Source organism: Thamnophis sirtalis, unplaced genomic scaffold, assembly GCF_051295495.1.
Source record: "Thamnophis sirtalis isolate CommonGarterSnake01/CBP01778 unplaced genomic scaffold, rThaSir2_p1.2 scaffold_1, whole genome shotgun sequence".
NCBI lineage: Eukaryota > Metazoa > Chordata > Lepidosauria > Squamata > Natricidae > Thamnophis > Thamnophis sirtalis.
Window position 1 is genome coordinate 118666095 of NW_028261381.1, and position 144179 is coordinate 118810273.

A 144179-nucleotide genomic window follows, 5' to 3' on the forward strand; every position below is an offset into this window, starting at 1 on the left:
GTTGATTGGTTTACTAGATAAAAAGCCAGATTAAATGAGATCATTAACAGTAGCATGGCAATCTCTTTAAAAAAAAAAACTATGACAGAATCCCTTTCTTTGATACAGGAATAAAGCAGAGAGCCTTTGAAACCCAGGAATGTAGTCTCAAGATGTATGCATATGTGTATGTATATGTAGACACATATTTCAACTGCAAAAGTAGCTACCCCTCACTGGTGTTTAGTTTCAACAATGCAAGATGTGACTCTTTCACAGCACAATCCCCAGTGTAGACAAAAAGCTTTCCTGGGGTTGAGATCCTGCCATTCACATAATTATTTAGAGAGAAAGACAGCTCCATTACTTCAGTGTCTGTTCTTCAGATGAGGAACGAAAACATTAAGGTTTTTTTTTAATGTAGTATACGCAACCATTTTTTATTATTTAAATCAGAGCTAATGTTAAATAAGTAAAACTTTGCCTGCAGGCTTCTGCAAACTAATGTTTTATTTTGACAGTGCTGCTGCGGCTTTTCCCTTCTTGTTTCTGAAAGCTTTGTGAGAAGTAACTCAGAGATTTTTTTTTGCTCTATGCTTCCTTTCTTTTCATCATCAGGGTTTGGGGGATTTTTTTTTTTTTTTGGCTTTGCTTTGCTGCTTCTCCCAAGATCATGCACATACTTTCAGCATTCTTTGTTTATCAGCTGTTGAGCAGAATTAAATAAGAGCTACATGTGCATAACGTCTTAGGGATATGAATTTCTATGCCAGTGGGAAAAGATCAGAAGCAGCAGCTACAGTTACTCTTCCTTGAAAGTAATGGTGCAGCAAGAAAATCCTAAGGTGTTTTTTCCCCCACTGTCCAGTCAACTCAAGCCTTCTTTCCATATTCAACTAGACTAGTTCTGCTTTAGCACCAATGAAGTTCACAAGCCAAATTTCATTACCTGTAGGGATTTTTCTATCAAAAAAGAATGATACTTATTTTACAAAGACAATAGGGTAAGGGCCATGTATTGGTTTGGAACAATTGTATGTTTTGTAACTTGGAGCGAAGGGAAGGACGCGACAAGAGTTAAGAGGAAAGTGACTTTATTCAGCTCATAGTAAACTGCGATTCAACGTGGCGTGTTTCGCGCCCTACATTTATACCCCCGGGTTTGAACGAGGAGCCAATGGGGCGTCGAGTAGCTTGGCCAATCAGGGCGAGGATTGAACCGGCTCCGCCCGGGAACCAATCAGGAAGGAGTCCTTTGTTCGCGCGCTAGTTTTCCCGCGCTAGTATTCAACACCCCTCCCCCCCCAGTCAAAGAGTTCTTTTGGGAAGGGCAAACATAGTCTTGTAGGTAGGCGGGGCGGTGGCGTTCTCGCCCTGACCTTCGTGGCTCCCCGGCGGTCGTTGACAGGGGGAAACCCGCTGGCGGAGGCGTGTCTGTGGTAGGGCGGTGAACCTGTGGTTCGGGCCCGCGGGAGAGAGCTGGTCCCGGGTCCCCTGTCCGATGTCCAACTGTCTGGGGTGGCGTTTCCGTGGCAGCCGGAGTGTCCGGTTGCGGTCCCGTGCAGTCTGGTTGGGGTGTAGGTTCAGAGTCTCGATAAGGGCTTCGAGGAAAAGAGTAGCCGGTTGAGGCGTGCCTGTCTGGAAAGTTCGCATCGGCTTGCCTCTCGTTCCCCGGGTGGAAACGGTCCGATGGGGGAAAAATCAACGATGTTGGCTCCTGGTGTGAGCGGGTGTGCGCAGGGCTCGGGCCGTCTGTTTCCGCGGGAAGGCGACGCCTTAATTGGTCCACGTGGCGCCTCCATTGTGCTCCGTCGGCCAGGCCGACCCTGAAGGAACAGGGGCCGGTCAGAGCTGTGATGGTTGCGGGAACCCACCGTGGATCCCCGGAAAAGGAGCGGGCCCATACCGGATCCCCTAACTTAAACGCGTGGGAAGGGAGGGCCCCCAGGTTGCTCGGCAGATCCCCTGCGTAGAGTGGATGGAGCCTGTCTAGGGAGGTTCGCAATCTCCTACCCATCAAGAGCTCTGCGGGGCTTTTATTCGTCGTTGGGCAGGGTATGGAGTGCTGGCTCAAGAGGTAAGCCGCCACTCTTTCTTGCCAGTCGCCCTGGCCCATGCGGCCCAAGGCTTCTTTCGCTGAGCGAACTGCGCGCTCCGCCCGGCCATTGCTAGCTGGGTGATAGGGGGCTGTGGCCGCGTGTCTGATTCCTTGCTCGGCCAGGAATTCTTGGAACGTGGTGGAGGTAAACTGGGGCCCATTATCGGAAACTATCACATCCGGTAACCCATGGGTAGCGAACATCTTACGGAGGGCCCTCACTGTACTCTCCGCTGTGGTGGAGGTCATGATCACCAGCTCCACCCACTTAGAGTAAGCATCTACCACTATCATAAAGTTTCGGCCGTGGAAGGGACCGGCGAAATCAATATGTAAACGGGACCATGGGCCTCTAGGGATTTCCCACTCGCGAGGGGCGGCTGTGGGGGGATTCGGCCTGGAATTTTGGCATATTCTACATCGGCCTACATACTCTGCGATTTCGGAATCTAACAAAGGCCACCACACATAGCTACGGGCTAATGCTTTCATTCGCGCTATGCCTGGGTGGTTTTTATGGAGTGCAGGCAGGATTCGTGCCCTCAGGGCTGTGGGGATCACTACCCTATCCCCCCAGACAAGACACCCCCCATGAAGGGCGAGTTCGGCTTGTCGCATTTTGAATGGACGGAATTCTTCCGCTACCTTTTCCGTGGGCCACCCCCTCAAAACCCATGAAGCAACCTGAGATAGGACGGGGTCAGCCTTTGTGCAGGCTGCGACGTCCGCGGCCGAGACAGGGAGGTCGGATTCGGCGATGGACAGAACAGAGAGCGCGGGCACGTGGGCTGTGTCCGTCTCTGGCAGAGGGCAACGGCTTAGAGCGTCTGCGTGCCCTAGCTGCTTGCCCGGACGGTATAACAGCGTATACGAATACGCTGTTAGAAACTCCGTCCACCTAGTCATGCGGGGGGACAAAATGGGGGGAGTTGGCTTGTCGCCCGCCAGTAGCCCCAAGAGGGGCTTGTGATCCGTGACCAGGGTGAAATTCCTACCGTAGAGGTAGTCATGGAACCGCTTAATGCCGGAGACTGCAGCCAGGGCCTCTTTATCGATTTGGCTGTAGTTCCGCTCCGTGGAGGAGAGTGTCCGGGAATAGAAAGCTATGGGGGCTTCTGAGCCGTTCGGGAGGACGTGGCTCAGGACCGCCCCAACGCCATAGGGGGAGGCGTCGCAAGTCAGAATTAGAGGCATCCTATCGCTGTACTGGATTAGGACTGCCGATGAAGTTAAAATATCTTTTATAGCCGCGAACGCGTGCGCTTCACGGCTACCCCATTTCCAGGCCGCTGACCGGTCAAGTAGTCGGTGTAGCGGCTCAGCTAGTGACGCCTTGTGGGGGATAAAAGGGGCGTAGAAATTTAGAAGCCCCAGGAACGCCTGTAATTCCGCCCTAGAGGTGGGTGCGGGTGCGTTTTTGATGGCGGCAACTTTGGAAGGAGTGGGGTGGATGCCTTGGGCATCAATGAGGAACCCCAAAAACTCAACTTTGGGAACAGCAATTTCGCATTTGCTGCGCTTCAATTTCAGTCCTGCCTCCCTAAAACGTGTGAGGACCTCCCGCAGTGTTTTCAGGAGTTCCGAGTGGCTGGGGGCTGCGACCAGGACGTCGTCGAAGTAGGGAACGACGCCTGGGAGCCCATGGAGCAACCGCTCCATGAGGCTCTGGAAAATCCCAGGGGCAACCGAGACGCCGAATTGTAGGCGGCGGCAACGGAAGGCCCCACGGTGGGTGACGATGGTCTGGGCTGTAGCCGCATCGTCGTCTACGGGAAGCTGCTGGTAGGCCTGTGCCATGTCTAGCTTGGCGAAAATGCGGCCCTGTCCTAAGGAGTGGAGTAGGTGCTGCACTACGGGAACCGGATACGGGTTTGCCTGCAGGGCCAAATTGATGGTCGACTTGTAGTCGGCACATATTCTCACCGATCCGTCGGGTTTGACCGGGAGGACTATGGGGGTTTCCCAACGGGCGTGATCTACGGGCTCGAGTACCCCTTGCTCAATAAGTTTGTCCAGTTCTGCGTCTACTTTAGCTCGCAATGCGAAGGGAACCCTGCGTGCCTTTAGTCTAACGGGAGCGACCTGGGGATCGAGGCAGAGGGAAATGGGGGTGCCCTTATAACAACCCAATCTCCCATCAAATACGTCTGAGAACTCGTCTAGGACGCTATCTACGGCGAGGGGAACTACCCTGTGTACCCCTTCTATGGTGAGGCCCAAAGCGGAGAACCATTCCAACCCCAGGAGAGCGGGCAGGTTGTTTCTAACGACTAAAACTGGGAGTTTCCCTTTAAAATTCCCGTATTCCACCCGGATGTGGTATATCCCGGCTGTGGGAATCCCATTTCCCTGGTAGTCTAGGAGGGAGACCCGGGCGGGGCGCAGCTTTCTCTGGGGAACCCCGGGGCAAAGGCGGGAGAACAAAGCCCAAGATAGGAGAGAACGGGATGAACCGGAGTCCACCTCCATTTGGCAAAGCTGACCTTCGAGCCGGACGGCGGTGCTTATTTTCCGGTGGCCGGCAGGAACGTGGGATGCCTGGTAGACCACGCAGTCAGCGCTGGAGGGCTGGTAGGTTGAGTAGCAGTCCTCAGTGCGCTTCGCGGGACGTGGTTGCTGGTGGCGTTGCGGCGCCGGGCGCTGGTTGCTGGGTTGCATGAACGACGGGGCTGGCAGGGGAGCCCGGCATACTCTGGCGAGGTGCCCTTCTCCTCGGCAGCGGCGGCAAACGGCAGAGCGGTACGGGCAGGCTGCGCGGCTGTGGCGGCCGCCACAACCGCGGCAAGGTGCGTTTGATGCTGGCTGAACGGGCGCCGGCGGTTGCTGGGGTGGCCTCTGCTTCGGCTGCATCCTCATCTGGCCAACGATTTCCTCCTCCTCCTCCTCGTCTTCGGCAGGGGAGAGATCGTCGACGAGGTTCGTCTGGGTGGACGGCCCCGCGGCGGGTTGTGCGGGGGGGTTTAGCTGGAGGCGTTCCATGTCGGCCGTGGATTGTTCGGAGAGTTCGGCTGCTCGCGCTATCTCCACGGCTTGCATCAGGGTAATCTTGTGGTTCCGGAGTAATCGGCCGCGTAAATGTGCGTCGCGGACCCCGCACACAAACTGTTCCGCAAGATTCTCCTCCAGGTCTGCGAAATCACACTGGGCGGCCACGGTGCGCAAAGCCTCCAGGAAATGGCTGATGGACTCGTTGGCCCTTTGTACTCGGCGGCGGAAAGCGAAACGGCGTGCAAACAGAGAGGGTGAGGGAGCGTAGTGGTTCCTCAGCCTGGACATCAGCTCGGCCCACCCAAGTTTGTAGGCTGGCCTCGGGGCGGCCAGGGCTCTCGCAGAGGCGAACATGGACGGCTCGCAGCAGGACAGGAAGAAACTGCACTTCTCCTCGTCGGTCTGAGCCTGGTTTTTCGAGGCGATCAGGTAGCACTCGAACCGCTCCATGAACCCGTCCCATGATTCTCCGGTGGCTCCGCCGAATGGCGCGAAAGGAGGAAGCGATGACGCCATCGTGATGTGGAGCCGGAGAGAGGGAGAGAATGACGGAGAAAATTTCGCGTTCGCTGCCGGCGTTCTTGGTCCGAGGATAGCTTGCTAGCTGGTTCAGACGCGGCGGCAGCTGGCTGTTCTTCTCCGTGGTCGCGGGAATCGGGATCCCACCTTCGTCGCCAGTTTTGTAACTTGGAGCGAAGGGAAGGACGCGACAAGAGTTAAGAGGAAAGTGACTTTATTCAGCTCATAGTAAACTGCGATTCAACGTGGCGTGTTTCGCGCCCTACATTTATACCCCCGGGTTTGAACGAGGAGCCAATGGGGCGTCGAGTAGCTTGGCCAATCAGGGCGAGGATTGAACCGGCTCCGCCCGGGAACCAATCAGGAAGGAGTCCTTTGTTCGCGCGCTAGTTTTCCCGCGCTAGTATTCAACAGTATGTATAGCTAGTATTTGCACACAAGTTAACATATCACATATAAAGCCCAGCTAATAAAAGCTACTTTAAAAAAAAACACCAGAAATTATAATGTCTGTAATACTTCAACTTTCCTCAAAATTGGCATTGGTAACATCCCCAAATTTAAGGTGAAGAAAATAGGTAGCTAAATTGGAAGGATCATGATTTCTTTTCTAAACGAAGAAAAGGGACCAGGCTAAATTCCTGTGCTGGTGTTTCCAAGCTACATTTTGTAGTCACAAAGGGAGATTGAACATTACAGTATTTGCAATATAATCAACAGAATGTCTTGCCTGCTTTGTCTAAGTCAACTGGTGTTGAGGTGTTTTGAGCATTGTTCTGAAATCACATTATACTGCTTGTGAAGGAGTGTTTTATCCATACTTGACTGTGTTGGGCTTGACATGAGAACATGATTTCAGTTTTTGCTTTTCAGGCACTACCCATTTCCATACTCACACATAGCTTTGTTTGCACAGACACATACCCATGCGTAACTGAACCATGGCTCACTAAAATCAATTTTCTGACTTTCTGCAGCACATGGAATTAATCACCAGGGTAAGCTCATCCAACATGCCAAAATAAAACATAGTGAGTACTTTGTGAACACAGTCATGATAATTCCCACTATCTTCAACGCCTTGCAAATAAGATATTTTTTCTACAAAAACCCATTATCACTTTACCAATTCACTTGAGTTTTCCAGGTACCAAAGATCTAGAGACCTTGTTCAGTAGTAAAACACTATTCTGGTTTCGACTACAGTACTCAGCAAATTACTTCTCACTATCTGATCATATTTTAAGTTCTTACATTTGAATATTTCTTGTTAACCACCCTGAATGTTCTCACAGATACAAATCAAAGAAATGATAGCTATATTTTACAGATCCTATGGGGGCGGGGATTCCTTATTATTGAAGAGTGGGGGGTGGAGAAAGGCGAAGAAAGTAAGATCTACTAAATCATGTCGATCTTATGCACATTTATTTAAATGTGCTGAGAAATCCCCTTGCCATTTTGGGATTGAACTTTTAGAAACTGATTTTTAAAAATTGGTATTACAAAACAGCAACACATTTAGCAGCATATGCATGTGCATCAACAGCTTTTACTTATCCTGAAAAGTCAGCAAATGCTTTGATTAATCTGGTATTGTTTCACATTTAGATTGAGGAATGGAGAAAGATGCTTGTGTGATAGTTCATGTCATACACCAAACAATTCACTCACTTTGATTTGAATCAGCACACTAGGGGCCTATTGACTGTTTTGCTTCAGCAGTAGCATAGCATGCTCAGCTCTGTGGAGCATTACACAATTTGCCATCCCTGTTTAAATGATTCCCAGAAATTCTTGCATCCTAGAATGCAATTGGCACTTTTTCTGTGACTTCCTAAAATTGCCAACCTGAAGGCATATTAAGGACGGAAGAGATCAGTCATACAAAGGGATGTTCACAATATCCCTTTTGGCCAACTCTTATATTTTCATGGGTTTCCGACTGGCTTTCATTCTCTTCTGTTTCTCATCCTCTTAGCTTTATTCAGCAGCACCATTGTTGATCTTTTGCTGAAGCTTTTGCTAGGCAATCCTGCCTCCCAGCGTTCAAAGGGAAGAAAGGCTATGTTTAATACCTGCTTAGAAAATGTCCACTTGGAAGGATTTTAAAATAATTGCTTCTAAGGGCCACGTGCTTTGTTTTCTGTTTTCTTTTTTAGATGCTTCACTTTTGTTCTGGTCACAAAACATATCACACATTCCCAGAAATCCAGTAGCACCTTTTCAAACTAATACTTTCTGTTAAAAGCCAGGCTTTTGTGGTGCACAGCTCACACCAGCAGATACATGAAATGGCAAAACTGATGTTGGATTTAAACGGGGATGTGATGAAAAAGGGAAAGGCAAAAGACAAGTTGGTTATACAGATACAGGCTGCATGTGAGAAGATTATGAGTACGTTATCAGTTAGCAATTGCAGTGGGCTAAAAACTAGCCAGGAACTAAAGAAAAACTTCATAGCAGTGAAAACAATTAATTAGTGGAATGACTTGCCCTCAGAAGTTGTGAGTGCTTCATCATTAGAATGATGAAGAGATTGGACAGTCACTTATCTGAAATGGTATAGGGTTTCCTGCTTAAGCAGGGGGATGGACTAGAAGATCTCCAAGGTCCCTTCCAGTTCTATTCTGATTGATTGATTGATTGATTGATTGATTGGTAGTTTCTGAGATAACCTGAAACACTTTGAGGTAGGTGAGTTCAACAATGCCTCAAACAGTTGTGCTGGTGTTTATATTACAAAATGGCTACTTTCATTCTGATTTTGGGCTACCATAGAATAACGTAGCTATCCTCACAACACATTCCCACAATGTTTCCTTATTATGTAAAAACTGAAGCCATAAATCACTGAAACCTACAATAGGTATAAATATGCAAAGAATCCCCACTAAACTCAACACATCTATGAAATGGAACATCTATCAATCATTTATCTATCCATCTCTGAGATTGTATTTATATTTAAAGTATTTGGGAAAGATTGAACTGCCATAGGCAGAGCTAGAAAGAATATTATATGAAACCATTTTATTTTAAACATTAGATAAAAGGGGCAATTTATTTATATCTATTTCTCATATCTATTTTTTTACTTTTCCATATTACGTAACTTTTTTTCTGGGGGCATACAGTGGCTGGTTCAGTTTTTTTCTATAGGAAAACTATTACATGTAAATGCATAACATACTAAATGTGTCAGTAACTTGGTGCATGGGAATATTAAATATATGCAAATATTAGGTTTGGGAGTGGAATCGCAGCAGGATTGGAAACATCGATTAAAAGCCTTGGTTCCCAATGAATATTTTATCAGTTATAGGATGTCCCACTCCTCCCACTGTAATCTGAAGTCTTCCCTCACCAAGTCTTGTGGTTCATTTATTTTCCACTTAAATTTATATTAGACTTTCCCACTAAATGTGGTGTTAGGTCGATTGCTATTAATTAGAAAATGAACAGCTGATGGGCTTTCTAATGATTTGTGGATTTTGGCTCTATATTTCATGCTCTCATTTCTTTTAGAAACTCAACCCTTTCTCTGTTGATAGTTATCAGAACTTAAACCGGTACTTTGAATCTCTTTCCCTGCCCTTTTGCTTCTGTCAAGTTTTGCATAGGTCAAAAATGTAGGAGAAGCTTATAATTAAAACAAAAAGAAACCAGTGTATGTTTTATTAAATGAAAATATGTAGCATATTTCTGGGGGCTGGGTGAGGAAGGACTTTGCCATGAAACGAATTGGTTTGGCAGCAGTTTTCCATTTCTATGCGCAGCTGATATTTTATGCAAAAAGCCTGCAAAACAGTTATATAATGTAATAAAGGTGGGGTGGAAATCCATCCTTAGGAGCAAATCTGTATTGTGAGCAGTTCTAATAATTAAAGGCATAAGGCAATTACCAGGAAAATATTTGAAATTACTTGAGTAACTTATTCCAATGAGCATACATCTCCTAAGAGCAGAAATAGGTTTCTTAAAAGAATTGTTTCAAACATACAATCCATGTTTGAAAGCCATTAGTGGAACGTAGAAGAAAGTTTTATTTATTTGTATTTATTTATATTTCTTATTTCTAAAGTACGTATCTCCCTCAAATTGTAGAATAGTGCTTCTAAATCCCTTATGACTTTGCATGAATTTGCAACATTATATTCTTGAAAAATGAAGTATGTTTTCATGTAGCTTTTAGAACGATGCGGCGCAAAGCAGAGATACTTCGTGTAATGTAGTGAGTTGTTGACAAACATTATCACTACTTCACAGAACGCCATCAAGTACAAGTGTGTTTCATGGCACTCACAGGGGATTCTTAAAAACTGACTAGCTGTAAATTAGATTAATTTTCTAAAAGGTTCAGATTTTCAGAAATATCCAGAAATTGGGACTTGTCAAGAAAATAGAATGCAAGCAAAACAAACATTTTTGGAACAGACAGAAAGAAGAGGAACGGAACGTCAACGAAGGAGAAACGGTTTTGTACTTTCAGCTCAGAAGCCACTGGAGAACACGGTTTGTGATCCAGGTTACTGAACAGTAGTATGTAAACCAGAGCAACCCTAAAGGACAGCAAGGCCGTGGTAAGACAAGACAGAGAATCTACCAGTTTTCTAAAACAAGTGGAGACAGTTAAACAGCCCTAAAGGCCCAGTGCTGAGGTAAAATGCATGCCCTCAGAATAATTTAGTGAGCGAAGGAATTGACATTTCCTGTTAAGGAGCCTTTGTTGTTTTTGCCAGGCTGAAGCCAAACAAAAGTGGGGGTGGGGAATTCATTTGAAGCTCCTTCTAAACGGCAGAAAAATTTAATCAGATGGCTTTCCAGAAACTGCCCTGAGCCAAGTGGGCCGCTAAAAAATAAAAATCATTCTCATATAACAAGTTCTCTCTGTTCACGTTTAGTGGGTTTTATACTTTTTTTTTTTTGAAATTTTAGTAGTCATTCTGTATATCCAGAAGGCAACAGGCATATTCCATACTCCAAGCAAGAAGCGTGTTGTAACTACACTCCCTAAAGTCTTAAGATTGCTAAAGCTGGGAGGGGTGCTGATTTTAGCATGTGAATGTTGGGGGGTTTTTTTGTTTTTGTTTTTTAAATGCACCCTCCATAGCTACCTGAACTGGATACAAACTTTGCTGCATAAATTCTATGGAGGATGAGCAAGACCTTGCTTTCCTTTTTTATGTGCATGGGTGTGCTTGAGGACGCATGATTAATAGGTTATGAAGCTGTGCCCCTTTCTCTTCAGCCATTTTCATTCCCTGCTGGATTCCCATCGCTTTTGGAGTGCAGTTAATCGCTTGCACAGGAAAAGGGGCTTCATAAATCACTAAGGCAAACAGTCAAGGATTTTTCATGCATTCCTTTCCTATGTAAATGATCTGTAACTTTTGTGTGTGTGTGTATGTATCAGACCCATCAATTTTCTCACTTTGCCCTCACCTTCTCCTTCCCCGACTCCCTTCCCACCCCTGGATTCTTGGAATGGCAATTTAAATGACCCTGAAAGATTTGAAGAGAATTCAAGTTTAGCTTTGCGTATCAGTGACCTACCAGCAATTCCCACTAAGGCTGTGATGTATATACCGCATTTGATCTGTAGCTACATGATTCAGAAAGAAGTGATTCCAGAAGTGCTTTTTTCCGCCATAGAGTGCTGGAAAAATACCCTCCAGAGACACAACATAATAGCAGCTATTTCCGATGAGCATCCTAGAAAGCCTCTGACGCTCCAGCAAGCTACCAGCTAGTGACTTTTGGCTTCCTTCCTGCTTCACGCAATGCATAAATCATCAGAACTGATTTCTTTTTTCTTGTTAGCAAGATGGAAGAAGCTGAATAAAACATATTTGGCAGGTTACAATATCACTTCTCTTATAGCAAGCCACATTTAAAAAAAAAAAAAGAACAAGGGAAACCTCTAGTTCTCCTGCAAGACAGCAGAGATTTATAACAAGATTTCTTTAGCATTGTTTTTTTAAAGCTTTTATTAAGCTTTATCAAATCTAAAATATACTTGGCTTTTTAAAAAATAATCATTTTTTGTCTCAGGAAGCTTATGCTAAGTGATAGCCACAAAGTTCATGAAGGCAATTTATGTTGAGGCACAGTAAATTCTATTGTAAAAATTATTATAGTTGAAATAATCCACCTATGTTGACTCATACATATGAAATATGTTTCCTCTAAAATAAATATGTATTTATATACCGCTTCTTATAAAATATTTCAAAGCAATCTACAACCAAATTGTAGATGGTAATAAAGCAGCAAAGCTAAAAAAAACTAAAATAGATGGAAGAGGCAGAAATTAATACATAATCTCCCTCAATACAGTGAAGGCCTCAGTAAAAATCTTCAATCAGCTTCTAAGAGTGATTTTATTTGTAAAATTTATGTAGCCACCTATCTCACAAACAAGTGTCTCTGAATGGTGTACGATGACATTATAAACAAAGTAATAAATAGTAATACAGTTATCATTATTAAAAACATTTTAAAAAACAATAAAAGAGGAAGCTAAGAAAGAAGAAATATTAAACAAAGAGGGGAGGCACGTCAGTAATTCCTCAGTCCTCTGGGGTCTTCAAGCCAGAGGGCACATCCAGGTTTTATAGGACCTTCAGGTGGTCAATAGTGATGAAATCAGCCTTACATTGGGGGTGATAATTTTTCAAGAAACAGGTGTCACTGCAGGAGAGGCCTACCACCTAGGACCCACAAAATGTAACTCCATAATTGACGCGAACCATGCTATGTCTGCTGGATCTGGTGGGACTGGCAGATCTCATCAGGGAGAGGTGGACATTCAGATAACCGGTTCCCATGCCATGTAGAGCTTTAAAAGTCAAAACTGTTATCTTAACCTGGACAAACTGGTTACCGATGCAACTTGAGGAGTGAAGGTATAACATACGTTCTACTACAAACACACATAATAACCTATATCTTTGCATCTTGCTTCAGTTGAAGCTTCTGAATACTCTTCAAAGGCAACCCATGTAGAATGCATTACAATAGTTCAAGAAGTAATCAGTGAATTAGTGATCATGAATAGAGCCTTCTCAATCTAAGAATGGATACAACTGGCTCATAATACAAAGCACCATCTTAATGTGGTCTCCACCTCTTTAGTGAGAGTATACCACACTTAAATCAAACTACATCAGTTGATAGTCTGATTGTGACAGTTAGGGAATCGTCACACAGATTGTCTAGGCTAGGATATATATTTTTTATTATCCTAGGTGAAAGCTAAGTTAAATGTTTGGCTTGACTTATAAATTTAAATTGGTTGTTTGGAACAGCATGAAATCTCAAGTCAGACTTACCTGTGAAATCGGTACAGCCAGAGATGCTTTTGAGCAGCAGCATGATAGTATGTGAACAACAATCCTCTACATCTGATTGTTATTCAGAGGGATTTTCTAATGAGCAAGGGGACATAATGTCATCCCATGCCCCCTGTTTGAATTAGTGCTGCACTGGAAAATGGGATGAGCAAAGCTAAATCAAATCTACTCCTCCTTATTCACCAACTATTCCCAAAAATGTAAGACAGGTCAGCTCTCGCTGTAAAGTTTAGTGATGGAAAGTTATGGAGAGTTATGTTTTCATTATGAAGTGATTTGGGAATTCAGCAGCAAAATTACTAGGTCTCCGTGGTATCTTCTAGGACAGGGGTGTCAAGCTCAATTTCATTGAGGGGTGTATGTTTGACCTCCGGGGGACGGGATGGGCGTGGCTGGGGTGGGCATGGCCAGCTTGATGTCACTCATACTGGGGGTGCCTGTGGTGGCCCGAATGCTCTGCCAGCGAAAACAGGTGATGTCTTTTATGTAGCCCCTCATCTTTCCAATCCAGGTGCAATCCATATACTCTTCCATTAATATTCATAGATATATATATTTTAAAAATGGAAAAGTAAAATTCCATACTTTGTGAACAACAATATACTCAAGAATAATCAACCTCTTAATATCTTATTTGGGAAGCGTGAATATTCTGAATGGGAGTCTTGAATCAAAACAAAGAGAAAAACCATAATATCTTGGTTTATTCCCTTAAAATATTTCAGCAGACTTTTAAGTTACTATTAGACTTATATGTTGACCTTAATAATAAATGCAGGTTGGAAATGAAACAATTATTATTATTTTGATACCTATGATTATGTGCTTAGTTTGAAAATTATTAATTTGCTCCCAGACAGTGTTAATAAGTTCTTGGTTCTAATCGCAGTAGGAATTTAGTTAGTTTTCCAGCTACTGGTCAGAAAAAAAAAATTGGATTTTTCCTTTCAGGACAAATGAGCAGTTTAGAACACTTTTTATTTAAAAATGACAGGTAATACATTTGGAGGTTGGGGAAAAACATTGGCTCATAATAGGATTATTACTCTTAACTAATTATTAATTAAATATACTTTTAAAAATTTTGAATTTTACCAAAAAAATAATGTACAATTTACCCCAGATCACAAATTATTATTAGTCAAGATTTTATCATCATGGAAAACCAGGTTCTTAGAAGACAGTTACAGATTAAAGATATTAATGTTGGTCTCAACTATGTTCTAAAAATGTGAACTATTAACAGTCTGTAAATAATTTTGGAAAAATTAAGCTTCAACTGATTTTAAAAAGAGTGATTGTGTACTCATGGAAAAATATTTGCGCCCCAGACTCCAAAAGGTGTCTAAACAAAATGTGTTAACTCTCAGCCTTTAAATCTGTATTAATTTTACAAAGGAAAGATAGATACTATGATGGTATAAGTTCTATTTTAATATATAATTTAAAAATTGAAACTTAATATTAAAACTGAACAAATTTAACATAATTTTAAGAAACATATAATGATGATGGTGATAAGGAATGAATTATTTAAATGTAATGATTAATGTATATAAAGATATAATTTTGGTGAGGAATTTTCTTGAGTTTTTAGTTTTGCTCCAGATGTTTTTTTTTCTTTTTGGGACTAATGTTCTTCTTTGGTTTTGCTTACTCACCCCAGATACAAGAATTTATCAGAGTGATTTCCTTTTCTTTCCTTCTCCTTCCCTTCCCATCTCTCTCTCTCTCTCTTAATGTTGAGCTCTTTTTGTTAGCTCTTTGTTTTAAGGAGATAGTTTTTTGAACAATAATAATACAGTCCTATAGTCCAATCGTGTATATACAATTAAAACTAACAAATAATGTTTTTAAAGAAATGTTAATTTCTTTAACATTACTCATTAGTTTAAGTTAAAAGAATCCCTAAATAATATAGCATTGAGGATAAGTTGAAGACATACCTTCAGAACTCAGCTGGATCTCAAAGAAATTGCTAGAACTTCTTGGCCTTATTTTTTATAGCAATATTGGGCAACATATGGCTCTCCTGATATTGAACTACTATTGTCGACATAACCTCCTCTTTGGTCAGGCTGGTGAGGCTACTGGGAATTATGGTTCAGTATTATCTGGAGAATCCTAGGCTCCAACCCCTTTTACAAAATTCAAGGGTAGACAACAATGCATTTCTCCTCTCCTCTGTCAGAGGTGATTGTGACATACTTTCTACTTGTCCCTTGGAATGTTATTGCTTTGGACATTTTCCAACAGTGCTGGTTGCTGAAGCATTCATGTCATTTGTGATTAACCATCCTTTTTGCATTTTTGGTGCTAGTAGGTGTAAACAAACCTATGTCTGTCAAGATAGTGCTGTGTAAGATAGATGTAGAGCTACCGCAGCCTGACAAATAGAATTGTCCTTAAGTCATCTTCCTCTCCTGAAGACCGAACTCCTCTTGTTTCCTAAGGAGACAGGGATACTTTTATGCACTTTAGGAGTGCTGGCGAGATCAGACTGACAAAACCTGGCATGAGCAAGTGACTTTCTTCTTTTGCTCCTTGATGTATACTTTAGTGATTCTATAACCCTAAGCTTAGCTTTCCTCGTTTCGTGTGCAGAACAGAACCCAGTAATGCAGAGAAATAATAAGCATTCACTGGAGGGGGGGGAGAGAGGACTTTGCTTTGTCTATTTGAGGCCAGAATGTTTATTCACCTGCAACTCACAAGGACCATGCAATTAAGCTTCAATTCTCCCTCAGTTATGAGAAATAACAGAATAACAGAGTTGGAAGTCCCTTGGAGGTCTTCTAGTCAATCCCTCTCTGCTGAAGCAGAAAATCCTATATCGTTTTAGACACATGTAATCCAATCTCATCTTAAAAACCTCCAGCATTGGCGCAGCTTGCACAGCCTCTAGAAGCAATGAGGTGAAGAAGAAATCCAAGAATTTGTTTTTCCAGAAGCCAACTTATTTTGAAATAGCACGATATGAAGTACAACCCAACTGGGCATAAATGGTAGTCTATGGGTGCAATGTAATCTCTTTTCATTTCTTTCCCCCATGTGCAGCCTTGAAATCTCCTCTAGAAACTTCTTGATAGTGGGATTTGGCATTAAGTTGCCATGGGGTACAGGAATCACCTTACTATAGAAGCAGCTCCCTAAATATATCATCAGATTTTGCCCCAGGCAAAAATTAATTAAGTGTATAATTGCTACCTAATGAAACTTCACTAGTAGATACATGCTGGAAAACAATGATAAAACACATGGGAGTAACAGCAAGTATTATTCTTTCAAAGTGCTCTAATTATAGTGGTATGATTATTTGACTGCTAAAACTAAAGATATAGCTTGATACCTCTTCGTGGGTTAAGAACTAATCAACATCAAGGACAGAACCTATGAGAATAAACTTATGAGGAACACTTTTTTCTTTCATCTCTCCAGGGAGAAGTAGAAGGGAAGCTTCAAATGAATTCTGGATTAATCAGATCTTACCTTCAATCTATTCACCATAATCCTAAAAAAAGATCCCGTTAATCTTTTTAACTGTTGCTTCACATTATTCTCTTCCCCTTCCTCAAACAACTTTACATGTTTCTGTGAAAAACGTATTTTATACCCTGTTTCTCTAAAAATAAGACTGCCCTGGATAATAAGCCCAATTGGGCTTTTTAGTGAATGCACTAAAATAAGCCCTCCCATAAGATATTGCAACGCAGCAGCAGCCAATAAAGTGACCATACTCGCCGCCTCCTGCACCTCAAAAATAATAAGATCTCCCAGAAAATAAGGCCCAGCATTTATATTCAAAAGGAAATAAGACCCTATCTTATTTTTGGGAAAACATGGTAGAATTATGTAAGCTACACAGACAGTTCCTTTTTCATTAAATGTTATAAACAAGGAATAGGGAAAATAACAGAGATGGGGATGGTAGGAAGAAAATGTTGCAGGCAAGGGCCTCTCTTCTTTAATAAGCCATGATGTCAACCCATTAGATCAGATCTCATTTGTTAATGCTGCTATCATGGAATGTACCATTGCATGACAAGAAGGAAACAGAGGCAGGAAGTACATAGTTTAAAAGAGTACATGTCATACGCCAAGCCAGGGTTGCTCCTCCATATGATGTCACTGGCATTGCCATGAGAAGTAACCATAGAAGCTAGACCAGCGGTGTCAAGCTCACGCCGTCATCACATGACATATCGGGACTTTTTTTCCTCTTCGCTAAACTGGGCATGGGCCTGGCCACCACGTGATGCATCTGGCCTGTGAGTTTGACAGCCCTGATCTAGACCATCTAGAGATTCTCCTGGATCTTTTCCAGAGCTGCTGTGGTGTTTGGAATGCAGTCTTATGGAAGATATTTTTCAAGGAGAAGGCTGCTTTCTGATATGAACGAAAACCAAGTTGGTTGTGAGAAGCTGCAAAAGAGAGGTAATTTCAGCATAACAACCCCCAAGCTGCATGACCAGTTTGGAGTTAGATCATCTAAAAACATCTCTTTGTGCCTACTAGCTCTGTATTTTGCTCCTCCAGGTCAGTTCTTATAGCTTTTAATGTTTTTAAAAAGGCACTTAAAATAGTGATATGGGTTGTGACTAACTCTGGATATGGAAGACTACTGAATGAAATTTCTTCAGCATGTACCATTAATCAAAAATGTCTATTTGGGGGAAGCCACCTATTAAAAGTGTTTTACTAAAACTTCCTTTCTGCCTGTAGTCTCTCTGTGCTAGTTAATATCATCAAGGGAGCCATTGCCTGGCAGAATACAATTTAAGCTCTATTAAAATGATTACTTGGCCTTGAAAATAATAGGTACTGACCAGAATTATAATATCACATTACAAAAGTCAGGTTCCTTGCATAGACTTTTCTCATGGGCATAAAATAAATCCTGGGAACATTCCCAATGGAATTGGGTCACTTATGGATTACATTTATAAATAAAAGGATCGCATTTCATATTTTAAAATTGTTAATACATTGAGTAGGGCGATCTAGTAAGTAGACGGGTCATGACTGGAAATTGATTGACAAATTTGCAATGTTTCTCTTGCCACTGGCATAAAGAGCATTTAATTTTAAAATGAAGTTTCTTTTCTTTTGTAGTTTACACACAAACACAGAGACACCTGAAAGTGATTAGACCTCTAGCAATCATTTGTTGATTCCTACACATGCTGACCCTTGCTTTTCCATTTTCTTTTTCTTGCAGAAATATAGTTAATATAATTATGAAATCTGGGGACTAACTTTGAGCTAGCTCAACCTATGTCACAGGGATGTTGTTATGGGGAAAACAAGAGAATGAAGGAGTACTAGGTATGTCTGTTGCCTTCAGGTATTTATAAAAATGACATAGGCAAGATTTAAAAAAATCTTTAAAAATCTAAATTATAAGACGTGTGTTTATTCTGTGAAATTGTTATATAGAATTTTGATTATTTTCCCTTAAATTGTTTTTAATAATTAATTATTTTAATGATTTCTTTTTAATATAGGGACACCCACAGAATCGTTAGTAAAAAAATAATAATCCCACCACTGAACTGCACTGCTTATCCAAATAGACAAACCACATCATCTAAACTGCAACAGCATGAAGAATACATTTATAACATAATTAGGGTTTTAATTATAAAATCATATACACCTAGCTTTGTAGCATTTCCTACAAAAACTAATTCAGGGAGGTCTTCAGGAGGCCAGATCAAAGCAAAAGTCAGGATAGTGGCTGAGACTTTATGGTCACACACCTCTCCTAGAGACTCCTGCCAGATGATCTGTTATTTTAAAAAAATCAAATTTGTTTATTTCTTTTAGCATACCCTAAATGATAAGATACCCACAATGATATACTGTAAATTAGCTTTCTTCAACTGGCTGCTCTTCATATGTATTAGACTAGAGAAATCTGCCATGAATGATTTTTTTAAAAAAGTTCATTTTGTTGTTCATTTTAATACATATTTGAGCATAAGTAAAATAAACCCATAAGTAAAATAAAATTTATAATTAAATATTGAATTTAGGCACATCTGCTGAAAGTCCTGACAAATTAATGAGTAATAAGGCAGAAAATCTCATGAAACCTGGGAGTTGAGGGCATATATTTAATAAATTATTATGAAATTAATCTGATGAATCCTTCCAAACTAATAAGTACTTCAAAACAATCTTCTGTTCTAAATCATTGGCTATTCTGATCAGGCAGGCATTTTTGTGCAAATTGCACCAGTAGCCTTTATGACAACATTAGCAACTAAAGCAAGGTAGGAGAACCTGTAGCTCTCTAAAGTTTTCTAATCAAGAATTCTGAGCATCCTTCATCATTGGCCATGCTCAGAGAATCAAGAAGTTGTCATTAAACTAATGGCTTGTGAACCATATCTGCACTCACCTGTTAGCCACAACTTACCCAAAATCTTTTGTACAGATCAGACAGATGGAGAGGTTTTTTTTAGGCATGTGGCAGATTAAGAAACCAAAATACCGCAGGTAGTGAACATTTTCCACTGAAATATTGATTTCATGGCTAGACAGAGCATTTTTACGTGATCCATCCTCCATATCCGCTTCAAAGGTCAGACAGCTTCAGATTCTCTGCAACAGTTGCCAGCACTGTCCAGGGGGGAGGGGGGGAGATCCTCTTCTCTTGTACATTTCTCAAAGTTTTGGTTAGACTCAATGGCCTGGTATATACAGTAAATATATAGAATATTACAGCAATCCGTGGTTTATTTAACCATGACTTTTTGAAATATCCCCAGTGGCTTGATTTACATACTATGGTAAGCTATGAAGTGTGGCTCGCAAACCACAATAGTTGGATTACAAATCACACATCACAACATTGTTGTCATGTTGGAAGAAATGTCCATCTGGGTTCAGTTCCAAGTGGGAAGAAAGACACTGGAAACATGAAAGCTGATTGGAAAGATACTTTCATGGTGGACAGGACCACATGGTTTGAGGTCCTGGGCAATCAAGCATATATGGGGGGGAAGGGAGGGAGGGAGGGGGAGAGAGAGAGAGAGAGATCCTCTCTTGGGCTTTGAACTTGCTTCCTATTCCTGTGAAAGAAATGTATTCTGATTGGTTGTCAGACTCCCATGGGGCCATGCATGGGTAACTTTGTAGGTTGTGTTGAGTCCCAGGCTTGGTTGAATCTTGCTGGGAGGCTTGGATCTTGAGTGAGGGCTAATCCCATCATGTCCTGAGGGTGAAGGTCTTTTGTTTTGTAGATAATCTTGCCCAGCCTTTTGTCTTGTAGATAGGTTGGCACCAGTCTTTCTGGGGCTATTGACAAAGGTAGCGGCTGCTTTCCAAGAGTATGTTTCTCCTTTTCTCATCCAGGGAGGTATAATATTCTGCCTTTTTAATATTTCCTAGAATATTTCATTGTTCTAGGAGAGGGGTGTATGCTAACTTCCTACAGTGACTTAATGGAATATGTAAAGCCAACAAGAAAGCACCAAGGCAGAAATGAAAGAGAGAAAGCTGTTATCCAAGCAAACAGAGTGCAATGGTCCATTTCATTGATTTAGCTGCATATATAGTGTTAGGAGCCGAGATGGCGCAGTAGTTAAATGCAGCACTGCAGGCTACTTCAGCTGACTGCAGTTCTGCAGTTCGGCTGTTCAAATCTCACCGGCTCAAGGTTGACTCAGCCTTCCATCCTTCCGAGGTGGGTAAAATGAGGACCCAGACTGTGGGGGCGATATGCTGACTCTGTAAACCACTTAGAGAGGGCTGAAAGCCCTATGAAGCGGTATATAAGTCTAACTGCTATTGCTATTGCAGAATATATTCTTTAAAATAAAAAATAAAAAAATCCCATTATTTGCAAAAGTACTTTGAAATGGAACTAGTAAAGGTGCCATCAAAATATAATTATCTTGTAGGTTATGTCAGGAACATGGAAATAGATAAAATGCTGAAGCAAATCAAACTGTAGCATTATGTTATCAAATGCTTCACATTAATTACATTTGTTTATTAATTAATAAAGAAATGGATGTTTAGTGAGAAGTTCATATAAATTTGGGTAGATAACATATACTTTTTATATGTTTTATATTATGGCTATAAGGGCTAATTGTTTCTTTTATTATGGCAGCTACCTTAAGAGAGATTTGACCATTATGGCTTTCCTAAGATTATTTCAAACTAAAAAAAATATGCTGGCTCTTGGATATAAGTCATAAAAATGCCTGCATATTTTTCATTGACAAATTCAACTTGTTAGGAAGTAAGAATGGAAATGATTGCATGGCATACAAATTTCCCCAGCGTGAGTTTGGGCAGAAATTCCTAGAATTCTCAATTACCATGTGTAAGTTTCTTTTTAAAAATGGAAAGAAAATTAATATTAGAATAATTTAACTTTTATGATAGTTTACATGTATTCCATTGACTATTCTTCTGCTTGAGACATTAATATTCTTTCTGCAATTGACCTCTACTGGTTTGGTCAAGGGAGAGAGAGTAATATTAGATATTTTACATGTGGTTTCAAGATACCCTTGACTCCTGGTGACCACATAGAAAAATCTCTGCAGGGTTGGTTTGTTTTTTTTCCAATTTTTCCTGAAAGGGTTTGCTATTGCCTTCTTCCTAGGGCTGAGAAAGAATGACTGGGCCAAGGTCACTCAATTGGCACTGTGTCTAAATCACACAATAACTTTCAGTCTTCCATGCTTCTAGCCAAGTGTCTTAACCATTATGCAAAACTGTTACTTATATCAGATATTACTATTTCTTAATTCAAAAATTTTTTCATTCAAAATGCATAACCTAATTCACTTTGCTCTTGCAATTCCCATCATAAAGTTGCAGGCAGAACAGATTTAGCTTACAAGTGTTTTAACAAGGAGAGCCTTCAAGCACCCTGGCCTAGCAGAATAGCCATTATTTTTATATGCACAGCTTTTGTCCTACTTACTGCCTAGGTGAATATTTATTATTTAGTCCCTATTAGATCAGACACTTTTGCTGAAATTATGCATAGGTGCTGAATGATATAACACCTACACTTTGCCAGACAAAATACAAGAACAGAATTCTTCAACAAGCAAAAGTCATTCAAGCATGCTTACATTCTAGGACGGTTTTTCTAAGAGAAAAAGATTATCAATGGAGCCTTTCCAACTCAATTCTGGAATTGCCATAATATCCTTATTTATTTTAAAGCAAAAACAATGACTCTAAGAGGAAAGTGAGACTTTGTTCATTTACTGATAGTGGGAGATTAATTAATATACTCATTACATTTAAAAGCCTGGATGTACCTGTCTTCCCACAGAGATACCCACAGCGCAATCAGTGGTAATTTAAAAATCAATTTCCCTTCCATAGTAATTAAATGTGTCCATTTAAGCAGATATAATTGATAGTGCTTGCAACTAATTTCAAAGCAGGGGATCTTCGGGGATTCTATAAAAGATTAGTAGATATGAGCTCAGCTTTAGCCTTCAAGAAACAAAAAGGAATGAATGGCAACTAAATTGTTGGTTCTGTGCTATTGTTTGAACTGCCTGTGATAGATGTCACGTCCAAGAGCATCAGATACAATAAAGGTTGAAGCATTCTGATGCTGTGTGACAGCATTCCTGAGAATGGGACTCTAACTCAATTCAAGCAAGGATAAGGGAAACAGTCACTGCTTCACTAATCTTTGTATGTACTTAACTCTGTTTATAGCTGTATAAAAAATATTAGACTGCTAGACGACCTGGATCATTTTGCATCCTAGGGTTACAGCCCTGTCCAGAGACACATTTCAACTTAAATAACTTTTCCAGAAACCAATGGTATATTTAACCTACTTACAATAGCCATGGTTGCATCATAGCAGATGCAAAGGATGTTTCTCTAGCACCAGGCTGAGTTGAGGAGTCCCAAATCCAATCCCACCAAAAGCTATCTTTCGGTTCCTTTTGGGCCCCTCTAATTACTATTGTTATATTGCTACCGTGTTTTCCCCAAAATAAGACCTGGTCTTATTTTCTTTTAGGCTTGAAAATAAGCACTTAGGGTTGCTTTCAGGGAGGTCTTTTTTTTTCGAGGTGTAGGAGGTGGCGAGCATAGTCACCTCATGGCTGCTGGCCCCCTTAACCGCGGACCGCAGATCAGCTGATTCAGTGAGGGCTGGGAGTTTTATCTTTCTGGGTGCTTGGAGATATTTCCAGTGCACTCTTGCTAGCCCTAGCCTTGCCCACAGCACCAGGCAACCTTACAGCCAAGGGCCCCTCTGTCCTGCAGCTCACCTTGTGGCTATGGAGCAGGCGATGAGCACAGTTTGCCCTCTATCAGGCCTGGAGCCCTGGTATTGCTTAGACTGCTGCTACGATGAGGCAGAAAGCCATGTGGCCTGTCAGAATCGGCTCCCCCCATCCCCGCCTCTACCCTGCTACTGCTTGAGAAAAGGACAGGCAATTGTGGAAGATTGTGGGAAGTGCATGCCTATGATAGAAGGAAAGCCCAGCCTGTCCATTTCAAGCGATCAAATGTCTCTGTGTGTCTGAGAGAGAATGAGAGAGGGGGGGTGGGGAGAGAAAGAGAAACGACAGAGAGGAGTAACAAAAATGGCAGGCAACGCTGTTTTAAAAGGTTTCCTCTGTGCCATTTCTCTTCTCTGCTCCATCCACCTGTCCACCTACTACATCTGGGCTTGCCGGGCACTATCCACCGCAAACCAAGTGGTGGGGAGGCTTCAGGATAGCCCCCTTCTAGCACCCATCGCCTTGGCAAAGGTTTAGCTGAAGCAGGCGAGGGCCGCATGGGGCTCTTCCGATGGCCTCCTCACCCCTGCCCCACTCAGGGTGGCCCATACACAAAGTGTGAGTATAGGTTGAGTTTGGCATTTCACTTTCCTGCCTTTGGCAAACTTTCGGCTGCACGCAGCGAAAGTATCAGAAGCAGTCTTCCTTTCTCTCCCCCAAACTCTGCCAGAAATGAGTCTTTGTGAGACTCATTGTGTCACTGCCGCCTCTTGGAGCAGGACCTTGCAAGGCTTGTTGTGCCGTTGCACACATGAACGGCAGCACCGCCATGGGCTTTGACAACTGGCCCAGCCGCGAGCGTCAGAATGCCAGCTGCACTGGTATGATGAAGGCCAGAACTTATTTTGGGGGTAGGTCATATTTTCAGGGAAACATGGTATTACTGAAAATCATGAAACATAATCACAAATTTGCCAACTACTTTTTAGCTTAGCATATTATACAAACCCAGCCTTCATGGGTTTTTGATTCAGTTTATCATGCAAACTCAAAATGTGTGTCACTTTCATAAATCATGATTCAGTTAGCCAAAGGTGAACAAGCCATGCAAACACAAGCCTATGGCCACACAATACACATTTCCCCTTGTCACTGGCTGTTACTGAAATAAATTCTCATCAGATTGACTCCTCATGCCCAATCTTCTTAAAAGGGATGGTTTGAATTAGATTGATCCATATTGTTACAGTACTGACTAAACTATTTAAAATCCCCAGATGTGTCATATAGTATCCCATCAACGGTTGCCAAAGGTTTACGTAGGTGTTCTGAATGACTTTTTCCAGTCAGAAGTTGTAAAAGAATCTATTCTTTCATTGTTTTGACAGGTCTTTGAATTCTCCTATTTTTGTTTGTTCTTTTAATCCCAATGCCCTTTGCCCACTAAAATAAGGAAAGAAACGCTCCCTGTGTTCAAAGTGCCCATAAATATTTTTAGCTATTTTACCCTTGCTAATTTAAATTCCTCTACAAATAAATTTGGGATGGCAGCGTATCCTGTGATATATGTTCAGCTACCTTGAACAAGCCATTATTCAGGATCTCTGAAAACAAGGGGTTTTGACTTGATTTCCAGCATTGTCAAGCTAAAGAATAGTGAATTTGCGCAGACAGTAAATTTTGTGCCTTGCAAACACCTGCTGAGGACAGTCCTCGGGAGATGGGATTTCTGAATTTTTTCAATATGATTATCATAGGTTTAGGCTTGTAAATTACACCTATAGATTTTTCTGCTATCTTTGTTATTATGAATTTTCAACATCCAAACTGTAATGCCAACAGCACATTTGTGACTTCCCAAGAATAAGGGAAAGCATATCAGGGGTTGCTTTTTATATATTTTATATTTATGTAGTCTATCTACCTACTTATCTATTTTTCTTACAAGAGCTTTTGCAGTCTATGGATGTAGTTGAGTTCTTATTAACCTAGTTAGCATTTTGACTCTCCCAAGCATTGGGAGTCTCTCCCAGCATTGCTTTTCATTCTTTAATCATCCGCTTCCAGATAAAGTATTAGTTCGCTAATATTTCTCATTTTAGATGGCCAGTGGTATTTAAAAAATGCTATTTCACTTCCTCTCCTAGGAAAATGAGATATTTTAGGAAATATTAAAAGGGCAGAATATTTCCCCTAAAAGGGAGGCAGAAACTCACCCCCCCCACCTTTGTAAATGGACCATTAAGGCCTGGGCCAGTCTATTCTACATAATAAAAATCTACCTCCTTCAGGCAGAGCCATAATAGGAATCCCAAAGCTCTTTCATTACATCATCACCCAGCAAGAGTCAACCAAGCTTGGGACTCAGGACAGCCTACAGAGTTGCCCTTGCATGGCCCTATGGGAATCTGACAACCAATAAGAATACAAGCTCAAATTCAAAAGCCCAGAGAGGGCATAAAACCCAGGCACTCTCAGCATCTCTCCCCTTTTTTGTCCAGGACCTCAAGCCATGTGGTCCTGTTCACCATTAAACCATCTTTCCAATCAGCCACCATGTTTCCAGTGTCTTTCTCCCCACTTGGACCTGAACCCAGAAGGATATTTCTTCCAACAATTTCTTCTGTTGAGAGGTAGACTAGATTCACATAGCATAAAACACCACAATGTGGTTCATTTTGTCTTGGCTTAACATGTGAAGTGAATTCAAACACTTTGATCAACAGAACATAATTTGGTTTAATTTATTATGTGACCCCAGCCAATTATACTTTAGTCAACCAACTACACTAAGCAAACCACAGCTTAGAATCATAAATTCTGTTTCTGTGTCCTTCTGTAAGGAAATTTGAACTGACAAGTGAGGTTTCTGAAAGTAATCTTGACTTAGGTCTCCAATAAATTTAATAACTTAGGTTTAAAAAATATATTCAAACAAGAAAGCAAACATAATCATTTGGGGGGGGGGAATGTGAAATGCATTTTAGAGTACTACTTGTTAGGCCAACTTAAAATCAGTTAACAAAGGAGGAGACTTTGTCAAGTTTGATTTTTGTATAATCTTAAATGGAATGTAGGAGTTGACTGCAGACAGACATTCAAATTATGCTCTATCAGATGCTGAAATGGTTTCTGATTGCTTCTAAGGGAGTAGAGAGGAGCAAACAATTATTTATCTGACATTCATGAAAATATAAAATCTGTCTGCTCTTCAGAAACATCTCCATCTTTACATGAAAGACAATTCCTCAAGAAGGGAAAAGGTTTTTATATAAAACTTAAGATAAAATGAGATGAAGTACACTTTTAAAAAATCAACAAGTGCCATTTTGAGTTAATTTTTCTTGCAGTTTGAAAAGGTGAAAACTCAGGGTACAAAATCCCAGCTTCAATTGACAAGTCTTCTTGAATCACTGTAAGATGCCATTACTAAATGTCTAATTTTAGTATCCAGAAGGTCCCAGAAATCAAAAGCAAATTGACTAGATAGAACATCAATTATTCCATGCTCTGCAATGCTTTCAAGAAAACAGCAAGAGCTCACAATTGTTATCTTTTTTTAAAAATGAAATCTTTTAATGAAAAAAGAGTAGCCCTAAGATTAAGGTGACCAGACGTCCCGATTTCAGTGGGATGGTCATGCTTTATAACAATTTGTCCCGTGTCCCGGGGCCTTTTAAAAAAGTCCCGATTTTCTGGCTTCATGTTGAAAGCCCAGTGGATTTGCTTAAGAAATCCTAACCGGGGCAAGACAAAAGACACCCTGTCTAATCCCTCTCTCTGTCTCAGTGCTTTCATTGAAGATATTAAAACATTAAAGCAACAAAACGGACCCCCTCCCCGCGTGCCCCTTTTACTCACTTTTATAAGAAAAAATGACCAAGTACCATAGAGCTGCAGGAAACACTTTGCCTAGAGAAGCCGCGAATGTTCCTTCCTGGTTTTTCCCAGATGGGAGGGGCACGGAGGTTGGGTGTCGGCTAGTGTGGGAAAAAATGGTGGCTCCTCATTTTTCTTTGAAAAATATTTCCCTGGGACTATTTCACCATTTTAATTTGCTCAGTTCTTTGTATTAACATCTATATCATTCTGAATTGACTTGGAATTCCTGCCTACTGGTAAGTGCTATTGCTATTGCTATTGCTAAGTGAGCTGGTTTTTTTTCTTTTATTTTTTTAATGTATTTTAAAATAATGTAGGTTTTTAAAAATGTGCAGCTGCTGTTTTTTTATTCAAAACAATATGTGTAACACTATGATGTGTCATGGAAAATGAAGCCTTCCTGTGGAGCAATTGTATACTTCTGGTTACCAGATGTTAGCAACAAACAACAGAGATGACTATCACCTAATTTTGCCAATATAGCTGTAGGAGACAGAATGCAGGACTAAATTGAGGCAAATATCTGTAGTAGCAAGAATGGTTTTTGTTCCCAAAGCAAGGTTAAAAAAAAACCCTGAAAGAACAAAAGGGGTTTTTTAGGGTATTTTCCTGATCAAAACTATAATTGTTTCTGCATGACACCCTTAATCACAAATAGCCAACTACACTTCATTCTAAATAGTTTTATTTCCTTTATTGTATGTGATTACTCAAGTCCAAAAACTGAGTTAATTGGATAAACTCAGCTCCACAATTTACTAAATATACAGTTACAGGAATTTCATGTATAGTATGCTGTCTCTTAGGGTTTATTGAACATAGGAGAATAATATGAGAGGGATTTGATGTAAAATAAGCTCTTTTAATGAATTCAAAATCAACGCAGCAGACAAGACATGGGAGTGAACATAATACACACTTTAACAATATTTTTTTTCTTTTAGCCATCAAATACTGCAGCAAGTGTGTCAGTAATAATAGCAAGACAGGCATAGGATTTTCCAGCCAGGTTAATTTGACTTTTTTATGGTTTTGATGTTGTATTTAATTTTATCTGTATTAGAAACTTATGAAGGCTGTGCAACATTTTGAGGTGATATAGAGTATGTAAAGGCATGAATACAGTAGAACCTCTGGTCACAACCATAATTCATTCCATAACTTTGGTCGCAAACTGATTTGGTCATGAATCAAACCTAATTTTGGAAATTTGGCGCTTACAAAAAAAAATGGTGCAGAAGGGGAAATCAGCAGCGGGGGGGGGGGGATGTGAATATTTTGCTCAGAAGCGTTCATGACCAGAGGTTCTACTGTATAACATCTTCACTTAAGACTTAAGATTCACTTAAGATATAACATCTTCACTTAAGATTCACTTAAGAACTGTGGCAAGAAAGGTGGTATAGTGACCAAAGTTACAATGGCATTGAAAAAAGTGACTGATTACCATTTTTCACACTTAGCGACCATTTTCACACTTAGCGACTGGTGCAGCATCCTCATGGTCACGCGATCAAAATTTTGATGTTTGGCAACAGATTCGTATTTATGATGGTTTCAGTGTCCTGGGGTCATATAATCACCTTTTGACAAAGTCAAATGGGGAAACCAGATTCACTTATGTTACTAACTTATCAGCTGCAGTTATTCACTTAAGAACTGTGGCAAGAAAGGTGGTATAGTGACCAAAGTTACAATGGCATTGAAAAAAGTGACTGATGACCATTTTTCACACTTAGCGACCATTTTCACACTTAGCGACCATTGCAGCATCCTCATGGTCACGTGTTCAAAATTTTGATGTTTGGCAACAGTTACAATTTATATTTGTAAATTGTAGTTATGTTGAAATAAAAAAAAATTACAATACTATTTTTGTGTTGTATGAAAATTTTTGTTGCTCCGTATAAAATTTTTAATCAAGCCCCCGCCCCATCAAAGGTGTCCCTCTTTACCAATCTGAAAATCTGATCACCTTACCTAAGATAGAAATTTCCAGGCCCTTAGAATTGCCTTTTTATCTTCAAATTGCCTTTATCTTTATTTAGCCTCTAAAGTTCTTACAATAGAGGCTGCGGAAAGTTAGCACCCACCCCTCTCCTAGAAGAATGAAATATTTCAGGAAATATTAAAAAGGCAGAATATTATATTTCCCTAAAGGAGAAATGGAGAAACATGCTCTTAAAAGATAGAAAGCAGACTCAATCTCCCTGCCCCTAGCAGATATTAAGACCAGCTTTTAGAAATGCAGATTTGGTAATCCATTCAAAATAGGTTATTTTGAAACAAAGAGAGAATGATAGGTTTAGCCCAGGGGTGGGTTCCTGCCAGTTCTTACCTCTTTTATAGAAGAGGTTCCACAAATTTACAGTGCCGTTTAGAACCGGTTCCAGCTCCCTCCCCCCGCCAATCCGCACATCATCAGGATGAAGAGCGAGAAGAGGAATTCTGGGAGTTGAAGTCCACAAGTTTTAAAGCTGTCAAGTATGAACACCCCTGGGTTTTTTTTTCTAAAGGGTTAGGGGTGCAAGGGTCTTGTAACTTGACAGCTTTAAGACTTGCGTGCTTCAAATGCCAGTGTTTCTGAGCCAACATTTTGGTTGCTAAGCAAGAGCGTTGTTAAGTGAGTTTTACCACATTTTACAAGTTGGCCACATCCACTCAGTCACATGACCGGCAAGCCACTCCCACCCAGTCACATGGCTGATAAGCCACTCCCACAAAGCAGGCCATACCTACAGAAGAGGTTCTAAAAGAAATTGAAACCCACCACTGGTTTGGCCCTCACTCAAGATCCAACACCGGACAAAGCCACCCTCAGAAACATCAACCAAACTTAGCTCAGACAAACACCTAGGATTTTTATTTTTGCCTATAGAGCCAACTATGATCCCTACATAACCCTACATGGCCCCATGGGAGTTCGACACAATATATGTTCTTGCATAGGAACAGGAAGTTCAAGTGCAAAGCCCAAGAAAATGTATAAAACCCCTCCACTTTCAACTCCATTTTGGTCAGCTGCTCAGAACCCATGTGGGTTAAACTTCTTTCCAAGCACCCTCCAGGCTCCATTTTGTTGCCAGTGCCTTTCTCCAAGCTTGGAACTGAACCAGATGGATATTTCTTCCCACAAGCTGAACCTGTACTTACATCAGGTATGATCCCACATTAATTAATGATTGTGCCAAAACATTGGCTTCCTTTTAATGTAATAAACCATCCAAATCTACCAAGAAAGCATTAGAACCAGGACTAATATGGCTTCTGAAGAATTAATTCTAATATAAAAATAATGTTTGGATACCTAAATATCTCCTTTATAAAAGTATATAATCATAATTTGAAGTAGAATTCAAGACATGCTTATTGTTTATAAAGGGAGATATATAGATATTGAATTAGCTCCTTTACTGTTTTAAATATAATGGGATGCCAGTAAGTCATATTTGAGAATGAGGCTTGCTGAGCCTGGTGGGCAAATATGTACATAGTGTGAAATCATGTTTATTTTACCATGATTTATTATATACTAGTCATTCTCAGATTATACAAACTATTACTTGCATTATCTCAACTTTAAGCAAAATTAGTTATTTTGATGAAGAAGAAATAGCTGAGCATGGCAGAAATGTATTTTAACTAAATTAAAAGGTTCATGCCACTTATTATCCGTATATCTCTGTAATGAAGCCAGCACCTAGATAAATCCTGGAGGAAGCCTGTGCATGTATGTGGTTTGAGAAAATGTGAACAAAATGGCATAATGTCTTTATTACACTACACAATCACTGATTACTACTCAATCTTGCATTTAGAATACTGTAATGTGGATGACTGAAAAACATTTAATATGCAAAACATCCGCTTCAAGGTGCTTCTTACTACCTACAAAGCCCTTCATGGTAGTGGATCTGCGTACTTGGGAGACCGCCTCCTGCCAATCACCTCCTCTCGACCCATAAGATCGCATAGATTAGGCCTCCTCCGAGTGCCATCTGCCAGCCAGTGCCGGCTGGCAACTACGCGGAGGAGAGCCTTTTCAGTAGCAGCTCCGACCCTCTGGAACGATCTCCCCGTGGAGATTCGTACCCTCACCACCCTTCAGACCTTCCGCACAGCCCTCAAGATCTGGCTATCCCGCCAGGCCTGGGGGTAAGACCATAGTCCGCCCCCACCCGAATGTTGTATGAATGTTGCTTGGTTTTAATTATATATTGTGTTTTTTATGTTATTGTATGTCTTCCCCTTCCATACAAGTTGTTAGCCGCCCTGAGTCCCCTCAGGGAAAAGGGCGGCCTATAAATAAACTCAACTGAAACTGAAACTGAAACATCCGGAAGAAAACTTTAACAAATTCAATACCTGCTTTTACATCCTATGTCCAGCAGAGGGGAGCAGCTTTCATCTCAGTTTATCATTTCACCAGTAGATAAAGAGTAGCTACAGCAAACCCAGCATTTTCAGTATAGATCAATCATTTTCTTCAAAATACTCGTAAGAGTATAACACAGTATATGTTTATTTAGATGTTTAGTGCCTTGCATTCGACTAAATTTATTGACCTCTATGATTGTGCTAACAATTCTAGTTCTAATTACAATAGATCTGTTCTAGAAAATAATACAGCAACATCTCTTTATATGAGCTGGACTAGCTCAGCTATGTAGTTATCTTGGCAGCAGGAGAGAAGTGGCAAGCTGCTGCCATCTTTCAGATTTTCTGACTTCTCACTTTAATTTACAGTCATAGAATTTCTTAATACTACAATGAATTCTAAGTACTAATCAGCTGTGATCTTTAGTTTTTTTTACAGTAGCCAAATTAACCTGAATTTTTTTTCTTTTTTAATATTTTTTTTATTTTTTATTTTCAAAACAAACACAACACATAAAATCTTCCTTCTTTACATACTACAGAAAGTGTATCAGTTGGTTACAAAAAGGCTTTTGTGCATCTCTTCCACAGTTATCAAACATAATTCATATTAACTCAAGTATTTTAACTCAGATATTTATACATGTTACCGTCATCATACCTCCATTTTCATTTGACTATAATTGTTTAAACGTCCTTCATCATAAAATATACCAAGATTTAATACACAACCATATACTGGATTTCATTTACTATTTCTAAAATCCTCCAATAACACTGAATCCTTATGTCTTATTCTAGCTAAACATCCATAATATTTAATAACAATATTTTCTAATCCTCCTCCATCACTGTTTACAATTTACATCCAGTTTCCTTATGTTGTACCCATACATATATATAAGTTATCATTATCCCTCCTTTATTTAACTATATCCTGTATCATACCATTTTCCCCCTAATAATCAGGACTTAACTGTATCTAACTTAGCTATTTTTTATTAACCTTTATATATAATCCAAAAGGATTTCTAATCTTCCTTTCATGGATACCATTCAATATTCATATCCAATTATTACTTATCATAACACTACACATTGTATACATTATCATTATCAATTATTTATTTAACTATATCTATTGTCACTAAATTTCACTGTTTAACTAGTTTTAAATTATACTCTTCCAACTATCAACCTGTATCTTTCCAGTGGCAAAACAGTCTCATATCTACTGCCATTTGTGGTGTCAGTCCTCTAATCATCTCCTTAATCAACTTTGTATGGACTTCTCTTAGCAACTCCTTGCTTATAAAATCTCTCATGTAATTTTGATGCCCTTCTTCTGTTTCCTTAATCAGCTTATCTTTGGTTGTCGGTAGTGTTATCAATGATATTACTAATAAAATTTCTCTCTTTAAATCCATAAATTCTTTTGTTTTTTCTTCTTCTGCATCTTGCCATCTGGGGTAGATTTCCCCTCCATTTAATTCCTCTTTCAGTATTCCACTCTTTCCATTTTCAGAGACAAACCAATCACCATAAATATCAGCAAATTTAATTTCTTTATATTCATTTTCCTCTTCGATTTTTAGCATTTTAACTACCACTTTTTCCACTTGATAAACATCTCCAACTTCTTCATCATATTTTACTGATAGATGCTCTAAGTCTTCCAACTTCTTCTCTATTCTCTCATATGTGTTTGATTATTTCTGTATTTCTGAGAGTATCTTTTGCAGACTTAAAGTTTCTTTCTGCTGTTGAAATTGTGCCATTATCTCCAGCTAACAAACACTGCTGCTCTAGCTTGGAAGGTTTTAACAAGATTAAGCATAGATTCACAATAAAGTTTTATTTTCACTTTTCTCTGGTTAAAGATATACTTCAAAGGGACATCTGCATGCTTTTCTTCTTATCACTCTCTATAAACAAGCAGTGAGACCTTGGGAGTGCCAAGTCAGGCTAATCAGTGAGAAAAGTAAGAATGTTTCATTTCCAATACACAAACCTCCAGCCGTCCAATTCTTGAATGAGTTAGAAGAATACCCATAGCAATGAAAGAGGAGAATTTTAGTCCATAGGTTACAAAGAATAATAAAAGAAAAAAATAGAAGAAAACGTAATCCATTTGTTTTAAAAGGCTTGCATAAATTCCATCCATGAAGATAGCATTTAAAAAGTAAGATAAACCACTGTCCAAAACCATTCCAAACTTAATTCCACCACTTATTTCTTCTGTTCTCTAATTTAAATTAATTTTTTTTATAGGCAGTCTCTTTTAAAACAGTAAAAATTCCTCACCAGCTTGAAACACTTTCTCTTTCCGTATCCTTCCATTTTGGAGCCGCCATGACTTCATCAGCCTAATGACTGGATTTTTTGTCGCCGGCTTGAAGAACTTCTCTTGGATCGATCAGGGACTTTGCGATGTCCCTGAGATCAGCAAGACGTATTCTTCCTATTCACCGTCTCTGCGGGATGGTTTATGTCCGATTGGATCACCCAGCAGCAAAAGTGTCGGCTGTATGTGTGTGGTCTCGGAGCATCGAGACCGCATGTCTGTATCATCACGACATTGGCTCCTCCTCCAAATTAACCTGGATTTTCAAACCTTGCTTTTAAAGCATGGGGGTATCAACCCATTGGGTGGTTAACAAACAAATGCAAGATTAACACTTGGTATATGAACATATCTGTCTTGCAGCATTATAACAGCAGTTCACCATTGTCTTCTACACTTTCTTCCCCAAATTCCAATTTGTAACCCTGAGATTTTCTGATTGTTTCCCATCCACCCCATCCATTTTGTTTTGTGAGATCAGCCAGGGTGTATTAGGTCAGTGTATCTCAATCTCAGTTTCTTTAAGATGTGTGGACTTCATCTCCCAGAATTGCCCTGGAGTAACAGAATAACAAGAGTTGGAAAGGACCTTCTTCTAGTCTCTTGCTCAAGCAGGAGACCCTATATCATTCCAGACAAATCTCTTCTTTAAAACCTCCAGTGTTGGGACTACTCACAAATTCTACTACTAATTGTTCTGTCAGGTAATTTTTTTCTAGTTTTATCTAGCGTGATTGTCTCCTTGATAAATTTCCATCTGTAACTTCTTTTCCTGCCTTCAGGTGCTTTGGAGAATAGGATTACCCTCTTCTTCTTTGTGGCAGCCTCTTAGTTATTAGAACACTGCTATCATGCCATCTCTAGCCGATTAGATATATCTAGTTCTTGCAAATGTTTTTCCCCTCATATTTTAGTATCAAAGCTCCTAAACATTCTTTCCATTCTTTCTAGAGTTGCAACATCTTTTTTGTATGTGTGTCGTGCTGACCAAAACTGGATTCAGCATTCAAAGTCTGGTCTTACCAAAGCAGTATAAAGTGATGCTAACACTTCACATGCTCTGTTCCTCTATTGATGCATCCTAAGATCTTATTGGCTTTTTGGCAACAGCAGCACACTGGTTGCTTGGTTGGGAAATTTCTACAACCTACATTGACTATGTGAAATCTGCTGGACTGTTGCACACACGTGCTCTCTTATATTTGTGTTATATAACTGTCTCTATTTTTCATTAACCTAGAAGGCATTAGAGAATTAGAAAATGTTCTTAGGATCACCCACATGCATTCTAAACATAAGTACAAAAAAGGTGACAGGCCAAATTAGTTTTCAAACACTAATTACCATAAAGTATTGTTTTGCTTCCATATGTACCCAGGAACAAAAAGATTTAAATAAATGACTTTTCCTAAGATATCTCTGAATAATTTAAAACAAATTTTCATTGAGTTATATTCTCAGTTGGCAGGAATGCAAATCCCAGGATCAAATAAATATGGAGTGAGAAGATTTTGTAAGTAGAAAGTTGGAGGTCCACGCATTTTAAAATAGCCGAGGTTGAGAAACACTGACCTAAGAGATCCCATCTAACTCAAATGCAGTAAAGCAGATGTCTTCAAACTTGGCAACTTTAAGACTTGTGGACTTCAACTCCCAGAATTCTCCAGCATAGCTGGCTGGATAATTCTGGGAGTTGAAGTCCACAAGTCTCAAAATTGCCAAGTTTGGGGACCCCTGCAGTAAGGAAAAAATCTTACAGCCCCTCCTAGTCCTCCCCTACTTAAAGGAGTCGCGTTATCATAGCAACAATCCAGGGCGCGATAGAAAAACGCTACCATCCCCTCTTCCTCCATCCTCCCTTCCCCTCCCTCTTACTTCCTATTGGTGGAGAGCGTCTTACGTAAAACGCTCCGTGAGCAAGTGGTAGTCGAAGAGCGGAAGTAATTCTGATACTCCGGGAACTGACGGGCAATTTCAATTGATGAGGGAGAAGGAGGAGGGCCTAAGGAAAAAACTTTACTATCGTGAACCCGGAAGAGGTTGACCAACTCGAGCGGGGATTTTCGTGAAGGAGCAACATGGCTGCGCCGGTAGGATCGGCGGAGTCTCTCCCTCCGCCCAAGAAGATCGTAGCCCCCACTGTATCTCAGATTAACGCGGAGTTCGTGACGCAGGTAAAGGCCGCGGCGGGAGATAAGGCTGCCCTGTAGCCCGGACTGGGCTGGGGTTGGAAGGAGAGGTGTAGCTTTGCTTTGGTTAGGGTTTCTTGGAAACTCGCTTTCTCCCAGCTTCCTTCATATCTGGAAGAAAGGAGAAATTTCCTGACAGTTAAAACAATTAATCGATGGAACAAATTGTCTCCAGAACTTGGAAGTTTCTAAGAAGAGATTGGACAGCCGTTTGTCTGCAATGGTATAGAATAGGATAAGATAGGGATGTATTGGGCTGGGATATGGATGGATTGGGATGGGATAGAGATTGGGATAGGATAGGGATAGGATTGGGATGGAGTAGGAATAGGGATAGGAATGGAGTTGGGAAGGGATTGGAATAGGATTGGGATGGGATAAGGATAGGATTGGGATGGAATAAGGATAGGATTGAGATGGGATAGAGAGTTGAATGAAATAGAGATAGGATTGTGATGGAGTAGGGATAGGATAGGGATGGGATAGGGATAAAATTGGGATGGGATGGGATATGGATAAAATTGGGATGGAATAGGGATAGGATTGGGATGGGATATGGATAAAATTGGGATGGAATAGGGATAAAATTGGGATAGGATTGGGATGGGATAGGGATAAAATTTGGGATGGGATAGGTTTGGAATGGGATAGAGATTGGAATGAAAGAGATAGGATTGTGATGGAGTAGGGTTAGGATTGGGTTGGGATAGAGATAGAATTGGGATGGGATAGAGATTAGGATGGAATAGAGATGGGATAGGGATGGAGTTGGGATAGAGTTGGGATAGGATTGGGATAGGATAGGGATAAAATTGGGATGGAATAGGAATAAAAATAGAATTCAGCTAAGTCTGATTAGACCCAGAAGGAATTTGTCTCAAGTGCATTTGCTCTGAGTGTACATACACTAGTGATAAGTTCATTGTCATTGTAAGAATACATTCATCATAAAACATTAGTTACAGCACTTAATGATAGTCATGGATGCTAAATAAATAATCAACATAAATCATACTAGGATACTAAGTAGAGAATATAAATCAGAAGAGCTTCCTGCCTGAGCAGGGTGGTGATGATGGTGGTGGTGTTTGGACTGGAAGACCTCCAAGATCCCTTTCACCTCTGTTATTCTGTTCTGCTATAAGCATAATAAATTCTCATATGATTCTGGTAGCTTTTGTTCAGAGATTTTAATGCAGTTATCTGTTGCAACTCCAATAGAACTGTGTTTGGGGATTTAGCATCAAATCAAAGGCTGACATATTCTGTTCTGTTATTCAATTTCTGGGTAAGCAACTTTACAGAAAAGACATATAATATGTTGTTACAGCAAGTGGTTATAATTTTAGATATAAGGTTAGAATTGACGACCTTGAATAAGAAAGAAACAAAAAAAACACGCTCTTATACCCAGTTCCCTGGCTATTGCTACCCCCCCCCTGCTATTTCCTTCTTAACATCTGGCTTTTTAAAAAACATCTTGTGGGGGGAAAGAGAGTCCACCACTTCTTGAGGCAAGCTGTTTTGTTTTTTTAAAGCTTTAGTTGTTAGAAAATTGTTTCAGGTTCTAATTTAAAACTGTTTCTTACATGCTTTGGAACAAATCTGAACAAGCTGACCTTATATCTGACAGTCCTTTGGATAACTGAGAAGAGCTTTCATAACTCCCAGGAATCTTCTCCCCAGTTGTCATGCCAGATTACTTATCAAATGAAAACTACAGTTAGTCCTTGGGTTACAACCACAATTGAGCCAAAATTTATGTTGCTATGTGAATTATTTGTTAAGGGTTTTTGCCCCATTTTACGACATTTCTGGCCACCATTAAGTGAATCATTGCATTTATTAAGATAGTAATGTGGTTGTTAAGTAAATTTGGTTTCCACATTGACTTTGCTTCTCCGAGGGTTGCAAAAGCTGATCACATAACTCTGAGACACTGCAACTGTCATAAATATGAACCGATTGCAAACTACCTGAATTTTGATCATGTGACATGGGGATTTTTGCAATCGTTGTAAGTATGAAAAACAGTCATGTCACTTTTTTTGTAATTTGAATGGTCACTAACTGAACCATTGTAATTTGAGGACTACCTGTATATAGTGAAATGCAAACTAACCCAAGAGTGGGTTATTAGATTAAACTATCTAATATGTCTTCATATTATTTTTCTAATACACTTTTAATCTCACATAACAGTATATATTTAACATTGTAAATACAGCAATACAGTGTATATGAATAGTATAATTGAATGATGTAACCTTTTATTTTGCAGCTGGCAAATAAATATTGGGCACCGCACGTCAAGAAAAAGCTGCCATTTGAATCAAGGGTAATTGTTTAAATATAATAAGTAATTATTAGTATTTTGTCCTTAACAAAATACTAATGATGGAATACTTAATTATTAGTATTTTGTCCTTAGTAATTTGTCCTTAACTTGATAATAGATACCAAAAATAAAAAAATGTTTAATTTGATAACGATCAATATATCAATCTATTTTTTGTAGTTTATATCATTACTGTAAAACAATATTGATATTACTCTTAAAATTACCTAGCAAAAATTTTAATTTTGAAAGTTTTTTTAATTACTTTTTTATTCTAGAGGCATTCTTATTTTTAACAAGATGTTTGTAAAATTTCTGTAGTAATAGAAAAAGTAAATGTAATAACACTACTGGGTGATTTATTGCTTATTTAGTTCCTTGCGAATTCAGATTACTGGGAAAAGGGAAATATATAAGACAATCATTTTACTATACGTTTCAATCTTTTTTTTTATTTTTTAGGTTATTGAAGATGTGTATGGAAAAGAAATTGTTAGGTCAAAGTATGTATTATGTACTTATGAATAACTGCCAAACTGCTTATTTTATAGATATATTTTATGCATTTTAAGTAATGATGGCATAATAAAAATGACTTGGTGTGAGCTTTTTTCTTCTATAAATTGTACTGCATGGGCAGTTTTATTCACTGGAATAAATAAAGTAGTAATCCAAATCAGGCCTTTATGAAGCATATTTGTATAGAAAATGTATTATTATACCAGTATATCACAGAAGTGAATACACCCCCTCACATTTTGTAAATGTTTAAGTATATCTTTTCATGTGACAACACTGAAGAAATGACACTTGGCTACAATGTAAAGTAGTGAGCTTGTATAACAGTTTAAATGTGCTGTCACCTCAAAATAACGCAACACACAGCCATTAATGTCTAAACCCCTGACAACAAAAGTGAGTACATCCCTAAGTGATAATGTCCCAATGGGCCCAAGTAGCCATTTTCCCTCCCTGGTGTTATATGAATTGATAGTGTTATAAAGTCACAGGTGTGTTAAATTTGGTGTTATCCCTCTCACTCTCTCATACTGGTCACTGGAAGTTCAACATGGCACCTCATGGCAATTAACTGAGGCTCTGAAAAATGAATTGTTGCTCTACATAAAGATGGCCTAGGGTCTAGGCTAGAAGCAGATTGCCAAGACCCTGAAACTGAGCTGCAGCATGGTGGCCAAGACCATACAGCGGTTTAACAGGACAGGTTCCACTCAGAACAGGCCTCACCATAGTCGACCGAAGAAGTTGAGTGCCCTTTCTCAGTGTCATATCCAGCTATTGGCTTTGGAAAATAGACGTATTAGTGCTGCCAGTATTGCTGCAGAGTTTGAAGGGATTTGGCGGGGGGGGGGATGTGTGTCAGCCTGTCAGTGTTCAGACCATATGCAGCACGCTGCATCAAATTGGTCTGCAGGGCTGTCCCAGAAGGAAGCCTCTTCTAAAGATGATGCACAAGAAAGCCTGCAAACGGCTTGCTGCAGACAAGCAGACTATGGACATGGATTTCTGGAACCATGTCCTGTGGTCCAATGAGGCCAAGATAAACTTATTTGGTTCAGATGGTGTCAAGCATGTGTGACAGCAACCAGGTGAGGAGTACAAAGACAAATGTGTCTTGCCTACAGTCAAGCCTGGTAGTGGGAATGTGTGTGGTCTGGGGCTGCATGAGTGCTGCTGGCACTGGGGAGCTACAGTTCATGAATGCCAACATACTGTGACATATGAAGCAGAGCATGATCCCCTCCCTTCGGAGACTGGGCTGCAGGTTAGTATTCCAACATGATAAGACCCCAAACACACCTCCAAAATGACCATGGCCTTGCTAAAGAAACAGGGTAAAGGTGATGGACTGGCCAAGCATGTCTCCACTTAATAGCAGTAGCAATAGCAAACCCTATTGAGCCTCTGTAGGGCATCCTGAAATGGAAGATGAAGGTGCGCAAGGTCTCAAACATCCACCAGCTCCATGACAAAATACTGACACTTCATCACTTAGGGATGTACTCACTTATTGCCAGCGGTTTAGACATCAATGGCTGTGTGTTGCATTTACACTGTTGTACAAGCAGTATACTTACTACTTTACATTGTAGCCAAGTTATTTATTCAGTGTTGTTACATAAAGATATATTTAAATATTCACAAAATGTGAGGGGATGTACTACTGTGATATACTTAGCTGCCATTGTAATTGTTCAAGATAGCATAATATCTATATTGCAAGGGGTTTCTCCAGGTTAAGGATAAAGGTACCAGTCCTTTGAGCAGAAATTGTGTACATAGCCCAGAATCGTATGCAAGTGAGATGGCCAGTTATTTACATTCAAAAATAAATAAATTTCCCTCCCACCAAATGTTGCTCATACTACAGCTCTAGGCAGCAGAGCTCATAATGAGGGATATAAAAGTTGCAATTTAGAAATATTTGGAAGCCCTTGGGTTATACATGCCTGGTGTAGACTCAGATAATTCTCTTTACTGATTTTAAAGTGACATTTTTTATTGATTTCAGATTTGCTATTAGAAAGATAATGCTACTAGAATTTAGGTAAGTTTTTTTTTTTACAGAATATAAATTTAAAATATGAACTGATTATAGAATGAGTTGGTACTAGCTCCAAATCTGATGACAGGTGATCTGGTATAGCATAATAGTTTGTTATGAATTCCTGAAGAATTTTTTCTTAAACTATTTACTCTTCAGCACAGGAGGTTTACATTAAGGGAATAGGAGGGTTGTATGAATTTATGGGTTTGATTCCAAAATTAGAGAAAACTTAACACCTCCTTTTAAAGTTTGCTTGTTAAACAATTACAAAAGATGATCACATGACCATCAGGAAACTACAACCATTGTAAATGTAAGACAGTTGTCAAGCATCCAAATGTAAATCATATGACTATGGGGATGCTGCAATGATCATAAGTGAAGAGTGGTCATAAGTCACTTTTTTCAATGCCATTGCAACTTTGAACGATCATTAAGCAAACAGTTTTAGATTTGTAGGTCAACTACACACACACACACACACACACACACACATTCTTATGTTCTCGTATCAACGTTTAAAAATACTGGTATATTATATGTATTACTTTGCATTTACCCATTATAAAAAGTCCTGACGGATGTGCTTCTAAATACAGTTATGAGATCACTGAATTTGAAGTGTCTGTAACTTCTAAATATGGTCCCTTTTTGGATCTGTATTTTGGAGTCAAGGTGTGTTGTTTATATGTGATTTTTTGTTTAATATGTTTAATATTTGCATAATATGCCTTTCACAAAACTTTATGTCTCTTACTGAGACAGCAGACGTTTGTTTCACTCTAATAAATTGGTGATGTGCTCATTTTTTTATTGCTATGTAGTCAATTTGAAGTAAGGTTCAAATGCATATAATGCCTGTATCAATATATGTAAAATGTCTCTATTCATTTAATGAATGGAAATTTCAAGAAGACCAATGGAATTGTTCCAATTGTCACAAATAAGTTTGCTGCAATAAGTTGTGTTGGAAGATAACATTGAAAGCTAGTTACAAGGATTATAGAAAAGTTTTCATAAACAATTCCATTGCTAATCTCCTGATTAGCGACATACAAAATGGATGGTCACTATTTTCTCCTCTTTCATTTCAGTCAGTACCTGGAAAATTACTTATGGGTGAATTATGCTCCTGAATTGTCTAGCAAAGCTTATTTGATGTCCATCTGTTGTATGGTGAATGAAAAGTTCAGAGAAAATGTTCCAGCTTGGGAGGTAATAAACTTCTGTCAAAGGAAGCAGAAACTTTGATTCTTAAGTTTCATGTTTCTTGTTAACCACTTAAAGAGTTATCAAATGTTTAGAATATACAATACATTGATTGTTCCTTATCTGAAATCACCTGCCACTATATTTTACATTGCATAATACCTATGGATAGTTTAAAAGTTTTGCAGTGGAAGCAGAATCAATGTAAAAAGAATTGTTTGGGCAGCTGAAGGCATTTTTTCTGCATTGCTGCTTAAAAATATGCTAGAATTTAATGGAAAGTTTATCCTGTAAAATATAGTAATACAATTTTTCATTTGTATGTAATTATATTTATATATATTTATATGTTAGGGTGTAGGTATATACCAGTGGTGGGTTGCAAATATTTTTACTACCGGTTTGGGCTTGCTCCCACGCACCCAAACGTCCAGGCGGGTGGGCGGGGCCTCCCGCCGCCATAACTATTGGTTCAGCCAAACTAGATGCAACCCACCACTGATATATACATTTGTATAATAAAAAGCAGCTTCACCCTTCTTCAACTATATGTAATCGAACTGATATGTACTTCCATGTTCACTCATGAGGAATTTCTTCTCAACATGTTCAGAGGATCTGGGAAAGTCCTCAGATTGGCCTCACTTTTGGAGGGCACAGCCAGCTTGAGCTTTAAGGTGTGGTACTTCATGTGGCTTTGCCATAAGTGAAGCCCTCGTTTGAATGATTTGCATAGGTTACAGACAGAAAGCAGATAACTACTAAAATAAAACAGTGTAGGAGCCAAATATTCTTGATTCATGAGTAAGTTGCCTCCCAGCTTTCTTTCTCTTGTAGCCTGATGGAATAGATATTGGAAGATGGCAGTGGAGGGAAAGGAAAACCATGAGGGAACTGGCCTTTCAATGTAATCCCGCTAGCCTTACTTTTCCTTTTTACTTCTTGTAGGCTGAAAAGATGCTTGTTGGCAGGTATTAGTTGAGGGAGGGACCAACCTCAGTAAAGTTGAATGTCTTTGTGAATTGATTGTATCCTTCATCTCTTAATCATCAGATTCAGTGTTAAGTACAGAGGTTAAGGAATTGGTCCACGTTATTGGCCCAATTTCTTGAACATCCTTAGATTTCCACATAGGCAGCACAATTAAGATTATCCATTTATGTGCAGTTAGGAGCACATAACCTGCAGTTATGTGCAGGATCCCAACTGTCTATGCCAGGGGTGTCAAACTCATGTCATCACGTGACGTATCGGAACTTTTTTTCCTTTCTCTAAATCCAGGCATGGGCGTGGCCAGCGCATGACGCATCCAGCTCATGGGCTGCAAATTTGACAGCCCTGGTCTATGCAAACCTTATACTTCAGCATATAAAAAGCATGTTCTAATCTTTCAGTAAAATCATAGGACTTAGGAATGAGAATATTTGTATTCATATAGTACCTGAATATGAAAGTGGGAACAAAACTTGTATTTGTCTCAAGGTCTTTATTTTCCCCAAACTTATTGACAATCTTCTTCTACTTCTGTTTTTTTGGTTAGACATTCAAGAAGAAGCCACAGCATTTTCCATTCTTTTTCAAACGTGTGCTGGTGGCCTCCTTGGCAGAGAAGGATGGTGAAATCACTCTGCAAGAGCAGACAATACTCTTGCTGTTCCTTGATCATTGTTTCAACAGTTTGGTAAATTTATTTTTCAAATATTGTTACAATTAATAATACTTTCAGTGTTCAGTGAAGAAGTGCTTACTTTAATACCAATTCAGTATGGCATCATTCTTCGTTAGCATTGCTAGCCTGCTTTGTTGCCTTTTTAAAATAAAAACAACACAAACAAATTCCTCCCCTCCAAATGTTTGCACTACAAGAAAATTTAAAGAAATATTTTGAGGCATATGCTACTAAAGTGGTCAAAGAGAGGTTATGGAAATAACATAAAACCTAGAACTTGGAAGCAACTCAAGAATAGTAGAAAGTATACTGAATGTTTAAGTAGCTGCTCAGAATATTAACTTTAAATCATAATACATTTTTGAGGAATTTGAAATTGGGCTTTCTTACTCTTCAACTGAAAGCTATTCTTATGAATCAGAAAGGAAATAAGTACAGCAAGATGGAATGAATAACCATACTTTAGAAATACAGCTTGTTGTGTACTACCCTATATAATGCATCTAAATCTGTATACACTCCCAAATTTTTCTCTATTTTTTTTTGACAGGAAGTGGACTTGATCAGAGAACAAATCCAGCAACTCATCTCCCTCCCAATGTGGATGGGACTGCAGCCTGTAAGTAGTCTAAGATAAATGATTAAAAGATCTCAGAACCTTGTGGTATAGATATAAATGTTTATATTTAGGATAACAGTGAATATACAGACAGGTAAAATTTCTGTTTTTAAGGTTTTCTTCCTTCATTCAGTTGTCTCCAATTCTTGGACACTACCTGGAAAATTTCTGCAGTTTTCTTGACAAGATTTTTTCAAAAGTTGTTTACTACTGCCTGCTTCCTAGGACATAGATAAATTCATAGCCCAAGGTCACCCAGCCTTTGTGCCAAGGCAGGACTAGAACGCAGACTCAGAGTTTCAAGGCTTATGCCTTAACCACCATACTTATTTATTTGTATTATCAATTAAGCTTTTATATATAAAAAACAGTAATGTTTATTGCATGCTATATGGTTTTCTGTGCTCTTTTGTAGCTTATCCCACCTCCCCATTCATATCTGCCAAGGAAGGCAAACAAAGTTAAATTTCATTGGCTGTATCAACATACTATATGTAACTGTGGTTTAGGTTTGTTCACACTTTGCGTGAAATTTTAAGCCATAATGTTGGTTTATCTCGTATTTTGGTGGGCAAACAAGTCCCTTTACCATATTTATTTTTAAATGAAAATAGGAGCATAATAGGTAATTGTAAATGCTGCAGTACTGATATTCTGAAAAATTAAACAAATCCCTCAATTCTAGGCACGTCTACAACTTGAATTGAAAAAGACACCAAAACTTAAAAAATTTTGGAATTTGATCGAGAAGAATGATGAGAAAATGGATGAAAATATACGATTACAGTAAGTTTGACAATAACCCTACCACTGTTGTTTAATAGAAGTTCTTGAGCTTAGCTGGAAAATCATTTTTTTTCAGTATTTTTTTTTTAACATAAAAAAACAACATAAATTTTTTTTCCATAATTTCCACCATCAAGATTCTTCCCTCTTCATCTGCATAGATTAGTTTCGTGGAAACTCATTTTTAAGCCATGTTGTGAGAAGCCGGGAATTGGGCAGGCTAGAATACCACATTGAGCTAGGATTAGAAGGCAAAAGCATACAGTATGTTCCATGGCCTAGCTTCTTGCAGCAAAGCCAATCTGCAATTTATCTGTCTGCCCCCCCCCCACCTACTCACCCTCCCACCCACCCCTCTCTCCCCCCATCCATCTTAAACCAAACTCCCAATAATCTGTGATGTATCCATTTAGCAAAATCCTTTTTCCTAAGTAGTTATTCAAGAAGTACATAGAAATATTAATGATGTGGAACTTCTTTTGAAAAAGTGAGAAGAAGAGACACTGAAATTTTTCTCTCTTGCCATTCCCTTCAAAATGAAAAACAGAATTTTAGAAAACATTTTCCTTGAGATGAGCATGAAATTTTATAGCTTCTTTTTTATGATGAAACATGATGCAGCTGTCCATATGCATGTCTTGTGTAACTCAGTGGTGTTAGTGTGATGTTGATTGTATTACATTATGGACAGTTTTTAATGTACCGGAGTTTACTAATGAAAAAAAAAATTCTTTGCTGCTTTTAGTCTGTTTAGTTTAGAAAAAATAAAAATATTTTAGAATGTTTCAAAAGGTAAACATTCAAGTTCTGGGGATCATTCTGTGGCTGGAGGGTAGGAAGCTCATAATTATTAGCCACATTATTATTCATTAGCCAAAGTAGGTAACATCATCAGTATATTGCTTCTAGCACTGATCATGTTAGCTAGTTTAGGTAAGGAAAGGTCTGTAAGAAAACAACCAGACCAGAGAGCATAAAGGTTCAACCTGACCTACAAATATTCTCCTTTATTATTCAACTTGCCATAAACAACTTCTAGTCAAAGCCATTGATGAGATAGGGGCCGTGCCAATTTCAAATGGCTGCTTATGCAGAGTTCCACTGGCTTTTCTTTTGTGTGTATATTGCAGGACATATCAGGAAAGGAGATTCCTCTCACAGCTTATCCAGAAATTTATCTCTGTATTAAAGTCAATATCCATTTCAGGTAAGTAGTTGATATGGGCAAGTGCTCCCTTTCTTTAATGTCTGGCTTAATGGGTTAAGGCATAAGATTTAAAGAAACACTCTTCTAAGATAATTCTTGCCACTGTGTTCTTCCGCAGTAGAGAAAGAAGCCAAAATGGGGGGGAAAAAATCTAAGCTTTAATATTTCTTTGTTTGTCCTGAGCTCCTCTTTCCCTAATTCTTATAGCTGCTCTCTCAAATGGAGGGAGAGGGTCAAGATTATTGAGAGGTCTTTATTCAGTGCAGTCTTACCTTCAACTTTCTACTTGGCATTGCTACAATGTCAGAGTGAAATTTTAGCTCTACTCCCAAGCTAGTGCGCTCCACGTCTTTTGGGACAACTGCTTTCATAATTTTCAGCCAACTTGACTGAAAGCCTCTGGATTTTTACATGTAAGGTTGCTATATGTATAAAGTAAGGATATAGCAATAGCAATTAGACTTCTATACTGCCCCATAGTGCTTTACAGCGTTCTCTAGGCGTTTTATAATGTCAGCATCTTGCCCCCAACAATCTGGAGCCTCATTTTACTGATCTCAGAAGGACGGAAGGCTGAATCAATCTTGAGTTCTGTCAGGATTTAACTGTGGGCAGAATTTGCCTTCAATGCTTCATTCTAACCACAGTCCCACCAAGGTCCTTGAGATAATGTATAATTGTTTGTGTTTTCTTCTAGATGCCCTCTGTATGGATAAAGTGCGCTATTGTGAAAGGTTTATTGAATTCATGATAGATTTAGAGGTAAAACAATTATAAGACAAATGCTAGTTCTTTTACAATATCATCTAGGTTATAGTAAGAGCTTTCAATGGCAGTAGTAGCTTTTTGAATAGATTTTCAAGCTGTTTGTGTGCATTGTTCATTCTGGCATTGTGAGAAGGAGAAAAAAAATCCTCTCAACCTATTGTACAATATATGCAATTTCATATTTTTTATAAGATACAGTATCATAAGTGTGCTTTAGCGTTTTGTCCTTTTTGAAATTTGGTAATCAAACCATGCTGCTTTTAAAGATAGGTTAAGGATTAGAGGGATAATATAGCAAACACACCCAAAACCATCCTTACCTCCCAATGTATGGCACATAATTTTTTTATGTGTATTTAATGAAAAAGAGTTTTAATATTGGTCTGATTGCTAATATTTGCTGCATTTTCTTGGTTTTCTTTACTGTTGTTTTAAATGCTAAAATTTAAAATAACAGTAACAGAAATTAAGTACCAGGAATTATTCCAATTTTAATATCTTCTATTTTAAAAAAAATAAATGATTTTAGCATGTGAATAATAATAAAATTATAGCAACACCCATTATACAAAGTTAGAAACTAGTCATATGTGATTATCAATTAATACAGTTATATTTTAACTACTTGATCTCTGGATTTATTCTCTTTTTGATATTTTTTTGAACACTGGTAAACTTATATCAGGCCTAGTGTGATTTTGAGCCAAAAAAACTTTGTTTATCTCTGTTTAAGAGGTATCAATTTTAGTTACAATCTTTATTAGAAATCATTAATTCAATTTCTGCTACATTTTCAAAAAGTCTGAATATTTAGTTTCTTTCATTTTATCAATATAAACTATAAATGAGTGAGTAAAACTTGGTTTTTTACAGCAAAACTTTTTTTACAGTAAAATTTTTAATGAGCTCTGAATTCTAACTAATGTTTAAGTAATAAATGGGGTCAAACAATGACCTGCATAACATTGTAGAGTGTGATATTTTCTTTTTTAGGCTCTGCTTCCAACACGACGATGGTTTAATACTATACTAGACGACTCCCACCTAGTTGTACATTGTTATTTATCCAGTCTAGCAAAAAGGGACAAAGAAGGACATCTGTTCTGCCAGGTGAGATTTGCTTTTATCTACTGAATTTCTTGGAATTTCATGAAGGATTGCACTATTGCAACTGAAAGTGAGAGTGGGCAAGTCAGCATCATTTGCTATTGGTAGGAATTGATAGTGTAACAGTTATTGCCAATCTTTCCTGCCTCTGATTGTTCTTATGAAGTTTACATAGAAGCAAATAATGTTTCCTTGCATTCTAACTATTAGTTTAAGTTTAATTGTGTTTGTATTTTTCTGATGATGATCAATTTTCAAGTTATGCATCCATTTTAGAATTACTTTCAAGCCTGAAAATTTTTAAATCTAATATAAAAAATTTTCTAAATATTTTCCATTATCACATAATTCATAAATCATTGCTTAAACATTTCCAAGCTACTCTGAATTAGTGGATATCTATAAACAATTTATAAACTACACGGATACTAGAATAAAACTTTCATGATATTAATATGTTTTATTTGGATTCACATATTACTTTTTTCTTCCAGCTTTTAGACATGCTCAAATTCTACACGGGATTTGAAATTAATGATCAGACTGGAAATGCTTTGACTGCAAATGAAATGACTACAATTCATTATGATAGAATTACTTCCCTCCAGGTAATTAGACCTTCAGGCTTCTCTAAGATTTTTTTCAAAAGTTTTTTTTTTTAAAAAAAAAATAAAGCTTTTTATTAAATTTCATTTTGGAAAAGACTTGTTTTATATATCATTGATTATTAAGAATTTATGCTGAGATAAAAGGATATGATAAAAGAGCCATAGTAGCATAGAATGCAATATTGCAGGCTAACTCTGCCCACTGCTATGAGTTTGAACTTAACCGGCTCAAAGTTCACTCAGCCTTCCATCCTTCCGAGGTCAGTAAAAGATTGTTGGGGACAATAAGCTGACTCTGTAAACCACTTAGAGAGGGCTGTAAAGCTCTACGTAGCGATATATAAGTCTGAGTTCTATTGCTTTTGCTATGAAATTGAAAGCATGGGTATATATTTGGAAATACAATTTGTGTAGCATTACATTTCATATGAAAGGTATTCAGTTGCTTCTGCATAATATGAATCATATCTAGATACAGGCATTCTCATACAGGTAGTCCTTGACTTATGGCCATACATTCAGTAACTATTCAACATTACAATGTTATTGAACAAAAGGACTCATATTCTATGTGCAAAACTTAGACCCATTGCAGTGGCCCACTTCAGGTGCTTGATAGTGCACTTGCACTTATCACTGCAGGGGTGTTTCAATTATCCCCACCCACATATTCTTCCCTCATCTCAGCCATCCGTTTGGCCAACTAGTGTGCAAAGCTGGTATGACCCTGAGAGGTTTCAGAATGCTCCCTGGCCTTCTAGGCTTGGGAGGTCTTAATCTGCTCCCTGCCCACCAGAATATGCAGAATGTCCCACATATCTTCACTTACCTTAATTGTTCTTCACCAATTACTGACAGGCAGAATCAGCCTATGCAAGGCATCATTATTATTTTTCTAATCAAGGCCAGCTTGCATGATTCTCCTTGTGGGCTCCATTCTCTCACTGTTTTGAAAGCCTCCTAGTTCATATAATGCAATTTAGAGAAGGAGACTTCTGAAGCACTGCTGGAATGGAGCCTGCTCTTTTTAAGTCTCCTTCTCCAAATCTTGTCATAATGGTTCAGGGCCTTCAATATAGTTGTAAGCATTGAGAAAGCATTGAAGACACAGGATATCACATTCTGCACTGATTGTAATATCCAAACAGCCACATGTAAAGCACATTGCAAATACTTATGCAGTGGTAATGAGACTGATTTACTATCATTTCCTGCACCAGGTAAGGGCACAATTTGTGTACCAGCCAAAGCTGACCAAAAGTCGCTCTACACACAGCCTTCATATGCTGTTCAAGTAGCAACTACAAGTCCAGAAGCACTCCCAAATTAGAAACCTACTGCTGCAGAGATAGTTCCTGTTAGGGATAACACTGGCACCAAAGGTGAACCTTGATGTATGAATAGCAACTTTGGGTTTAATTTGAGCCTGTTCTCTCCCATCCAGAGCCCATCCTCCAGGAGAATAATATCAAAAGCATCTGCCCCATAGCCTGGAATAGCAATGTATAGTTGGGTATCATCAGCATAGTGTAAACCCAAATTGCTTGGGGGCTTCCCACAGTAGTTTCAAAGATGTTTTAAAAGCTGGGGAGGGAGGGGGAGAGATGACCTTTGTGGTGTCCCTGGGGAACCACTGAGCCAAGTTCTCCCAGACTGAAACTACCCAAAGAGAACAGACTGCCATTGACTGAAAATTTCAGTAGTTGAAAAAAATAATATATGGTATCAAAATATACATACTGTTTCACAGATTAGAAGAGGATGCTAATCTGTATTATATTTTGATATAATATTTTATTATTAATTTTATTAATTTAGTGCTATATATTAGAGCAATAGTCAGTTCGTATGATGGGTAAATCCAATAACTATATATCATAAATGAAGATGAAAGTGGCTAACATTAGCAATTAAACAAGCTTATAATGAACATTGTTTTATTTGCTGTTGATATTTAGCTAATTCTCAGAGGTTTGCAGTTTGTCTTGTGAATTGCAAATTATGTAGATGATAAGAATTTTTGATTCTAATCCTGATTCTTGGTTGGTTTTCAGAGAGCTGCCTTTGCACATTTTCCGGAACTCTACAGTTTTGCCCTCTCAAATGTATCTGCTGTAGATACACGTGATTCTCTGCTAAAGTTTTTTGGGCCTCTAAGGTACGTCATCATTATCATACTTTAAGGGTTTTTTTTTAGGTAGATATTTAATGGCAAATTCTTGATTTTCATGATGATCGGGATTATTTAAGCAATGACTGGCCATCTCTTTAAGCCAAAAATCTGACTTTTTATTATATAATTTCAGCTGAAATGGTTGTTTAAATTGAAAATACTCTGTGATTCATAACCTGTTATGTATAACTAAACTGGTTTTTTTTTAAATTTAGGGCAATAATTCTCTTATTATTTAAAAAAGAGTGGAAAGTATATCTAGTTTCCCAAAAGCATGTGTAAAGATGTGTAAATATTTGTTAATCACAATTCATAGGTCTAGTGCTTAGCAATTTATGTGTCCCCAAAGCAGTGTAATTTATCTGCTGATTTAAAAAAGAATCTGCGCAATAGTGGTCTGGTATGCATGTAATAACAAAAATGTAGCATTTCACATAAAGTGCGTAGGCAGTAATATGCTCAAGTAGATCTTCGTATGGCTTCATTTGACATTTAGCTATATAAGATCTGGCTTGTTTTTACAATTAAACTGAAGAACCTAGCTGTGTACAGTGGATTCATTATTTCTATTTTGATTAACCAGCAATTGCTTTAAGCACACCACTTTCTGTTTGAGCATAATGATAAATCAATTTTGCAAGTCTTAATTTAGGAGTGCTTCCCTGGCTACATACATGAGTTTATTCATATACATAATACTAAATCTTGATGAAGTACTTTATGCATAGTAGGTTCCTTTACCATAGCAACTGAATATGGACAGTTTCACTATACTATAACTTTACTACTTAGAACTGTTGGACCAAGCAGATCATTCTTGGTCTCTTTTTATGATAAAAGTAAATGAAAATATTAAAATAAGTAGCTCATATTTTTTTTCATAAAAGCCTGGTGATTCTTAACACATTTCTTTGTTATTTAGTCCAGATATGCTCCACCAGGTGGCATCATATCTCTGCTTACTCCCACCCCTACGTGAAGGAGAAAATACAACTTATGAAAAATACTTTCTGCTTGAACTATTGGTAAATTTGAGTTATTCTTGCTTAAATGAATTCTTTAAGGTTTGTTTGTCTTGGTTTTGAAGAACATGTCACTTCATGACAGGCTGGCAAGTGATAGTGTATTTCCTCTTCTACTTTCAGCTCTTTGGGTTATTTCAGCTGGTCATTCAGAATCTGAATTGATGATGAGCAGACAGTGCAAATAAATTGTGGTACAGGATTTGTCCAAAAAGGAAATGTCCAAAAAGTTGTGGCATCTTTAAAAATGCCATGTTTATAATTTTCAGTATTTTTTCAACTTGCATCCCATCATCTTTCAACTATGTTTAATAAACACACTTATTAGAACAAAATAAAAAAAACTTAAAATCTCACTATCACAAAGAATTGTCAAGATTATTTGAAAAATGAAAACGCAATAGGATTCTATTTCATCCGTGTATGTTTCAAGAGAAAGAAATAATTCATCCTGCTCATTTCAAATATGAAAATCAAGTTGACAGGATATAGCTATCAATTTGGGCAGCTTTTAATTATTTGGTTTTGTGCATTTTAATATGTCCTGTGAGAAAACAACGGGTTAATATTTTGGAAACAATGTTTGCATGGATAACAGTTTGATAATGCTCCTCTTACATTTTTCAAGGTACATAAGCTGGTATGTAGACAAGTTGCCAGCATGCTATAGTTATGTTCACATTTTGTATTGCATGGAAGTCATGCTAAATATTGTGTGACATTGTCATTCCGGACAATTTCTTGTATTTGGTGTCAGCCAAATCTCTTTTCAATGTTGCTAATGTGTCTGTGGACAATTGCCATGTATTCTGTAACCAGCCCAGACCTCCTATTCAATGCTATTATTATTTAGCTTCTTTGAATGAACTGTTGAGAAATACATTTTTAAAAGAAGCCAATTATTTACCTTTTCTTTATAATAAATGCAGTCAAAACTATTACTAGTAATTTTGGAGATAGTTATCTCCAATGAAGTATATTGTAAATCTCATGTCTATATTTGATGTAGTTATCAAAATGTGTTGTGCAAACAGTTATTGATACAATTTTTTTTAAACCTGTCTACTAAAACAAAGACAGCTTATAAAGGAGAAACACACACACACATCATATCCACAACAATGCGTTAATTAACTAAAAGCCTGATAAAACAAATGGATTGTTACAGATTTTTTTCTTTTAAAGAATGGTAAAAAATTATTCCCTTGCTTGGGAGTAACATAGTCAACATGTCAGAATCTTCTGATCTGACATCTTTAGAAGGACTTTTTCTACAGAACTTAACATTTGGATAAGTTTTTGATAGACTGTATAGAGCAGTGATTCTCAACCTGTGGGTCGGGACCCCATTCGGGGTTGAACGACCCTTTCACAGGGGTCACCTAAGACCATTGGAAAACACATATTTTTGAAAAAATACGGAAAACATAAAAGAATTTTATGGTTGTGGGTCACCACAACATGAGGAACTGTATTAAAGGGTCACGCCTTTAGGAAGGTTGAGACCCACTGTTATAGAGACTAAATTGGTGCTTTCAAGTTAATTCCAGCACCTGAACATTTTATTTGCAAACAATTGGCTGGCAAGTACTCATAAAGATTTTTGTTTTGTTTTCTAGGTCTCTCGACATGAACGTAGAATTTCTCAAATTCAGCAGCTTAATCAGATGCCTCTGTATCCCACTGAGAAGATTATTTGGGATGAAAATATTGTTCCAACTGAATACTATTCTGGAGAAGGTAAAATTTGCTGAATATAACTGCCTAATATGTAATACAGCCCAGGTTCGATTCCCAAGAAGGGTATGGCTAGCTGATGAGAGCTAAATAGCTTGAAATAGATCTATACTATTCTCCCTTTATTTATTTATCAGCACAAATACTACACAAATGTAACAAAGGCAACAGTAAAATATTGGGCTTTCTGTCTGGATGGTCTCTTGTGACGAGCCGATGGACAGAGAATATATATATATATATAATTTGTAGGGGTGATATCTTTAGTTTCCTTACTCAAACACAGATTGCATTGAAAGAGGAAATCAGTGCATCTAATCTGCTCCACTTCTTTCAGCAAGAGTGTTTATTTGACTAGAGCCCTTTTTATGAACAATATATATGCTTTTATATGTGTCAAAATAAGTTCTATCAGAGTTTGTTGCAGAAAAAACAAATCCAGAAAGCACACACAGATAACTGATTCAGCTGGATTCACTAACTTCTTTATATACATAATAACAGATGAATAAATGTACAATAACAATAATAGATTCTTTCAATGTGATAAAAGTTACAAGCAGAACACAAGCAGGAGAGAACAGTTTCATCTCAGAGTTCAGAGCAAACAGAGAGGTTTCAGTTTCGATTCTCAGCACAGACTCAGATCTGCTTAAGCTCCCATTGGCTGACTTAGTTGCTATGCCTATTGATTGGCTGACCTTGTTACCATGTCTCTCCTAGTCATGAATATTCTAACAAGATTTCTGCCTTGGATTTGTAAATTCTCTGTATTTCTACTCTAAATAAATTGTTCCTTTCAATTCAGTGAGACTTGCTTGCTGGTAAATAGCATAGAGTTGCAGCTGTAGTAATTAATACAAAAAATAATTCCCAGAAGAAACTAGAGATAAACTCTTCTCCCTTCCATTTTTTCTTCCAGGTTGTCTTGCCCTCCCAAAATTGAATTTACAGTTTCTAACTCTTCATGATTACCTCCTAAGAAATTTCAACCTTTTTCGTCTGGAATCTACTTATGAAATCAGACAAGACATTGAAGATAGTGTCAGTAGGATGAAACCATGGTAACATACACAGTGGTTACATTAAATATATGTATAGGTAGTCCTCAACTTACAACAGTTCGTTTAGTGACTGTTCCAAGTTACAGCGGCATTGAAAAAAGAGCTTATGACTGTTTTTCACACTTACCATTGTTGCATCATCCCTGTGGTCATGTGATCACAATTTGGGCACTAGGCAACTGGTTTATGATGTTTATGATGGTAGCAGTGTTCCAGGATCATGTTAGGTTTTGCAACCTTCTGATAAGCAAAGTCAATTGGGAAGCCAGATTCATTTAACAACTGTGTTGCTAACTTAACAACTGCAGTGATTTACTTAACAGCTGTGGCAAGAAAAGTCATCAAATGGGGCAAGATCACTTAACAAATGTCTTAGCAACAGAAACTTTTGTGGTCATAAGTCAAGGACTACCTGTACTAAAAAGGATTTTCTATGCCTATGATGCTTTTTGTTTTATAATTCCTTTTTTTAGCTATGTGAAATTAACTAAATTAGAAGAATGTTGAATGGATCTCATTCTAACTCATGTTCACCTAGGAAGTTAATTTTACAGGACCAGATGACGGGAAAGAGTATGATTACTCAACTGGGTGGATTAAATATGGTGCTTTTTAGATGAAAACATCCCATGGGTTATTTCTTATGCTTTGTTTCCCGAGATGTTTTTGAGGAATTTCAATCTTTGGGGAAAAAAGTTTGTGATGAGGTGTTTTTTTTTGTCTCTAAAAGTTTACAGCTTCTTATTTCTGATCTTGGTTATTAGGCAATCAGAATATGGTGGCATTGTCTTTGGTGGATGGGCTCGAATGGCACAGCCAATTGTTTCTTTCACCATTGTAGAGGTGGCAAAGCCAAACATAGGAGAAAATTGGCCAATGAGAGTCCGTGCAGATGTTACAATTAATTTGAACATTAGAGACAACATCAAAAATGAATGGGAAGGTATGTTTGAGTGTGTTGGCATACCAAATCCTTAAGACGTCGTTAATTCATTTCAAATGGATGTTAAACCTGAAAAAAACCATTACAGTATATTCAGTAAAACATAAATGGTATAATTTGTCAAATGTTTTAGTCTGCTCTGTGTATTGTTCTTCAGTTTGAATAAAGAACTGTAGTCTTCAAAGTGACGAATAGATAATTATTTTTAACTCTTTCTGTTAGCATATATTAGATGGCAAACCATATAAACATTACAAATAAGTGATTTTTTTCGTAAAGCATACCTAATTTCTAGATTTACAATTCTTTATCAAGGATCAATATCCATCTTCACAAGGCTAACATTTGAATTATTGACAGTGTAGTGCTATATAGATGTTATTTCTCTAAGTCACAGAAAGGCTTATGCCTGCTTCCACTTATTACGTTTGTTTCTACTTTACTGTATTGAGGGGGAAGATCAGCTTAATATGTTTTCTCACAATCCAGAATCCTGGATAACAGGATATCAAGGAAAGCCCTCAGGATGTAAAGAAGGCAGAACTAGAACATTCACGAATGACAGGGACAGGACTGATAATCTGCATATAATTTGGGATTTTCATCTCCCCTATCCTGGTTGAATGTGTACTATTAATTATGTGTCATGGTCCATTTACCAAATTAACTACATAGAAAAATAACATGAACATATATTTTAAAATCATTTGCTAGATGGCCATAGAGATATACAAAATCAACTGGACTTTTTAGGAGCATTAATAAAAGTTCTAATCTTGCTGAACTAACTAAGGAATGTTGAAAGGACATAATTTGTATAAAGAAAAGGCAAGGAACATTGAGATAACTCTGCTTCTCTATATTAGAAGAACTTGCAAGCTGTGCTTCCTTGTGATTGATTGTTTGATTGATTGATTCATACATTCATATATATATATATATATATATATATATATATATATATATATATATATATATATATATATATATATATATATATATATATATATATATATATATATATAATATATATATATATATATATAATATAATATATATATATATATATAATATATATATATATATAATATATATATATATATATATATAACAATGATATATGGGTGTGGGCACGCATTTGTGTGTGTGTGTGTGTTTGTATCACACATGTTAACAAGCTTCATATTAGATATATCTACATTATTTTGGAGGGAGATCCCTATTAAAATCTAAAGTATGTTCTTAATTAATTTTAATCCAACTTTTTGTGAATCTATATAGATCCACTGATACCACAGAACAAATTTAGTGTAATTGCAATATATGTAACATATTTTTCATGCTTATAGCAGGTATATATTTAATTACTTTTCTCCGGTTTTTCTTTAAGAATTCAAAAGAGCAACAAAAATGAAAACAGCATTGCAATGTTGGGGATGATAAATTACAGCAAAGTTAAAATCAGCATATATTGCTATTTAAATATTTATACTTATTTTTGCACATAACAGCCTGCCCTGGAATCCTTGAGTAAAAACTCTTTTGAATATTGTGAGGCAGATCATTATGTACTTTGATGAGGAAATTTAATATCAATACATAAACATCTGTAGCAGAAGATCAATGGAGAGGGGAGAAGAAAGGAAACTGTACCAATTGATTGGCTGAGAACAGTAAATATAATTCATGGAATCCTTTGTAAAGAGGCACATTTCTGATTAAGACCTTTTGGTTGGGAACAAGTCGATAGATCAGTATAAATAAAAAAACATTGCTGAAAGCCCAATGACAAAAATAACATTTTATTGAATAGGTACGTCAGTGTAATTTCAAAACTATTTGACTTTGTTTCCATGGATTTAATTGCATTCTCTTAAATCACTTTTATTTATATTTAAATTTATATTTGAAAATATAAAAAAATGAATGTTTTTTTCTCTCTCTCATTACATTTAGGTTTGCGCAAACATGATGTCTGCTTTCTAATTACTGTCCGTCCCACTCAGCCCTATGGTACCAAGTTTGATAGAAGGCAGCCATTTGTGGAACAAACTGGCCTTGTTTATGTCAGGGGGTGTGAAATCCAGGGTATGCTGGATGATAAGGGACGTGTCATTGAAGAAGGTATGATAATAAAATTGTTGAAATTATTATTATTGTAAAATTTCTTCCCTAACCATGTGAGAGAGTATAAACTGGAATCAGAATGTTACCTTTTAATATGTTTCACTTTTTCAATAGCAGCAGTTACAACCCTTAATGAGAACTTAAAGAAGTACTCATTCTGAAGGGACAGAGCTGAGATGATTGATTTTGTCAGCCTAAGCTTTCTTTACTTTGTTTTGTGTTGCTGTTGTCATTGATTAAGTTTTGAATTGGTTGAATTGAAAGTCTAAGTGTTATTGCTATTGCTACAGCCTGAACCGATCTCTAAAATACTTTTTATGACTTTTCTTTTTTAGTTTGTATCTGATAAATTTTGACTTTCATTGTAAGCAGGGCCAGAACCCAAACCAAGACTTAAAGGTGACTCAAGAACATTTAGAATTTTCTTGGATCCTAATCAATATCAACAAGATATGGCCAGTACCATCCAAAGTGGAACAGAAGATGTATATGAAACTTTTAATATAATAATGAGGAGAAAACCCAAAGAAAACAATTTTAAAGTAAGTTGTAATATGTTTCTTTTCCCAAGTAGTTTGTGTTTTACACTCCAGAACATTTTAAAAGCACAAATTTTAAAAAGGAGCCTTAGTTTCTCTCCTTGCACTGCAGTTGTCTCTATCCAATCTGTGCTATCAGCCATGGTAAAAACATAAGATAGATTTAAATGTTTACTTCCAGTTAAATCTCATTGCTAAAGCAATGGAAGAATCATGAATGCTAAGTAAGCATTGTTTAGTGATGGTGAAATTCCAAGACAAATAATCAAATATATCCTACAGAACCATCTGTTTCTATGGCTTGTATTGCAATAAATATGTTAAAATGGCATTTGCTTTTTCTAAATGAAATGGCTTTAAAGTGCCTCAAAGGCAAAAAACGATTATTCAGACTTTTATTGTACATTGTTTTCCTTTGAAGTTCTGAAAGACTTTTTGCAATTTAGTTACAGTCAGACATCAAGATAATGCGAAAAGGGCTTAATTTCACTTTTTGGGGTTTAAAATTAAACCAATTGATTAGGTTTAGATGATAGCTGCATCCTAGAGGATTAGAGCATGTGCGAGACCCGGATGGTTGCCTGGCTTCTCGTTCCATAGAAGCCGGTGCTAAATTTTAAAGATTTCCAGAGCCTCCGGAGTCCACCAACAATATCAGCAAAGCCCCCTGGAAGGGCTTGGTCCCAGGAATTCTGTAAGGGCCAGCATTTCGTCGGCAGCTGCCTGTGGCTGTCCCTTGGAGCAGCGGAACCACGGCGGCTCGGATCAGCGATTTACGGCGTGAGAAGAAGATGGCGGCGCCGCGCTGCCGATCTCAGCGTTTTGCAACTTTGTAACTTCTCGCCGCTCCCTCTTTCTCTCTGCCGGCTTTGACGGACTTGGAGTGGTGTGGTGAGCTCGGGGGACTCAGTTCTTTGTCATCTGAACAGCGGGGGTTATTAGAACTGCCGGAAATCGTTGGGAGCTGTGGGTTGGGCGGCTGGCTGTACTTGCCACCGCTGTAGCCCCCCCCCTCCGGACTTCCCCCCCCCCCCCGTCCTACTCTGTCCGTCCTACGCTGTTGTTCTATTGCCAGCTGCCTGCTTATCCTGTGGTCCTGCGATCCTCTGGGACACTATCTGTTCGGCTGGGGATTAAATGGAGGATGGAAAACGGAGCCTTGAGTGGTTCTATTATTATTCTACGTTCGATCTGAAGAGAAAAGAGGCCTGGGCACTCCTCCTCCCCCCCCCATCCTTTAGACCTTGCCGGTGAGCGCAGCGGCCGTAGCGGCAGCGGCCACATGGACATGGTGGAAGCGGAGGCGACGGAGGGCGTTCCGCGGCGGCTTCGGCGGCCTCGGCAGCGGCTGGGCACCCTTGGCGGCGAGTACAGCGGTCTCACGGTGGCACAGGGAGCGGAGACGATTGAGGGTGTTTCGCGGCAGCTTCAGCAACGGTGGGGCTTTTCGGCCCCTTTTTTACAAGCTCTGAAGCCTGACGAACAGCTTGGCGGACAGCTTGGAGAGTTTGGGGAATTTATGGTGATTCTGACTGGGCTGATTATTTATCATCGTTGTTTAGAGTTGGGGAATTCAAACGGAGGCCTGGTCCGGCCTTGGCGAAGCGGGCGGCTGATTGGGTGTGCCGCAGCTGGAGCCTTTTCCGGATGCCTCCCCCCCTCCCCCATACTGATCTCAGCTTTACAGCGACACCATTGCTTTCAACAACATTGCTCCCCTTACCAATACTGTCCCTTCTACCAATGCTGCTACTGGTACTGTTACTACTCTTTCCAGCAATATAACCCCTTGTTCCAGCATTGTTCCCTTTACCAACGCTGCCTTATCTTTTTGACGCTGCTCTTTCCATCAACGCTGCCTTTTTACCAACATTGGTTCCCTGCCGCCTCGGACTCTGCTTACCAGATTTCCCTCACCTATAGACCTAGGCCCTATGTGCCTGTCTGCCTTAGCCCTGACTATTATCATCATTACTACTGGTGCCTATCCCCAGAAGGAAACTTTGGTCTGGGCTGTGGATGGATAGTCGATGGCAACAAACTGAACTCGCACTTAAAAACTTTTTAATCAATTGCGCAACTATTTTAACTCTCATTCTCTCTTTGCTCTCATCTTTTCTTCTTTCTTTGTATGGGCTATGCATGTGGTACGTATGAGATGAATGAATGTCCCACTTTTATGATTATATTGTTGTAAATTTTGTGTTTTTAACTATTACGTGGGATTTGTTTGGGGGAGTGTATGAGTATGTGTGATTCGGAGGACCTGCCGGGAGCTGCGGGGGCTATGGGGGTGGTTGAGGGGACCAGAGACACGGGAGAGGGTCGGGGTATTGCAGTCGTAACAGGGAGGGGCAGATACGGCGGGGACTTCAGGGCAGGCCATTACCGGGGAAGGAGGGTTCGCTACATTACAGAGATCCCTCCTTCCGGCCCTGGGAGTCCCACTCCGAGACCAGATGGCGTAAGTAGTCAGGACCCTGGTCTCAGGCTGTTGTCGCTAAATGCCAGGTCTGTTGTCCATAAAGCTCCTCTCGTCCGGGACTTAATTTTAGACGAGAGGGCAGACCTGGCATGTATTACTGAAACCTGGCTGGGCCCAGAGGGAGGAGTCCCCCTTGTAGAGCTGTGCCCAGAAGGATTTCAGGTGCTGCATCAGCCGAGAGCCCAGGGAAGGGGTGGAGGTGTGGCCGCCGTTATCCGGGAGTCGTTAGTTCCTCGTAGGGTCCCTGCTCCGGAGATTGTCGGGTGTGAGTCTTTGCTGTTAAAGTTGGACCTCAAGGGTCAAGTGGGGTTGCTGCTAACGTACCTGCCTCCCAACAGCGTTGCAGCAGCCCTCCCCTCGCTCCTCGAGTCGGTAGCCGAGCTGGCAGTTGAGTTCCCTAGGCTGATGGTCCTGGGGGACTTTAACCTGCCATCGCTCGGTGAAAACTCTGATGGGGCGCAGGAGTTCATGGCTTCCATGACAGCCATGGGCTTGACCCAAGTAATTCGAGGCCCAACCCACTCAGCGGGACACATGCTTGACCTTGTATTTCTCTCGGAGCAGTGGATTTACGATCTTGGTCTGAGGGGGAGCGACATCATACCCCTGTCGTGGTCAGACCATTGCCTACTGAGGCTCGACTTCCGGAGGCCAAACCCCCACTGTAGGGAGGAGGAACCGACCAGGTGGTTCCGCCCCAGGCGTCTTATGGAACCATCAAGGTTCCAGACAGAGCTTGGGGTTATTCCTGACACTTTCGCCCACAGTCCGGTGGAGACTCTGGCTGCTGCGTGGCACTTGGCAGCGTCAGAGGCCCTCGACCGGATTGCGCCACTGCGGCTCCTCCGAGGCGGCGGATCCCGGAGACCTCCTTGGTTTACCGAGGAGCTCCGGGAGATGAAGCGCCGGAGGAGATGCCTAGAGCACCGTTGGAGGTCCGATAAGTCCGAATCGAACCGAGCAATGGTAACCACCTGCACCAGGGAATATACTAGGGCACTTAGGGCTGCAAAAAGATCGCACATAGCCACCCTGGTCGCATCCGCTGAGTCCCGCCCAGCCGCCCTGTTCAGGATAACCCGCTCCCTACTGAACAAAAGGGAGACGGGGGAACCCCTGCAGGGCAGAGCTGAAGAATATGCCCAATTCTTAGCGGACAAAATTGCTCGGTTTCGGTCGGACTTGGACTCCACACCTGCAGTTCCAGCCGAGGCACAGGGGGATCAAGGAGAACAGCTCTGGGTTGAGTTTCAGGACGTTACCCCCGGGGATGTGGACAAGGCCATGAGAGCTGTAAGTTCCTCCACCTGTGTTCTGGATCCGTGTCCCTCATGGCTGGTTGTTAACTGCAGTGAGGTGACACGAGGCTGGATCCAGGCGGTTGTAACCGCCTCCCTTCGGGAGGGGAACTTCCCCGCCGCACTGAAAGCGGCGGTGGTGAGACCCCTCCTGAAGAAACCATCCTTGGATCCAGCTGTCCTCAACAGCTATCGTCCGGTCTCCAACCTTCCCTTTCTGGGGAAGGTTGTTGAGAAGGTGGTGGCCTTCCAGCTCCAACGGTCCTTGGAGGAAGCAAACTATCTAGACCCCTTCCAGTCAGGCTTCAGACCCGGTTACAGCACAGAAACCGCTTTGGTCGCATTGATGGATGATCTTTGGAGAGCCAGAGATGAAGGACATTCCTCCATCCTGGTCCTTCTCGACCTCTCAGCGGCTTTCGATACCATCGACCATGGTATCCTTCTGCGACGACTGCGGGAGGTGGGAGTGGGAGGCACCGTGCTACGGTGGTTCTCCTCCTACCTCTCGGACAGGTCGCAGTCGGTGTTAGTGGGTGGGGAGAGATCGTCCCCAAGGCCCCTAAATTATGGGGTGCCGCAGGGTTCGGTCTTATCCCCCCTACTATTTAACATCTACATGAAACCGCTGGGAGAGATCATCCGCAGGCACGGGATCAGATACCATCAATATGCGGACGATACTCAACTGTATCTGTCCGCCCCGTGCCAAATCAATGAAGCGGTTGACGTGATGGGCCGGGGTCTTGAGGCCGTTATGGACTGGATGAGGGTTAACAAGCTTGTGCTCAACCCAGAAAAGACCGAGTGGCTGTTGTGTTTCCCTCCCAAAGATTTGGCCAATATTCCAACACTCAGGCTGGGGGGTCAAATTCTACACCCCTCAGAGAGGGTCCGCAACTTGGGAGTCCTCCTGGATCCACAGCTGTCATTCGACCACCATTTAACGGCTGTGACCAGGGGGGCATTCGCCCAGGTACGCCTGGTGCGCCAGTTGCGACCCTACCTGAACCGGGAGGCCCTCACAACAGTCACTCGGGCCCTTGTGATCTCTAGGCTGGAATACTGCAATGTGCTCTACATGGGGCTGCCCTTGAGGAGCATCCGGCGACTTCAGCTAGTGCAGAACGCAGCCGCGCGAGTGATTGCGGGTGCACCCCGATTCACCCGCATAACACCTATCCTCCGCGAGCTGCGCTGGCTACCTGTCGATCTCCGGATGCGCTTCAAGGTGCTATTAATCACCCATAAAGCCCTACATGGCAGTGGATCTGGATACTTGAGAGACCGCCTTCTGCCAATTACCTCCCTACGACCTATAAGATCCCATAGATTAGGCCTCCTCCGCATTCCATCGGCCAGCCAGTGTCGGCTGGCAACCACAAGGAGGAGGGCCTTCTCAGCAGTAGCCCCGACCCTTTGGAACGAGCTCCCCGTGGAGATTCGTACCCTCTCCACCATCCAGGCCTTCCGCACTGCCTTGAAGAACTGGCTCGCCCGTCAGGCCTGGGGATAAGAATCGCTACCCCGCCCGAATGATGAATGGATGTTGCTTACTATTTTATTATATGTTGTTGTCTTAATGTTGTATTCCCCTCCCCCTGGTTTTCTGTGAGCCGCCCTGAGTCCCCTCAGGGAAAAGGGCGGCCTACAAATGCTAATAAAACCTAAAAACCTAAAACCTAATCATCTTTTAGTTGCTGTACCTGTCCTAACTCACATGAGAGAAAATAAGATAAATTGTTCTCACTGATGACAAATGTTGAATAATTTATCACATGGATAGCAGAAGCGTGATTCCTTTGCTGAGCATGCAAAGGAAAATTGGTCAAAGTCTTACGTTGACTCCTAGCATAAAGAAATATGACATTTGTAAAAGCACAGTCTTCATCCTGCCAGGATTCAATTTGATTCATTGTAGTGGCCCTTATCCAGTCCTTTACTCAATCCAGGCACTAGATTATAGTATGTCCTAGTGGTCCTTCAAATGATGAACTTAAATCTATTCATTCTATTTCATTCCTTCTGCTTTCTCAATCCTTTTCTATATAGTTCTTGGAGCAGAAATGTCTGTAAATTTAAAAATATTAACAGCACAATAATATGTGCAATTAAATATGAATGATGAATGATGTTATCATGCATTTTATAAATTATTACAGGCTGTTCTGGAGACTATAAGAAATCTGATGAACACAGAGTGTGTCGTTCCTAATTGGCTGCATGACATTATCCTTGGTTATGGTGATCCTGGAAGTGCTCACTATTCAAAAATGCCAATTCAGATTGCCTGCTTGGATTTTAATGATACCTTCCTTTCCATTGATCACTTAAAAGCTAGCTTTCCTGGATATAACATTAAAGTAACAGTGGAAGACCAAGCATTGCAAATTCCTCCATTCAGGTGAGACGTTCTTCTTTGTACAAATGTGAACGTCTTTTTTAATAAGCAAGTCTTTCATTAAAATAATGGCACTGTTAATTTTACTCATTGATGAAATATGCATGTATTATATTCTTGGAAAATGTATTTCTGTAATCAGAGAACAAGTTCATTGGAACGTAAACAGTGCCTTGTTGGATCAGTCCCCTGGTTCATGTGATCCCGGAGCAGTAGTGGGTTGCAGGGCATACCGATGTCTGCCGGGTACCAGGTATTTGAAGGAAACGGGCCATCTGCGCACGTGCAGTGTATGGCGCCTGCACAACGCTCCACTAAACAACTGGAACGTCGTGGAGGCATCACAGGAGATAAGGATGCATACGAGCGCTTTGAGCGCGCTGCACATGTTCATGTGGCCACCAGGCTCCATTGCACCATACCGGTTGCAATGGGATCTGGAACCCTCCACTGTCCCAGAGTCTGTTCTCATAATGGACATCCAATTGAATGAGGAAATTTTTGGACATTCCAAACAGTATCTTTTGTGCCACTGTAATTCAACACCTCAATAATGAAGACTTTCATCTATGATTATAAAGCAAATTTTAAGCTTCCCTTGATTTCTACTTTATTAGAACTCTCAGCTTTTAATTGCTTTCCCTGTTTTTGTCTCCCCTAAAAATTGTTTATTTTTTTAGAATCTTTATTTTAAAAATTGTACTCTAGATCTGCAGTCATTCCAAAACTCAGTTTTTCTGTATCACATTGTCTTTTGAATTTTTCCTACAAATTTGACGGTTATGATAATCCTGATCATTCGAGAGGGCTATTCTGTGCCTAAAATGGTCTTTTAACTATCAAGCAGCATTTAAATCTAAAGGACTGTGATTTTTTTCTAATAGGATAACATTTCCAGTCAGAAGTGAGGCAGGAAAGAAACGGAAAGAGTGCGATGAAGAAAATACTGAAAGTTCTAAAACACTAGTTGTTGAACCACATGTCATCCCTAACAGAGGTCCTTACCCATACAATCAACCTAAGCGGTAATATTGCAGTAGCTTTTTGTGGAAGTACATATGTGATATAGTTAACTCAAACAAATACAGATATTAAGGGCACATTTGTTAGAGTAATTCTCTCTGTAAAGAATTTAAAAACTCATGGTTACATGATCCAGAGTTACGCGCATATTATTAGAGAATGGTGTCATTATTTAATTGCAGTAAATTTGCCCATGCACAGTCACTTTCTTTTGCTGGCAATCAAAGTGTTTTCTGGTACATTCATGATCAGTTGGAGTCCACTTTCAAAGCAGCTGCTTTAATAAATTGGGGGGGGGGAGGAGTTTTGTTCTTGGTAATACATTTTGAGCACGTCTTTAATGCTTTGTACAACTTTAATATTTGCTTTAGATACTTTAGTGAGTAGTTTTATTGGTAGTTTTATTTAGTACTAAATCACCTGTTTACGGTTTTACTAAAATATTTCTAGATTACATTATTGCTTTAAGTCAGTGTGCTTGCACTACTCTTAATGACATATGGGAACCCGTACTTTCATTTTGGAAAGATAGTATAATGACTTCAAGTAGTATATAATTTTTTAAAATAGAAATTCTTTTCTGTTGCTATATGTAGATTCCTTTAAAACACAAATATAATAACCAAGTTTTTATGGTTTAAACGGATGGATAACTATGTTAGAAATAAGCATACAAGCATCAAATAAATTAAATTGGAACTAGTATGCCATGTCCTGGATTAACTGATTTAATTTTTAATCTATTTGCAGCAATACCATACAATTTACTCATACCCAGATTGAAGCGATCCGGGCAGGAATGCAACCCGGTTTGACAATGGTAATAACAAATGATAGACTTTATTAACAACTAGTGAAGAAGAATTTTGCATTTTTAATGCAAAACTTATAAAACTAAATGGTTCCTAATATTCAGTATGGTCATTAGCAAAGGATTTCATATTTTTCGCTGGAAATTTAAAAAGAAAAAAAAATGAATTTTAGATGTTTTCTAACAATAGTTATTCCTGTGCAAGCTTACTAAAATTGACTTCCTTTAATTGGAGTTTCAGTTGATTTTCCAGCTGAAAATCATAAAAGAACCAATAAACTCTGGTTCAAAACCATGTTCAAGATCTAGAGCATCCTGGTATTTTGTTCCTCATGCTTTCATTTCCCAATTGAAATGTACATTTTATTTCTTGTGGTAGCTACATTTTTAAAAAGACTTTTATTTTTCTGATTGTTCTGAATTTTTTACTTTTTGAACAGTTCTTACTCGAGTGAGTAAAACGCCAAACACATTATGTATTTTTACCCCACAGGTAGTAGGGCCACCTGGTACAGGTAAAACTGATGTGGCAGTGCAGATAATATCTAACCTCTATCACAACTTTCCTGAGCAGAGGACTCTGATTGTTACACATTCCAATCAGGTAAACACACCATAAGTTCCTTTGTTGCTTTTGAATTGCCTTTGTTTTAATTTCAAAAAGAAATGCATCATTTGCAAATTACCTTACAAGTGGACCAGTTAGAAAGGAAATAACCTTTTTCACTGATGTACTAATTTGATCTGGGAAACTATCCCTTTGGATGTGTTTGAGCAGTATTGACACTAATTGAACCATAGTTGAGATACATCACGAGGTCAGGAGAAGACATATTTATAGTGGTGACATTTCTGAGGATCAGTGATATAGTGATGTATAGTGATATACACCATAAATAGAAAAAAATAAATCCATTCAGAGCACAGGAATTAATCTTTAGAACTGAAAATGGTTTGAGATCAAGTTTCTGAAGGAACATTTCTTCCATATAATCTTACTCAGATCTTACTGTCATTTATGTCAATCCTTCACTGAATAAAGTGGTAGCTATGTAAGTCTTGCTGTGTAAAACTAAAATGTATTTAAGGACTTCGGAGAAAACTTTTTCAATGGTGTTGTCCATTAATTATGGATTGCAGAGGCTCTTGGTATCTGAGTTTGCTTCTAGTTCAGTCCGCCCCCCCCCCCCCCCCCCAATCTTTTGGGCAGCAGGGACCGGTTCTCTGGAGAAAGGTTTTTCCATGGACCGGAGGGTGTGTGGTTTTATGTGCTGTCTGCATCCGCGGATGAGGTTTTGCTTGTTTGTGCAGCCCTGTTGCTGGCATGCCACAACCTGGTGCTAGTCCATAGCCTGGGGATTGGGGGAACCTGCTCTAGTTGGATTAGGATTTGTATACAAAGCAATAGAACTCTTCTGGCAAACCAGATAAAGAGTATTTTTATATTCTTCATTCAAGTATAATTAATGTAAATTAGTTGCTGATTTAATTAGATCTAATCTGATTAAGATTTAATGTTGGAATTAGACAAAGTCATGGAAGATTGTTGTATTAGCAATAGTAATAGCAGTTAGACTTATATACCGCTTCATAGGGCTTTCAGCCCTCTCTAAGCGGTTTACAGAGTCAGCATATTTCCCCCACAGTCTGGGTCCTCATTTTACCCACCTCGGAAGGATGGAAGGCTGAGTCAGCCCTGAGCCGCCGAACTGCAGCTAACAGTCAGCTGAAGTGGCTGCAGTACTGCACTCTAACCACTGCGCCACCTCGGCTCATCAAAATTTGTTATTGGAACTAACAAAGGACAGACAGAGAGAGAGCAATTATCCATATCCAACATACCTATTAGGACAACATGATAAGATTAGTAAGCTATTACTAAGATAATACAATGATATGATTACTAAGATATGATTATGCTAAGATTATTAGTCCATCCTTAAGCATGAAAGCTGGCTGTATGACTTTGGGCCAGTCATTCTCTTAGTTTTTGGGAAAATAGAAAGAAGAAGGACTTTAGGGATGTTCGCTGCCTTGAATTATTTATAGAAATAATAAAATCAAGATTAAAAATACATATGTACATATATATGCATAAAAGAACCAAAATAAAGAAATGTCTCTCTAAAGCACGGCTGTCAAACTCGCGGTGTCACATTGCTGTCATGTGGTCTATCCTGACATTTTTGCCCTTTGCGGAGCTGGTGTAGGTGTGGCCTGCGTATGATGCATCTGGCCTGCAGGCCACCAGTTTGATACCCCTGCTCTAAAGTGTGGGTTTATTTCAACGCACAAATCAGGCCTTGCATATAGTGATTTGGTACCTAATGTAAATATTCTCTTCATTTTTGTTTTCAGTTTAATTCTTCTCAAAAGAGAAACAATTATTCCAGTTTATCAAACTTCCCTTCATTAGCATCTAATTTTCTACTCTTGATTCCTCTTATTATCTTCTAGGCTTTGAATCAACTGTTTGAGAAAATCATGGCTCTAGATGTCGATGAGCGTCACCTCTTGCGTCTTGGTCATGGAGAGGAAGAATTGGAAACAGAGAAAGATTTTAGCAGGTGAGTAAATCGCAAAAAAAATATGAAGCTGCAATCTACCCCCCCCCCCCCAAAAAAAAACATTTTATGCTTTTTATTATTATTATTCATTGCCCTAAAGCAAGCGATTGATTAGGAAGACTTGTTTATATTTATGGTATAGTTTTCTCTCCTAGACAAATTTTATTTCTGGACATATAAAGAACATTTTACACTATTTCTGGATATTTCAATCCACACGCTATAAATGTTTATCATATAATAATGAGACATATATGTATATATTTGTGTGTGTTTGTGTGTACACATGTGTACATGTGTGTATACAGTATATACCTCATTATATGATAATGTATATACAGTATATATGGTATATATACATTACCACAATAATGTGTGGAATATATTAAAGGTTGCCTGAGTTGAAATTAAATAAAACGTGGAAGAAAAGGAGTTTTCAGTTCAGTCATATATCTTATTCTTCCTTATGTTAATCTGATCTGCAGGTATGGAAGAGTAAACTATGTTCTGTCTCGGAGACTGGAACTTCTGCGAGAGGTTGGGCGATTACAAGAGAGTTTGGGTGTGCCAGGAGATGTATCCTATACTTGTGAAACAGCTGGCCATTTCTTTTTATATCAAGTAAGAACCTAATAGACCAGTCTTATAGTCTGAAGGGATAGAGATTGACAGTGCTGTCACCATAGTATCCAGAGTCTGAAGGTTGTTCAACCATGTCCTATAGCCCAGTGGTCTCCAACCTTGGAAACTTGAAGACTTGTGGACTTCAACTCCCAGAGTTCCTCAGCCAGCTTTGCTCTGGGAGTTGAAGTCTACAGGTCTTAAAGTTGCCAAGGTTGGAGACCACTGCTATAGCCTATTCGTTGCCTCAAGTGAAACAATACGTAAGCCTTGTCAATGGCATGGTTTTGAATAGCCTGAGGCACATTTGAATATAAGATGCTCATGTTTTAAACGTTCTTCAATGATGACATTACAAATACAAGCATCATTAGAAATTGGCTAAAACCTTTTAGAATTTTGAGTAAAATGCTGGTTGTGTTTTGTTTTAAAACATAAGTCACAATTAATGCTGAAATTATGCTCTTATTTGTTTTTGTTGCTGTTGTTTAACTTATATACATTAGGAAGCATAATTAGAATGGCCAGTGGCTTTATCATAGTATGATATTAGTGAAGGAGTCTTAATTGGCTTATGATCTGCTTTGATTATATATTTGAATATATCAGTCCATTTCGATCATTATGATATACATTCTGAAAGTATTGTCCTTTTAGTTTTTGCCCAAATTCAAATTAAAAGTTGAATAGAGGTGTTTTTTTTAAAAAACAAAACAAAACACCACATACAAAAATGTAATGTTTCCATATTTTCAAACTCCTTTTTCAATAGGGTTCCTTCATGAAGAGGGGTCTTTTTGTAGTCTCTTCAAATCAGTTTTTTTTTTTTTTTTACAACTGGCAACTTTCTGGACAAGCACTTTCTTTCCAAGATTTTTCAGAAGTGGTTTGCCCTTGTTGGCTTCCTTGGAATGAGAGAGTGAGTGTCTGGCTGAAGGTTATCCAGCTGGCTTTGTGCCAAAAGTGAGACTAGAACTCACATCCTCCTGCTTTTAGCCTTAATATTGAGCCTGTATATTGAGTGACAATAGACAAGAAGGTTTTGTGGGGAAGGATGCTTTTGTAATGGGAGCAAGGTGCAAAAGCCATAGTGCATTTCCTCATAATTATGTACAAGCCTCGTTTGACTCTGGCTGTATTAATGTATCTTTCTTTTTAAATTAGGTAATGTCTCGCTGGGAAGAGTATATGAGCAAAGTGAAAGTTAAAGGTAGCAAGCCTTCTGAAGTTGCTGATATCTGCAACTTTTTTCCTTTTCATCAATATTTTGCAAATGCCCCTCAGCCAATTTTTAAAGGCAGATCTTACACTGAAGATATGGAAATTGCTGAAGGATGCTTTAGACATATTAAGAAAATATTTACTCAACTTGAGGTAAGATTAACAAAATCAGGTAATACTCTGACATTCATTCTTAGTTAGAAAAAAGTAACTATACCACAGTGTTATAATGGATTTATGTGAGGTCCTTCAAATTAGATGTTATTGAGCAGTGAATACTCCCTTTGCACCTTTGATAAAGGTAATGAACATAGTAAACTAAAAATACTAAAATTTCAAGCCATGTAAAAGACAAAAACCTACCTGCAACATCACCATCTCCCAAATTTAAAGTACTTTGAATGGGGTAAAGATTTTTTTTAATGGATATGCATGTTTGCTTACCGTATATACTCGAGTATAGGCCGACCCGAATATAAGCCGAGGCACCTAATTTTACCACAAAAAACTGGAAAAGTTATTGACTCGAGTATAAGCCTAGGGTGGGAAATGCAGCAGCTACCGATAAATTTCAAAAATAAAAATAGATACCAATAATGCCATTGCCCATTGAATAACATATACAGCCTCCCTGTGCCCATTAAATATACAGTAGCCATTGTAAAAATTTGCTCTGCATAACAAATTATTATCACACAATACCGGTGTATTCAATGAAATACTTCACTCACCTCATGATGCTGATGTCCCGCTGTGATGATGATGTCCCGCCTCCTATGACACACGGCACAGTGATTCCTATCATTGGATCACTGTACCAGAGGAGGTGGGACATCACTATGTGGCTGCTTGCCATAACAAGGAGGAGGTGGGACATCGTTGCAGAGCGGCAGGAGGGGGAGGAAGGGGAATCGTAAGATAGCCCTGCATTACATTAGAACGTGAGGAGGGGGGATGGTGCGGTGCACGCTGCGCGGCAAACTGACACAGAGGGAGGGGAAACTCAGGGGCGCTGGGCCATTCACGAGCGTCACCCAGCGGCATGGCCCTGCCCCTTTTTCTCCTCCATTTCGGGCAAATTTTTCACTGACTCGAGTATAAGCCGAGGTGGCTTTTTTCAGCTCAAAAAGTGGGCTGAAAAACTAGGCTTATACTTGAGTATATACAGTAATACTAATTTTTAGGCAGTGTACTGTTTTTTTTACCCTTGTCTGGAAGTTGAGTCATGGCAACTAGAGTTCTTTTTTTGTGGGTTCTAAACATTTTGCTGCTTATCCAATGGTTAAGGCCACATTTAATGACCTACCTAGGTTAAAGGATTTAGTAGTTGGAACATTTACATCTCAACAACTTCGCCTGGTCATCTAACAAGTCTCTCCAAATTAGGCGAGGAATGAAACTTCCCTGAAAGACTGGATAAGCAGCAAAATGTTTTGAACCAGCAAGGAAACAAGTCCAGTTGCCATGACTCAACTTCCAGACCACTCTACTTGGATGACTAAAAATCTTCATTTAGACTTATGTAGGAATTTTTTTCTCAATGAAGGGCAGACATGTAACTGTTGTTGTATAAAAAAATTCTAGATACAATTCATCTTCCCAAATCTGTATATAAGGTAAAAAAAGAGAAGAGTAACCAGGTACCAAGTGAATGTGCAGAAGAAGTTTGTTACTATTGTGTCCTGGGGATAGTAACCCCAGAAGAAACGGGAGAGGCACTTATCACTGTAATAGGGAAGGTGCTTTACCCTCCTGTCTCCTTTAGAGAGAGATGAATTTGAGATTTCCTTGCAATATATAAAGGTACTGCTGGATATAAAATGTAATCTGTAATTTGTATAATTTTTAAATTTAAATTTAAATTAGGATTGGATACATGTTATTTAGTATTATTCAGGTGTAAGAAGAAGCTTAAATATATATATATATATATATATATATATATATATACCAGTATATTACTATTCCTCAAAGTGCATGGTGCACGCCACTCATGCAAATGAAACTGCGTGCACATGCACATTTGCTGGCCTCTCACACGGAACCATTCCCTCTCCCCCTCCCACCCTTCTGGAAAACCAGAAAGCTTGGGGAACTCTGATCTATAGGAATCCTATATAATGGTGTTACATGGGTATACTGGGATGTAACTTCCTGTGACGTTGCATTGTGGCTCCATTGTAGTTTCTGGATGGCCTCCAAAGATAGATCTATGTAGAGAGTGGATAAACAAATAGAGCACTAGCTTTCTGGATTATATTTGTTCTGTTTGATAACAACTTAACAACGTATTGAGGACATTACTATTTTGATCTTTTTCATAAAATTTTAGGTATAATTGTTTTTTCTTTCTATAGGAATTTAGAGCATTTGAATTGCTCCGTAGTGGGCTGGACAGATCAAAGTATTTACTTGTGAAGGAAGCGAAGATTATTGCAATGACTTGTACTCATGCTGCGTTGAAACGCCATGACTTAGTTGAGCTGGGATTTAAGGTACATAAAAACTTTCTTAAATATGTTATCTTGAATTTTTTATCAGAAGCTAGTTATATTAAAGATTATCCCTATTTTTGTTTGTTCTTCCAAACGATTGTACCCATGTAATTTTGTAGAGACTTTTTAAAAGAGTATGGCTATGTAATGTTTTATCTGCCTTTTGGTAAGCAAGTAACCATCTTAATTCAATGCCTTTGCAGTATTTCTGTTTCTTACTTTGGCTAATATAATTCATTTATCATTTCTCAGTATGATAATATCTTAATGGAAGAGGCTGCTCAGATATTGGAAATTGAAACATTTATACCACTCCTTTTGCAGGTAAGCACTCAAGCATTACATTAATTAATTACCTTTAGAAATTAATAAGAAATTATTACTTCAGTGTTTTGATGTTTGAATAGAAGGAAATCATTTAAATATTATATCAGAAATGTGATGATGGAGAGGTTAAACAAAGTTCCCTTGACAAGAATCTCTCTTCTATCTAAGTCATTTTCAGAAGAAAAGAGATAATGTTCCTAATGTCTAGACCAGGAGTGTTAAACTGGCAGCCCCTGGGCCAGATGCGTCACTTTCAGGCCACACCCACCGCAGCTCCATGAATGGGGAAAATGTCGCAAAACATCATGTGACGGCAGCATGACGTTGCGAGTTTGACACCCATGTTCTATACTAGGAATCACAGACTCAAGTCATCTGAAGGGACTCACAAGAACTAGTTCCTTAATCCAAGGATTACAACAATGAAAGATGTTTTGTTTTCAGTTGGGCATGTGACACATTCATAAGAGATTACAATTCTGTAAATTCAGGACAATTACAGATTAACCCTAATGGGAATTAGACAAAAATGATGAAGATATTCTCTTACATAGAAAAAAAGTAATTGCAAATTGATATATTCCAGTTACAATTTAATGAGAAAGAATAGAGGTCTGGGATTTCAAAGTATGTTTAACATTGAAGCCCAAGTCTTACTTATCTGATAAGGGAATCTGCAGATGGAAAGCAGCCAGTGTGGGGCAGAAACAAGACTAGTGTCTTTGCGATGTATATGTGGTAGGTGAGCTCATTTACAGTACAATCATAGTTTTTGATCAATCATCTATAATAACGCTAATGCTTGAATCTTATTTATATTTCACAGAACCCACAAGATGGGTTCAGCCGATTAAAGCGGTGGATAATGATTGGAGATCATCATCAGTTGCCCCCAGTCATTAAAAACATGGCTTTTCAAAAATACTCAAACATGGAACAGTCTCTTTTTACACGGTTTGTTCGTGTCGGAGTGCCAACTATTGACTTGGATGCTCAAGGGAGAGCAAGAGCAAGGTAAGGCATGGGGAAAATTTAAACGAAAAGGTTGTGCAAGGTTACATTGCAATTGGTTTGAAATTTTACTCAAATTAGTCCTTCTACCTTGAAATATACTTTATCCTTTGCAATGGTCTTGGTATTTTCCATGTAGCTACTCCCTTTTTATACTGCTACATCGTTAAGCACTTCATGGATCTTCAGGAACTCATGTTGGAGTGAAAGATGATTAAACTAATTCCATTAGAGCAGTGATCCCCAATCCTTGGGGCGCGGCCTGGTGCTGGGCTGAGGCCTGTTGGATAACCTGGCCACACAAGTGGCAGACGAGCACACAAGTACATGAAGCTGTATTTGTGCAAGCAAACTCTGCATCCTGCAGCAGGCATCACTCCACAGAGCCATAAAGGTTGGGGACTGCTGCATTAAAGAATGTTATAATTATGATTTTGGTTTTTTCTGGCTTCATGTAAGATATTCAGAACCACTTATAACTGAGTACATACAAGACTAACTAACTATCCTTTCATATGCAAATGGTAGGAATTAATTTGCTCAAACACATTTTTCCATATTTTATACATAAAGGAATTTATTGAGTTTATTGAACTAATTTAAGAAGGCCAACAAGTCTTTTATGTTCAGATTACATTCCATCAGTTTAATGCTGAATAATGGGATTATTCAGTGGATGGTGCTAAATGGCTGATCCAGGTGATGCTTCATGTAGCTTGAATGTAACATTGAAGGACTAGTTCTAATCTTTAAGGTTTCTTTCAAACATTGAAAATGATTTTTCTTAATAGCTAAAATATATAAATATATCTGTTTAGAATGTAGAGTTTACCTTTCTGAGATTCTGAAACATGCTTTGACTGCTTGATGCTGTCCAAAAAGATAGCTATCATTGACATTTTAATATTATATCTCTATCAGATAATTGTAGACACTGAGCATAGTAAAATATTTTTATAAGAATTGAATTAATTACTACTTTCATTATGTTTTTTTATAAAGCTTATGTAATCTCTATAATTGGCGATATAAGATACTGGGCAACTTGCCGCATGTGCAGCTCTTACCTGAATTCAGGACAGCAAATGCTGGCTTTTTGTATGACTTCCAGCTTATAAATGTAGAGGATTTCCATGGCATAGGAGAATCGGAACCAAATCCTTATTTCTATCAGGTAAGAAATGCAGATCATCAACTTTTATATTAACAACATTTTTCAGATAGGTTAATTATGAAAACAGAAAGAATATATCTATGTACTTTATTATGGTGGGATAAAATATAGTTAACAAATTATATAGTATTAAGTTGCAAGAATAGCAATGTGATATATCCTCTTCACACACACATAATACAACATCAGTGTTCGGAAAATGTTATTTGAGATGATGAGATATGTAGTCAGTGTTTCTTAGCTGAATAAAGGTGGGATATATGTATGTTCAATAAATAACAAAGTGAATTTTTGCTAGAAGCTTCTGTATTAGGGTTTACAACAGGGATGGGTTCCTGTACCAGTTGGTACCGGTTCCCTCTGTGTGTGCTTTGCAGTTTCTTTATTTATTTTATTTAGGTATCAAATTTAGAAATTTCCCATCTCCCTTGCAGAATGCTTAAACTAGTCTTTTGGGAGAATGTCAGTCTATTGCTAAAATGTGTACGGGTAGTGCTCAACGTACAACCACAATTGAGTGCAAAATCTATGTTGCTAAGTGAGACAGTTGTTAAGTGAGTTTTGCCCCATTTTACAACCTTTCTTGCCTCAGTTGTTAAGCAAATCATGGCAGTTGTTAAGTTACTTGCATGGTTGTTTTAGTGACTCTGACTTCCCCATTGACTTTGCTTGTCAGTTCGCCAAAGGTGATCACATGACCCTGGGACTCTACAGCTGTTATAGTTATGAGTCAGTTGCCAAGTGTCTGAATTTTGATCACATGACAGTGGGGATGTTGCTATGGTCATAAGTCACTTTTGGGGGGGTTTAAGTCAAGGACTACCTATATATGATTTATATAAAATAAGGAGATTACCAATCAGAATATACAAGAAAGATATAGGAATTAAAATTTAACTTTCTTCCTGGAAAGTTATTTGTATTATTAGTTATATTATTAAATTAGGAGAACAAAATAGACTGGAATCTGGCTTTCTCCTTCCAAGCTGTGTTTATTGACATTTCTTAAAGTAATTCCATGAGTAATACTTGCTTTTAATGGAGCAGAGTTGTTTCTTCTATGTTTATAATCTTCTATGCATGCATAGAAATACCCCCTCTTCCCAATTGATAAATCAAGTCAGTGTGGCTGTGCCTCAAAAGAAACTAGACTTCTTTGCCTTTCATGGCAGATAAGGGAGGATTAACATAGGCCTGGTGCATATTGCTTCTTTTCAGTGAGAGTGATTTTCTACGACCATAATTTTATGATACATGTGATCTGATACATGAAACAGATCTGTACTTGTTTTTTAAAAATTCCAGAATCTTGGTGAGGCAGAATATGTTGTTGCACTGTTCATGTACATGTGCCTGCTAGGATACCCTGCAGAAAAGATAAGCATCTTGACAACTTACAATGGGCAGAAACATCTGATTCGGGATATTATCAATCAGCGTTGTGGGAATAATCCATTGATTGGAAGACCAAATAAGGTAACATTCCAAAGAACAAATAATATACCTCTCAACAAAAGTGCAAAGCAAGTAACCATTGTTAGAATACATTCATCATTGCATAGGGATTATTCTTTATACTATTTATGTTGTTCATATTTTTTGTCATGGATTGCACCAGTGAGGCTAAACCCAATTTTGTTGTATACGTGATGTACAATGACAACAATATCATATTGAATATTGCTTCTGAACTGCATACTTTGTAAAATAGAAGTCATTCATTTGTTTTCCTATTTCCTGTGTTTCCTATTTAACTACTTTAATTTAGCCTTCTACTTGGTCAACTGCAGGAAATAATATTTATTCATTATGCCATATTAGCTGTGTATATAAAAATTTTATTCAGTTTTGTGTTACAAAAAGTATAGACTTGTATTTTAAAAGTAAACATTTTTACCAATTTGTTGAAAAACAGTAATTAAATCTTTAAGAAGAATGTGAGAATTAGTTCTCAGTTATGAAATATTAGTTGTCAATATGAAAAACATGAAGGCAAATATGGCCACTACAAAATAAAGAATAGATGGAAACTGGGGGCTCTCCTGAGGAAAAATTGTTTTATTTGTATGCCAAATGACTGTGATGAATGGCTTACAAGAAAAATCAGTTATTTTTTTAAAAAACCAATATGAAATAAAAAAAATAAAGAATATGAGACAGCAGATTTGACAGAAACTGGAATGGAATGGAACAAAGAAAGTGGCTCATATGATCCAAGGGGGTTGCACTCACCATCAGTGTGAGATCATGATACATTACAGAGGGGGGAAGTGCTTAGGTTAATAAGTGTATACTTCTAATAAAAAATGTTTGTTTACAGATGTTAGTCATAATAAAGCAATAGTTGTCATGCATTAAAAAAATCAGGTCCACATGTGAAGGTCCAATTAAATGTATTGCTAATCATGCCTATGCTCAGGCATTTTCTCAACTAACGGTTAGCACTTACTTGGGGTTAGATAACGGTCAACAGAATTCAAGGAAGATTGTGGCTAGAGTGATCAGTCTAGAGTCTCTTTTAACTCCAACCTGAGGTTCCGCCATTTCTCCTACAGTAGTTTTCTTTTGATACCATGAACTCCATAGACTGGTTTATTTTATTGTGTGTAGGGGGGAGGAGCAATTAATTAACTTACTCTATTTTTTTTGCTAGGTGACAACTGTGGACAGGTTTCAAGGTCAGCAAAATGATTACATCATCCTTTCACTTGTGCGAACAAAAGCAGTTGGACACTTGAGGTGAGCAATAGTATATCTTCATACAGAGAACAACAGTGCAATCCTACCATAAGTGGAATATGTATGAGTAGAGGTTTGGAATATTTATGAGTAAAATGGATTATTTATCAGTAGAAACTCAATTGAATCCTATTTTATGCATCAGTGAGTCACTGAAATAGACATCTTACCTGTTTTCTGTCTTGTCCATACTTATATTTAATATATTCCATAACTGCAACATTAAATCCAGCATCTAATTTTAAAGACTAATTATGAAATTGATGTTTTTAAACATATTTATTGCTGATTAGAGTTTCTAACACAGAGATAAATGTATTAGAACTGTTATCTTCAGTTTTAAAGGAAAAATGGGCATTAATTTAATTTGTGCTAATTTTCACATTCAAAGGAAATAAGGTTCCTGCTTTAATTTTCTGGAGGGTGTTTTGTTGTGTGTGGTCATAATAGTGTTCAAGTGAAAAACTAAATATCATTGTTTGGTTTAAAGAGTAGAGCTGTTTAATTTTTCTTTCCTGAAGGGATGTGCGGCGTTTGGTGGTTGCTATGTCAAGAGCCAGGCTTGGTCTGTATATATTTGCAAGAGTGTCACTATTCCAGAACTGCTTTGAGCTGACTCCAGCTTTCAGCCAGCTTACTGCTCGTCCTCTTCAACTGTATATAGTTCCTGCAGAGTATTTTCCAACTGCTCGTCAGGTACAACAAGCTATCTTGAATTCTGTTTAATGTTTAAATGGTTAAAAATATACTTATCTTTCATACTATATTCGTTCTTTTATCTTATTTAAGAAGTGGCTGCTCGTTGTTTTAGTTCCAAACGTTTCTATCATTTTTTTCCTTCCTCAGAATGGAAAACATCCATCTCATCAAATTCATATTATAAAGAATATGCCTCAGATGGCTAATTTTGTCTACAACATGTATATGCATATGATCCAAACTACACACCAACACCGACAGGTAAGGAAATAAAAGTTGAGAAAAACATGTTTAATTTAAAAACTCCGAGTGAAAACTTTGTTAATACATCCCGATAACAAATGAACATAGTTGAAAATTAGTTGGCTTGGTTGGTTTTATTTTTAATAAGTCTTTTATGCTTTAGGTAACTTTGTAAATAACATGAACTAATTCTATCAGTTTGGAGGACAAGAGATGAAGAGAAAATGATGTATAAATTATATTTAACATTCAGAAAGTTAAAAGAGAAAGTTTATTAATCTTCTGTAACAACAGTGATATTGGCAGACACCAAAATCAGTACAGAAAGAGGAATAGCAGCTCAAAATAAGATTGATCAATTTAATGGATTTAAACATGGCAGTCCAGTTAATTAAAAGTGTCCTAAATTCACCTTGTACCTATATTACAACTTGAGAGAAGAAGCCAGATATATAAATTAAGTTCATTTACATATTGATAAACCATAGTTCAATTAACCTTTGAAAACAGCTGTTGCATGGTAAGTATACTACTTATAGATTAGCTGTTCATTTAAGGTATGTGTAAATAAAAGTTGGCAATGCATACTACATTCATTCGTTCTGAAACTGGAGCTAATTAAAAACAAGCAAATAACAGACAGAATTTTGATATGGAGAAAAAAATAAATGTGATATCTTTTTATGAAGTAATTATTATTTGTAGAAAATTGTCACCCACTAAAGTAGATTTGTTAATATGACTGGGAACTCCTGTGACCAATTAATGTGAAAGGAAGCTCATTGAAATCTTGCTTTTTATACTACTTGCAACTAGCTAAACATGTTTGTACATAGCTCATTCCCACAGACTTGGAAGTACTGGAAGTGCCTTTTCAATTGCACTATTAAAATGTTATTTTTAACTTCATGTTAGTTTTCTTACAAAAAGCTCTGAATGACGCTAATCATATATGGATAGAAATTGTACCAGCTGCATCACAGAAGGAATCTTAGTTTGTATCCAGCAGATAAAAAAATATATTTAGCCAAATACAAAGGAATCCCTAATTTGAGGCTTAGATTTTCTGAATGTCTATAATTAGTCTACCAAAAATATCATTTTTGACCACATAGCATGGAACCCAGATATAGTCATTTAGTAATTTCTAAGTTTGAGTGCTATTCTTCCAGCATGCAGCATCAAATTTATATATGGCTGTTAGAAGCATCAATTAAATATATAGTAAATTATCTTAATCCCATGTTTAAATTCTAATGTAAACAAGAACTCCACTTGGAACTGTAAAAGATAATATTGTTGGAGATGGGCATACCGTCTATTCCCATGGCTTTCTCAGAAAGATAAGACTGGAGAAATGTTTATAGTATTATTTAATTAAATTAATCTGTTTTTATCTTGAGTCAACAGATATATTAAAATTTTAATGGATTTTGTACTCCTTTCTATAGGGATCTATTTAAATATTATGTTTTTGTCCCACAAATAGCAATTCTCTTCTTCAGAATACAGCAATAACAAAAACTAGTTTAATCAAGTAGCATATAATATTCACAAATGCTCCAAAGTTGTTGGAGATAGCAGCCATGTGTGGGTTAACTCAGAACCAATAGGACTGAGTCTACTAAATGATTTCATCGTCTCTGAGTGTCCTCCCGCTTTTTTAGACTCAGTTCGATCAGGACTAGCTGTGCTAACTGCTCTCTCCTCAACTTTTACTCTAAATTCCTTTTTAAAAACTATTCTAATTGGCCTTTTTTTCAAAGAGAATTAATTCGGAAGGATTCCTGTCTCCAAATTACAAAAAAAAATAAAGAAAAATAAAGAAAAGACAGGTATTGTCGAGGATGGCTCCTCAGGGAGCGAAGGCTTTCAAAAGCCCTTCAGGGTTCTGGTGCCTTTCTCGATCTATTATGAGGCCTCGAGGCCTTGGTCTCCCAGGTCCTGGAGTTCTTGCAGCAGGGTCTCGACAGGGAACTTTCACCTAACACCCTACAGCAACAGGTGGCAGCCCTTTCCTCGGTTCTATCTCTACACTGTGAAGAACCTCTTTCCTTGAATCCACATGTCAGATGCTTCATTAGGGGCGCATCTAATCTCAGCCCCCCTGTCACTCATCGCTCCCCCTCGGATCTGTCCAATCTCCTTGAATTCCTCACAGAACCGCCATTTGAACTGCTTAGATCTGCCTCGTTGCTACATCTCACACTGAAGACAGTTTTTCTAGTAGCCATCACGTCGACTTGCAGAGTTTCAGAATTGGCGGCTCTTTCCCTCAGATCTGATCTGTTCCATCTGGACTGAGGGGTCCTTCAAATTGACCCTACCTTTATCCCCAAGGTAAATTCGGCTTCCCATCGGTCTCAAGATCTGACCCTTCCAAATTTCTGTCCCAGGCCAACTCATGCCCTCAAATGCAAGTGGCACACACTAGACGTTTGTCGAGCCCTTGAAATATATGTGGACAAGACTGCCGGCTTCAGGCGCACCGAGGCCCTTTTTGTCTCTTTCCACCCTACTAATAAAGGTCGTAAGGCATCTTCATCAATGGTTGGACACTGGATTAGATCAGCCATATCGTGCTTATCTAATGCATCATCTCACACCTCCGGACAACATTACCGCACATTCTACATGCAGCGCTGCAAAGTCCTCCGTGGTCCACAAGGCTTCAGTGGAGGAAATCTGCCGGCTGGCCACTTGGACTACTCCGATGCCATTTATCTGCCACTACAAGGTGGATAGATATGCATCAGCCGATGCAGCCTTCAGACGACATGTACTTCAGCAAGTGCTCCCCTCCTCAAGCGCCTAAGCCACTCACATTCTCACCCGGGGACAGGCACAGCTTTGGTACGTCCCACACATGGCTGCTGTCTCCTCCAACTTTGGAAAATGGGGTGTTGGTTGTTGCCTGATATGCCCCTTCTCTAGGCAGGTGGAGACAGCAGCCATCCCCTACGCTTCTGGGGACTAGCCTAGGTCACGGAGGGACTTTGGGGGGGTCACCAGAACAGGGGGATGAGAGCAGTTGACTATCGCACAGCAGTCTACCTATCTCCTTCGTCAAGAAAGCGGGAGGACGCTCCTTAGAGACGATGACATCATTTAGTAGACTCAGTCCTATTGGTTCTGGCTGAGTTAACCCACGCATGGCTGCTGTCTCCACCTGCCTAGAGAAGGGGCTTATCAGGTAAGAACCAACGCCCCAATTTCATCATATTTAAATGCTTGCTTTAATCTTACAGCATTCAAAAATTCTGTGGGATCAACTTAAACCTATAGAAAGCTATGTCGCTCATATTTAAAACTACAAATAAAAAAAATTCTCGGTTAAGGATATTATATAAATTAAAATTTATTTATTTCATTAAGTTTGTTATAGATGCCCACTCCAATAGATTCTTAAAATAAATTTAGAGAAGTTATATGGAGTTATTGTCAGAATCCGCATGTGCAAACTACAAACTACAATGTAGTTTGTATTGATAGATTTTTCTTACTGGTGTAGATCTGTATTATGTTGAAATTGTTCTTAAACAAAAATCATCTTTTTTTTTCCATTGTAGCATTTATTACCTCCTCCAGAACTTGTTGAAGAAAGTGAAATGTCCAAACCGCAAGAAAATGAAGGTGTCCAGAGTAAGGAATCTGAACTGGAAACAGGAACTGAAATCGAAGCTATGTCAGGGGATACTATAAAAGAGAACATTTTGAATGAGAAACCAAAGACAAGAGAGGAAGAAGAGGAGCATCGGAAAATGCCTGAACATCCTGGAAGAGATAGTGACAGTGAAGACAGTGAAACAGAAATTGATGCTGATAAATGAACATTGCCTGTTCAGGTCTGAAAAAAAGTGTTAGCAAAAAATGACCATAGATACCATATGTATCCATTGTTTTAGTGGATCAGTTGCTGTAAATATTAATGATTCTTCAGATTTCATTTTTTTGTACTATAAATATGAAATGAATCATTTATGTGGTCATAAACAAGGAACAGACACAATGCTATCACATTTTTATGTATTTAGTAAAACATTTTTAAATTATTGCTCTGAGTCTTTTTTTGCTATTCAAAACTTTAATCTATTTTAATCTATTTTTTTAAAATATCACAGAGTTAGTTGATAGCAGAAGTAATACTAAAAAACACCAGAGATTCATGTTTTCACACATAGGCTCAAAGAGTTCAAACTTCTCTAAAGTGGTACTGGATAAGTGTGTTGGGATTTCCTTTCTCAGACTCATGCTGGCTGGGAAATATAGCTGATCCAGTACTGGGGGAAAAAAAACCTTGGTTGGGAAAGAAGACAATAGATCATGAGATACTTATTTTTATTTTGATGATACACCAGCATATTTCCACAATAAGTCTTTCTGTAAGGGAGATGGGCAGTTTGTAAATAAAATAAATAAAGCAAAATAAACAAACGTAGCTATTCCAAAATAAAAATAGGTGTAAAATTTGTTAATAAAAACATTAACATGAATTTCAAAATTAAAAGTATAAAACATCTATAAAATTATTCTCAATAGTCTAAATGCTATAAATAGTTAAGTTAGATAGGAGATAAATACATAATAAATACTGAGAACTATAAAACATTACAACGTTTTAAAAGTATCAATTGTTGTAGCTTTACTAGGATTATTGCAATTATACTGGAGTGATAATGTGTAATTTTAAAGGATTATGTGACTGAGTTATGATCTAAACAAGGCTCAGGATTACCTTATTTGGAGAAGGTACTACTACTATTTGATTGTACCACTATAAAAATAAAAAGTTTGTTTGCTAATTATAGATGTTAAATTGCATGTTAAACTGGCTTTTTCATCTCTTCCTTGTTTATAATTTTCTACTTGGAGGTGGGCATTTTGGGGAGCAAAATAACGCGTATGTGTTTTTTTAAATCTGGAAAAACATTCCATTTTTCCATACCTGTTGACTGAGGTAGCACTTTCCTAATGGAATATTGTTATCTTTGTTCCAGTAGAGAAATAATGACATAAAAGTAAATATTGCCCAATTCTAGTGTCATACAATTCACAAATTGGCACTGAATAATCCTATGCACCGTTAAAAGGTTGGGTGGTATACTACCAGAGTAAGTGTTTTGACACATAATTCTATGACTACAGTGCTCTAGGATAAATATATTCCAAAATTATAGATTTATATTTGTTGATAGGTTTCCAACAGGACTATGTCACTAAACTGCATAGATCAAAATAAGAATAATATTTTCTGAAGTTATATTACATATTTCAAGTTTGTTAGCTTTACTAACAAATATTTTGTATGAAATTTGTGCCTAAATAGAGAGGTAATAGAAGAGTTTGCTGCGTTAATAGGGGATAAAGATCTAATCTATTAATTGAATCTCTGATTAACTTACACAATAACATTATTTAGCAGTCTAAATCATAGAATTGTGTTAGCAAAGTAAAACAATTTGGTTCCTTAAGTGTTATAGTAAATAAAATAAGTCACAGATTTTAATTTGTCTCTTGAGAAAGGCTTTATTATACAGAGCCATGAGACATGGTGATACAATAACATAAACTAACATTCATAATATGATGAATGGCAGAAAAACCTTCTGGCAACATGTGGCCAGCTCAGCTAGAGAACATCGGCTTTCTAACCTATTTTCTAAAAATATTCCAGTGTCTTAACTAATTTGTGCCTTTTAATAAAATAAACCCAAATACTGGCAGACACAGCTGCTACTTGTTATATATATTAATCACAAATTTGAGATATTTTAGTTAATTGGTTTTAATAAGATTGTCAGTAAGTACAATAAACAAGGATGAAAGCTTACAGATTTTTTATAAAATTTCTAATTGTATTGGCTCTGTCACTACACACATTTAACAACTGAATATACTGAGGAACTTATCTAAGCTGATTTGAAGTTAATGCTGAGGTCACCAGCATTTATATTAGGATTTGACAAACTAATAGATTTGCATGAGTTGTTAGGAATATAAAGCATACTAGGAAATGTTTTATATGGTAGAAAATGAGAAAATTATTCACTTAATCTAAGAATGGGTGATGCCTGACTTCCCACTACTGTTTTGGTATGTCTCACATTTGTGTTTTCTTTCTGTTGATGTAAAGAATATCCACCGTTGGACCTAAATTGAAGCAATTAGATTTCTGTCTACATGATATTCACACTGAGCAGTCTCCAGGTGAAAAGCTCTCTAATAATAAATGATTTCCCACTGCTCTCTTCACCAAAGATAAGGCCAAAAGGCCTACCCATATCAGCTCTAAATTCCTAGGCTACAAAATAACAGTAGTCCTGTTATGCATCGTGAGGCGCTTCAGCATTCTGCTGCTTAAATCTGACATCTCTCTATTGTCAAAAGATCTATTTTTAGATTGATAGTCTGTGAACATGGAATGTTTAATTACAGTAAAGAGAAAAGCATGGATGATGGAGCAGTGTGCTACTTCCAAGTACTGTTCCAAGGCTATTCCTAGTTCTAAGGCTAAACCTGCTTGTCATTAGTTTGTTTTATTTGTATTTAATTTTAATCCCATTTCATTGTGCTTCTAGAAATTCAGATCATCTCCTTTTTTTTTGTTCTGCCTTCTGAACTTGGAGATCTGGCTGTATGGCTGAGCTGTATGATAGTTACCGTATGTTGATCTGTTGTTGTCTTTTTCTTGGCTACTGATATCAGTGTTGTTTTTATTATTATATGTTGCATGGACTTTTTGACTAGCCATTCAGAGTAATGAATTTGGGGTGGGGAGCCATCAGGCATGGGTTCCTGCCAGTTCTAACCTCTTCTATAGAGGAGGTTCCACAAATCTACCATGCCGTTTAGAACCGGTTCCAGCTCCCTCCCCCCACCGTTCCGGACCACGCTTGCACTGCCCGCCGCTTACTGATTGGCTGGCTCACCAATCGCCCCGCCCGCCTCTAAGAGTCCTATCTAAACCTTAAAGTCTTAAAGCTGTCAAATTTGAACACCCCTGGGATTTTTTTCTAAAGGGTTAGGGGTGCAAGGGTCTTGTAACTTGACAGCTTTAAGACTTGTGTGCTTCAAATGCCAGAGTTTCTGAGCCAACATTTTGGTTGCTAAGCAAGAGTGTTGTTAAGTGAGTTTCACCACATTTTACAAGTTGGCCACACCCGCCCAGTCACACGACTGCCAAGCCACTGCCACTCAGTCACATGGCTGGCAAGCCACTCCCACCCAGTCTCATGGCCAGCAAGCCACTCCCACAAAGCAGGCCACACCTACAGAAGAGGTTCTAAAAAATTTTGAAACCCACCACTGGCAGCCATACAAATTGAATAAATAAACAAAATAGTCAATTTGATTTCTCTGTGCTCCATTTGGTGATATCCATGCATGTAGACAATATTTTGTTGTTGGAAGTCTGTATTGCCTAGTATTAATTAATAATTCATATACAGTATTTCATTTGATTTAGTAGTCCTTTCAGTTATGCAAGGACTACTATTTAGCAAGCATAAATGACTACATCTGTAAGAAAAGCAGCTCAACTACTGTATGGTTATAGCATTAGGGAGAATGTGTCCTGTAAGGATTAAACAGAAATTGATCCTCTTTGGTTATTATTCTCCGTTCTAGACAAATAATGACTGCAATTCTGCTTTTATTTCAAAGTTTTTATTTGCTTACTTCAAATTAGCCATGCTACATGCTTCCCATTCTGATACTGCACTCAAGATTGACTCTTAGACACACAAAAAGGCCACAGGGGAGTGAAAGTTAGAATCTCTACTTTAGCAATGACATATACTCACTGTTCTTTTTACATGGTTTGATGTTCTTTTCTGTTTTAGTCCTGTAAACAGAAGATCAATGGAGTATGCATCAGTGTACTATGTACAATTTGCACATGCATCATTCATAAAGGCTATTCTTGGAATGTCCTTCATGGTTTAATATCATAGGTGTTTCATTAATGTGTATATATGATCACACACGTATACGCACAGAGATAGCATCTAATTTAACTAAAATTAACTTCTGGAGATACATTACATAGAAAATAAATGTGCATCTTGTTAACTTTTAATTTTGTTAATACTGTTCTGTGAAAAGGTTCCAATTAGAGTTTTTGATTTCTTGCATAACCTTGCCATTGAATGTTATCAGACTTTTGATGTGAGTTTTACTCGTATATAAAGGGAGTTTAAATAGATAACACTAAGATTTTGATGCTGTTTTCATTTATTTCATAAACAGTTATCCTAATCTGAAAGGAAAAAAATATAGAACTGTATTTCCAGTATATACTAGGCCTTCATCAATTTTCACAACTGCAAGGTCGAAGTATATTTCATTAGATCTTTTTGTGTCCTAAATGATTCCCTGCTCTTACAGCATTCACCCACTGGCATCCTGTAGGCTTAAATTATGCAAGAAAAGGAGGCAGTGACAGCTGATGACAGCTGCTCTTTCTGAACCAGCTCCTCGACTAGTCTTATTAATGAGGCTTATAATTTTTAGATAAGTACATTACAGAATTATTAACAAGAAGACCCAAAGTATGCAAAGCTATTCTAGTGAGTTCATTTTTTAAATTCTCCATTTCTATGGATTATTTTTTTTAAAAAACTGATGGTTTTACTGGCATTGATATTGAGATCAACCACGGTGCAGTGATTAAAATGTTAAGCTTAAGAAACTGCCAGACAGCTGCAGGAAGATGTTTTCATTGGTTTAGCAACTCAAAGGAAAGTATTAAAAAAAAGAAAGAAAGAAGAAATGCCAGTCCCAATTGCCTTCCCCTTTTTGCTTATTTAATGTTTGAAACCACATGTCAAAATAAAAGTATGTGAATTCTTTTGGGAAATAACAAAGACGCATTGAATTATTGCCTACAGTTATTACTCAGGGTAAATAATAAGGAGTTGCTATTTTATTCAGCTCCACAATTAGCCATTTTGTAGTAATATTTTTCAACATCTTGTGGCTTTGTCGGGCAAACTTTTGGGAACCAACCAAGAGGGCTATTATTTCACTGGGCTGGGGCTACATGGATCCCCTAGACTGGATTTCATGATTCGATTTTATTTGTTTCTCTGAATTTGGAGTGAAGGCAGATATTTCATAGCAAGCCTCCATATCTCCATATGAGATAGACGGGGTCAATAAGAGAACTAGGGTGGGGAACCAGTTAAGATGTTAAACCAGGGATGGGGAAAGCCTGAATGCATTTCCACCCCACCCCCACCCCCACCATCCAGACACAAGCTGATTGGTGAATTTGGGCCACCCACTGGTTCTCAGCCCAACCTACCCAGGATTGTTTTGCAGAGTAAAATAGAGGAAGGTGTCATGTTTAAGCTGCCCAACATTCCTGAAAGAAGGTAAGTGTGTGTGTGTGTGTGTGTGTGTGTGTGTGTGTGTGTGTGTGTGAGAGAGAGAGAGAGAGAGAGAGAGAGAGACAGAGAGACAGAGAGAGAGAGAGAGAGAGATTTGTATTTTGAAAACAATGTTTTCTTGTACCACATAGTTTAAAAAATCCCCTCTTCCCCCCTTTCTATTGATCAAGAATAATTTGGTCAATGATTAGCAATATTTAATAGAACAAAACAAACAAAAACAGAGTGAAGGAAACAAATACAATAATATACTAACAGCTAGCAAAATAAATCCCTGTTCTATAAATTCAACCACCTAAATCCTGGATCTAAATCCTGGATCTGATTATTCAGACATAGGCCTTATATATTTCAGTGAGGGGCTTTGTGTACAGCTCCCCTCATATCAGAGCCTTTCATTGGATTCCAGGGATTACAAATCTCAGATACACACACACACCTCTTAAATCTGGATATGATTAAAAACAAAAATATAAACAATTTAGAAAAGTGAATGGAGCAGAATCTAGAAATGTGATGCAACCAAGGCTTGGACAGAAATAGATTTTTTTAAAAAAACCTAATATCTGGGTTTACAGTACACCTTATTCCTACTTTCATCTGAAGGAAGGAAGGTGGGTTGTCTGAGGTAATAAGATCAGTAAGATTTGTGGAGAGGCAGGCCTTCAAAACTAGTGATGAAAGGAGGCCCAAACAATCTGGAATTACTATTGCCTTGTGCAACTCTGTGAATTCCTCACCATTTGCTCATTGTATTAAGCCCCTAAAATTCCTTGGTCCTAGTTATTTGTAGCCCCTCCTGTTATTAATAACTTCCTTTCCTAATGCTTTTAAAGGCATTGTTGAGGATAGGCCCTGCACCTTTGGCACAATTTTTTTCTTTATGTGCAGTCCCATATTTTTAAAAGAATAATCCAGAAGAGGCAAATAGGCAAATTATTATTCCAGTTTTGCTTTGGAGATGGGCAGGAATAAAAATAGCTGAATAAAGCAATTCACTTCCTGCTGGGTGCATGTGCAATCACATCTATTCTTTGTCGAATACAGATCTCAAAGATTTCCACTTTACTATGGTACACCAGAAAAAATGAGTATGTGCTTAAATTAGGATTAGAGAAAGAATGACAAGATTACAGGAAGCTGAACTAAAGAAATAGGATTTAGGAAAATGAAATAACCCAGAAAGAATCCAGGAGGAGGGCCCTTTGCAAAATGCTATATATTTCTGTAGGTAAAATATTGAATACTGTAATCACTGCAGGGAGGTATAGATACTGTTCTTCCAGCAGCAATTTTATTATTTGGAGAACAGAAGTGTTAAATATCAATCTTGTTCCTTGCAATCCATGGCTCCTGCGTTCCTTCACCCCAAGTCATAAAACTGGCGACGAAGGTGGGATCCGCGATTCCCGCAGAGCCTGGAACAAGAGAAAACAGCCAGTCGCAGCCACGCGAACGCCTTTTTCTTGGCAGAACTCCGGAGGCTACCCGGTCTACCTCGCACAACCCCAGAGGCTACCCGAACTACCTACAGTTAGAAGAGCTCGCGAAGGAGTTGCCACCCAAGGCCAGCAGCAGCAGCAGCAGCAGCAGCCACCGTTGGAGCCTGCCAGCGTCTACGCCAACTTGGCATCACTCAGGCGCGGCCTCCGTCCCGCCTGAGGGGGTTTCCCGTGCCCACCTCAGCTGGAGCCGCCGCTGCTCAAGGACGAGCCACAGACCGTGCAACCTCTGATGGAGTCTGCCTGCCTGCCTTCCTGCAAAGCCTGCATGCCTCCCGAAGAGCTGCCTGCCTTCCTGCAAAGCCGTGTCCTCCCAACTAGAAGCCCGAGGAGCCACAGGATGGCCAGAAGCCGCCACGTCCTCCGATGCCTGCGCTTCCGCCTGTTTTCAAGTGCAGCCCAAGGAGCCCGGGAAGGCCGCCTTTTCCCTCGCTCCCGACGCTGTTGCCTCCGCTTGCACCGTTTCCCTCGACATCCTGATGACGCCCTATGACCCGGCCGCGGCCGCGAGAGCCTCCCGCCGCAACCGCCCAGAAGAAGGAACCTCACCCTCTCAGACTCGGATGCCCGCCTGCCTTGGAGGAGAGCCCTTCCCTCACGGCCGTGCGGGCTGGACTCGGACGATGACACAGAGAACCTAGCCCAGGCCGTGTTCCACTCACGGCCGTCCTGACCATATAAGCCATTTGTCTCTCCGTTTCAAACCGCCGCGGCCTCCGCGCCCTCACCACCTGCGCAGCCTGCCCTGCTCGCAACACCTCTACAACTACAAGGCCTCCGCGCTGCCCTGCCAGCTCTTTTCCACCGCCTGTCAGCCGCGAGAGCCTTCCGACGCGACCACCGTGCGCTCTAGGGAGCAAAGTTCGGCCGCCGGGACTCTCCGGGGGTTTGTTTCCCTCCAGGCATACTCACCAGCACTTCCAACGAATAGGCCTGGTCCGAGGTCGTCTGCGCATGCGCAGAACTGTGGGGAAGGGGTGTTAAATATCAAGAATATTCTAATCTATCCTAAAGGGCCAGCAACAGTCTATGCTGCGCCCTGATTGGGTGGGACGCAGCATAGACTGTTGCTAACCAGCCACTGTGTCCTGATTGGCCGAGGTACTGCATCAGCAGTTGCTGTGCAGTACTCGGCCCCTGATTGGTGCTAACTTGCTACATGCTTATTATAAATACCCTGGCGCGAGCTTGCCTATTTTGAATCGCTGTCATCTTCTGTTATAATAAAGATCTTGTTCCTTGCAATCCATGGCTCCTGCGTTCCTTCACCCCAAGTCATAAAAAGAAGTACCATTGTGCTGTATATCCTTAAATCAAGACTGAGGGAATTTCCTAAGGCTGTGCTTGATAGGGCCTGCCCAAGAGGAGGAAAATTGTAGGCCCCTGTAATTGTTCTTCTGTAACATTTCATGTGTATAAAGGAGGTTGTTTCGTTTAAAAAGTTCTGATGTGTTATCTCCGATCTTCTATTTTCACTTCTGTCTTACTAAAATGCTTGAACTCTACTAGTAAGAATAAGTGTTGCCTACAGTTGGGTACATCCAAAATTTAGGTCTGGTTTGAGTCTTACTATGCATTGGAGTTCCCATTTGGAACTGGAATTTGGGTTATCCTTTATTAGACTAATATCCTGGCTGCCTTTCCTTATTTTATCTGTCTGTTATTGGCCTGCTCAAGGTAAGTTGTTGTGTTAAGAAAGACTGACTGTCTAAAGGTGGATGGGAACTTGGATTCTTCTGCTTCTGGTCTGATACATTCCTTATTATACCATGCTGACTTTTCTAAACAAGAATTATTACAGGAAATACTAAGAAAATAGAGGATTTCCCATGTCCATTTATTTTTCTACTGGATTGGAAGAATATAAAAGATGACTCCCAGGCAAAATTTTTCCTAGTACAGGTAGTCCTCAACTTACTTACACAATTGAGCCCAAAATTTCTGTGGTTCAGTGAGACATTTCTTAAATGAATTTTGCCTAGATTTACAACCTTCCTTGCCTCAGTTGTTAAGTGAATCACTGCAGTTGATAAGTCACCCGGTTATTAAGAGAATCTGGTTCCCCTGTTGACTTTGCTTGTCAGAAGATCATAAAAAGGGATCAGCAACGGTCATAAGTATGAACCAATTGCCAAGCCCCTGAATTTTGATCACATGATCAGGAGGATGCTGGAAAGGTCATATCTTTGAAAAATGGTCATAAGTCACTTTTTTTCAGTGTCGTTGTAACTTTAGCCACTAAACAAACTGTTACGAGGATTACCTGTATATATGGAGAAATAATTGATGGTTTGTGTGTGTGTGTGTCTGTACAAACACACACACACACCATCAATTACGTCTCCCAACCCAGTGGAAAAATAAATGGACATGGGAAATCTTCTATTTTCCTAGCATTCACTAATAATTCTTGTCTAGAAAAGTCAGCAAAGTCACTTGTTTTTTTTCTCCCAAGGGCCAATATGGAGGGAGTCATCTTTTATTAAACTACAACTCCACCCCCACTGTGGCCTTTATATGCAGAAAATGCTTCTTTGAAAACAAAATTAAAAAACAGAAGTGACTTTGTTCTTTCTGTTGCTTAAACACATGATCTCATTCAACATGTGGTTTCTCTTATACATTTTAATTGTTAGCTGACTTGCAAGAGAAAAACAAAGTCATGATTGTAAGATACTTGTGGTGATATTTAGCTTGTGGGTGTGACACTAATTTATGCCTTATACTGTAGTGACCGCTGGAAGAAATAACATCTTCAGAAGGCTTATTCACCACAAGGTAAGCACTGCTGCTCTGTTTCATTGGAATAATCAATGATATAAAATATTTTCTTTCATTATTAGAGCCTTTTAAGTTAATTCTACCATATAGTTTTGAGACCACTTTGTAGGATATAATAGTGCCTTAGAATCAAATCCCATAACTCATCAGAAGCTGTAACATCTGGAAATATCCATTTTATTCTAAAAACAATGAAAAATTGAAAACTAAAAACAAAAGCATGCATTTTTCCAAAAGAGCCTCGTTTCATAGTTCTTTTTCTAGCAAATGATGAATTATATAAGTGACAAAAATATGGAAATAGGATGTTGTAATATTTTAATAACATGTTGTTCTCCAAGCATGCGTTTGAGTAATCCTAATGAGCTGTCATGCTAACTTGTTTGAGACAGTAAAATATAATTCTATACTTATTGTAATTATGTAGAAATTTTTTAGAGGAAAAAGTTGGTACGGTGTTCATTTTATAGCAGAAATGAATCCCATACCAACAGAAAATGTAAATTATAAAACAGTTTCTTATATCAAACTTTTGAAGTTCATACTTCCTTAGATTAAATATATTAGTCTTTTAGAAATGTTTTTAAAACTGTTTATTTCTTCTGGTTTTCACAGCCTGGTTAATATTGAAGAAATCACTGAATTTTAAAGTGCTCCTATCTGTTTATTTGTTTATTTTTTTCTCTTTTAAAGACCATAACAAGTTTTGATTAAATGTGACCCAGATGCCAAGGACCCAAATGTGACGTGGAAGAGGGGGTTACAGCCATCAAAATCTGGAACCATGTCATAAGTTCTGGGGAGGTGGGGCCATCATAATTCTGAATGGTCACTAAGCCACTGTCGTTAAGCGAGGACTACTTGTAATGCAAGTAATAAAATGTCCATAGTACTGTAAATATACACAACACACACACAACACATACACAACACACACACATATTTAAAGAAAATAATACAGCAATTACAACTGCATGAGAATTATGAGTGATAGACAGTCAGGTCAGAAGATATTCCAGAAATTTATACCGGTAGTCCTCAACTTATGACCACAATTGAGCCCAAAATTTATGTTGCTAAATGAGACATTTTTAAAATGAGTTTTGCCCCATTGTACAACTTTTCTTGTCACATTTGTTTAGTGAATCACTGCAGTTGTTAAATTAGTAATACAGTTATTAAGTGAATCTGTTTTCCCCAGTGACTTTGCTTGTCAGAAGGTTGCAAAGGTGATCACATAATCCTGGGACACTGCAACCGTCACAAATGTGAGTCAGTTGTCAAGCATTTGAATATAAATCACCAGACCATGGGGATGCTGCAATGGTCATATGTGTGAAAAAGGGTCATAAGTCACTTTTTTCAGTGCCATTGTCATTTCGAACAGTCACTAAATGAACTGTTGTAAGTGGAGGACTACCTGTATCAGCTTCAGGAAGGCCACAAACTACGGGTGCAATTTTATATTTACAGGGAAGCTATTTCTGAGGATCAGCACTGTGATGACAAATCAGTGCAGAAGGCCTCAATTCTCCCATCTTACCCTGTGTACCTAAGGGTATCACCAGGGGTTTAAGAGAGAAGAACATCCTCAGATGGGCCAACTCTGATTGGAGAAGGAGATCCTGTAGATAATTTAGTGTCAAGCCATAAATACTTTTTTAAAATCAATATTCAAGTAGGTTTTATTGTCATTTCAACAATATACAGTACAGTACATAGTGAGATGAAACGATGTTTCCCCAGGACCAAGATGCTACATCAGACAGCATAGATAAAAAGAAAGAGAGCAGAACAAAGAACTACATACGTATAGCTCTAAAGGTAAGAACTTAGAGAGTGTTGAGGAGTCTGATGGCTTGTGGAAAGAAACTGTTACACAGTCTGTTTGTGCGGGCCCGAATGCTTCTGTACCTTTTTCCAGATGGCAAGCGAGTAAAGAGCGTGTATTGGGGGGGGGGGGGTGTCAGGCACAATGTTTCTGGCTTTACGAATGCAGCGTGTAGTGTATATGTCCATGACAGAGGAAAGAACAACCCTGATTATCTTCTCTGCTGTCCTCACTATTCGCTGTAGGATCTTGTGATCCAAAACAGTGCAATTCCCAAACCAGGTGGTGATGCAGCTGCTCAGGGTGCTCTCGCTGGTCCCTCTGTAGAAAGTTGTGAGGATGTGTGGTGGAAGTTGTGTTTTCCGCAGTTTCCTAAGAAAGTAAAGATGCTGCTGGACTTTCCTTGTTATGGAACCAGTGTTGAGGAACCAGGTGTGATTCTCTGCCAGGTGAACACCAAGGAATTTGGTGCTCTCTACGATCTCCACAGAGGAGCCATTGATCTTCAGTGGGGAGCGGTCATGTTGTGCCCTCCTGAAGTCAATAACTATCTCTTTTGTTTTGTCTACATTCAGAGACAGGTTGTTGGCTTTACACCAGTTTGTTAACTTCACCACTTCCTCTCCTGTATGCTGTCTCCTCGTTCTTGCTGATAAGACCCACCACGGTCATATCATCAGCGAACTTTATGATGTGATTCGAACTGTGCATTGCTACACAGTCGTGTGTCAGCTGGGTGAAGAGCAGGGGACTGAGCACACAGCCCTGAGGGGCTCTAGTGTGTAGTATGATGGTGTTAGAAGTATTGTTCGTGATCCAAACTGTCTGAGGTCTTCCAGTAAAAAAGTCCAGGATCCAGTTACAGAGGGAGGTGTTCAGGCCCAACAGGGTCAGCTTCCCCATCAGATGTTAGGCAATGATAGTGTTGAATGCTGAAGTAAAGTCTATGAACAGCATTCGTACGTATGAGTCTTTGTTTTCTAGGTGAGTGAAGGCTAGATGGAGTGTAGTAGAGATGGCGTCATTGGTGGAGCAATTCGAGCGGTATGCAAACTGCAGTGAATCCAATGTTACGGGCAGCAGGGTCTTTATATGCCTCAAGAGGAGCCTCTCGAAGCACTTCATGATGTTGGGAGTAAGTGCAACGGGACAGTAGTCATTGAGGCAGGGCACTGATGGTTTCTTTGGCACGGGGAAGATGGTCATTGTCTTGAAGCACTTTGGGACAACAGTGATACTCAGAGAGATGTTGAAGATGTTGGTGAAAATATTTGCCAGTTGGTCTGCACATCCTCTGAGTACTCTGCCAGGAATATCGTCTGCTCCCGCAGCTTTCAGTGGGTTGACTCTGCTTAGAGCTTTCTAAGTGTGGGCGGGGCTTCACCTGATATGCACCCGGAATGTTTGTATAAACAACGTTCAGCCTGTTTTCCCCTCTGGTTGCAAAGTCCACATTTTGATGAAATTTAGGGAGCACAGTCCTGAGATTTGAAGTTGAAGTTGAAGTTTGTTTTATTTATATGCCGCCCTACTCCAGGAGGGACTCAGGGCGGCGAACAACTCAAAGGGGGAAAGGGAACACAAAGTACAATACAAGTAATTAAAAACAACCAAGAATCACACAGCCACACAAGTCGAGGGAGAAAGGGAACTCATCATCCCCAGGCCTGCAGGCACAGCCAGGTTTTGACGGCTTTTTGGAAGGCCTGGAGAGAGGTGAGGGTCCGAATTTCTGCGGGGAGTTCGTTCCAAAGTGCCGGAGCTGCCACAGAGAAGGCCCTCCCCCAGGTGATAGCCAGATGGCATTGGCTGGTAGACGGAACCTGGAGGAGGCTGACCCTGTGTGATCTAATGGGTACCATGAAGGGCTTTATAAGTTACGACTAGCACTTTGAAGCGTATCCGGAGACCGATCGGTAGCCAGTGCAGCTCGCGGAGGATAGGTGTAACGTGGGTGTACTGAGGTGCACCCACAATCGCTCACGCGGCTTCATTCTGGACGAGTTGAAGTCTCCGAATACTCTTCAAAGGCTGCCCCATGTAGAGCGCATTTGCATGATTGAAATCTCCAGCAACAATAAACAATCCATCAGGGTGTGTGTTCTTCAGTTCGTTGATGGTACTGTGAAGTATACAGAGTGCTTCCTTAACATTAGCGCTAGGTGGAATATACACGCCATGTATAATAGCAGCGGTAAATAAAAAGGTCTACATCTCACAACCATAAACTCCACAAGCGGTGAGCAGTAGGTGGAAACGAGGACAGAGTTTTTACATCATTCTGTGTTGATGTATACACACAGTCCGCCGCCACGACTCTTACCGCATAGAGCTGCATTTCTGTCGGCACGAAACGCAGTTAACCTGTCCAGCTGAATAGCAGCATCCGGAACTCTATCACTCAGCCATGTCTCCGTGAAAACAAAGATGCAGCAGTGTCTGTATTCACGCCATGTAGCTTGCTGGAGTCTGATGTAATCTAATTTATTGTCCAGGGAGCAGATATTTGCTAGCAGGATGGATGGTAGAGCAGGCCGGCTATGGTTTGCTTTTAGCCTAGCATTAACCCCTTCTAACTTTCCGCGCTTCCGCTTCCTCTCACATCGCTTCCAATGCCCCCACCTCCATCCGTTGGCTTCTGTTGATGCCGGGATCTGAGGACCTGGATCTTGGAGCAAGCCGAGGTTGCGCAGCTTCTCCTGCAAATCATCATTAATGGTATTGGAGTTGTTTCTGTATTTCCATAGTTTATGCTGAAGGTACACGTAAATGCCAGTTGCTCTGACATCCATGTTTCGTGGGATGGGATACAACATAAAAATAGCACCACTTTGGATCCGGAGTGGCCGTTGTGATCTACTGCCGCGCCGCCTATACCGCCATACTATTAGCATTTTGAATGGTACAAAAAAACTAATAATGACTAATGTACAGTCAACAAAACAGGGCTAATATGATCACAATAAAGAGTGCTCATCAAATGCAGCTGCTGCATTTTAAACCAACTGCAACTTCTAGATGGTCTTAGAAAGTAGCCACAAATGGAGTGACTTGTGGAAGTCTGCATGAGTCATTGTAACTGGTCCTCTTACTCCAGGAAGGGGCACAACCGGCACATCAGCTCAAATTTAGCAAATGCCCTTCTAGCCATGGCACCCATCTGTCCATATAGCAGTAGACATGACTCCAAGTGAGACTCCAAGACCAATAGACTTGCTTTTTTAGTGCCATCTTGTCAAGAAACAATACCAGAACCTATTAACAACTCTGATGTGCACATAGCAACTCCTTCTTACTTAGCTTCAAGTTCACCATATATTGTCCCATTCAAATCCCTCCAGCAATATTTCTTCTTGGCCCTAGGATGCCAATATGAAACATAACATATTGATGGCATTGCGCTATGTACCCTGGGCTAATGCATTGAAGGGCTTAATGCAGATGAATGTCACACAAGAGTGGCTGCTAGACTAATCCCTTCTCACTGGTTGGAACTGCTCTTTAAAGTAGGAGCAGAATCACTACAAAGAAATACTTACAAACTCCCCCCCCCCCCTGCGCAGTTCAGAAGGAAAGCATGATTGATCAGATGTTGCCAAGAGGTTTTATAAGACTAAGAGGGGTGCATTATCACTATCAAAGTCTGGACACTGGTCATCTATGAGAATGAGCAATGCTGTCTCTATCACATGCCTGGCCCCAAACATCATTAAAAAGAATCCAGATAATTTGCTTTCTCTACAGTACTGGTTAAATAAATCCCTATCACATGGTCAATAACTTTTTCCCAAAAGAGAAAACTCAAGATGAAATAGGGTCAGATATTGCTGGATATGGTGGGAAACTCTTGAAAAGGAAAAGCATTGTCACCTCCTTTAAAACTGTTGATATCAGCTCCCATTAAAAGAGGCATTAATTACATAATTATAAACTGCCAAATTGTTAAGAAACTTCAAGCACTTCAAGAACCCTCTAAATCAATCATGTAGTAGGAGTGGACTTTTCTAATGGGTCCCACAGACCTTTGGAAGTCTCAGCTGCACCTGGAAATTAACTAACCATGAGAATGGGCCAGATGTAATTCTGTCCATATTAAGATCATAGCATAATTGCTTTGAGGTAAAGCCAGGTCAAAGGCATGACTATCTGCAGGTATGTCAAATATCACTGGGGGACAAACCCATAGTTGCTATTGAAGCCACAAACGTCCTTGATCTGACCTCCAGGAAATGGAGATTACTCAGCTACAATCAAATCATGGATAAGTGTGGTCTTATTAGAGACAGAATTCCAGCAGGAGCCTAAGCCAAGGTCCCTAATGATCAAGCCAGCAGGATTGGGACCACCAGACCAATTTGATTGCACCAAATTGCTGGTTTTCCTTCCCTTGGAATGGCCGAATCAGGTAGATTCCACAAGTTCATCCAAATGCTTGATCTCCAGATGACCTCCCCTTGCAGTCTTTTCAAGTTAAATGTTCCTTTTTCCCTCAGCATATTGTGACTGTCTTCCCACTGCTATCACAGATGAACTTCAGTCTGATACACTCTCAACTCTTCTTTCATAGACCCTGGATTGTAGCAATAAATTCTCCACAATCCAGATCTTCTGACTGAATCTGCAACCACCGTGGGCTCAACAACACAGACCCACAAGATCAACTTCTCTGTTATTGTACTATCTCTGTCTCTACCAACTTTAAAACTACATCGACGCTCAAGGTAGGTCAACTTCAATTTTGGCTTTCTTTTCCAACTGCTACAATTTCACTCTTCTACTTTTGTCTTCTAACATTTTCTCAGCACATTCCGCTTTTCTCCCTTTATCACTGTCTCTATTCTATCAAACTTTTCTGTTCGCTTTGCTCTCAGTTCTTTTCACTATTTCAATACCTTAATTTGGTCATCCCAAACTCTATATGTATAATTTACACAAGAATTTATTTGTTGCACAACTAGAATAAAGAAAAACATTTCAACCCCAACTATACTCTTCCTTTCATTAATGCATCTAGAACCATCCTCAGTCTTACATAAAATACAGATTAGTTATTCTGCCCATAATATTTATTTAACATGCAACATATTAAAATGTGTGTCATTTTTCTGGCCTCTCTTTCCAAAGGTCAGGAGAGAACTCATTTTTCAAAAGTTCTAATTTTTACTTGTTGTCTATGAAATTACAGGGAAGTTCTCAGCCAGACAAACATCAACTCTATTTCATGTTATGTCTAGAATTGGTAGAATTTATTTATCCATGTATTTATTCATTTTATATCCCTGCATTCTCAAACCTACAGTATATGAAACAGCTCTGATTTGAGTCAGCTTGGAGTTTTGAAGAATACAGTTTTAGCAAACACATTAGCATCAGAAGTGAAATAAACCCACAGAGCTAGGCAAACCAAAAGAAAGTGGTACTCTGCAATAAAATATTAGACCAAAACCAGCATTACTTTGGCACTCATTCACTCATTGACAAGTGATTTAACCTTGCCCCAACCATGCAGAATGTAAGAATAAAGTTAGCCCTCAGGCAATATTCAGAGTATTGGGATCAGAAACAGCTGAAGCACGGCAGAGTGGATCCACTTTGCCGCACCAATCAGCTGGGCTTCGGAAAAGGAAATATAGATGAGTATAACGCAGGGGTGGGCGGGCAGGCCCACTTCAAAGTCGGAGCAAACTGGTTTGTTCCCAGCTGATAGTTGGAGCTACTGGTTCGCCTGAACTGGTCCAAACCGGTAGAATCCCACCCCTTCTCTTACCCCAAGAGAACATGGTTAGATAGACAGTTGAATGAGGCACTAAAACAACTAGCTCTGTACTTATATTAGTGTTAGAAAATCCATCACACCATTAAACATATCCCAAGCCTCTGCATACTTGGAAGTGAAATTGCAAGAATGTATATTATCATTAACTACTACTAGCAAAACAATTTAAGAGTAGAAACAATTAAAAAACAAGAAAAAGTGTCATAACCATTTGCATGGGTACAGACTGGGGGAAACCTGGCTCAATACCAGTAACTGTGAGAGGGATCTTGGAGTCTAAGTGGACAATAACTTAAATAGGAGCTGATAGTGAGCTGCTGTGCAGCAGCCAAAAAAGCCAATGCAACCCTAGGCTGCATTAATAGAGGGACAGAATTAAGATAACATAAATATTAGTACTGCTTTACAAAGCCTTGGTAAGACCACACTCCGAATACTGCATCCAATTTTGGTCACCACAATATAAAAAAGATGTTGAGATACTCAAAAGAGTGCAGAGAAGAGCAACAAACATTATTAGGGAGCTGGAGGCTAAAACATATGAAGAACAATTGCAGGAAGTGGGTATGTCTAATCTAGTGAAAAGAAAGACATGGGAGACATGATAGCAGTGTTCCACTATTTGAGTGGTTACCACAAATATTAGGGAGTCAACTTATTTTCCAAAACACTAGAAGGCCAGACAAGGAATAATGGATGGAAATTGACCAAGGAGAGGTTCAACCTAGAAATAAGGAGGAACTTTCTGACAGTGAGAACAATCAACCAATGGAACAGCTTGGACTAGAAACAATGGATGGAAACTAATCAAGGAGACAAACAACCTAGAACTAAGGAGAAATTTCCTAGTGGTGAGAATAATTAACTAGTGGAATGCCTTGCTCTCAGAAGTTGTAGGTGCCCCATGGCTGGGGGCTTTTAAGAAGAGACTGGACAGCCACTTGTCTGAAGTGGTATGGAGCCGTGATGGTGAACCTATGGCAGGCAAGCCCTCTCTGTGGGCATGCATGCCATCGCCAGCTGCTCTTCTGGTTTGTGGCATGCGCATGCATGCTGGCCAGCTGATCTTCATGCATGCCAGAGCCCCAGAAACCTGAAAATCAGCTGGCTGGTGCGCATGCGCACACTGTCCACCTGGCTTTCCAGTTTCCGATGCTCCTACATGTATGGAGACCAGCACTGGAAACCCAAAGATCAGCATGCACACCGGCCAGCTGGTATGTGAGTTTCCGGGGCTCCGCACATGCAGGTTCCGGTTTGGGCATTCATTGCCAAAAAGGTTCGCCATCACTCGTACAGGGTGTTCTGCTCAAGCAAGAGGATGGACTAGAAGACTTCCAAGATCACTTCCAATTCTCTTATTCTATGTTCTACGTCAGAGGTGTCAAACTCAATTTCATTAAGGGCCCCATCAGGATTGTATTTGAACTTGGGGGGCTGAATGGGTGTGGCCAGGATGCCGAGAACCACTCGCGGCCCTCTCAAGCTCTCTTTTTGGCTGCAGTGGCCTGCTGTAGCACTCTGCAAGTGAAAATAGAGCTTGGGAGGGACATGTGACAGCTTCCGGCAGCGCTTTGCCATTGAAAATGGCAGAGGCATCGCGGTCCTTCGAATGCGGCCCGCGGCAGTGGTGAAATCTAATTTTTCCCTCCATGACTTGGTGAGGGGGGGGGGGTCATGTCACTGGGTGGGCGTGGCCAACTTTTCCCCACTTTTTAAAGGATTTTTTTTCCTATTTGCCTGAACCGGCAGGAAAAAATGCTTTAAAAAGTGAAAAAATTGATTCCGACGATCGTGTGGATCAGCTATGAGTTGCGCGATTGTCAGACTCCTTCCCCCCCACACACACACACTTTGTAAAGCATCTTTTCCTGCCGGTTCAGGCGAATAGGTATGGGAAAATGATTTAAAAAGTTAAAGAGCTCACAGCTGATCCGCACTATCGTCAGAATCAATTTTTCTCACTTTTTAAAGCATTTGTTTATTACCAGTTCCAATGAATTGGTAGTAAAAAAATCCTTTAAAGTGAAAAAAAGGTTCCATGACAATTAGCTGTGCTGCGCAATCGTCAGAACCTTTTTTTCACTTTTTAAAGTGAAAAAAAATAATTCCGATCGCACGACACAGCTGAGGGTCACGGAACCTTTTTTCCCCATTTTTAAAAGCTTTTTTTTACTACCAGTTCTTGCGAACCTTAGCATTTTTTGCTCCTGTTTCTAGTCAGAACTGATAGCATTCCACCCCTGACCCAGGGGCCTTAAGTTTGACATCTCTGCTCTAAATTATGCAGACTTCTCTACCTCCTAGCAGATCAGAAAGTGATTGGAAATGCCAATATGTAAATACTTTAATCTTAATAGATATCATAAATAAAGCTAAAACTTTATCAGAGCTTATCAATTAATTTATCTAATTCTTTTGCTAGGTTCAAGATGGATGCAGGCTGTGTCCTATGGGGAATCGTTTGGCTGATTATATTATTTTTTATTGGATGGCCAATTAGCATCTTTTTGGGAGGACTGTATGGATTCTTTGCTCCTTTGTTGGTTCTGCTAGCTCTGGATGACTTTAGTGAAATTTTATTGAAGGGGGTAAATTTGGGAGTACAATGTGCCCAAAATGTGCGAACAGGAAAGTCCTTCTTTTAACAATAAACCCTATCACAAATCAGGAAATAAAGTTTCATTCTGTGGTCTTTAATGGACTTTGAAAGTATTTGTGTACATTCCTGTTTATTGATATTTTACAATATTGTAAAGAAATATAGTATCATTTAATTTGTAAACTCTATGAAACCTGGGGAGATCTAAATAAGAACTTCAAATATTTGTCAGATCTGGGTTTGAATAGAACACTATGTTTGCAGCTCTGAAAACAGTGATGAAACTTGCATTCCTTTTAGGGGGAAAGTTGGCTTTTAGCTTCTTACTCTGCCTTATAAGTTATCAAAAGTTCAAAGTTTAATTGTTTATTAGCTTTGTTTCCAAACATAGTCAATATATAAATCTGTATTATTATCACTAATGTGCATTATATATATATATATATATATATATATATATATATATATATATATATATATATATATATATATATATATATATATATATATATATATATATATATATATATAATGTTATTTTTAATGATTTATAGATGTGTTATCACTTATGATAAATAAAACATAACTTGACTGGAAGTTTCTGCGTATGTATTTTTTTTTTACATTTTTGTTATGTATTTTTCTCCTAATATAAGAAATTCCTGAATTTTGCTGTTCCTTTTCTGAAACACAATTATAAATATTATGATTATCTTAAAACTAGAACCTACTTTAGATGATAGTAAAGTATTTTTACTGTCACTTATCTGATATTTTAATAGAGATCTATGTTCTCTGTCCCCTAATATGTATGTAAGTAATCCTTGCTACAATTTCAAATAATGGGAAAGTGTCATTGCAGTGGTCCAGGTTGAGAATATAAATTATCTCAGTTTTCTCATTAGACTGTATATTTCCAGAAACCGAACAGAATAATGCCTCCATATTGATTTGTGTGTGTTTGTGTGTGTGTGTTATAATATCAGTACCATATTGTATCATTATCTGTGGCATCCTCCTGAAATGTTTAGCTATAAACTATTATTACACAAATCTGTATGGCGGAGTGTTTTGAGGTGTTAGTGGTGGGAGAGTATTGCTTGATTCTTATAAGAATCATATTATTTGGCTGTTAACATAATATACCACAGGATGTTTTCATGATAGCTACGCTTCACATGATCATTCCCCATGATGATGGAAGGAGGAGGAGGAGAAGAAGGAGAAGAAGAAAAGCAGGAGGAGGGGGAGGGGGAAGGGGAAGAAGAAGAAGAAAAAACAACAAACTCCCATTCTGGGCAGCACCACCTGTAAGAGAGATATTCTCCCTATTTCAGAAGCATATTGTTCACGAGGGAATTTGGTGTTGTGGTTAAGATACCAGGTTAGAGACCAGGAGATTGAGTTCTAGTTGACTGAGCATAAGTTACTTTCTTTCAGCCCAACTCACCTCACAACCTCACGGTTGTATTATGGGGAGAATAGGAGGAAGGAATATTTAAGTATATTTACCACCTTGAATTATTTATAAAAAAAAATAAACATGGGAAATTAATTAATTAATTAATTAATATTGTCTCTGCTTTGGTTGATATACATTTGGCTATATGACAACTCACTTTTTCTTCTCTTACAAATGTTCCAATTTTAGATGTTTTTTCAAACTTAAAAATAGAGCTAGCATTGGCTAGGTATCTGGCATTGATTCTTAATGCACATTTCAGGATCAATGTAGCTGTTTTCAAATATCGTCATTATTTCTAACAGGATGGCAATGGTTTTACTAGAATCAGCGTGAATGGCCAGTAGGGGAAAAAGCTGGAGGTAAAAATTTATCTCCTTTCTATTACTATCACTTTTCACAAATGAGATAGGGCTGTTACAGGAAAAAACTTACTCCAAGCTTTCTAGATATCATAATTTCTCTTCTAAGCACTATTTGACTATTTGCACATGGAACATTCACTTCTTTTGTTAACTGATTCGCAACGTAGGTCCACTAGATCACTGAAATTTATTTTCATTCATTTTCTCTCAGTATTTTGGTCAGTTTGAAATTATTTTAAGTTTATGGTATAGCTGTAAAAAAATACATATCATATTTTTCGGAGTATAAGAAGCACCGGAGTATAAGACGCACCAAGATTTTGAAGAGACAAATTTTTTTAAAAAAGGTTTTGCACTCTGCAGACCTCCAAAAAATGGCCCATTTTTCACAAAAACGAGTCCATTTTGTTTTCAAAAAAGGACATGAATAGTCTTTAGGAGACTTATAAAGTGCTCCGAGGGGGGGGGGGGCAAAATTGAGCAAAAAAACGGCCCATTTTTTGCACATTTCCTCCCCAGTCCCCAGGAACACTCTGAAAGTCTCCTAAAGGCCATGCATGGCCATTTTGGTGACGGGGGCGGGGTTTCAGGAGGCAAAAAATGCTGTATTCAGTGTATAAGATTCACCCAGATTTTCAGCATCTTTTTTGAGCGAAAAAGGTGGTCTTATATTCTGAAAAATATGGTATATATCTAGTAATTAACAATTATGAAGCAACATTTTTAAGGAAATTTAAAATGAAAAGAATGTAAATTCTTGTGAGATTGGTTATATGTTGCCAGATAATTTTTATTATGGATTGATATTTTATTTATTTATTTAATGTGAATATTCATTATAAAATGATCCAAGTGTTAATAAAAAGATCATTTAAAAATTTAAAGTGATCATAGAGTAACAATCAATGCAGCCACACCTTTTCAAATATATCTAGTGCTGATAGCAATAAATAAAAAGGGGTTACAAGCAAATTAACAAGGGTTATAAAAATGTGTTAGCAATAAACAAAGCAGAAGTCTTAAACCATAATTCATCAGAGATGATGTTAAAAGATGGAAAGTACAGTACAAACATATCACTGAACAATTTTATGACATAAGCACAAAAACAGATAAACTGTTGCTTCAATGTCATTGATTAAAAATAACTTTTAAAAAAATTATATAAACCATATCTGATTCTGTTTATAATAAATGGCATCCAATGTTTCTGTTCTTTGTGTTCTGAAGAAAAAGGAATAAATTGCATCTAAAGGTACCAACATGCAATCTTGTCAAAGTCACCAGAATTGCAATCTCCAATAATCAGTGCATTCATGTCCTTACAAGTGTTAAAATGAAACCAACCATTTTGAAATTAAATGTGATCCATCAAAAAAGTTGTACTTACAATGTATTGAACTCTCCAAAGAATATATTAGAAAAAATAGACATCAGGTTTTCTAAAGTTGGAAATAAAAAAGAAATGAGGGTTCTTTGACCCAAATGAAAAGGTCTTTGATAATTTGATATATTTTAAGGCTAGTGTATTAAATATTTATTTATAACTAAAATTGTATGCTGCTTGACTCCTAACAATTCTGGGAAGCTCACAACAACTATAAGTAGCTTTATGGGGAAAATTTTAATTGTTAAAAATAATAAAAATATAGTTCAAGACATTGAATTATATACCAAAGCTTTAGAATCTGACTGTTTATTAGAAATTATGGTTGTATTGAACTTTGACAATGATTAAAATACCATAATGAATCATATTGAGAATTTGGAAATGTGATAGTATTCCCGATGTAAAAGAATTATTGCCAGAAATGTAAAAGGCGATTTTGCAAAAGGCAATAAATTCTATCACTACTTATGACACGGATATTTTGCAATAGCATTTTACTTTATATTATAGTATTACTGTTATTAGTAAACCAGTAGCTGTTGATCTTTATAACGTATAAGATTCTTCTTTTTTCTTATTTTATTTCTTAAGTTTGTTAGAATTGTTTCTTAGTTCTTTTCTTTCGTAGTGCTATTCTTTTCTTCAAGTGGGGAAAATAATTTACAAGGGAGTTTTTGAATCATAAAATAGGGCAGTGTTAGGCTTTCTAGTTACTATATTCACTCCATGCACAAAGCCCATTTACCATTTGAAAGTTACATGAATTTTATAATTATATTTATTTTATATTCTCTTCAAGATAACTCTTTTTGTGGTTATCTAATTATAATCTAATTATAATTGTTATCACAGCAATGTGATGGCCCATTGGTGAAGACATTTGCCTCACACTTGGAAGATTGGGAGTTCACATCTAGGTAGCCACAGATATTTCTCTATCAGGATGCAAAGAAAAAAGATCTGCTGTGAACTCCACATGGTGTCAAGAAAGGCATCTGGCCAGCTCCAGCAAGTCATCCCGACTCTACCCCGAATTAAAGGATTACAGGGTCATAAAAAGAATGGGTTTTTAATCATTGTTATCATATAATAAATCAATAATTTATATTTTTAACAAGATACCTAATAAGAGATACTTAAGTAACTGTAAAATATAATTACCCACTCTTGAGAGCTGCCCTAATAAGCCTGTATGAAGGATGTAGAGTGGCATTCTATATAGTCTTTCAGATTTCCCCATGTATGACATCATACTGGTTACTTGGAAACAACAAAGCTCTCAATAGTCTTTAAGCATCAAGCCATTTTTATCAGGAGATGCATGGATTTTATTAAAAAACTCTTCTCTGCTGATGTCTTCAGATCACAGTGAACGCCTGAAAATTATATTAGTTATTTTAACAGATAGTTATAGGAATATAAATCTACAAGGTAAGTCATTTCCTTGTGGAGATGGAAAGTACACTGGAGAATATTGTAAGTGAATAGGTGGGGCAGAGTTCTTTGTGTATCAATTGTACTTTTGTATTGAAAAAAGGTCGCAACCACAGCCCACTAAACCCCTTGAGGGTCCATATCCCTATTTCCTTCTGCTTTTGGACTGCTCTAAACTCTTTGAACTCATACCCTGAAATTTACTGTAATGGCCATCTCAGAGAAGTCTGTACACATCTAAGTAAAATATATCTCTGAGGCACTGAAGGAACATCATTCAATTCTTTTTCCCTTTGCACATGTAATGTCTTTTAGCATGACTTGACAGCTTAATAAATAAAACATCATTTATCGCATTGTAAGCCGCCCAGAGGTAGATAGCAATGAAATGGGAGACATATACATAGAAATAAACAAATAAATGTTAAATATGTGTAACTTGTGAATGCATATGTGCAATTTTGTTAATAATACCCCTTATTTTCAAAATGTGTATTAATATACCAGTGATCCACCTATTTTGGTATAGTTTGAAAATTTAAATACTAATCTATTTCATTGGGAATTTGACAGGCAATGATGAAGGGCCAAAATTTGATGTATAGACATTGTCATAATTTTTTTTAATAGCAGCAGCCCAAGAAGTTTTGCAATTTTGCTTTTGTTTTCCTGCTAAGTGTCTTGTTTTTCCAAGATATTAACAAGCTCTTTATACTAAGTTTGTCTTGCTTTCCCTTGTAATCTCAGTATAAGTAGAAAATATCAGGCTGGGTGGAGTTAAAGTAGACGAAATATTAGTAATTGGATGTCTTTAAAAGCCAAAAAAGCTTACTTACTTTTCAAACTCGTTTAATACTAACATTGTTTGTATTCTGTGATCACTAATAGTGCATTTAAGAGGAGTCTGTTTGGAAAACCATGTCTGAAGCGGATGAAGAAGAAGGAGGAGAAGAAGGAGAGGGAGGAGGGTATGAAGATGTAGGAGATAAACCTGCAAAAAAAGAAGTTACTGAGGCACTTCTGCCTCCACCTGAAAAAAAGGCAAGGTATAGGTTCTTTTTTTCTGTTAAAAAAATCTTTGTTTTGCTCATTACATTTTCTAAAAGGAAAGAGGTGTGGCTGTTCATTTAGCACAAACATGGAGAAAAATGAGTCTGTAGCTCAGGAGTGGATTTAAGTTGGTGTTGCTGCTGGTTCACTCATGCGTGCGCTTTGCACGCACACGTTGGATGTGTGCTGGATGTGCATGCACAGTTCAATAGAAATTGTTCTGCGCGTGCACAGAACTAAAAAAAAAAGATGGTGGTGGTGATGGCAGCGACTGGGGAACCGGTTCGGGGGCATGGCCAGCCTGCATAGCTGCCAGTTCTGGAACCCAGGCCAGCATGCCACTACTGGTTCGACCGAACCAGGCCGAACCGGTAGGAACTCACCTCTGCTGTAGCTCTAAATTCCCATAAACTCTGCAGACTCCTTCTGGAGGCTCTGCATTTCTCCCAAAACTGGCACCATCCTAGAGGGACGAAATCACAATTTCTAAGAGAGTACAAATAAATATTCTTCTCTTTCTCCTCCTCCTCCTCTATTTGAAATTGCTAGAGAAATGCGCTTAAAAATGCATCTGATCAAAATGTTTTTGTTCTTTTACAGTGTCACCACTGGAACTCTGAGCTGCTGCTGCTTGCTGTGGAGTTTGGTCTGGTTAATCATATTAGTGGCTTTTGCCTGGCCCTTGAGTGTGGCTATGGCAGCCCTTTATGGATTTGTGTCACCCATGATTTCGCTGATAGGACTGGATGATATCAGTGATTCTATGCTGCAAGCGGTACACGTGGGAAGAGAGTGTGCTAAAAACGTCAGAACTGGCAGGGCCATGGTCTGAAGAAGAAATCTGAGAGTCGCTCCCATCCCATTCATTTACAAGTGTCCCTGCTTTTCTTTTCTTTTTCACCACTATCATTGATTTCTACATCTTCACTGCAACATTTATATTAAAAAAGGACTTTATTTCAGTCTAAAAGAGTTTTCATGCTATTTTACCTGATTTAACCAGTTTGTTTCCAGTGTACACATAAATTAAGAGTCAAGAAGGGGCCCCCATCTTGCTTCATGGCATCTCCCTTCTGAGATTTCCTCCAGCAGTTCTTCCGATGTTTAGTGAACTCCTGGAATTTCTGAAACAGCTTTGTCTAGATATGCATTGTAGGTCCAGTGATTTTGCAAATGTGAGATTGAGGCTGCAAGGCAATGTCAAGCATGTCATCGAGCAAATTCAAGTAATCTCGTAGAGGCCTGATAATATTGTATACCAATATTTCATATATATTGCCCTTGTGACCTCTAGGCTGGAGTACTGCAATGTGCTCTACATGGGGCTGCCCTTGAGGAGTATTCGGCGACTTCAGCTAGTCCAGAATGCAGCCGCGCGAGCGATTGTGGGTGCACCTCGCTTCACCCACATTACACCTATCCTCCGCGAGCTGCACTGGCTACCTGTCGATCTCCGGATACGCTTCAAGGTGCTACTTGTCACCCATAAAGCCCTCCATGGTAGTGGATCTGGGTACTTGAGAGACCGCCTACTGCCAATTACCTCCATGCGACCTATTAGATCACATCGATTGGGCCTCCTCCGAGTTCCATCTGCTGGTCAATGCCGACTGGCAACCATGCGGAGGAGGGCCTTCTCGGTGGTTGCTCCGACCCTATGGTACGATCTCCCTGTGGAGATTCGTACCCTCACCACCCTCCAGACCTTCCGCACAGCCCTTAGAATCTGGCTATCCCGTCAGGCCTGGGGCTAAGATTGTAACCCGCCCGAATGTATGAATGTTGTGTTTTAATTATGTACTGTCTTATTTGTAAAAAGTTTGTTTCCCCCTTTCCTTTTGGAGTGTGAGCCGCCCTGAGTCCCCTCAGGGAAAAGGGCAGCATATAAATATAAATAAAACTCTAAAAAAACTCTAAAACTCTAAACTCATTATATTTGAAATAAATTATTTTTCACTTGTATTTCTTTTTATTATTTTTGATTGCAAGTTATTCTTTTTACTGTGTAAAATGTTAAATAATATAGAGCCATGACTGTATCTTCTTCCTGTCTTTTGTCCTTGTGAGCAGTATTTGTTTGTGCGTATCCCGCCTTTATTATTTTTTCAAATAACTCAAGTTATTTTACAAATAACTCGGCACATCTTTGTCTTCTTATTTTCCCCACAACAACTCTGTGAGGTGAGTTGGGTTGAAACAGACTGGCCCAAGGTCACCCAGCTGGCTTTCATGATTAATGTGGGACTAGAACTCACAGTCTCCCACTTTCTAGCATGGTTTCCATTAGTCTCTTAGTTGTTATTACTGGAAAGATCAGTGATAGGAAAGGTTTGGTGTAAGATCAGGATGAATACTACCTCTTTTTCCACCATTTCTAAATTGGTCAAAATGAAACAAAGAGGCACATTGACATCCTGGAGAGTAGAATGGGACTAGTCTGGTGATGGACAGTTCATCTTCAAAACCTCTGACTTTCTCCATAATCTCTTTGGCCAATGTAGGGAAAGTGACCAGAGAGAATGGTGAAGAAAGAGGGAAGTGGGGGAGGGGGGAATTCAAATTATGTTCCTGAAGAATTAGTGGAGGCTTTGAAAATGCTGTGGAAGGGATCTGAGCACCTGACTCCAAAGAAAACAAATCGAGCATTGCTCATGGAGGCTCAGAGTAAAGTTTGCAAGAGATTCGAAGATCACTTAGGAAAAAAATAATATGGGATTTTGCAGCCATAAATAACCAGCTACTCAGCTTTAGAAATTTGGAATGTGTAGACTTCTGTAGGTATATGTTGAAGCGGTCTTGCAAAGGTTCAGGGTGAGATTGCATAGTTTTAGTACAGATATGTTGTAACAAGATAGAAAAAGGCATACTTGCTGCCAGTGGCTGCTTGCAATGTTTTCTTATTTAAAAATAGAGGAAAATAAACATACTCACACTGGATTTTGTTTTTAAAAGTTCTAATGGTAGTACAGGTAGTCCTCAACTTATGACCACAATTGAGCCCAAAATTATGTTGCTAAGTGAGAAATGTGTTAAGTGAGTTTTGCCCCATTTTATGACCTTTCTTGCCACATTTTGTGAAGTGAATCACTGCAGTTGTTAAATTAGTAACTGTTGTTAAGTGAACTTGGCTTTTTCATTGATTTTGTGTGTCAGGTCTCAAAAAGTGATCAGATTACTTCAGGGCACTGCAATCATCATAAATATGAACCAGTTGTCAAGCATCTGAATGTAAATTGCATGGCCATGGGGATGCTGCAATGGTCATAAGTGTGAAAAATGGTCATAAGTTCACTTTTTTCAGTGCCATTGTAGCTTTGAATGGTCACTAAATGAAGTGTTGTAAGTTGAGGACTACCTATACTTGGTTTTGCCAAGTAATGTTTCAGAACTGAGTTTGGCATGATTTGTATCCCAGATTGAAAGGTGTGTTGGGCTTTTTTATATATTGTTTGGAATAATATATCTTGAATTAGACCATACTGATAAAAGAATGCATGAGATGATTCTATCTGGTCTCTTAAATGTTGTGTATTCCTTCTGCATGACCTGGAATCAATTATTTGGCAGTTGCTAAGAAACTGGCAAAATGTCAATTTTATTTGTGCATATCTTTACTTACTTAAAAAAAAACCTTTACCCATTTGAATAACGTCTTTTATGTGCCATTTAGAATTCAGTATATCTCTTGTGTTTTCATATTGTTGATGAGGTGACAGTCAGGTTCTCTATTGCATGGAAAATCTAAAGAGTCCCACTGGAAGATTTCCTAGAGCTAATAAGAGGGACCTTGGGAATTTTGTGTAGGGTGGAGGAAAAGAATAATCTTTCTTGCACATGCATTAGTAAACTGTAGAAATTGGAAGGAAGAAACTTCTTATTTTTGCTGTTAATATATATGACGTTTATTATATTTTATATTATCTTCTTTGCTTTGGCTATTAAAATTCCATCTAGCACCATATCTAGTTCAATACATGCATTTGTATACATATTTGTTTGTAAAAATAAGCATACAGTAGAACCCCAGTGGCCACTTGCATGTATTTGAAGTTGGAATTCTATAACAGTGAATTTCCCCGCCTTGTTCGGTCTTGTCTGATTTTCAGAGACTGCCTGGACAAGGTCCCTGATGTTTTCTTGGCAAGGTTTTTCAGAAGCAATTTGCCATTGCCTCCTTCTCAGGGGAAGAAAAGTGGCTGGCTCAAGGTCACCCACCTGCCTTTGTGCCTAAAACACTACTAGGACTCACAGTCTTCCAGTTTCTGGCTTGATGTCTTCACTACTATATCATTCTGGTAAAATGGTGGCTAGTACATTACTTTTGTACTTTCATGTTCACGTAGAACCATAAAAGCCTACGAGCACTCGTTAAAAACACCAACTTGTGTCATACTCAAGAATACAAATATGACATATCAATTGGCTTGAATATGCATGTTAACAACCTTCCTGTGTGTGCCATGGAACAGAAGATCTGCTTTTAGTAACTCCTGAGGCTCTTTGGCTTCACTAATAAAATAGCTGTCTTTATGGATATCTGTCACTTTAGAACTCAGAAGAACTGAATATAATAGCCATGGAATTTAGCCTCAAATATTTATCAATTTTCCAATCCCAAAACTTCTGATTTTTAATCATTCATCTGCTTATTAACAAGACATTCCCTAGTAGACTGAACTGTCAAGATTAGTCACCATTGATCAGGACATTTACAAGTAAATCAGTCAATCAAAATTTATTAATGGTCCAATACTTGCAAGTAAAAAGCTTCAGTGTCACTAACTCCAGAATGTTGCCTTAACCACAACATATTACATAACTTTCAACTGAAGATTTTGTATGGAGCCAAGTACAGTTTTCAATATATACATATTAATAAAACCACCTGTATACATGAACCTTTATATTTATGTCAGTAACTTCCAAGGGTTTGAATTTAGCTGCCTTTTAAACAGCACATCACATTATCCATCTCAGTTAGATTAAGCCACACAATTTTCCTTCCTTTCTCTTTTCACAAATGCATACCCAATATACCATTTATTTCCATTCAAATGAATGTGGTGCCAGGAATACTAAACAGTTAATTATTAGTATTATATCTTAGGTATAATACATTACTTTGTCTACATAGGTTGCTAGTTAATGCTGATCTGGTAAACATTCAGCAACAATAGCTCCTGAGTAGGGTGGAGAAGCTTGACCTCAAAAGACCTAAATGTGTAAAAAAAAAGTTATAGAAGAAGCAGAACTTCCCTCTCCATCCCACAATTGGGGAGAAATAGAGATTGGTTAAGAAACTGGATTTAAAAATGTTCCCCCAATTAGTTCCTCTTTTATTTTTAAAATAGAAGTTGATTTATTAACACAATGCTCTACTTACAGTATGTCATTGTGAGTCTGACATGCACACTTAACATTGGGAAGGCCACAAGGGCAACAAATAAGACTGACTTTGTAGGACTGCACCAAATTTGTGGATGGGGCATGGATTTTTACCTATTTTCTTCCTAAGGTGACTGTTTTTAAAAATGAAAACTATATTACATATCTTACAACTTACCAACGCATCATGTTTTCATGCCTCAAAATAACAGAAAATCATATTGATCCTCAGGTATTATAATCATTGTGGCCCAGAGCAATTCAAAAAGGTTTGCATGGTGTTCTAGGACTACAAACTATCCCCGGCAATTATTGTACTTCAGCACATCCATTACTCAAAATACAGTTGTCTCCTTTATTATTCCTTATTCATTAGATTTATATGGCTGTATCAATGCCTGGGTGTTACCTAATGTAGAGGACAGCCAGTTCCAACAATCATTTGCTACAAACATGTAAGAAATCAGTTTGGCTCTGATGTCTCTTTGCTGATCACTTCTTGCACCACACCATGTCCCTGCCCACTTCTACTCCTGACTCCCATCATAGTTGGGATTGGTTATTTGAAGTAGTAGCATTCTTTTAGATCTCTTACTGCAGAAACGTGGAGCAACTTAGGAATGCCAGGGCAGCTGGGGTGTGTGCTTCCCACTGGAACAGCAAGGGAACAATATCACATGGCTGTCTTACTCCTACCAGACAGCTTGGGATGCCATGAGTGGATCAGTGGTGGGTTTCAAAAATTGTTCGAACCTACTCTGTGGGTGTGGCCTCCTTTGTGGGAGTGGCTTGCTGCCCATGTGACCGGATGGGAGTGGCTTGCCACCCATGTGACCAGATATGACGATGACGATGACACTTATCAGAACCACCTTAAATTATCTCACACACAGCACTGGCATGCATAAGAATATGATGTAAACTTGTTTTTTAAAAGGCATCTTTGGTTTGGGTTAAAACAACTTCAACACACACAATGTTCTGATTGCACCACAAACACAGCAGTCATCCTTACCTTTCACAGAGGCACTGAGTTTTATAAATATGAGCATGATAGTGTAGAATAATCATATCTAAGGACCAGTGGTGGGTTTCAACAAATTTTGGAACCTCTTCTGTAAGTGTGGCCTGCTTTCCGGGTCCACTGGTGGAACCTCTTCTAATCGGTTCGGTAGATTTGATGAATCGGTTCTACCGAATAGATGCGAACTGATAGGAACCCACCTCTGGAGTGGGTAGTCTGCCTATGTTGTACAGGAAGAAATCATTAAATAGACTCAGTAAGCCATGTGTAATATTCTCTCATTTCAAGAAAAGCAGATTACATGGTAACTCCTGGGAATCATCACCTGTCTGGGAAAGTAGAGCAATGTTTTTTTAACCACAGTAAAGCAGGAGATAAGAACAATTTTGCTAGAGTCCAAAAGTGAAATACTCTGAAATCTTTAACATAGTGCTGATGGTTGAAAAAGCAATGGAGTCTCATTTTTGACAGACTTTATAAAGGGTTTGATATAGAGCTTTTGTTCTCTACTATTTTTTTCTAATTCTAATACTGTTTCAATTATTCTTGCAATTATTTTCTGACAGTCTGTAACAATTTAGGCATGTACACCAATGATGGGATTCAAAAATTTTTACTACCGGTTCTGTGGGCGTGGCGTTACTTGGTGGGTGTTGCTTGGTGGGCATGGCAGTGCAAGTATGCTGTAAAATCCCCATTCCCTCCCCACCCCACTAACCTGTGTTCCAATCTGTTCCCCTGTGTAAGGGAACAGAAGACCGAGCCAATCAGCTAGAATGCTGATCAGTTGGGACTCGGGAGACAGAGAATAGATGGGGGTGGAGCCAGGTGGTATTTGCCAGTTCTCCAAACTACTCAAAGTTTCTGCTACTGGTTCACTAGAACCGGTCAGAACTGGCTGAATACCACCTCTGATGTAAATGTCACTATGATCAATATACAATTCTTTCACTGAATCTGACAGAAATTTGAACGTAGAAATATAAGAAAATGCAGCAGTTTGTCTGGGTTAAATGTCCAGTATTTTGATACTATCAAATATTTTTTTAAGGTAGTTTGGGAACTATTATTGTGTATCTTGCACGAGTTTCACTGCTGGTGCATATTATCCTAATACAGAAACATAGGAATTTTTTTGAGAAGTGCACATTCGGCAGACTGCATATTTTACCCAGATATTAAAATAACCTTTCAAACCTTAAGGATTCCAATTAAAACTCTCAAGTTTTAGTTGAAAATATATGCATACAGAAAGGATGAACTAATAATGTATCACCCCTGAGACTGGACCATTCCAACTGATATAGTTCAACAGAAAATGAAAACAGTGAATTATGATTTATCAGATAAGAAGGATGATAACGAAATGATGACATTTCTCTTTCAGATCTAAAATACTAGTAAAGCAGAAACCACCAAAAAGGTGTTTTATTGTTTACTTGTTTACTTGTTTACTTGTTTACTTGTTTACTTGTTTACTTGTTTACTTGTTTACTTGTTTACTTGTTTACTTGTTTACTTGTTTACTTGTTTACTTGTTTATTTATTTATTTGTCAAGCATGTATAAGATAACAGATATAAGTATAAACATGATTATGAATACATGAAATGGATATAGAGCTGAGGTGGCGCAGTGGTTAAATGCAGCACTGCAGGCTACTTCAGCTGACTGCAGTTCTGCAGTTCGGCTGTTCAAGTCTCACCGGCTCAAGGTTGACTCAGCCTTCCATCCTTCCGAGGTGGGTAAAATGAGGACCCGGATTGTTTGGGGGCAATATGCTGACTCTGTAAACCGTTTAGAGAGGGCTGAAAGCCCTATGAAGCGGTATATAAGTCTAACTGCTATTGCTATTGCTATATGTATAAATGGGGACATTAGGACAGGGGCAGTGGGTACTTTGGTGCGTTTATGCACACCCCTTATAGACCTCTTAGGAATGGGCTGAGGTCAATAGTAGACAGTCTAAGGTTAAAGTTGTGGAGGTTAGGGGAGGAAACCACAGAGTCAGGTAGTACATTCCAGGCACTGAGCACTCTGTTGCTGAAGTCGTATTTTCTGCAATCAAGTTTGGAGTGGTTTACTTTAAGTTTTATCTATTGTGTGCTTGTCTTTTGTTGTGGTTGAAGTTGAAGTAGTCACTGACAGGTAGAACATCGTAGCAGATAGTTTTATGTACTAAGCTTAGGTCAGACCAAAGGCAGCGTAGTTCTAAGTTGTCTAAGCCCACAATTTCAAGCCTGGTGGCATAAGGTATTCTGCTGCGAGCAGAGGAGTGGAGGACTCTTCTCATGAAATATCTCTGGACTCGCTCAATTGTATTAATGTCCGATATGCAGTTCCAAACAGATGAGCTGTATTCGAGAATTGGTCTAGCAAATGTTTTGTATGCTCTAGTTAGCAGTACAATATTACCAGAGAAGAAGCTACGCAAGATTAGGTTAAGTCTTAATGCCTTTTTGGCAATGTTGTTACAGTGGGCTCCAGCACTTAGATCATTAGAGATGAGTACTCCAAGGTCCTTGACAGAGTGAGGGTCATCTACGACGTCAAATCTGCCCAGCTTGTATTTTGTTTTCTGATTCTTTGTGTAAGACAGCACATTATCTTGTGATATATATCTTTTAATTAGATACAATTAACACAGCTTTCTCTTTTCCAATATAACATTTGCAATCTAAATGTTAGGCATACACAAAACCCATGCCTGATTATTTACAAAGCGGTGTTTCTAAAGGACAACAATGAAATTCCTTCAGGATATTCATTGACAATCTGAGGTTTCACATAGCTTTCAACCAACTCAGTGTCTGCCTCTTTTGTCTTGTCTATTTTTAACTCAAAAGTAACAGATTCCTCAACTGCTCTGACAAGTATTGGAGATTCCATCATTGTTTTCCTATACAAAATGCTCCCTTTCCTCTTCTTTATTAGAATAATTATTAGAATAATTTTCATTTTAGTTTGTTAGAATTAGTTTATATTGCTAATTGAATGAGTATTAAAATACAAACACAAGAACTTTTTAAAAAAGTTAATCTAATGCAATTTTTATATTTTTTGCACTTCAGGCACTTCTTTGAAAAATATCCTGCTTTCCCTTGCAACAGTAATCAGTGTATTTATTTACTCTTATAGGGTTCACTAGGAAAAAGATATTAGGAATTTATGACCACAAATCTATGTATTTACATTAATCATAGATAGGTTTTTCCTCTATTTAATTTTGTTTCATGTTGGTGGATCTATTGCAAATGGTTTGCAAACACTGAATCTAGGAATGCATTTTTATTCATCTGTTGGATACACTGGATTTCAACTTCAGCTTTAATAACTAGTTTTTATCTAGTATGATCTATATCTCATGACCAAAGAGCTAAACTTACTACAGTTTATCAAATGTTCATCTTTTATCCCAAAACATCTCACAATATCTAATAATGCCAGCAAGGCAATTAAAAAGAGCCATGGTGGCACAGTGGTTAGAATGCAATACTGCAAGCTACTTTTGCTGCATGCTAGTTGCTTGCAATTTGGCCATTCACCAGGCTCAAGGTTATCTCAGCTTTCCATCCTTCTGAGGTCAGTAAAATGAGGATACAGATTGTTGGGGACAAGATGCTGACTCTGTAAACCTCTTAGAGAGGGCTGTAAAGCAGTGTGAAGCAGTATATGTCAAAATGCTATTGCTATTGCTAAAACATGGGAAATTCCAGTCATTAGTTATAGCTGGAATAATGTACTGGAGTCAACTGAACTAGAAATCCTGGATATGAAAACCAGAAAAAATAATCACTATGGATCATATGCCCTTTATCCATAGAGTGATGTTGACAGATTCTACATACCAAGGAGTATAGATGGCTGGGTGTAAAATATTGCAAGTACAATATTTGGAAAGAAGAATGAAGGATACTGAAGAGGATGCACTGAAATCAATACACCATGAAGGCTTACTGACTACCAAAGAGATCAATCTGGCTTACAAGAAAAGCAAGAAACAAAATAGACATGGAAGCAAAGTATTACATGGTCAAGACAGACAGACAGACAGACAGACAGACAGACAGGCACGTGCACACACACACACACACACACACAACCTAGCAGGCAAAGGGGATAAGAACAAGACCTTGCAATAGCTAAGAGCAGGAAAATCCTTAACACCAAATGTACATAAAGCAAGAAATGGGAAGACAGCAACAAAGTGAAAATGCCAGCCCTGCAAAGAAGTTAAAGAAACAGTGGAGCACTTAGTTAGTCCTTGCCAGAAGATTGCATGGACAGGCTACAAATAATAAAGTAGCAACAATGGTGCATTGGAGTGTCTGCAAAAAAATCATTTTTTTGAATTGCAAGCAAGAAGAGGTGGGACCACAAAACAAAGTAATAAAAAATGAAGCTAATGAAGCTCTGGGACTTAAAAATTCAGACTGACAAGCACCAGCCACATAACACTTCACACTTAACAATTGTCAATAACAAAAACAAAAGTCTGGACAATGGATGTTATAGTATCTGGAGTCAGCAAAATAGAAAGAAGTGTAAAAAAAATCACAAAAGACCTGCAAATAGATATAGAATGATTGTGGAATAAGAAAGCAAATATAGTACCAACAGTAGTAGGTGCTTTGGAAGTAATTCCAAAACTAGCAGCATTGACAAATTCATCATCAATCAATTTCAAAAACAACTATCTCCTGCGATAATATCTCTAACACCATCAAACAACAACCCCTGCATATCCCAGATCCTTGGGGAAAACTCAATAGGTAGATAAAAATGTGTGACCAACCATGATAATTTATTAAATTTATATGTTGCGTGATTCACCAGCTTACTGCAATGGTGAAGAAGCTTGTTTGTACAATCACAGGAAGTTCTTGTAGGCTTCATTGTAGGCGATATGGTGGGTGAGATAGTGGGTTGGGCTTAAGTAAGAATTTGGTGGGATGACAACCAAAACCAATTGGCAGTCTTTGTCATTCCTTTTTATCTTTTTTGAAATTTCCCTTTGTTGTTTCCCTCCCTAAATAACCCAGAACAAATTGATTTTGCCAGTGGTTTGAATCAATTAGTTGGAAAGCATTTCTAACAATGACATGAAATTAGATGAAAGGCTGCAAGTGCTCATCTCTAAATTACAGCCCCTTCCATTATTCTCCAATATGTACAATAAAGACATGGAGAGGATGGGACTGTGCTACTGGGCTCTCCCTTCCAAACTACGTTTCTCATTATCTTAAGCCAAAATTTAAGCAAACATGTAAAAAGTCTGGAAGGACCATTTACATGTCTAACTCTTCTGCCTTTGAAAATATCCCTAGAGGTCAAGTTGATTGGGAAAACCTGGTCCTCTTTTGTTGATTCATTTATTGTTCATGAAGAAAACATTTGAATAATATTTTTTGCTTATTTATGGGGAATTTGTAAAGCTTCTAGAACAAGGGTGTCAAACTGGTAGCCTGTGGTCTGGATGTGTCATGTGCAGGCCACACCCACCCCAGCTCTCCGAAGGGGAAAAATGTCATGAAACGTCATGTGATGGCAATGTGATGCAACAAGTTTGACACCCATGTCCTAGAACATTTCTTACATACAATTTTATTCAGAATATAATTTCCAGTGAATTTAGCAAAGTGTGGAGTCCTTGGTGCTCTCTGAGCTTGGTTGTAACCAAGCTTAGTTGTGACCAAACTCAGAGAACCCCAAGGACTCCACCAGTGGTGGGATTCAATTTTTTTTACTGCAGGTTCTATGGCCGTGGCTTGGTGGGTGTGGTATGGCTTGGTGGACATAGCTTGGTGGGCATGGCAGGGGAAGGATACTGTAAAATCTCCATTCCCTCCCTACTCCAGGGGAAGCTTACTGCAAAATCCCCATTCCTGGGGATCAGCTGGGATTATTTCAATAGATGGGGGCGGGGCCGGTCAGAGGTGGAATTTATCGGTTCTCCAAACTACTGAAAATTTCCACTACTGGTTCTCCAGAACTGGTCAGAACCTGCTGAATACCACCTCTGGACTCCACAGTTCAATCCTGAGTTACAAATATTTTCTTCTATAAGAACCTAATGAACATATTGCAACATATAATGAACATAGTAAAATAAATTGGATACAACTTCTGGACAATATTTCTAATCTGGAAATATTCTGAAGATGTACTCATTACCCAGCAATCCCTGCTGGGTAATGGCTCTGATAATGAAAGGTGTAGTTCAATACATCTGGAGGATTGGGGAAGCTGCCAACCATGATTCTACACCAGTTCTTAAATATGTATCTAGGTTTGGCTAATGGTTTGCATGATGTCAGAAAAATATTTTCACTGGGTGGGTCATTGTCACAATGTCAGGAATGTCTATCATTCATGAAGTGAAAAGTAGCACCCATATGCAGATATTTAATAGAAACAGAAACAGAGACACAGTGGCTCATTGGCTAAGACACTGAGCTTGCCAATCAGAAATGTTGGCTGTTCGGCGGTTCAAATCTAGTGCTGCATAACAGAGTGAGCTCCAGTTACTAGTCTCAGCTTCTGCCAAACTAGCAGTTCGGAAAGCATGTAAAAATGCAAGTAGAAAAGATAGGGACCACCTTTGGTGGGAAGGTAACAGCGTTCCATGCACCTTCACCATTTAGTCATGCCGGCCACATGACCATGGAGACGTCTTTGGACAATGCTGGCTCTTTGGCTTTGAAACGGAGATAAGCACCGCCCCTTAGAGTTGGGAACGACTATCACATATATGTGAACTTTACTTAATAGAAACAGAACAGATGGGGAACTGAATCAATTCACCTGTGCCTTTCAAATTCTTGAAAGTCACATAGATCTAAACACACCCATCATGATTACAGCAGTAAATTGTTAGAATAGAATTTCTGCTGATTAAGGAGGCAGACTGTATGCTATTACAAGTAGGACCTTTGCATAGATTTAGTGGGAGGTTGGTCATAAGAACTCTGCACTTTTTTTTTTGCCTCTTAGGCCCTGACTGTAGACTATATTTTCAGTCACCCAAGAAAGAATTTCATAATTGGCTAATAGTACACAGTGCATTTTAAATTTTCTGCATCTTGCAGATCATGTGGCTGAATTAAAAATGAGGAGAGGGGAGAGAGATGACTTGCTTTTTCTGCAATACATCTTACGATGCTGCGAGTTTCTGAGAAATCCATTGGGGAAAGCAGCACATCATCTCATATTCTTGTGCATGCAGGCAAATAAGTTGAGTACACAGGAATGCCATTTGCCTCCAATTTTTTTCCTTCCACAGATACTAACCTTGGTAAGGAACCACAGCTGGAGAGACACTCTTCACCACCATGAAAGGAGATTCATATGTGGAACAGTATAATAATGTATACCGAATTCTTGGGTATTCCCTGGTTAGACTGGGGAAAAATACTTAATGGGCACAAGATGCAATGTTAAGAATGTTGCTTATCAGCAGAAGTAGCATCCCAGCCACCTCACACATAAACAAGACTATTTAATTTTAAAATTAATTTTAATTTAAAGTCCCTTCCTGCGGAACAGTTAGGAATGGAGAATCAACCAGCTGCTGAGGTGTGGCAGGACTGAAGGACAATGAAAGTCTTTAAAGGGACAATGAATGTCTCTTTAAAAGAGACATCAGCAAGCATCTATAATACATTTAAGTCCATCCCTGGGCTTTGAAATGTTCCATTTGGATGGTCCAGTTGTTTCTTGGCCACTCTAGGATGACACATGCCAGACGTTGTGGATCTTGCATTGATCTTGCTACTTGCTTTGAGATTCTTTAAACTACCATGATGGGGAAAGTCAGTTCCAGACTTCCCTTCATTTACTCACACCCTGTTTTTAACTTGTCTCCAGAAGTGGGATGGCAAGATTCGACTCTCCCCCCACCCTTTCCACATCCCAACCCCCCCTCTTAACAGGGTGCCCTATTTGGCCATCCCCTTTGCCTGCTGAATGCAACCCCTTCGCTTTCCTTACAAGGGCTGTGGTGCCCCGAGTGTTTCGGACGGCTGTGACTTTTTACCTTCCTTACTCCATTAATGGCCTCACGGCTACTGGATGGCGTGAAGCCGACCAAATAAGGACAAGGTGCCTGGCTGGTCCCTCCGGAGCCCGAGAGCGACACCGCCACTCCGCCGGGTATAAATGGGTGGCGCTTCCCCGGAGCAAGACCCAGCTGGCGCTCCACAAACCCCCAGCGCAGAGAGTGTTGAGCCGGTGAGTAACAACAGCGCAGCTGACCGTCCCGGCTTTCTGCCCATCGCCGCGGGCGCCTGCGAGGAATGTCCGGGATGGGAGGTGGGGGGTGGGGGGTGGGGGAGCGTTGCAAATCGGGTCTACCATGGGACGGTTGCAAAGAGGCTGCCTTGCCCCCAGAAGCATTCAGAGTAGCCAAAGTGAAGTCGTCCGGTGGCGCTAAAGGAGCAGATACCTCAACTCTCCACAATCCTTTCGCGCATCTCGGTTGGCTCGGGGTTTCCACCCAGTAGATCCCGATACCCGAAGTTAGGCGAGGAAGCCCCGTCCGTCCCACCTGCGTTTTCCCTCTATTTCTTTGGGCTCTTATGAGGGGGGGGGGGGAAGACCGCCTACACCTTAGCGAGGATCTTCTTCCTCCTGGGTCTGCCCTGGACGGCGCTAAATTTGCCAAGTTTTCCTAGTTCCTTTGCCCTTTGTTATGGGAAACAAAAGTCCGAAGAAACATGCAGCCACCCGCTACCCCTGGATTGGATGGAATGGAATGGAATAGAATGGAATAGAATAGTTTATTACTACTTTGAATGTACATTAATCGGCATACGTTAAAAAGGTAAAAGCATTTCTTACGTTCTGACCCTACCAAAGTATGGAGGCACAAGCCAGATTCCACTGTGCCTCAAAGGGCGAAGGAAAAGACTTGGGCTGCGGGCGGGAGCGGTTCAATGGGGAAACTTCTTTCACAGCCCGAGGGTTCCTGATACCCCCCACCTCACCCCACCCCACCCCAGTAGCTAGCGGCGACTTCGAGCGGGTTAGGCAACCCAGCAAGGGCAGTTGCTGAAGCAGCGCAGCCCGACGCTTCTTGGACCTGCGGCAGCCGGAGCGAAAATCAGGTCGCGGCGCGCCTCACAGTAACTAGATCCACGTGCAAACGCTTGAACTGGGGAATGGAGGGAGCGCAGCCAAACAGGCACCTCCCGACCGCCAAGGAAGATCCATCCTTGTAAAGTGCGCGATCTAACAGGAGAAGCAGCCTCTCAGAATCTATACGCGTTGCCTGAACGTCTTTCTGCCGAAGGGGAAAGGGTTTTGAGGGAAAGGGAGAAGGAGTGGGAGGGAGGGAGTGTGTCTCTCTGTGTGTGTGTGTGTGTGAGAGAGAGAGAGAGAGAGAGGGAGGGAGGGAGGGAGGGAGGGAGGGAGTGTTTGTGTGTGTGAGAGAGAGAGAGTGTGTGTGAAAGAGAAAAGAGAAAGTGAGTGAGTGTGAGAATGAAAGAGTGTGTGTGTGTGAGAGAGAGAGAGAGAGAAGGAGACTGTGTGTGTGTGTGTGTGTGTGTGTGTGTGTGAGAGAGAGAGAGAGAGAGAGAGCGAGAGCGAGAGCGAGAGCGGGGGGGGGGGGTTACCCAACTTCGGCAACTCTAACCGGTAGGCGGAGTCCCCTTCCACCTGGCCGCCAGAGATGGTGAATCTTCGCTGGTTTTGTATTTTGCAGCTCCCGCTTTCCTTTCCAAGATGTGTGATGACGAAGAGACCACCGCCCTGGTGTGCGACAATGGCTCAGGTTTGGTGAAAGCGGGCTTCGCGGGTGACGATGCCCCTCGAGCCGTCTTCCCTTCCATTGTAGGCCGCCCTAGGCACCAGGTAACGCTTTCTGGGCGCTTCCAGGAACAGCAAAAGGGGAATAGATCGCCCAGGTGTTTTAATCACTGTGATTCAAGTGTATGGTCCAAGCACAGTATTTCTTGTCTTCTTCCTTCCTTTGCTTCTTTAAATCCTATTTGGCTCCAGTAAATATTTTAATTTTTCAGCCCAACTCAGATTCCATTGTCTCCTCAATTTCTTTCTTTCTTTCTTTCTTTCTTTCTTTCTTTCTTTCTTTCTTTCTTTCTTTCTTTCTTTCTTTCTTTCTTTCTTTCTTTCTTTCTTTCTTTCTTTCTTTCTTTTCTTTCTTTCTTTCTTTCTTTCTTTCAATCTCTATCCATCTATCTATCCATCTATCAATCTCCATCCATCTATCCATCTATCCATCTATTAATCATCTATTAATTTGTTTTATTTTATTAATTTATTAAGAATGTTGATTATAATAGTAAAATCCACTACAAACCAAATTTAAAGCAACAAGGAAAAGGAGTAAAAATGCAAAGAAAAAAATGAAAGAAAAATAAGAACATAATAAAGAGAAAAATATCTAAAGAAGTTCCTTTTAACCTTCAACAGGTTTAAACAAATTTAGTAACTCTTCATATATATATATTCCTTTATCTAAAATCTTTACACTTTAATCTCCTTCAATATCTGCTTTTTAAAATTATTTATCTATGTTATGTTTTCTAAAAAACGAACTGGATCTATTTCCCATAAAAAGCTGATTGTACTTTATCATTACTTTCAAAATCCTATGGTAAAAGTTTCAAAATTCTAATTTTATCTGGATCTTTAGTTTATTTATAACTTTTTAAAATCAAATTCATATTCACTTTTTTGCTATTTATTTCAGATTCTTTAAATTCTTCAACATGATTAAGATTCTTTCTTAAGAAAGAAAGCAGATCTGTACATGTTTTCAAACTTGTTATTCTGAAGGTCTCTAGTAAGTTAGAAATAGTTAATGGGCAATTTAGAAATGATTAGAAAATGAGGTTTGTGAACTTAATGAAAAGAAGGACTAAGGGAGACATGATAACAGCGTTCCAATATCTCAGGGTTTGCCACAAAGAAGAGGGAGTCAAACTATTCTCCAAGGCACCTGAGTGTAGAACAAGAAGCAATGGGTGGAAACTAATCAAGGAGAGAAGCAACTTAGAACTGAGGCGAAATTTCCTGACAGAACTATCAATCGGTGGAACAGCTTGCCTCCAGAAGTTGTGAATGCCCCAACACTGGAAGTCTTTAAGAAGATGTTGGATAGCCATTTGTCTGAAATGGTATAGGGTTTCCTGACTAGGCAGGAAGACCTCCAAGGTCCCTTCCAACTCTGCTATTCTATTATTATATAACTTAGTGTCCTTTGAAAGTTTCTGGCTACAAAAAAGATGATGAATCCCATCATTTCCCAGTGCTCAAATTCACAGGAAACCACTGTCCTGTAGTCTCCTTGTGGGGAGGACCCATCTGGAGCACACATGGGCAATTTCTCATCCTCTCCTTTTTCTTTTTGAATCTGCTGTATCTTTCCTCTGTGCTTCCCCCCTTGTTCCATAGTACTTTTGCCACATTCTTTTTTCCTTCCCACCTTTTCTCAAAATTATAAACATGAACTTCACTAGCAAGCAAATCCCAATCCTCCCTAAAAAAAACATTTCTTAAACTGTTTTTATTTTCTTATTAATACAGTATTGTAATTGGTGTTTTTCTTGGAGAAAAGTGTCTGCCTCAGGTTATTTGGTCACATAAATAGGGCTTAGGATCTCTTGCGATGCTACACCTTTTGGAGCAGAAATGGCAATATTGTGGTAATTTAACCCCAATACATTTTTTTCTTGTTGGAAATGTAATTTAAGAACACATACACGCAGCCCTAACTGCACTCTTTCACATAAAGGGAAAATCCAAATGTTATATTGGAGCAATACCTTTATAAGGGCTAGTCAAAAAATCTCACAGGCTTCAAAGTTAGTGAATACAAATTCGGGATTTAGAAGTGAGTCTGCATTGCTGAGTCCATAAAACCCACTTGCCAAAATCAATGGGTTAAGGGGGGTGGTTTGAGAATATTTCTGAAGTTGAAGGTTGCAGACTGAATAAATTACTAGTAAGTGCTGCAGGTATCAGATTTTGAGTGAAAGAAGGAATGCTGATGTCATTGGTTTGGAACTGCAGAGGCCTGTTTTTGTTTTTTGTTTGTTTGAGAAAGTAAGGAGAAATCTATCATATTATGCCACGCAGTGCTACTTTATCCTTATGTTACATATGTTTAATGGCCAGCCAAAAGAATAAAACCTTTATGTACATTAAGTTGAGTGTTAAATTCAAGGAGCTACATACAGAAGTCAGTGATTTCATGCAGTGTATTTACAATTTCCCAGCTTCACACTCCTAGAGGTATTAGAATTCAACACCTACACTGGTGAGAAGTTATTATTAAAGTGCAAACACACACGGAGGGTGTTTGGTGGGGAAAGATGGCGGCATCAGATTTCTGACTCCAGGGTATTGTTTTTCATGTCCCTTCTGCCTTTAGGGTGTTATGGTTGGTATGGGCCAGAAAGACTCCTATGTGGGTGATGAAGCACAGAGCAAGAGAGGTATTCTGACTTTGAAATACCCCATTGAACACGGAATAATTACTAATTGGGATGACATGGAAAAAATCTGGCACCATACTTTCTATAATGAACTGCGTGTTGCCCCTGAAGAACATCCCACCCTGCTGACAGAAGCTCCTCTGAATCCCAAAGCCAACCGTGAGAAGATGACCCAAATTATGTTTGAGACCTTCAACGTGCCTGCCATGTATGTGGCAATCCAAGCTGTTCTCTCCCTCTATGCTTCTGGACGTACTACAGGTAAAATAATAAGTTAATTGTTTTCCTCACCAGATTTTTTTTTCCTGATCTAGTAAATGCTTATATTAGGCACAGATACCATGCTGGTCCTCCTTCTCTTTCTTTTTCCAGACTATAATTATAAATCCTGTAGTGTTGGCCACGTTGGGTGGAGCTGACTTTTAAATTCAAAAGTCACTGAAAGGCATGAGGTTGCCTAATGTAACAGCTAGTCCTTGCCCTACAACATTTTGTTTTGTGACCAAAGTTTGAAGTTACAATGGCACTGGAAAAAGTGGCTTATGACCATTTTTCACACTTATAACCATTGCAGCATCCCCATAGTTGTGTGATCAAAATCCAGATGCTTGGCAACTGACTTGTGTTTATGACATTTGTAATGTCCCAAGGTCACGTGGTCCTCTTTTGTGACCTCCTGACAGGCAAAGTCAATGGGGAAGCCAGATTCAATTAACAATCATGTTACTGGCTTAAAAATTGCAGTGATTTGCTTAACAGCTATGGCAAGTAAGGTGGTAAAATGGGGCAAAAGCTCATTTAAATGTCTCACTCAGCAACATAAATGTTGGGCTCAGTTGTGTTCGTAAGTTGAGGACTACCTGTTTATATGCTCTATATCCCTTAAGTGGCACTGTCTCTGAGATGCCAAACCAGTTCATTTCATTATTTGAAGCAGCTTTCCCTAATGGACAGAATTTCAATCCATTTCATGAAGGGAACCGTATTTCTTCATTTAACGAATGGGTTAGAAAAATGCCTGAGGGAGTCAACTTGCCAGATGACATCTGTATAATGCAAAATTAAATTCAAAACAAAAATGTAAAATTTCAGATTTTAGCATTCTCACAGGTGATTGTGACATGGTGGTACTATTTAATGTTTTTAAATGATACAACTCTTGGAAGTTTAATTGCCTCAAATAATTAGCATTTCTTCATTTCCTGCAAATTCCCTTGGATATTATAATGATTACAGTGACTCTCACTTTTGAGAAACTGATGCCTTAGACAGTCTGAATACTGGAACAGATAATCACCGTAGTGGCAGCTCAAATATATTCATATTTAAAAGTTATCTTAAGAGGAAAGGCATAATCTTTTAATGAACACTGCTTGCCTACCACTGAGAACAGCATTAAGTAGAAATTGTAATCGTAATTTATACATGAAAGGAATGGCAGACTTTACTGAATCAGAAGTGTAATTGTGATATGTATAACATGGGCAATTATTGCACCTAGCAGGTATTTTCATATAAAGCTATAATAGATACAAGCCCACTTCTCTGTTATTTTCCTACAGTTTGGAAAAATAATATTTCCTATTTCTGTATTCAGAATCTAAAATAAAGAAGATTACACCTCTATCCCAAATACATGCTTCCTCCTCTTGAAAATATAAAAAAAACACTGTCCCCAAAGTGCTTTTTCAGGAGACAACTGGACTTTGGTTTTTTTTTAAGACGTTTCACTTCTCATCCAAGAAGCTTCTTCAGCTTCTTGAATGAGAAGCTAAACGTGTTCAAAGAAAAAACAAGAAAGTCCAGTTGCCTCCTGAAAAATTATCTTTGGGACAATCATGACCTGGATGATTGAGAATCTCTACAGATTTTTAGCTATACAATTTGGGATGAACACCCTTTGAATGGTGTGGGAGTAGGAATGGATTTCCAGAGGAAAAAATTGCAGTCTACAGGAACCAGGAGCACCACTCAGGTGACCCTGAGGACACAGATACACCTCTAAGTGCTTCAATGACATTCCAAAAAGATGTAAATGACCAGGTGTCTGCAAGAAATATAAATCCTTCTATTCCCCACTATCCTGCCAGAGCTTAAGAAGCTTCTTGGATGAGGAGCGAAATGTCTTCAAAGAAAAAACAAGGAAGTCCAGTTGCCTTCTGAAAAAGCACCTTTGGGACAACCATGATCTAGATGACTGAGAATCTCTACAGAAAATAATCCCCACTGGTTTACCATATTTGAAACACTTATATAAATCATTGTCCTTCACATATTAAGATATCAGCATCTGAAGTAGATATTGATCCTACATGATCTTATGCTGTTTAGTTCTCATAACACCTCTTCCCACCTAGGTCTCTTGTAGATTTGTGAATTTTCAAATCAGAATTCTCACAAAAAAGTCATGGTGGCTGGAGAAGTCCGGAAATTTAAATCCTTTCAACTTTAACTCAGGTTAAGGAAGCCTGTCTTTTAACATATTGGAGACTGCCAATAAATTGGGTTAATTAGTGCCAGGAATCTCTTTGAAACCTTTATAGTCAAACCATTGTTGAGCTGAATCAAAAGGCAAAGTTTCCCTCAAACTGAACTTAGGTTTTGATGCATATGGACAATTAGTGTTCTTGGTAATAGTAGCATGGACATTATTTGCTATTGCTTTATTTCAGATTGATGATGATGATGATGATTTTACTTCCCAGTGCATAGTGTTAGAACTTTATGGTGGTTTCCCAGCTATGCACTAACCAGTCTGATCCTACTTAGCTTTGAGGGATCAACCAAGTTCAACAGATGTTGCCAATAAATATACTCAAATGCCGTTGATGATCTAGTGTGACTGTCATCATCCCATTTTCTTACCGTATAGGTCTATAGTCTAATAGATCCAGCTGAGATCAAAGCAGATGTCCTAGTAGGAGGGATTCAGGCAGTTGGTTCTACTTTTATGATACTAGACATTTAGATATAGCAGAATGATGTGGTGAGACCATGAAAACAAGCACCACTGCTGAATATATCTCAAGGACCACAGAATGCAAAAAACATGGAAACATAAGGAGAATTATCATCTATAATAGACAAATTTAAGTGTATCCCCATATTAGAAACAACTAGTTTAGATACAGCTGAATGACCCAAACTGACTGTTTAGCTAAGTTCTTTGTTTATTTAAATGTGGCATTATCAACCTGCAATAGGATGTTATAAATATGAAAGGAAGACTAACCCAGTGAAGCCATTTTGAACCAAAATTGGTTCAAGAAAGCATTAAGGACTACAGTTGGCTGAAGTTAAGAAAATATTCCCTTTGGCATTTCAACTTGTAAGATACTGAGAATTACTAACTGAGGAAGGTTATGTTTCATGCTCATTTGTCACACCAGACTTTAATTGCACATTCTCTTTGTGTATTTTTCTGTTCTCCTAACCTGCATCTGGAGACGTTGCATGACATGTGCAAGAACATGTCATTTTAAAAATGCTGGCATTATAACAACTTGGGCTTTTCTATTTTACAGGTATTGTCCTTGATTCAGGGGATGGAGTCACACACAATGTCCCTATCTATGAAGGTTATGCTCTTCCCCATGCTATTATGCGTCTGGATCTGGCTGGCAGGGATCTGACTGACTACCTCATGAAGATTCTGACAGAACGTGGCTATTCCTTTGTAACAACAGGTAATTACAGTTGAAATGTGCTTTGATCACTGTTTATGCCTCATAAGTGAATTCAGAAAGCTACTGTTGATATACTATAGTTGAGTAAGCTCAACTATAAGCTTACTCAACTATAACATAAGCTCAGCAATGGAATTTTCAGTGTCGTATCAAACTAAAAAGTTGTGTGGGATCTAGATACATTATTTCTTCTACATAATCTCTATGAGCCGTGGTGGCACAGTGGTTAGAGTGCAGTACTGCAGGCTACTTCTGCTGACTGACTGCAATTTGGCAGTTCAAATCTCACCAGGCTCAAGGTTGACTCAACCTTACATCCTCCTGAGGTGGGTAAAATGAGGAGCCAAATTGTTGGGGATAATATCCTGACTCTGTAAACTGCTTAGAGAGTGCTGTAAAGCACTGTAAAGCATTATATAAATCTAAATGCTATTGCTATATCTCCATATTTTCCCCCCATCATCAGATATGGTGAAACTCTTGTGTTTGATCCTATTTCTAAGCATCCTGGAAAAATTATTTGAGGATATATGGAAATAATAATGACCAAACTGAACTACGGGGACAGGATTTTTAACTTCAATTTTGCTTGCATTCTTTTTAGCCTCTATCTTTTTCTTCTTTTTATACATTTTTGGTTTTGTCTTTACAGCTGAACGTGAGATTGTCCGTGACATTAAGGAGAAATTATGCTATGTTGCTCTGGACTTTGAGAATGAAATGGCTACAGCAGCTTCCTCCTCTTCTCTAGAGAAAAGTTATGAGTTGCCTGATGGGCAGGTCATCACAATTGGGAATGAGCGTTTCCGCTGTCCAGAAACCCTTTTCCAGCCATCTTTTATTGGTAAGGAATTCTTTTACGTGGAAGCTTTAGCTTGAAGTTACTGACTGGCTTAACTGGCTGCTGGCTGAATTGCTTCTCTGTGCAGTAAACTCTAAAGGAAATATAAAATTAAAAGGATGCAAAATGCAAAAAGATAAACCATTTTGCAAATAATCGAAATTAGTAGTAGTATCTCTCAAAATGCATATTCTCTTCTGGGCTGATGACAGTGCTAAACTATTAGTGGGAGCCACACTGCAACAAATAAGAGAAAAGGGCAGAAATTAAATTACATTTAAACAAATACAGCTCAAAGAAATACTTGCATATAAACCACTTTCTCCTCCAGCAACATTAAGAAATATTTTGAAATAACTTTTGGAGGGACTATATATGGGTGTTAAAAGGGACACAGTGGCTCAGTGACTAAGATGCTGAGCTTGTCGATCAGAAAGGTGAGCAATTTGGTGGTTCAAATCCCTAGTGCCACATAATGGAGTGAGCTCCCGTTACTTGTCCCAGCTTCTGCCAACCTAGCAGTTGGAAAGCTCATAAAAATGCAAGTAGAAAAATAGGGACCACCTTTGGTGGGAAGGTAACATCATTCCGTGCACCTTTGGTGTTTAGTCATGTCAGCCACATGACCATGCAGATGACTTTGGACAGTGCTGGCTCTTCAGCTTTGAAACAGAGATGAGCACCGCCCCTTAGAGTCGGTAATGACTAGCACATATGTGCGAGGGGAACCTTAATCTTTATCTATGGGTGGTGGACTTAAGATATTGGGAAGGCCTTAAGACATTGGCTGGAAGTGGCTTTGCAGTCTCAGGTTATGTAATTCTATACAAAAGGATAAGAAAGCAGAAGATAATCTTTCTAAGAAGAGAAGTCCATCTCATTAAGAGTCTTGTGTTGAGTACCAATCTACCTACATTATACACACTGTTGAAAGGATGTTTGAATATTATTGTTGACTACAATTAATTCAGGGCTTTCCCCTTATTCCGGGAACCACTGCATCTCTTACCTGCAATAGAGACATTTGTTCTGGACACAAAGGTTGTCATTTTATGACCTTATACTCATTGTAATATTTTGAAACCATCTTGCAAATGTGATAAACAGGGTTAACATTTCTAATTTTTAAAATAAAGGAACATAAAACAATATAATAGTGAAACTGGTACCAGCAGCTGTTGCTGGAGAGTTCCCCTTCCATCAAGCCAAACAATTTTTTTTAAAAAAAATCCTCCATTCAGTTACTAATTTTGGAATGCATTTGCCTCCTGTGTGGAATTACTGCAGCAATGCCAATAACTAAGGGTTGTTCAGAAGCATAACAACTCTCATTTTGATCTTAATTAATTACTCACATTGAAATTACTCATTCAACAATATGAGAATTCTCTTCACCTGCAAAATAAAAAAAATAAAATGTTTAATTCTTGGGCACATCTTTATCTCTGGCCATCTCTCTACTTCAACATACAATGTGACTATTACCATAAATTAATACATAGGCCAGGAATGTCTGCCAAAGGCACAAATTGCTTTCCTTTTGTGGTACAAATGACTTCATGAACAATCACGCTGCCTTGGGTATGAAGGTGTATAAAGTTTGGTTTGGCAGTTTAACCTTGACTATATTCAAGAGAAGAATTCTAGCCTTGCATAAATGTGCCTAAAGGGCTAATTTTTTTAAAAAAATCCTTCCACAGTGTTGAATTTAGAATGGCAGTCTTGACTGTGTCAGAGCCATTATGTTGTTAATCTCAAAGTGAAGCTGAATATCTTTTTTTTTTTTTAAAAAAAGATGGGCATTTATTATGGCACTGTGGCTTTGATACATGTATTTTTTATTTTTGGTTTATTTTTTTTCATTTTTTTTCATTGTAGTACATTTTAGAAGGTTAATTTATATACGTTTATATAAAATCAGGTAAGATGCCTTGGAGTTGCAGCCTGTGATCACTTAACAGGCCACAGTTCAAGGGGAAGAAAAGCAAATGTAGATTCATAGTCTTTGAGACCAATTTTAGTCATGATAGAAAAAGTAATTTCCCTTTGCAACTGATGATGCATCAAATCTTTATAATACAGCCTTGTGGATTTAGGAGCAGTTGTTCATCAGCTGTTGCCTTGTTATGGATCTAATTTCAGTTCACTTTAAGATGCCACCTGTCAACTAATACATTGGAATGTAACCCTTGAATTTGTATTTCTGGTGTAAGTTTTTCTTATCTTCAGTGCTAAGCTTCTGTTCATACCTCCAACAATATTTTTTGCCTTCCTAAATGCAGTCTTGACCTTTTTTTCTTATTCAAGCACATGTGCTAACGTTCATTGCCTCTCAGTGTTCTCATATGCAAGTTGTCAGTTTGTAAGATATTTGCCTGTTAATAATGGCATGCCTTCTTAGGACTTGTATTACATGGGCATCCTGCTTTCAAGTGGTAAAAATATGTAATCACTTTTCTTCAATTACAAAAAAAGAGAGCCCTGTATAACCTACAGAAAACGAGTCCAGGAATTCCATATGGTTATATGTGTGAGGCTTGCCCAGACCTAATGTTTTAATTCCACCTTCTATTTTTATAGAAAATTCTTATTTGATAAATGATTTTTTTTTATTTTTACTTTTTTTTCTTATAGCTTTCTGCTATTAATAATGCTTAAATATTGTGCTTCCTCTATACTTCATCGGTCAATAGCCTATCAATATTCATTTCTTTCTAAGGTATGGAATCTGCTGGCATTCATGAAACTACCTATAACAGCATAATGAAGTGTGATATTGACATCCGTAAAGATCTGTATGCCAACAACGTACTCTCTGGTGGTACTACTATGTACCCTGGCATTGCTGATCGTATGCAGAAAGAAATCACTGCTTTGGCTCCCAGCACAATGAAAATTAAGGTGTGAAATTTGTTTCATATGTCAAACTTCCAAATCCCTTCGAAGTGTCCTCTTGAAAAGATTGAAGTAACTTTGTAAGGTTACTAAAGGTTCAATAAAATCTATGGCCAATGCTTCTCTAGGGTTGTCCCAAAGGTGTTTTTTGTGAGAGGCAACCGGACTTTCTAGTTTTTCTTTGAAGATGGTTTGCTTCTCATCCACGAAGCTTCTTCAACTCCAACTGGATGGTGGGGAATGGAAGGATTTATACTCCTTTCCACATACTTTCCATTCCCCACTATCGAGTCAGAGCTGAAGAAGCTTCTTGGATGAGAAGCGAAACATCTTCAAAGAAAAACCAGAAAATCCAGTTGCCTCTTGAAAAAAAAAGCACCTTTGGGACAACCATGACCTGGATGACTGAGAATCTCCATAGGCATTTCTCTAGGGTTAAAACTGTTTAATTGAGCAATGCTCTTTTACATGGCCTTAGAAATGGATAAAGTTTCAATTTTAAAGAATATATTTATTGGAAGGGAAGATTTTCTCTTTGTACTTCCTAAAAAAGAAAACCCTATCAGGCCATTTGGTAATAAACAACAGTAACTAAACACCTCCTATATTTTGCTTTGCCAACTCAAATAAACAACACATACTCTTTTTTTCACCGATTTCACCATAATTTCTCTACCCAAGTCAGAATTCAGGGGTAGAATTTTAGTACAATTTGTGCATTGATGTCTCACTATTAAGAAGTCATTGTTATTAGAAACAATTTAAACAAAATTGTGTTGCCTAGAAACCTAGGTTGATACAGCTCCTTCTGAAAGAAACCTCTTGCTTATTTTCCCCATTTAGATCATTGCCCCCCCTGAGCGAAAGTACTCGGTCTGGATTGGAGGCTCTATCTTGGCATCTCTTTCAACCTTCCAGCAGATGTGGATCAGCAAACAGGAGTACGATGAGGCTGGTCCATCCATTGTCCACCGCAAGTGTTTCTAAGCATCTTCTCATACCCTTTGCCACAAATTACCCACTCAGGATGATGTGCTTCTTGAAGTATTTTTTCCCCCCTGGTAATCCTTCCTGAACTAGGTTCGGTTATAATGTACAGTTTGTTTACACATGCCCGTGCAATTTATTATGCTTCTTTGAATATTTATTGCTTTATAAATAAACAAGACCTGGGATTTGCAACGTAAATATGTTATGTAGTCTGATTTTTTTAAAATAAAAAATATACCTGATGATAGTATATTAAAAAAAAACAGTAGTATTAATGTAAGTAAAATATACAGACAGGAATGACTATTACTTTTTCCTTAGACCACTAGAGTTTAAAAATACTGCAAATTCATAAAATCAGTTAAATTAGCAAAAAAATTGAGAACGTTCCATGAACACAATCCTTAAAAATCACAGATCTCTATTCCTTTATTTAGTGACTAGTGAGAAAACATTTAATTCATTGTCTCCACTCATGAATTGTGTTTATTCATCAAACTTTTAAACCACTCAATTTTAGCTAACCCCTGTTACCGTCCAGGGATAGACTGGAGATTTGCATCTTAGTTCCCTTGCTAACATTGAAAAGCATCCTTTTGTATTTGCCTGCATAACTTTACAGAAAGAGTTTTTGAAAGCAGTCTCATCAAATACATGGATTTATAGGAAAGTAGTCTGTTTTATGACACATAAGATTTGCAGATGATGTTGTTATCTTCTCACAAGTCCCGGAAGAGTTACAAAGACACATACAAGAGCTGCATAAAGCAGGAGAACCATTTGGCTTCAAATGAAACCTGAAAAACAGCCAGGTTATTTTAATAAATTCAGCAAAAAAAGTAAGGGTTTTTTAAATATCTGGAGAAGAACTAGATGTAGTAGACTACTACATATCCCTTGGCCAATGGATTTCAATGGATCTCAAAAGGAAATTGTGGCTGGTAGGCATTTGGCAAATTAAGCATAATTCTCAACAACAACCTATGCCTGAAGGGAAAAATTTTCGAGCAGTGTGTGCTACCTGCTCTAACATATGCCAGCTAAACATGGACCTCACAATCAATACAAAAACTATGAGTGATGCAAAGAGTCATGGAAAGATATATGCTCGGCAAGACAAGACAAGATAAAAAGACCTGCACATGGATTAGAGAACAAACTAAAATATATGATGCCATCAAGAGAGTAAAAGAATTGAAATGGGCAGAAAATAGAACTGATGGTAGGTGGACTAAGGTATCATAGAATAGATTCCACTTGATTAAAAGCATCCACAAAAGACACCTAAAACAAGATGGAGCAACAACATCAGCAAGTATTGCAAGCCCAACTGGCAAGGTAACGTTCCAGACCATATTGGTTGGAAACATGCAGAAGAGGTCTTCATCCTGCAGTGGATACACAATGGCTAGAATGATGATGACAGTGATGATATTTGAAGCATCAGTGATACCATATAGCCCCCTTGTGTTCTATGTCCTCTTTTTGTGTATCTCTCCCCAAGTTACATCAAGCCAATTGATGGTATTTTAAAAAAACCATCATCATCATCATCATCATCATCATCATCATCATCCATTTTCTATCCACTGCAGGATGAAGGCCTCTTCTGCATGTTTCCAACCTATACAGTGCTGGGTTTTCTTTTGCCAATTGGGCTCACAATACTTGCTGATGTCATCAATCCATCATCGATCCTTCCACATACCATTTTTTAAAAACACTTTGAAGGTAAATAATGGAAAGATGAAACTTCAAGTTAATCTGTCTGGAACAAACAGTGAGAAATTCTTTTTGCTCAGTGTAACCTCATACCATTACATAGTTAAATCCAGGAGTTTTCATTTCACACTATGAACAAGACTAGGCATGTTGAACTAAAGGAAATCAGTATTTTTTTAAAAAGAAAACACCATCCTTTTTTTAGATTGGTTCAAGTTCAGGCATCATTGTGTAAACTTGAATGTTCAAGCACTTTTCATTAGAATGAAGATGATAAAATATTATATTTCACGTATCTGTCCCTATCTGAGTTGCATGGCAAATTTATTCATGATCCCTTAACCATAGTTGTTTACTCAGTTGCATTGGATTGTAAATAAATTACAAGACTGGGTTTACACAGTACCTAAGTCACTAAGTTCACTTAACCACTTTTTTAATGCATAAGTGTGAGCCTGGTTACCAGCTATCCAGTTACTTACTTATTAAGACAGGGATGTCAAACTCAAGGCCCACGGGCCGGATGCATCATGCAGTGGCCACACCCATGCCTGATTTAGGGAAGGGGAGAAAAGTCGCAATATGTCACATGACGATGCCACGATGATGCAAGTTTGACACCCCTGTATTAAAACTATAACTGTTATCTGTGTACACCTATGATACTCCCCCCCCCACTTCACAAGGGCAAACTACTCAAGTTCTAATTTAATAGATTCTGGAATAGCCACAGAGAATAGTCCTGTGCTGCTGATTATTACAAGTAAAAAAACACTGAATACCTCAGCCTTTCCTCAGATAGATCCCTGATGAAATATTAATTTTATTCAATTCAAGTGGTTCAGAATAGTCTTTGGAATTTGGTTCATTGCTAAGAAAAAAGGAAATGTTACCAAAAGGCACATACAGGTCAAAAGTACAGGAAGGCGGATATATTTTCCTGTGTGTGTGTGTACTTTTCCTAGGATGCCTATTGCACCATGTTTCCCATCTTGTAGCAATGTTTCCAGCTTGTTCTCAGCTTGAAGCTAAGCAGAAGTCACCTAAATATTTCCCTGTGCAACATACACAGCAGAGAAAGTTCCTACCAGGAGCTGAAGCCAACTAGAAAACGTTTTAACCTTTCTACTACACCTATACACATGGAAGTGAGTCTCTGCTCAATGAAACTTCCTACCATTTCAATAATTGTGGCCTCTGGATAGTCTGTGTAGTTCGTGCATTCTGGTGATGCTATTCAGTTTGCTGTGAGGCAGAGACAAACAAGAGAATGTAATAAAGATAAAAATAGCCAGTCTAATTTTAACTCAAGCACAAAGGTACTTTCTTTACAGGGGATAAATAACATAACTCAGTCCTTGCTATTTGGCGAACCTGATCTTTCATTCAGCTAATGAACTTGAGGAAAGACCAGGAGCTGAAGGTTCATTCCTTAAAAAAAAAATATGATAGGGAGTAAATGGGAGATAACTTGAAAGGTTACCTACATTTTCCAAATCCATATGGTCCACAGAGTTTATCTGAAAAGTAATGCAAAATGGTGTAAACAAACACTTTGCCTGGTGTTCCAATAGTAGAGAATGTATGTTGGGTTTTGGTGTTGTTGAGCTTGTTTATTTTCAGTAGGTGTTTCATTACTGGGCTAGGAAACATCATGATCTTCCACGTGGGTGTGGGCATGGCCAGTGCATGACGTTGGCATGATGCAAGTTTGACAGCCCTGCCATAAGGTCATTAAGAATGATGTCATGTGTTCAGCATTTTCAATCTCCTGCCAGCTTCCCCATTGACATTACTTGTCAGAAGTCATAGTAAAGGTCACCAATGGTGATCTCATGTCCATGGGATACTGCAACAATCACAGTGATGAGGACTGCTCATATGTCTCCTCACTTAGTACCACTGTAGCCTTGAATGGTTGTTGAACAAGTGGGTGTAAATTGAGGACTATCTCTGGTTATGCAGTAACAGATGATGTCATGTTCCATGGGTTATCATTTGTTCTCCTGCCCCATGTGACCATGAATATGAAGAGTTTTGCAAATTCAAATAAAGCAATTTGTGAGATATTAAATTGGAGAAATCTTAATTCAGACATTTTGCTTCCCTCTGACAAGTCACAAAAACATAGATATTCATGAAAACAATAACAAGGGGGCAGTGGTTCATGCCTCCCATACATGTTAGTCTATCCTGGTTACAATCTGTAGGAAAATGGAGATATTTTTTTCTTATCTCAACTATAGAAATACCTGAGGTTATAATATTTTAATTCTTGCAGAGTTCAGCTGTTTTCCTCATAGGCAAATAACTAGATTTTTTTATATATATAAAGAAAGGTGTGGAAGGGCTGAAAGCCATCTAAAAAGACATTTCTGTACTGAAACTATGGAAGTTGACAGTCAGCTAAAAAAAAATGAGGACACATTTGCATTGGAAATATGTAAATAAATTCAGCCTGTAAGCAATCTATAGAAGAGATATATGGATTGTTTTGCAATAAAGCAGTGTAACTTTCAGCATTGTGACGAATTGCCCTTCTTAACTTTTTCTTGCCTTAAAGGAAAAGGCTTCAAAGTTACTAAAAGTATGTGGTATACATACAATGTAGATTCTTTCTTAAAATCATTGAGTTGTCAACTGCTCTTCATAGACATGATCTGAAAATAGTTAGTCTCACCCTAAAAAATGCATGAGCATTGGTTTTTTTTTGGGGGGGGGGAAGCAAGTATTGAAATGATTTATAACACTATTCAAAAAAGCAAAGAACATGAATGGTTAATCTGGGGAAGAGATTTGCCCTGATTCAAATGTGGGTATGGATCCAAGTTCCAATCTTAGGGATTTGCAATACATCTATGAAGCCCATCCCAAAACCCTTTAATTTTGGCCAAATTATATTTTCCTGGATTTACAAAAGCAGTCATGAAATAGTCTATCACAAAAACAAAGGTGCTTTATTTGCCCCCTATCTTTAAACATTTCTGTCCAGTAAGTGACTCATTTACTCAGATAATCAGATAATTGGTGACAGAAGACCTTTTTATTATGATTGTGAATTTTATTTGCCACCCACCTTGCATCAAAAACATAATTTATTTGGAAGAAGAAAGCAGCTAATTGGTCTTAGCCTTTCCCACTTTCTTCACAACAGTTGACATTCTCATCTCATTTTGGTTCATATTTGCCCACTGGCCTCTGTTACCACGAGAATGATTCCAAGACACGTGTGTGTGTGTGTGTGTGTGTGTGTGTGTGTGTACATACATACACACACACACACACACAGTAAATTTTCTATGCTTGTACTCATTCAATCTAGAACTGTGATGGCGAACCTATGGCATGCATGCCACATGTGGAGCCATGGAGCCATTTCTGAGGGTACATGAGGCATTGCCCTATCAGTTCCAGCACGCGTGCACACGCTAGCCAGCTGATTTTTGGTTTGTTTTCACCCTTTGCTGAAGACTTCCGGTTTGTACATTGGACTGTTTTTCACCCTCCCCGGGCTCCTAGAAATCCTCTGGAGTCTGGGGAGGGCGAAAAACAGACCTACTGGGCCCACTGGAAGTCAGAAAATGGGCCGTTTCTGGCGTCTGGAGGGGCTCCAGGGGGGCGGGTTGGCCATTTTTGCCTTCCCTCCTCAGGCTACAAGAAAACTGTCTGTGTATGCATTGGGCAGTGGGGGGGGAGGGTTGTCACATGCTCATGTGCAGGGGGCACGGCACAGGGGGCATTAAATTATGGGGGTGGGCATGTGCACACACACGATAGCATGTGTGTGTGCACGCTTTTGGCACCCAAGGCGAAAAAGATTCCCCATCACTGACTTAGAAGATAATGATGTAGAAATATGTAAAGGACTTAAATTCTGGTGCAGAGTGGCAAGAGCTTGCCAGGAGGATACAGACACTTATTTGGGTGTCATAGATCAGGTTTCATAGGTCTGCAGTTGGTAGATGTCAGAAACAGAAGAAATCCGATACTGGCAATGTTAACTTAAAGAGAGATTAGAGGAGGCATTAAGAAGCTGCTGGGACACAGATAGGAGTCAGTTCAAAAATTGTGGTCGGAACCTCTAGAAATGAAGTGGTCTGTCCCAAAGCATAGGAAGGCAAGAAATGACACTCAGAAGAACAAGGAAAGATCTAAAAAGCTACTGGCTGGGGGTGCAAAGCCAGATGCATCCAAATACAAGCACAGGGCAGAAGAACAGAAATTGTTCAATTTGGAAACTTGGCTATGAGAAGAGGCCTGAGGAGATAAATGGGAATATGAGACACAACTCTTAAGTCAGTATTGTTGGGCTCAGCAACTTTAGGGTGCATGGACTTCAACTCCCATAATTCAAGATTTTTGCTGGTGGGGTGGCCAATGCAGATAGACAGAGGTGGGCAGTTGCATGATCAGGTGGGGAAGGATTGTTGAAACATGAAAGAGCAAATGGGATGTGAACTGGATTCCAACTGGTTAGTGGGGGGGGGGAGGGGGGAATCCAGAATGCAAGAGGTCATGAAATAAATAATGAAGAGAACTGATACAAGGAGGCTTGTGTAGAAGCAGTTATTGCTATGAGCAGTTTTGTAATGAAGGGAAAAAAATCTGTAGTGCCTTAAAATTGTATGCCCCTTAAGTTTATTGAGTTTTGCTCTGAACAAGCCTCTCTACCTGATACCAGAAGATTCACCCTATGAATTCAACATCCTCTTGCTATGTATTGCTTTTCTTTTACTTATATCTGTCTGCATATCTGTATGCTGACTGATTTCCTAATACATGTATTTATTTAAGGAATTTTACAGTTTCATGAAACTTTTTTATGAAAGAAGGACCTTCTTCAATATAATGGATTGGCTGATTTAAAAAACCCAAATTAGTAAAGTGATCATGTTCAGCATACTAAAATATAATCTCTTCATTTGAATGAGTGTTCATATTAATCCAGCGCAGCCCCCATCATGCAGAAACTTTCCCTGAAGATCCAATTTTTACCATTGCTAAGGAAAACTGCCAAAATGAAATTATTTCATGGGTACTTTTAATGTTTGTCACACCTTCATTAGATGTTGTTAATGCCAATATGGTTTTATGCACCTTATTTGTGTATGTTTTTATTGCATTATCTTCGTCTTTCAATTGTAATTTTATGTTGTAGAGTTTTATGCAATTATAGCAATAGCAATAGCAGTTAGACTTATATACCGCTTCATAGGGCTTTCAGCCCTCTCTAAGCGGTTTACAGAGTCAGCATATCGCCCCCACAGTCTGGGTCCTCATTTTACCCACCTCGGAAGGATGGAAGGCTGAGTCAACCTTGAGCCGGTGAGATTAGAACCGCTGAACTGCAGATAACAGTCAGCTGAAGTGGCCTGCAGTACTGCACCCTAACCACTGCGCCACCTCGGCTCTTAAGAGATTATTGTAATTATGTCTATTGTATTGTAAACTACCATGAACCAGTGTTGCATAGGTAAAAGTAAAGGTTCCCCTCGCACATATGTGCTAGTCATTCCCACCTCTAGGGGACAGTGCACATCTCTGTTTCAAAGCTGAAGAGCCAGCGCTATCTGAAGACATCTCCATGGTCATGTGACTGGCATGACTAAATGCTGAAGGCCACGGAACGCTGTTACCTTCCCACCAAAGGTGGCCCCCATTTTTTCTACTTGCATTTTTACATGCTTTTGAACTGCTAGATTGGCAGAAGCTGGGACAAATAACTGGAGCTCACTCCATTATGCGGCTCTTGGATTTGAACTGCCAAACTGCTGACCTTACTGATCGACAAGTTCAGCGTCTTAACCACTGAGCTACCCCCTGTGATACATAAAGAAAGTAAATAAATATATACATTTTTATTTAAAAAATTGAATCAGGATTTGCACAAATTGAGTATGCATCTTGTTAATTCCAGCAAATGCTATTAGACAGACTGGAATCGTGGAAGATGTGAAATACTGGTATGTTCTAATTCTTGATTCAAATATAACACAATTCCCTATTGGTCTTTTAGAAAAACATTCCATCCTAATGCTTTATTTGT

At 38.9% G+C, this 144179-nt stretch overlaps 2 protein-coding genes and 1 long non-coding RNA gene across 3 annotated transcripts; all 3 read left to right on the plus strand.

Moving 5' to 3' along the window:
* Positions 1-35802: 35802 nt before the first annotated feature.
* Positions 35803-83607, plus strand: AQR (aquarius intron-binding spliceosomal factor). Its single transcript, XM_014075727.2, has 35 exons — positions 35803-35942; positions 38239-38295; positions 38758-38798; positions 40826-40861; positions 41956-42076; positions 43611-43751; positions 44290-44358; positions 45044-45144; positions 46275-46351; positions 47049-47113; positions 48113-48229; positions 48721-48834; positions 50889-50992; positions 51930-52032; positions 53649-53769; positions 54689-54830; positions 55595-55773; positions 57730-57897; positions 58273-58442; positions 64385-64626; positions 65508-65648; positions 66397-66466; positions 66951-67061; positions 68915-69024; positions 69510-69645; positions 70810-71019; positions 73224-73361; positions 73614-73685; positions 74515-74702; positions 75702-75873; positions 77179-77349; positions 78527-78612; positions 79134-79308; positions 79459-79572; positions 83124-83607. The coding sequence occupies exons 1-35, from the start codon at positions 35847-35849 to the stop codon at positions 83382-83384; spliced, it is 4419 nt and encodes a 1472-aa protein (XP_013931202.2). The 5' UTR covers positions 35803-35846; the 3' UTR covers positions 83385-83607.
* A 5252-nt stretch (positions 83608-88859) lies between these two features.
* On the plus strand, positions 88860-103866 carry LOC148049711 (uncharacterized). The gene is made up of 5 exons (XR_015697718.1): positions 88860-88928; positions 93177-93223; positions 94973-95050; positions 99625-99778; positions 103259-103866. It is a non-coding gene; the product is annotated as an uncharacterized LOC148049711 (long non-coding RNA).
* A 19752-nt stretch (positions 103867-123618) lies between these two features.
* ACTC1 (actin alpha cardiac muscle 1) lies at positions 123619-136609 on the plus strand. Its single transcript, XM_087723190.1, has 7 exons — positions 123619-123773; positions 125245-125393; positions 127936-128260; positions 131524-131685; positions 132338-132529; positions 135246-135427; positions 136265-136609. Exons 2-7 carry the CDS (start codon positions 125265-125267, stop codon positions 136406-136408), a joined length of 1134 nt encoding a protein of 377 aa, XP_087579316.1. The 5' UTR covers positions 123619-123773; positions 125245-125264; the 3' UTR covers positions 136409-136609.
* The last annotated feature ends 7570 nt before the right edge of the window (positions 136610-144179 follow it).

What these genes read in the sequence shown, in the direction of transcription:
- AQR (XM_014075727.2), top strand. Translation starts at nt 35,847, where the DNA reads ATGGCTGCGCCGGTAGGATCGGCGGAGTCTCTCCCTCCGCCCAAGAAG. An exon ending in AAGGACATCTGTTCTGCCAG is followed by an intron (nt 48,230 to 48,720) that starts GTGAGATTTGCT and finishes TTTTTCTTCCAG; the next exon opens with CTTTTAGACATGCTCAAATT. An exon ending in AAGTTTTTTGGGCCTCTAAG is followed by an intron (nt 50,993 to 51,929) that starts GTACGTCATCAT and finishes TTTGTTATTTAG; the next exon opens with TCCAGATATGCTCCACCAGG.
- ACTC1 (XM_087723190.1), top strand. Translation starts at nt 125,265, where the DNA reads ATGTGTGATGACGAAGAGACCACCGCCCTGGTGTGCGACAATGGCTCA. An exon ending in TAGGCCGCCCTAGGCACCAG is followed by an intron (nt 125,394 to 127,935) that starts GTAACGCTTTCT and finishes TTCTGCCTTTAG; the next exon opens with GGTGTTATGGTTGGTATGGG. An exon ending in CTATTCCTTTGTAACAACAG is followed by an intron (nt 131,686 to 132,337) that starts GTAATTACAGTT and finishes TTGTCTTTACAG; the next exon opens with CTGAACGTGAGATTGTCCGT.